Source organism: Oppia nitens, unplaced genomic scaffold (assembly GCF_028296485.1).
Source record: "Oppia nitens isolate AA-2021 unplaced genomic scaffold, nextdenovo-longstitch-racon4-pilon3 scaffold6_pilon_pilon_pilon, whole genome shotgun sequence".
Taxonomy (NCBI): Eukaryota; Metazoa; Arthropoda; class Arachnida; order Sarcoptiformes; family Oppiidae; genus Oppia; species Oppia nitens.
Window position 1 is genome coordinate 2,785,187 of NW_026533250.1, and position 144,179 is coordinate 2,929,365.

Below are 144,179 nucleotides of genomic sequence, written 5' to 3' on the forward strand. Positions count from 1 at the left end.
TCAACAAAAGCAATAATAGTATTGAATTACTGGGGGAGAGAATATGCCAAACGCTACCTGAGTTCTCGTATATTAAAAGCTATTTTTTCGGCAATTTTTTCTAATAACAGTCGACAATAGGAAAAATACCGATTCTTCGTGTTGTTAGTGAGTTTGTTGCACTGGTATTACTGCTCGGGTTTATTGTATTAAAGTTTAGTACATATTTAATGTGTTAGCATAATCTATAGTACTGTACATTATGTCCCAATACTGTATAATTGGTACAATTGGTCTCCTAGACTGTCAAATATTTCCTATGAATACTAGTTAATCACATAATTTAATATTATTTTCTATAGTATAGTATAGGCAACACATATATCAAATAAATAACATCATTATTAGTACTATTAATAAACATTACTCTATAGAGTTGACTAATTGAGCGCATCTGAAGCCGTGAAAGCATTTTTTATGTGTCACCGCTTATTCTTTACGTAAAAGTGCTAACAAAATATCATTTTTTATTTGATAAGCCATTTGATATTGGTGTCAATAGCATATGCCATGACATGCCATACCAGTGCCATCGATACCAATGTTTCGAGTCATACATTCTTTATGTGAAAAATACTTTTTTGAGTTCAGATATTCAAATAAAAGGATGAGTTGACGCATGAAATTAATGAATTGTCTGAATTACACAACTGATAGCACTGTTATACCAACTATAGTTGGCATATCTAAACTACCATTCCTTCTACCAGTGCTTATATCAGTACTTCTTTAGATATCTAATGTTTGCACAACGTTTTGATCAAAGCTTCCATATCTTATTGTCGAAGTTCTCTACTATTATTCATACTATTGTATAGTGTGAGAGAAGCGCATCATTGGGGATGACATAAAAGGTAGCGACTATTGTATAGTACTGTTCCTTAGTGTTAAAAAACGAGATGACATTTTACAAATGACCACTAAATAGTTAAAGAGGACTACTCCTTATAATACTGTCTACCAATATATGTATGTATTTATAAGCAGCTAATCTAAGAAACTCATATAAACTCCAAATACATGACCAAAAGGGCATGTTTTCAAAGGATTAGTACTCATTCCCTTACGATTCCCATTAACACAAATTTACAATACATTTAACCCAAACTTTACCCTTATTTAGCCGTACCCTTAGTAAAGGCTTGTTTTTATACAAAACACTATATACACAAAAAAGTATTTATATAAAAAATTGAAGCTTAAAAAAGTATTATATATAATTTACAGTAAAATATAACATTACTATTATAAAGTATAATAAAAAAAAGTACCCATATTATACTGTGTACAGTATTTATATTATTGCATTAGTTTGATTTATATACATTTTTTAATGCATCCGGCATATATAATATACACCTAGATAATTAATGTAATTTTTATTACTAATTTATTTATAGGTGCCATTATATAAGTTAATTTAAATTAGAAATGTAAAAGTTTAATAAAATACAAACTTATGAAATTACAAAATTACAAAATTAGATAATTATAATATAAAGCACTAGAATAAATTTATTTCTAATAAAGATAAATTTTATTATATTTTTTTTTGTCTATAATAATATATTAATTTAATTAATTGCAAAAATTAATAAATTAAATTTCAAAAAATAATTAGACTCAAATACCAAAGTTTTGCTAATAAAATATACAGAGACAAAATAAAATGTACTTTATGTACAATCTTTATAGCAATTTATTGAGACTATATTGTTAGTTAACTAAAAATTAATAATATTTTTATATTATAATATAAAAATATATAGATGATTAAACGGAAGTAAAATATAAATACATTTGTGAAAACTTAAAATTCAATATAAATTATGTAAATTCTACACAATATAAAATAATTAACTCAAATATGAACCCCAATGGTATAGAGGGTCCACTATTTTGTGGTTTTAAGCATTTTATTCAAAATACTAAATCCAAAACAGTTTATGCATTTGTGTGTTGTATTGAGTACGACATCGTGTAAGACATTGCTATTCAAATGTACGCTTTATTGACATTATTTTGATTATATAGCTTATGATGGATAAGGATAAGGATCGGAATATATATATATATATATATATAAAATATAGCGTTTATTAGATAAGAATCATCTTTCAAATGGGATAATAATAATAAAATATTTTCATATTATATATATAACTGAATCATGAATAGGACATAAATGTCTTAAATCGGGAGAAAAGTTTGAAATAAGCAAAAGATATATAAAACTTTTATAACATAACGTTATTTAAAAAGTTTTGATTCCTTACTATAGACAAAGTTTATGATCAGAGTTTATGTCAAATATTAAAACTTATGATCACATCACCTATTTTTAAGCAACTATTTTAAGCCCCTTTTATTTTATACTTTCTTTCTCCTTAAAAGAAATAATAATTGCATGAATCGAGAGTCCAATGATTTGCTATAACAGGTATTATAAAGTTTGTCATATAATAGTATGCAATGTGAGCGCGAGTCTGACAACAAATCACTATAACTATTGCACTAATTTTATAGAATATATAACTTATATTTTATACTAAATGTAAAGCTTTACTACTCAGCAAACCATGAAAACAGTCAAATGCATCCATACGCCCAACCCATACTTTCCTGACCCTCTCCATATGATTTACTTATAGATCATATTATGTTATATTACGTTATGCCATACTATGGGAACGGGATCACTGGTCCGCAAGCCATAGGGCAATAATATTATTGCCATCAAGTTAGGCAAAGGCATGTAATGATAGTACAGTATAAAAGTATATACAGTACTGTACATACACAAGGTATTGCCCGCATATATAGTACTATTAGTAAGTGAATGAGTGAGTGACTGTGTACGTGAGTGTGTGTGTGTGAGAGAGAGAGAGAGAGAGAGCAAGCGAGAGTAGGTACACTTTGCTGAAAGCATCGGTAGGTGATAATAAAATAAACAGATGGACTGAGTGAGTGACTATTGAATACCGTTGGGATCGCAATGAGCGCAGCTGTGGTGCACTGAAAATGTCGTAAAAAATGAATTCAATTCGTAAGCCATAACTTACATAACTATACTATAAAATGGCATTAAAGGGTTTTTTGCCTTAAAACTGGTCGACCCATAAATATGCGAACTCTATGTCCGCGAATTGTTATTAAGAATTTGTAAACTTTTCTCTCAGTTCACACTTTGGATTTGCTTTTCAATTTGTATCATCTTTTTTTGCCGATTGATATATATTATACCTTTCCATTTGAGAGCACCGGTAGATTGAATGCATTAAAAGAAATTTTACGGAAAATCCTCTTGAATTAAGGCATTAATTCTATTCGTAAACCGATTGAATGTCTAAAAATCTATTGTATTGTGAATAAGGACTTCGAGAAAAGCTTTCAATTTCATCGATAGCTAATCTGAAAAGTCTTTTTTAAGGATAGATTGAGGTATAGATTCAATAGTGAATGTGGTTTAACAACACTGACATCAATAATGCTTTCTTAATTAATACTATTTCTTTATATTACAAAATTACAAATATATATTCAAAAAATAATTAAATATTTTATTTATAGTACAGATCAATAATTATAATTAACAATATGCAATTTACACCTGTATTTATATTAGTATTTGTTATTTATAGATACATATTAAATAATGTCTGAGTAATCAATTTATACATAACCTATGTGTGGGTGTGAAACATATTTATTTCAATAATTATCAGATGATCTCCAAAAAATTATTCAATTGTTTAAAGTGTTGTTATTTAATTGTATCGCAAAGTACATCTGTTTCATTATATTTTGTAATAAATTCCCACAGGAATAATGCAATGGACTGGAAATTTATACAAATATGTTTCCCATTGCAGTACTGTTTCAATTCATATCATTGATGATTCATTCAAATATATATAATATGATAATAAATCCATGATTTTGACCAATAAAACATGTTTTTATTTTATTTATAATAACATAACAACACTTACAATTGTTAAAATACAGTTATGAACTTTATATATTATTTTTCACTACAAAATGCATAACAAGTGCTTGCATTCACTTGATTACACTATGAAATTGAACAATAAAAATATATAATATATTTTTGTTAAATAAATTCATTCATGCAATCAAATTAAATAATATATATTTTAATAATTAAACACAAAAGTCTATAGTTTATTAACTAAACAAATTTTATAAATAGACAATTTTTAAATAGTTAATAACTTTTTTAGAATTTTTTTTATAACTTTTCATAAACATAATCATCTAATGATTATATTATGATCACTATTTGATAATTTATTTTTTGTTTATATTGAATTGTTAATAATTTATTTTGTATTTTAAGAATTTATATATATATATATTTGATTGTTATATAATTAAAAGTATTATATGGTTTTTACTGGCATTTAATGGAACTTTAATGAAAATATTTGTCATTTATTTTCCTCACATTTTCATAAAAAGTTAAGACATTACTTTTGCAAACAATCTTATTCTACTTTATACGCAAAATATCTTTAATTTTATATACAATTTTATGAAAAACAATATATTATTTTAGTATATTTGTAAATTAGTCCTATAGATTCTATTGATATATTAAATATTTTTAAAATATAAATAATTTTATTATTAAAATAAATGAAATTTATTATAAAATTTAGTTTACAATAAAACTTAAAATTTAAATAAAACAAATTATAATCTCATCAAATAATAGAAATTCACGAATGATAGGGACAGAGATTTTAATAAATACAGTTTATATACTTTAGCTATATATACTGTATACTAAAGTTATAATAATAAGTTAAAAGATATGATATAAGATTTAAGACTCGTCTTATTATTATTGATTAAAGTATAACAAATACAATGAATAGCATCGGATATATTTAGTGAACTTAATATTATTTTATTTCGACATATGTTTGGACGGGACTGTAGTCTATATATTTGGTTGTGTTGTATGAAATGAGCAGTTATTTGGGATCTGTTGGTCGGTTTCTGTGAGTAGCGATGGGTTTAGTTTTTTTAGTGGCTTTTCTTATTGAAAGCCTAAATGACATCAAAAATGACGAATTGGTTTTGAAAACCTTATTCTTCTTTTAGTGATAATAAAGATTCTTTGCATTCACTGATCGCTTCACTCTTTGTTATCCAAAAACACATCTCTTTCGTAATACTTGTGCTCTCTTTGCCTGAGAATAAAAATATTCATCATTTGGGGACATATCGGGACAACCCCTTCATTTCGATACAGAATTGGTTGGCCTTCAATAAAAGTGATGCCACTTTTTATGAAGCCAGGTGTGCACCAGTAAGTCCTACCTAACTATCGATCCATTATAATAATAATAATGCATATGTTTTGTTGCCACCCATTATGTTATATCATACCTCTTCTTTAAAAAGTCTAATGATTGCCAAAAACAATCCGAAACACTGTTTGCATCCATTGCTAACAAGTCAACCATTAATTCACGCATTTTTATACTTAAACAAATTGTTTCAACTCAATCATTATCAATGTCCTAATCAATGTCTATTTAAATCATGATTCACTTATTGAAAATTAACTAATATTTTTTTAATCTTACATTTTGCACAATTTTATAACTGAATTTCATTGTACTATATATTAAATTTTAGCTTAAATTCTAAAAAAATATTTAAGAAACCTTTAAATGCATAGAATTCATAATAGAATAGTATATGCTTTACAATATTAAATGATACACTTTATGAGGAAATACTGAGTAAAATGTTATGGGAAACACATAAGAAATAGAAAATTCCTTTATATTTAGCTAAATGTGAGCCCATTTCGGGGTTTTATTTTAAAGTTTTTTGAATTAAAGGGAATTTGTGTTTTGAAATTTAGAAACATTCGGTTCCTTTCAGACTTACAATGAAAGCAAAAACACGTAATCTTTTCATAATATGGTTACTCTGTATATGTTTGGCAATACCTGTGATGAGAGGTATCTAATGTCAGAGTTTTGTGATTAGAATAGATTGTGCAGTGGTTTGTGGTCTTTCCTATTGATTGCACTCATACTCTATAAAAGGGTTTTAGGTTTAATGCATCACTGAATCCACAGTAATAACACGTCATGTCATTACAGAGGACCTGCATTTTCATGCAATGTCTGTCCAAAAATAAATTTCAAACAACAACTACTTTCTCAGTTTGCTCTCCCTTTCCTTATGACATATAAATTCTTAAACTCAATTCCTGTCACATCTATGATATGTCGAGGACATCAAACTTCAAGGACAGTCACATAAGATTTTTGCGCCAAACATTTTATCTCCCTTTTCACTTATGAAACGATTTTCGATCAATTTATTTAGATTTTTATTTATGACAAATTGTTATTGAAATCTGATATTCAGTATAACTAGAATTAAAGTATTATAGTTTCAAAACACCTTACAGTGCTTTTAAAAAAGATCTGCAATATATAAATACGTTAATAATATTTTCTAGGATTAATAATATCAAATTAATAGTTTGATAAATTACGGTTGGATTTATGTATAATCAAAAAACAATTGTATTTTTAAATTTTACATCTGTTTTCATAACAGCATTTTTAAGTTTTCTTAATAATTGAAAAAATATTTGAAATTAGTTTTTATAATTTTCTGCAAATATATGAAAATGAAATTATGACATACCGTTACTCAATGCTTCTCTCTCTCTCTCTCTCTCTCTCTCTCTCTCTCTCTCTCAGCAATTATCCATTGGGACGTATATTGAGAGTGCATACAATCCCATAGGTACTGCACCTCCAACTAAAAAGCATTGGTTATGTATTATATTGTATATACTGTACTTTATATATACCATATATGTTATACCTGTTTGAATGCTTTCATACAAATTTCAATTGAAATCCAAATTCTACACTTCAATGGTTGGTCTCAATGGTAAAGATTATTAATGATTGTATACAAAAAAAATCTATAATATATTGAAACCCTTTCTGGTATAACAAGAGGCGGTTCTGTATATACGATGTATTACTCAATAAAAAATTGACAGTCGATTGTGAATATGTACTCCTTTTTATGTACAAACTTATGTTAAGCCATATCTTTCGCTGTAATTTCTCCATCAATTGTATTGTCACATCCATTAGTCACTAGATTTAGGGGTTTGGACTCAATTTTTATAAATTATTTGACAATCTATTTAAGTTATCTTATAGTGTCTTCAGTTTGAAACTTATGTTAATTTACTAAAAAAATAGTTAAAAATCTTAACGACAAATATTCCAATTAATTTATATTATACAGAGTTTAATAGTTACTTAACTGATATACAATATATTCAATATATTCATTTACCGGTATATACAGTATTATTATATGAAAAAATTTTGAAGTAAAAAGTAGACAAAAAAAGAAATCATATGAAAATGTCAAAATTGTAATGAATATTTTGAATAAGATTTAAGTTTGATTTATACAAAAAGCGGTAACATTTAAAGTTATTATTAAAATCAATAAATTACTTCAATGAATGAGATTCGTTGGACAGCAATAAAGAGACTGAATATAGAGTGAGTAGTCGTCAACAGATCCAACTTTGTTCACAAGTGTGCACAAGAAGTAAACCATTGTATGAGATTCACGCCTATTATTCTTATTTCAATTCATTTTATTGTCACTGTCTCTCTCTCTCTCTCTCTCTCTCTCTCTCTCTCTCTCTCTCTCAAAATATCTTTTTAAGTTTTAAAATAAATTATATTTACGGCAATTGGAAATGGACTGTAAGTTATAATTCTAATAATTTTTACAACAATTGGACAGAAATGAAGTGTAAATAATCTTTTTATTATTTGCTGAAGAATGATGTGATAAACTGTTTCTCTCTCTCTCTCTCTCTCTCTCTCTCTCTCTCTCTCTCTCTCTCTCTCTCACTCTCACATACATACCAACAGATACTGAATTTTCAATAAATTATATAAACTATAGTATATTGTTATTGTTATTGTTATAGTGCAGTACATATTGCAGATGTATTTTACTAAAAATTTTTATGTTCACAAAAATGTATGACTTTTTTATCCATATATTTTACCAAATATGAAGTTTTTAGTGAATAAAGCAAAGAATATCTTTGGATAAAACTGTTTTTTATTACACTTTTCTTGGGTTAGAAACTATGGTCCGAACCAAACAATTTGGTGTCCCTTTTGAGCTAATCTCGTAAATTCTCGGTTAACTACAGCTCAAAGAAATTTTATAATATGAGCCCATTGTTCATCAAAATACATGACTATATAGAGTTGACTTATATTTTTTGAGAAAAATTTTACTCAAAAAACGCAAATCATAAGAAAAGACGAGAAAAGTTCATAACATTGTGTCCATTCATTGAAACCAAATCTCCGGTCCGTTTAATAGAAGTTTACGTTTTCACATAAATTTTTATTAATATTTTTCTTTTAAAAATTTAGTTCCCATTAAACGCATTTTAAACTTTTATAAATATTTTTACTTTCTCACTATTATTATTTAATGACTTAGTTGTGGTTGAAAATTTTTAATGTTTTGGTACACTACATACAGTATTGTATAATAATTAAATTTCTATATAACTAATTGTATGTCAAATAATATAATATGTTTTGATAACTAAGTTTAAAAATTTAACAATCTATAAAAGTTAGACAAAATGTTACTTTTATATAATAATTATTGATATTTTTAGTTTATGTATATTTCATAATACAAACTAAAACAATGCAAATTTTTAGTATTAAATTTATTACATAACTAATATCATTGTAGCATATTTTAAGACATATAATATATCTTTGCTTTACACGAAACTCAATACAAATTACTAAATTAATTGTAAAATAAACCTAAAATAATGTTTCTGTGGCTAAAAATATTTATTTGTATCGTTAGGTCAAACACTTGTATGAATTCTCCATCACTTATAAGACTTGTCAGATCAAGTCGTAAACAATTTATTTGCGATAAGTTTGTGATAAACAACACACAAAAATGTGTATTTAAAACTTGTTTAGTGTTTACAAGTGTGAACTATATATTTTTGTAGATATTTATTATTAAAAACAATTTGTCTATCATTCATTAAAAGCTGTCAAAAAATAGTGTAAAGTTATGTCAAAAATACTGTAATTATGTAAATCATAAATAATACGATTATAAATAATTTTTATACCAAAATACTTAATGTAAAGTACAGTAGCTATTAAGCTATTGAGAGGATTTTAAATACAATTTAAATATAGTGAACACTTGTCACACAAATAGACTTTTATAAGACTTGTATTTTCTATGAGAACAGTGTTGTGAATGTTTAAAGAACCGACAGTTTTGTGTCTGAAAAAGATATTTTGGGGTAAAACTCAATAATTGGTAAGTTTTTACAGGTTTTTATAAGCAATCAATACAAACGGAAATAAGTATGAATTGAGTGGAAATTTTGTTATAAATATCTATTTTGTTAAACAGGAAGGATATCACTGCTGTGTTAAGGGATGTGGGGCTCGGTTTCCAACGTTAAGTCCATTTGTCTTCAAAGTTTTCACCAATGCTTACACCGTATATTTCATCAAACAGTTGCACACCATATAAATCAATAGATATTTGCCATAAAGTAATTTATTGGAAAATAGACTTTACTTTATGAATTAGACAACTATTAAATACCGTTACAAAGCACACACCAATTAAGCACAAAATACTGTAAATTTGCGCCAAATTATAAAAAATATCATAAAAACATAAATAGGGGACATCTGCTTCAGATACCGGTTCAATCCATGTGATATAGTGTGACAGTTATAGTTAAAAGAGGAAAGGGTCTCAAACGAGAGAGAGAGAGAGAGAGAGAGAGAGAGAGAGAGAGAGAGAGAGAGAGAGAGAGAGAGAGAGAGAGATTGGACTTACTCTTAGTACTCAATAAAGCGGTTATTATAATCAATAAGAATTGAAATTCTTTAACACATCAAAAATGATTTTTTGCATAATAGAAGAAATTAATGATTTATATAGATATCAATAGAAAAGATCAATAATAAGAGTCTTATATCAAAATATAGTGGTTCTGCTTTGCCTTATCTTAAGTATTGACAAATCAGTAACCGATGTAGTAATCGGTTCCCATATATCGCACGGACGGTACATAAGACATGGTGTGTGTGTATTGGAGTATTAATTCAAATCATAAAATCATAAAAAATGGATTTAAGGAGCGAAAGAGTTGGTCCCCTTTTTAAACTCTTTTATTGTTGACTTTCAAACAATCATTAATAAAAATGACAAATTCTTTCACTTACTAATCATGTTTTTTATGCAATTGAAAAACCATTTATTTGTTACCCTAACACACAATCAGTCACTGTTTCTGTATTTTACATATAAATCGTATGTTTTATGCCATTGAATTGATAATCCAAAATTTTATTGTTAATATAATTAATGATATAAAATGTTTGTTATAACTTATTAAAGCATTTCACATTCAATGATCTTATTTTTTAAATCATAAGAAGATTATAATATTGTTTGCATAGCATATATATATAAACTTTCGTATAATAAAAATATCAACAATTTTATTTAAAATTATAACCAAAATTTTTTACTTTTATATACTATATTGTATTAATAATATAAAAATAATATTATATTTTATATATAATAAAATTTTGATAACTGAAATCGTAAATTGTATTTAATATTTAATATTAAATTTTAAATCATAGTAATAATTATAAGTTATTGTTAGAAATTAACAAAAGACTTAATTATTATTGAAATTGTAAAACAAATTTATAATTAAAAATGCAAAATACTGTTTATATTGATCACAAAAGATTAGTTTATGGTGACCTTCACATCAAATTTTCTTTAGATCTTATATAATAATAGGCAAAATGTTTGGCCTTTACATTAAGGCTTTGATCTAGAATTATGGCTATTATTTAAAAATCCCATAAAAATCTATTTTTAAAATATTCGTTTTACACTTAATTGTATTGATATTGAATTAAAAATTAGTTTAATAGTTAACTAAATAACTTCCACAATAACATAGAGTATTGCTTCTAAATTTAATTGAATTATAGTTATATATAAATTATTTAACGTATTTTATAATATTTTAAAGTAGCGGTAAGTCTTAAAAACAGTTAATAAATTTATTGTTGGCTTAATTTTTCACTCATTTTTATTGCACAGTATTTAATAGAAAACGTGAAAAATAGCAAATAATTTGCACGAAATTGTGTTGTCATCGGTATCGTTGTATCGCCGCTCGCGTTAAGCCTTACAGTATATTAAGGTTTAGGTGTTTTTTTTATCATAAACTCATCCAATAGCTAACACACTATATATTCTGCATAAAATGAATACAAACACATAATATGGGCATAATTTGTGTTATATAGTGTTATATAGTGTTATAGAGTTGATAGATAGGCCTCAAGTTTGTGTGCCGGCGGCTAAAACGTGACCAAATGACAGGTGCAAATGGGAACACATTTTTTAGTCATAGACTGACTCTGTGTTCACTAGAAAATTGAAAATAGAAGTAAACAAGAAGTGCTTCCAAAACATTCACCAGATCTACGGTACAAACTATAGGTGTCTCAGTACTCAATATCTCTGTACTCAACAAACAGTTGACTTACAGTATGTTATGTAAAAAATTGTTGCCCTAAAGTTTATGGGATGACCACAACTATAATGTAGTTTACTTATTAAATATACATTTTGTTGTTTTAAATATAGTATTTTGTTATTCATATTTCATTAATTATAATAGAATCTTATAATTAATTATTTGTGGTTATATACAGTACTGATAATTATTAAACTGCAAAAAGTTTTGATAAATTGACGAAATTGATAGCATATTAATTACTAATTAGACAGTTTGTAAATATAGACAATTTGAATGGTTAAAAAACTTGTAATAAACTTATGTTTTATATATCTTAGTCTTAAAAATCATAAACATCTAAAATTTTGAAACATTAATGAGAAAATTTTAATTTATTTGTCAAAAATCTTATAAAAATTGAAATAAAAATACAAATGTTTGTGTTAAAAAAAGTATTTTAATAATAATATCATATAAATGTTATATACATTATATGTTGATATTAAATGTCAATTTAGTAATAAATTTTATAAATAGGCAAATAAAACATTGTAACTTTGATACATAAATATTATATTTTTATATTAAGAGTATTCTGTAATATATAGTATATTATATACTGTATATAAAGATTAAAGATTTTTTTAAATGTTTTTTGTAATTTGATAAATGTTTTGAATCAATGTTTTTCATAAAACTCATATGGTTTATAATATAAACTTTATATAATATATAGTATATATTATAAATTATATATGTAATCTACAATATAATAGCATATGATTTTTATATTATACGATATATCAAACAATATGATAAGGATTTGTTGTCATCGATATATAGTAGTGTTGCCAATACTATGTCTACTTCGGGACAATTATACAATTATACATTACATTATACATATACAGTATTATTAGTACAATATATTTGAAATAAATAATATCATCTTATATTAAAGTATTATAAATATTGTATTTTTATATATTATTTATAAATTATATACAAATTAAATCAAATTAAGTTTTGATTTCCTGACATCATTGGATAAATTAAACCAATAATAAAGTTATTATAAAGTTTTGTTGATATAATATCATAAATGTGAACAAAATTACTAAAAATAAAACTTTATTATCAATAGTTATCAGTTATCTTCTGACTAATGAGTCATAACATATTCAATACATTTATATTTACATTCATTTACTTTATAAACAAATATTTCAATTATAATAACTGTTTTTTGATTTTAAATTAGTCACACATTTGTTAGCAATAAATATATTTTGTTTTTCATTTTTTATAAATGTGTAAAATTAATAGTGATTTTTAATAAAATGTTAAAATATTTAATTTTTCTCACATTAACACTCTGTTTAGTCAATTGTTTTGATTTTTATGATCACTTCTTGAATTCTTTAGAGAGTCATGAGTTAGGAGATAATAGCGATGAGAAGCCGTGGAGCGGAACTATTTGGGCGGTTCTGGTGGCGGGTAGTAATGGTTGGTTCAATTATAGACATCAGGCAGATATATGTCACGCTTATCAGGTTCTTCACGAACATGGAGTCAATGATTCAAACATCATAGTCATGATGTACGACGATATCGCACACAATGAAGAAAACCCAACCAAAGGCGTTATCATCAATAAACCCAATGGAAGAGATGTCTATAAAGGAGGTAAACCATCATTACTCTCATATATGCCTTTTCATTATTTGCTTTTCTTTGACTGTATCGTCAATTAACACCATCTGTACTATTGTTTTCTTAGTTCCCAAAGATTATATCGGCAAAGAAGTGACGCCAAAAATGTTGCTTAAAGTCTTAGAGGGGGATCAATCTCTTCATCAAAAGGGCAAAAAAGTGGTTAAGAGTGGTCCCAATGATCACATATTTCTATATTTCGCAGATCACGGAGCACCGGGACTTATTGCCTTTCCTAGTGATGAACTCTATGCTAAAGATCTGAATAAAGTACTAAAATCTATGGCAAACAAAAAAAAGTTCAACAAAATGGTTATCTATATTGAAGGCAAGTAATACTTGACTTAATTAAGACAAATAACTTTATTTATATAAGATTGCAATGATTTCTACTCATTGTTTGGTTATACAATACTTTATATTAATATATAATTATTATTTATCAAAAGTATCTTTTAAAATATTTTATAATTAACTTTATGGGATATTAATACTGTAAGATAAATGCATTATTAAATTATATAAATTATTAGGTACTGTATATAATAGAAATTAATAGATAAACAGAAAGCGAGAAATGTAATTGTAATGTAATTTAATTATTTAGAAATTAGATACAAATTTTAAAAAATACTCAACATTTGTGACAATAAGAGAGAATAATTTAGAAAATTCAGAAGCGCTATAATAATAATAATAATAATAATAATTCATTTTTTGAAAGAAATTTATAACTATATCAGAAATTAACAAAAATCTAATTACTTATATAACAATAATTCATAAAAAGTCATGATTCCTAATATTTAATACATTTTGGTTAACTTATGTCACGAATATTATATTTACAAAATATTAATAATAGTTTTGAAATCATAAGCTTTAGTATATTATACTTGAGTTTGTTATAAACTATTGATATCCTATACACAGTAATAGTGATTATTATAAGCAATTATAAAATTCTTTGAAATCTTTAAATAATATAATATTATATTATTTATTAAAAATATTTAATAATAACAGTAAATTGTGAAATGTATGAATAAATGTCTGGAATAATAATAATAATAATAATGTATTTATTATATATATATAATATATATGTAAAGCCTGTGAAAGCGGTTCAATGTTTGCCGGATTACTGCCGACTAATATTAATATATTTGCGACGACTGCCGCCAACTCTTCAGAGTCGAGTTATGCCTGTTATTATGACGATCAAAGAGAGACCTATTTGGGTGATGTCTATTCAGTCAATTGGATTGAAGACAGTGATGCCCAACACTCACTAATTGGAGAGTCATTACAACAACAATTTAAACGTGTTTTACGGGAAACTAATACATCGCATGTCACTGAGTTTGGAGACATATCTATAGGAAAACTACCGTTAAGTCAGTTTCAGGGCTCCAAACGATATAATAAGACTTCTGATGGAAAGGTAGAGATAAGAGATGCGGTGGCGAGCAGTGATGTACCGCTGGTTATAGCTATGAAACGACTTAACAAACACAATCAGACAGAAGAGCAACGGTTCTTAAATAGATTCAATTACGAAGAATTACTCAGAGCTCGAAGTTTTCTTATCAATTCAGTTAAACATTTGATACACGAACTCAATATTAAATTGTATTCAGTGGACAGTATTTGGAGCGACAGAAGAGTCCTAACAAACCACAACTGTTATGTCGATTTGATCCAACATTTCGATAATCACTGTTTCGATCTCTCGACACATCCTTTTGCGCTCAGATTTCTCTATATTTTTGTGAATATTTGTGAGACATTGGAACCAAACGAAGGAAACGCCAGAATAATTGAGAGTTGGATTTCATCTATTGTTAAGCACTGCTCTCTTCATATATCAGATCATCCTTTTACACAAATTCTTTAACTAACTTTTGAATGTCTTAAGCCATTGGATTAATTTCCTCATCAGATTAGAAGTTTGTCCTAAATTTGAAATAATAGGCAAATCTTTTGTAAATTGAGGTACTTTTGCATAAAATATTGTATAGTCAGCTGTGATTTCAATTAAATGCACATATAATAGATATATTTAAATAAAATAATATTTTATCGATAATAAATTTTATAAAAAATAACATATGTTACAAATAACAATAAAATATTTTATTTTATAATTTTATCAACACATATTTTAAATAATACAGTATATTAAATGTATCAAATGTTATCAAAATAAAAATATAAGAATATATTCAAAAAATAAACTAGGTACTATTTATATTTAAAATGCTTACTGTAATTAACTATCAAATTCCACATTATCTATGACTAGTCGTCCACTAAATATTGAGTTTTTAATTGTATATTACTTTTAAATTAACAAATATATCAATTTATCTAACCTAATGTAAAATTTTTAAATATTTGACACCAAAATAGCAATCATTTAGCATAAAATCTTAATTAAAATATAAGTCTAAGGAAGATATTGAGAAGATTATAATTTAAAAAATATTGGTTTATATTTAATACATAATCGCAAGTTAAACAAAAATGATTTCTACAATATAATACAGTATTCAATCGCAATAATAGTTACTATTTGTTGATTTTATTGCAACAATAGTTAGCATTTTTTATCGCATTGACTGACCAGTTATTGATCGACTAACTGATCCGTATTGACTATGTTTGGTCTCAAAAGAGTCATTACTCTGGACTTTTGCAGAACTTCTTGTGTGAATTCCAATGAAATTTTTGACACTCAATGTTACAATAGGCCACACGTTTGCATTGTGAGCATCGTTTGTCTGGATTTGGTTCACCACAAGTGCCGCAAACTATCGAGTCTTCGTCAAATCCTTTCTGACCATTGACTGCTTGCGATAGTATCGATATAGCACTCGGCTCTGACCCGATATCGACAGTGGACAGCGTTCGGATCAATTGCTGAAAGAGAGCGCTTTCTTGATAGGGATATTCGCGAATACTTTGTCGCAATAATTGTTCCAAATATAAGGGAAAGCCGTCGCCCTCTCGGGCCTTAAGCCATGACTTAAGAAAGGCATCCAATTTGTTCATTAGTTTCTTTTTGGTGACTCTTTCCTCAGCATTGTCCTCATCATTATCTTTGCATTTAATATTAATGTTAAGTTGTTTAAGTAAATGTCTTAAAATAAAAACCAAATAATGAACTTTCAATGAAATCATTTCGTTTTGTTTTTGTCGCAATTGTTTTTCGCACAACAACTCCAAGACTTTAATAATTTTATCGCCGTTTTCTATAAGAATCCAATTATCCTTGAGATGTAGTCCTACTTTAATTGGATGAATGTTTGTCTGTCTGACCCATGTATGCAATGGTGAGACCAGTCGTAAACTAAGTCGCGGCTCTTTTTCTAAACCTTGGATTTTGGTGTAGTACTCGATGTCATCTCTGGATATAAAGTTATTAATGATAGCAACGGCCGCGTGTTGGCCAACAAAAGCTGCCATTTGTGCGGCATTTCTATTGACTGAATTGACTGCATTGATGTTGGCCTCACTTTCAAGCAATAGGCTCACCACCGATAGATGACCTCCGAGTGCGGCAAACATGAGTGCAGTGTATCCGTGGATGTGTTGGCAGTGATTGACATCGGCTCCTCTTTCGATGAAATACCGACAGATCTCATGATTTCCTTTATAGGCCGCGTGTTGTAACAAATTCATGCCATTGTCATCACAACAATTGATCCGCACATCGCTCTCATTCAACAATTGTTTCACTTCTTCTAACTTATTTTCGGAGACCTTTTGGATCAATTGTTTCTCATTTTCAGACAATTCAGTCATCATTTGATTCAATAATTAAACTAATTATAAGTTATATAATAATAATATAATTACTACTAATAAGTGACAAATAGATGTCAACAATCATTGTATTAATGTTTACAATCGATTCACTCGACTCAACACAACCATTGGTTGCCATAGTTTTCATTTCATTCATAACAACATTATTCATAATATCGTCTCATTTGTTGAAATAATTTTCAAAGATTTTAATTAATGCTTAAACTCAATAAAAATTAAAACTTTATTTGATTATAATAACTAATTTACAATACAATACAATACATTAGAAATTTATAAGTAATCAATAATAGCAATAATAATAATATTAATAGTAATAATAATTATAATAATAATATCAATAATGATAAAATTTTATGAACAAACAAATGTTTTATCCAAATATGTATTCAAATATATTCACAATTATATAAAATAGTGTCATTTTAAAGCTTAAATTGCCATTAAATTCATGGCATTTGATTTGATTGAATCGCTAGGTTTCCGTCGGCAGTTGAAGGACCTGTGCCAGCCGTTCCTCTATGAGAAGTGCCATTACAAGAACGGGCAACACTCTCAAACAATCTATCAAATAATAAATACAATTAAATAAAAATATAGAAAAAAACTATCAATCAATCAATCAATTGGTTAATACTTTTCAATTTCTGGAGCACATCTGACAAATTCGTGATTCCAGAACTTAAACGTTGGGTTCTTTATTAACTCAATAAATGTCACTAACAAACCCCATGGATGGGGACGGTTGACAATTAGACGCTCTAATAGGACTCGTGTTATTTGTTCCTGAATTGCTTCGGTATTGGATTCGGCAAACAGATAGAGTAGAGTACAGCTGAAGTAATGAGTGTGAGAGTTGGGATAACGCAACTGATTGGCGATTGCGTTCAAAAATAGATAGCGACCTATAGATAGATTTGCAATTAGTTTCAATCAATTATAATAAATATAAAACACAAACCCTCAGTGTCGAGAGCGACGGCCAAGTTTTGAAAGATATCCATATGTGATGAATGAGATATTGATGACATACTAATACTTTTGGCCGGAAGCGATTGAATTGCTGATTGCCCCACATATAAAACTAAGCCATTAATTAATGGTATGTTATAATGAGCCGAATCGGCGGCATTGTTGGGAACAGATTGCTGGAGATATCCTCGCAAATCACTTAAAAAAGCAACTGGACTTCGACTGCGAAGATAAGAATCCAAATCTTTTTTAAACACTTGAGTTCCAAAAGTAGCCAAAGTTGTAGATCCACGCGGCGGTTGTGTTATCTCATTGAGTGAATCAATCTTTAAATTTGGTGTAAATGGATCCGGAAGTCTCATGTTTCGCGGGAATGCACTCAATACAAGATTACGCATTTGAATGGCATTACAAGGGATGACATCACATAATCCGTAACAATATTCGCATAGAAATTCTGGAAAGTCATGCAATAGAACCAAAAAGACTTTCAAAGTGCCCTAAAAAATGTAATATAATTTGAGTTTCATTTTTTAAATTAAGTATATATACTGTATATTAATAATACTTTATAGAGTGAATCCATAGATTGTGGTAATTCCACGTTTCGAAGGAAAGGGGCCTCAAATTTAATTAAGTCGACCAATAATTGGGCGTACATTTGCCATCCTTTAGTTGGTGTTCCAGTATTTATAGATCCCGATAACAGACACTTCTCCATAAATGTTCGGTGACTAATGAAGTCGAGCCATGCGAATGCAAATGACGGCACTTTTGATGGCCTCAATATGTGAAGTGTATTACAGAAAGCGGTCAATACTTGATATTGAATTGATTCGAGCAATGGGTCTAATTGTGATGGATTGAGACCCAATCCAATTTGATTGTGTTGTAATAAAACCGATCCGGGAAGTCCTAAATTGGTTGGCCCTAAGACTAACTCCATGAAAAGCAATACAAATATACGATAATATGGTAAGTGTTGGAAATCGGCTTGTCTTATGTCTTGATCTTGAGTGGCCACACCAGCAATTATGTTCAGAACTTTATTCAAAAGATTCAGTTTTGCGGTGGTTTCAGAAGCGGCACCCGAAGCAGCAGATGAGGAACCACTATGTTTGACAAGCATTACTATGAGATGGGTAAAGGCATCCAATGTATGAAAACATTTGGAGCGGACATCAATAATATTTGATTGGCCGGGTGTTTGTGCGGCGGCATTGAGTATGCGATAACACAATTCAACACACATTTCAGTGGATAATCGGAAAAATCGAGTGATTAAGTCATCGGTCTTTAAAATTCCCTATAAATATATTAACATTTTGATAATTTTACGGATAATATTAATTCACAACTAATTAAATTACCTGAAGATTCATTTGTTGGACATAGAATTGGAATATCTTACTGGTATTTGCCTGAGAGTGATATAATTGAATCCATTCTCTTAGAAGTCGTTCAGTTTTCTCGAGAAGACCGGGAGGATCGACATCGAACTGACGCGTTTGGTTCACCGCGTCGTGCATTTGAACCATATTTGTCGGAACTTCATTATTGACTCCAACGGGACCAGATTGAGGACCACGAAGTATATCAACAATTTGCTGAATTTCAGCCATTAATGGGTGATTTGATACTTTACTCAAGCGAATTAAATTTTCAATAGTATTGGGAAAATCGGTTTCACTAAAGTTATGGCCATATATTTTAATAAATTGAAGTGTAAAAGCCAGAGCCACTGGATTTTGGGTTGACTCTATTAGTTGTGCCAAATGAATGTCCATCATCTGAAAGTTTATTAGTTGTGCTCTAATAAGTATCTCCAGAAGTTCATCGGGAAGTGCCGGTCCGGTCGATGAATTAAACAAACGATCCAACACAAGACGTGTAATCTGTTTTGTTGTCCATTGATGTGTGAAAGCCCGCGGATCAGACAGAGCTTTAAGAATAACTAAATATATATCGCGTGCGCGTCCGATGACCATCATATCTGCCACTCCTGTTTGATCTACATTTGTCAACAATTCTTGAATGGCTTCTAAAACTTTTTGAATCAATGTAAGCGCACACATGATATCTCTTGGATTTTGACGGGCGAGTATCAATGTCTCAGCAATAGATCGAATACTATTTACAAATGGTTCCGATGGCATGAATTGAATTTGACTGAACTGTCCCATCAAAACTTCTAATTCATTCATTAATTTGTCATAAATGGCAACAAGTGCTGCATCGGCTGCTTGTGGCGGAACTGGTGGCATATCTGTGACAAAATTTGATGCCAAATTTGATGATGGCATTGATGTTGGCTTAAATTGAGACATAGAAGGAGCAGCAGAACTAACTACTTGTCCAGTGAGAGCATTTGACATAGAATTGGGACTATCGGTGATGGGCGACAAAAATCCGGGAATATTTCTACCCAATTCTTCGTAGACATTCATTTGTTGTTGAGTGACTGGACCTACTTTAAGACGAATAGCTTCGGGCATTCTTTCCGCTTGATATGTAAGAACTGCTGGATCGCAATAACGACGACCTTCAGCTCTGGCGGCTCTTCTCATTTCATACTCAGTCTTCAACTTTCTGTCCAATTCTATCAAAGCTTTTTCAATAGCAGTTTTTTGGATGAAACAACAGCACAGATCAATATTATCGGTGGCTATGGTATGAGCTGTAGCTTCAATAAGTTCTTTGGAAACTTGACATCGATTAACAAATGCATTCGTGAGTGCAGTTTTGATGGACATAAACAACGGATCTTTACAAGTAATCATAGCCATACCAGCCGTTAAATTTCTGGTCAAATAGTGAGCGGCAACACACATATGGTTCTCATCGGGATCTAAAGCAAAATCTTTTTTGATGATATTCTCAGCGGTTGTCAAACTTATTTTCATACTCCTCTCAACCACCGGTACAATCCATTCTTGAACTGCTCGCTCAATAGCAGGTCTAACCAGTTGTTTAAGAGCTGGATTAAGATTAAGAAGTTGTAAATTCGGTTGAACTACAATGTGCTGCAAAAATCCGTTTGTATTGTTTACATTGATTTCATTGTAATCAAAAAGTTTAATGCCCGGTGAGTTTAATTGTGTACCACCAATAGGTACTGGAGCTGTCATTGGCATTGGCATAGTCATAGGCATAGTCATTGGCATAGGCATTGGCATAGTTGGTACTTGTGTATGAGCTGGCATTAATTGTGGTGCAGGAGATGGTGTATGTGGTGTGTGGTGATGAGTTGTAAGTGTAAGTGTATGATCGGGTAATGAAGGTATTGAAGTCACAATTTTTGCTGCGCCACCCAATTGATGATCAATTTTAGTATACAATTCTCCTTTTAAAGCATTTGATTTTCCAATCAATGTATTTATATCTATATTTAATGTTTTGCACAATACTTCCACTTCAAACTTAAGATTGAGTTTAATATTGTGTTCCTGATGTAACTCAACCAGAGCTCTGATAATAGCCATTGTCCATGGATTCGGTGGTTTGAAAACACGAGATTTTGCACAACTTTCCAAAATTTTTGCAATGAATGGAACAATGTATAGAAGTTCTTGAGTTCCTCTGTGATAGGATTCTACTAATAAATTCTTAAGCTCTAAGTCGACACTGAGAATTGGCTTATTCTTAGCCAATGATAGCATTCCTAACCAATGACCTAAGTTCTTAAGTAATGATCGATCACTAAAGTTGGCGATCTCTTTATCACTGCTCAGCAAAACTTTGATATTCCTATGAGTTTCATTCAAAACAATTTTTGTTAATTCAGGCATTTTTAACATTTCAATAAAATTAGCGTAAAGAGCGTGAAAGTTAGGCTCAATTGATGCTCTCTTCATCACAAAGTACTGTGCGATCCAACCATTATATTGATCGTCATTTCCAATCGCTTCTTTGAACTCTTCAGTTTTGATCGTAAGATTGAGTTGTGATAAGTTGTTGATAATAAAAGCAATCTTGTCTTGAATAGTATCGGGAGGAACGGTATACATTGTCTCTCCCGCAGCTAATAATGTGTCAATATTTGTGGCATTTGCTATTGAAGGACGCGAGTTATTTGTTGTTGACATAACTGATGTATTAATAGATGTAGTAGTTGTGATAGTAGTCATCGAAGCCACAGTAGTAATGGTGGTTGTAATTGGTGGCTGAACTACCTTTTGGTTCAATAAATTTAACGTTGAATTCAAATTACTGCTTAATTGAGGCATAGCTGATGCTAAACCAGAATTAGTAGCAGCAGTAGATCCAGCAAGAGATGGAATTCCAACGGGTGTTGTATTGAGTCCGGGTCTCATCGATGGTTCCATTGATTGAGTGCCACATTCAATATATTCAATGAGATGCGGCGGAAACTCTCTAAAATGTGTTATTTGTGCCAAATGTTGACAATATAGGGGATAATCTTTAAGCTTAGACTTGAAGCGATCGAGTGCTGCAATACCAAAGTAATACATTTTGCTTCCGTGAGGTTTCCTTAAAGCCTCCAAAACGTATCGCAGAGCCACCACTAGTGCCATATACTTGACTAAACCCATTTGAATGATACCTCCAAACAGTTGAGCTGTTATTAGTAGTTCCCGATCGGGATATTGCGGGAAAAATCCATATTCTTTAAATAAGTTTCTAATCATACAAATAAACACTTCTCGTTCTCTCTTAGCTGGCGAGTCCTGAAAGCGGCGAAGCATATCAAGCACGTCATCGATGGACAAACTTCCTGACTGTTGCTGATTATAGATTCTTTGGAAGTATGAATCGGCTTCTTCTTCAATATCTACGCTAACATTTTGTTGCATTTCTGGGAAAATGGTCGCCCAATCATTTTGTTTAATACTTTGCGCACTTTGCAAATTAGCATTCAATGTATTATTATTTAGATTTTGTTGTGAACTTAGTCCCAGAGCATTAAATGATGAACGAATTGATGGCGCAAATGTTGAATTAGTTGTGTCAGGAGTTTGGCTAATATTCAAATTACCTAATCCAAGATCACCGATAACTGATTGTGGTAATGAAGGCAAAGTTGGTCGAGTAGTACTGGTAGGTGCTATCATTGGTACGACTCCCGGCGGTCCTTGTCGGGGAAGTTTTGTTATAAGACGTGTTGAATTGGCCACCATTGTTAAGACAGCATCGGTAACTTCTTTAGACATGGATTGAGTAGTTGTTAGAGTACCGGTAGTAATGCCTGCAATGCTTATGCTTTGTTGTAAACAGGATAACATTGTGGCCAATGTTTCTGCTGGTAGTGTCATACTTGCGCTATCGGTTGGACTTCCGGCGCCTAACAATGCCGGACATCTACGAGTGAGAAACAGAATACATGCGTTGACAAAACTTTCGCCATTGCACTCAATCTTATCTTTAAGCCATTTGTCTAATTTAAGATATTCACGTCTTGATGCCAGACAGGCCAAGTCAATGACAAATGGAAAACACGTGCCGTTAAGCAATATGTTTAAAGCTTTGAGATCTTGTGCCACATCCAGTATACGAGACAATCTTTGCTGTTGTTCCTCATGAGGTGACTTAATATAATAATCACACATTCCTTGAAGTAACACTTGTTTGGCCCAATTGTTGGTATTTTGATTAGCATTTGGTGTCAATTCGTTTGTATTCCATATTGTATGCAATATAATGGCAGCGTTTGCATGATTTCCCAGAAACACAGGTATCGCTAAATTAAGTAATTCGTTCTTAATGGTCGACGAACCGTCTCTACAGCCTAACAAACCAAGAGCCACAAGATCTGGACACTGTTGAAGTGGCCATTTGAATAACTCCATCACATTCGAGTAAAAGACTGAACTCATTTGTGATTGCATTGAATTGTAATTAATTGTACAAAAGTCGACTAATATCTGATAGAATCGTTGATATTTCCATGAATTCAGTTCAGGTGACGATTCAAAGTCTGGTTGACATTTCAACACATCTAAATGTGACACTAATTGATCGATAGACCCGTCACTGCCGGATAAACTTGTGGGAGAAGTGGATATAATTTTGCCAATTAAATGATTTTTAATGCACTGAACTATAAATCCAAATTGAAATTCAATATTATTTGTCCATAACTTGTGGAAGAATGTGACGCCCAATACAGATAAACCTTTAAATTAGTTATTAATATTAAGTATAAATAATTTAATAATAAATTGATTTAATAAAGACATACCCTGTTTATCAGTAGCGCACAAATTGATACAGAATTGCCAAAATCGATGAAAAGTATAATTATTTTTATTAAACGATAGATTGCCAAACATTCTCTTAGCGTTTGCAACAAATGCTTCACAATCTATAACTTGAATTATTTCAGTCAAAGGAGAAGCTGAAGACATTATTTCACGACAAATATCAGCAAATGTGTCGATCTCTTCACATCGTTGTTGACCAGATTGTTGACCATCAGAAGCACGTATTTGAGAATTTTCGCAAATGGCGCACAAAATTTTTGCACAAAGTTTTGGCGTAACATTGAACTGTTGGACTACATCTGCAGTTAACGACACACCACTTTCATTGACAATCATTCCTGCGATCTGATCGTCAGTCAAACTACCGGCACTCGAGGCCAAAGATAAACTCTCCATTTGAGTAGACATGTCTTTTAGCAAATCCTCAATGTATGGTAAATACAAGAAACGGCTATTTGAGGGTATAGTGTCACTCAATTTTAAATCTAATGAAAAATATAAATAAAATTAATTGAATTTTTTAAAAATCTAATTCCAAATCAATACATACCTTCGGTTAAGCTTTGAGACCAAGATTTGTGTTTAAAGTTCTTTGTTTGTGTAATATTAAAATGTGTCAATTGATTCAATGAAGTCGAGTCCCTAATGGATAATTGTTCCGCAAAATCAACACTATTAAGACACGTGAGCTGACTCTTGTCTATCAGAGCCAACTGAAAGGCAGTCCTTTGAGTGTCATTCAGTTTAAGACATTTACAAATATTATCAACATTTGTAATATCGAGTCCTTTCACAGAGTATTTAATAAGTGTCACCCAATTGGCCGACGAAAACAAGTCTAAGTCGGCCAACAATTGCTCCAATAAAGCACTTCTTTGTGGATCACTTGACGATGTGATGTTCGTAAACAAACACCGATAGATCTGACGTTCGCATTCAAAGCCAAAATCACTTTTTAACTGATCCAATGATAACAGATTTCATCGTTAATACATTGTTGAATAAAAGACGCAATTTTACCAATTAATACATACCTTTAACAATAGGTTGAGTTGTGATTTGTAAAGACGTTTATTAAAATCTACAGATATAGTAGTGTTGATGGCATTAATGGCAGCCGAAAGTGAGTCCAATGAGTCCATACATGAGGTCTTCATTATGAAAACTCGTACCAAAACAGCGATTCATTATTCGTCTTAACATTCATTCGGGTCAGAGATGGCCGACAACACACATACAGACACGCAATCAATCGCTGGTCAGATATTAGTTTAATTAATTCAATTGGGAAGTGTTTTAGTGATAATCACTGAACACCACTCTTGAGTTACGACTTAATGTCAATACATATGTAAAGCAATGGCGAACACAAAGAAATTGAGACAAACAGTCAGTCATTCAATATATTAAACACTGAATACACTGTCTATAGTATAGACTGTACTCTACTGTAGTATTCAATACACTATACACTCAAACACTATACTATCCAACACTGCATTCAATATGTGAATGCCTTTTACACATAACAGTCAACCCGTTAACCAATCAATGCTCATATAAATCAAAGTTATCTGAATCAGTGATTCAACTTTAATAACAATATATAACATTCAATCATAAATATACTGTAAGTCATATCATATATACACTCATTGGTCATACATTTATACATATAAATTGATTATTACAAAATGACCATGCTCATTAAATAACCATCATTTTTGATACAATACTCTACATGTATATTCAATTGCTATACAATTATCATCAAAATTATATTAAAATATTTTTAATTGATTTATTCATATAATATAAGCAAATAAGACAAAGTATAATAAGTTAAATGAATGACAATTTTATTAAAATAGACAAATACTTAATAGTTATAAAATTTTATTAATATTAATACAAATCAAATCAAATCATTAGTTTTTGTTAGTCTTCTTGCTTTTAGAATCGGATTCGGAATCCTTTTTGTCGTTTTCTTTATTGTCTTTGTTTTCCTTATCATTAGTTGAATCCTTTCCCTCTTTTTTCGAGTCTTTCGGTTGATTCTCTTTTTTCTCTGCGTCTCTGTTTGTAATCTTATTGTTGATCAGATTATGCAATGCAATCACCGAACGAACCAAAGCGGCTAAATAGACGACAAGCATCTGATCGTTGGTTTTAACAAATGTTGATTTAACAAACAGTTCACTGGATGTGTTGGGTAAGAGATTAAAGATATCTTGAAGTAAGTAAATGATCGGATGATTGATTGGTAGTTTGTTTGTCACCACAAGATCTAAGTACTTGCGAATGGCGTCAATCTGTGACTTTAGGCCTTTTAGACCCATTAACTGATTAGTCACTCTCTGAGACAAAGTGCCTAAAGTGGTGTCTTTAATATCTCTTAAAAGATGTTCGACTCCTACTTCCTCGGCCTCTTCAGCGCCAATTTCACTGACAACGTGTTCAAAAGTCTTAGAAGTTGGCGACCCGTCGTCGTGAACTTCTTCGACAGCAATGTAAGCTTCCGTCGGTATTCCCAAATCTTTGGGTTTCGCGTCAATTATAACCAGAACTGAGTTTTGACAATATTTGCGGATCAGTTCATTAACTGCGATATCATTTTGTTGTAATTTGGGTCCCGTGTGATACCACCCAACGATACGCTCCTTTGCATTCACTTTCTTAAACATTGCGTACATATTCTCGAGATAGTCGTGATCTAAGAACCAAACACTTCGATCTCTTTCGTCTTCATCAAAGGGAACTATTAGATCAAACAATGAGTTATTTCTGATATCAATTGATATTATTAATTAAATTACCGGCAAAACTGTTGGATATGTCGAGAACACCTTTGGATTTAAGTGATCCCAAAAGTATTCCGACGACACGCTTCTGATTACCGATTTTACCCATTCTGTTGAAGTGATCCACAACTGATAACAACACCAATGGGTGGACAACCACTTTAGTGACGGCCAATTCGGCCACTTGTCCCACAGCCACCTCTTTGACAGTACTGACGGCCACTTTCACTCCACCCGTATTCTTGTTGTCCATTGATTTCGACAATCGATTGGTTTTTGACTTAAATGTTGAGTCAATAGATGTCTTGAAATGAGTGAAGAAGTGGTCAAAAGTGTCAACAATTCGCTGAATCACTTGATTTCATATACAATTCAAAAGGGCTTAACTTATATACAGATATACCTCTTTAATGTAATTCATATTTCAAATTATTATATTATATTCATTCACTTAAATTAATCATAAAAATTAATATAATTTAACAAAAAAATGCAAAAATGTATAATTTGTTTATTAATTGTTATTATTTTTAATTTATTGATTTTAATAATTAATTATTAAATAACTAATTTATAATATAATGAGATATTAGTGTAATTTAAAGCCGATTATAATTATAAGAGAATTAGTACTTTTCTATTAATAAATTAATAGGTATAACATATATATAATAAATATGAATAAAAGGTCCGAATATATATATATAGCCTTTTGTGGTTTAATAAGAGCTCAAACACAACGTAAGATAAATTTGTTACAAAAGTGTTCCCCAAATGTTTGAAATCAAATAAATATATGTATTGTTAGTATTGCTAAATGTATTAAAATTGATTGATATAACAGTTTCTATGAATTATTCATATGATATGTATAAACAGTAATATTGTTTTTAGTGTTATTTTTGATGACATAATCATCTGATTTTTGGCCACATCTACGACATCATCGGTCAAAACAATGGCAGCGAAGACCAGAGTGGACAACGTCTGTGACCTACCGGTCGAGTTGTTGGACATTATTATGACTTATCTTTCGTACGACGAGACGGCAAAACTGCGATTAGTCTGTCGTTTGTTTGATAGCTGTTCCCAACGTCTTCTTAACCGCGGTTTCTCTAAAGTGGAGAAATATCACGCAATTTGTTTCAAACGGGTTAAACAACAACTGCCGAGAAGGGAATCGGAGCGCAGGAGTCATCCACTGGCCCGACATTGCGAGGTGTTGTCGGCCATTGAGACCAGACTTTCACTATTAGGTAATATTAGAAAATATAATGATTTGCTAATCAATTGATTATTTGATGTGTTTTTGTTGTTGTGTTGGCAAAGGTATGACATTTATGAAGTACGTAGAGATGAGTCTCTGTTGTTTCATTCCCGGCAAAGTCATCGATGAAATCTATCGCGTATTGCGTGTCATTCAAACCAATCCAAACCCTCCTCGAGTTCACGAATTAATGCAAGAATTGCGTGACATATCATCGATGGCTATGGAGTACTTTGAAGAAAAGATAGCACCAACTCTTAAAACTAAATTGAGTGCTTCATCCGGTATGATGTCATCGGTTGCCTCACTGAGTGCCTCGGCTATCGGTTCCAGTCATCGATCGTTACCAACGACATCGAGTACACCATCAGTGGCTATGACCAGAATCGGCTCATTTTCAGACACAGAAATTAACAAAAGCAATGCTAATAACGCTTTATTCTTACAAATACAGACCTCACAAAACACTATTAAACGAGAGTTAAATGACATTAAAGTTAAATTAAAGGAGTTGTCAAACGTTAAGAGAGATATAACGACGATTAGGAATAAAGTTAAAGATTCAGAAAAGCTATTCTTTGAAAAGGATCAAACAATTGCAGAATTGAAGGCAGAACTCGAAGATCTGAAGCGACGTATGAATGAAAACGAAAAGAAAAATGCCATTAATTCCAATAATGAACAACCAATTCATAAAGAGACTAAACCTGATAAACGCAAGATAAATATATCTCCAAAAATCACTAATAAACGGATTCGCAAACAGTTAACAACTGATGTCAAGGTTAAAGAAGAAGTCCAAACGAGTCTTGTAATTGAGTCACCAGTCAAACAAACAACTAAATTGAAGAACAAAAAGTCGACGAAAAGGCCAACTCCTAAACAAAACAAAATTTCTAACAAAAAGAAAGTTTCTGTCAAATCAACAGCAAAATCATCGCCAAAACAAATAAAACTAAAGAGTCGTTCATCAAAAGTGACTCAAAATAAAAATAAGTCTAAGAAATGATTTAAACTAATATTTTGTAAATATTTTATTTACTTTTGGTTAATGTAATCAATATTATTATTATTATTATTTACCTTACCGGTAAGTTTGATTTATAAATATTACTAAATAATTATAATAATTATAATCAAATTATTAAAAACACGTTTTCAATTACCGGTAGTATTAATTTTATAACTTATAAATACTATAACAATATTTTTATTAATATTTTTAGAGATTCATCTCTATTATACAGTAATGTAATATTTTTTTGTGTTAATCCAATGCACATCAAACTAATTAGTAATGAGTAAATCATTACCAATAATGCGAATTTTTTGTTGTCTTTGGATTAATATTTAATCTCAATTATTTAAAACTTATAATAAATACTTGAATAGTATTATAAATTTATAATAATTATTACTATTATAATTGATAATGATAATAATTTTTTAACAAATACTAAATTTTATTATTAAAATTATAATATTATCTGTAATTATATTATGAAGTTTCATTAAAATTCTTAATAAAGTTTTTTTTAAAATTTAAATACAATGTTTATTTATTATCTAATAAATTAATGAATTTATTATTATTTTAATATATTATATAATTACGGTAAGTTGAAACTAATTGCATTGGCTATTTTGTTTTATAATAATTGATTTGTAAATTAGGTTTTAACACAAAATGTTTATATTACTGTAAAGACTAAGATATTAATTTGTTATTATAGTTATAAAAAGATATGTAAATCATTACAAATATTATCATAAATAAACACATTTTAATATTAAATCACATTTATCTCAATATAAATTATAAATTCGGATATATTTTTGTAAAGATATCTTTGATTATTGTCAACTAATGTTAATTTTTGTATTTACAAACAAAATATAAAATATATTGCATTAAATTATGTATTCTACAATTATTAATTTATTATTAAAGCATTAACAGTATCGTGAGTTTACATATTTTTACAAAGATGTCAAGGTACTTTAAATATTTATAAGATTTATAATATATATTAATAATTATCAAAAAATTTATAGTTATATAAAAAAAACTACAAAATGTAAAACAAATTAGTCTATTCTGATAATGTTTAGAAATTTTTCTTTTTTTATGAAATGATTATTGAAAATAAATTAAAAATTCAATGAATTCATAACTAATATTTGAAATAATAATCATTTTTTCAAAATTTTTCTCATTTGTTGGCTTTGCTGTTGAATTCTGAGTTCAGTTCTTTCAGTTTGTTTAGTGATTCTGTCGATGAGCTGATTCTGAACATCCAATTCATTGCCCAAATCTAGTGATAATTCTTTGAGTCTTTGGAGTCCGAAATCAATTTCATTTAAATTTTCTTCAATTTTATCATTCATTTCATTGGATTTATGCCAATATTTAATGGTTTCACTTTTGTTTTGGATGTCAACAAATGTCCATTCATTTTCATTGTAATTATTATCATCAGATATATTATCATTTGGTATACCATCGGTTACATCCGTGACATCAATGGATTTAGACTCAATACAACTCTTTGCTTCAAATAAATCACTTTTATAAGACACAATAGTTTCAGATTTATTATTTGATTTCTTAGAAGAGAAAACACTTTTAAATCCACTAAAAAAACTTTTCATTGATTTAAGATGTTTTTGACTTTGATTGAGATCGGCATCAATTGAAACGAGTTTATCTTCAACTTTGTTTAATGTCTCTCTTTGTCGGACTAATTCCCGACCAGTTTTTATACCAATTCTTTCACTTTCTAAAATCAAACTCAAAGTTTGTTTACAACTCTCGAGTGAATTCTCTTCTGTTTTTAACTTTTCTTCAAACAGTTCTCTTCTTTTGTCTTTCCATTCACTAAAAGACATTTCTTTTGATGATTTCTTATCTGAAGCCAAGTCATTGTCACTACATTTCTTAGTGAACTCAACTTTGGTGTTACCATTAACTTCATAATTATCATTATTACTAATACTATTCATATTTTAAATATATGACAAACAGATTATCTAAAAGTAATATAAATTAAAGTCAAACTAAACAGACTTTTAAATTCAAAGATTTAATTTTAATTGTAAAATAATTTATTAATACACTGTTAATATTGCATAAAATTGATGTTTGCTGTAAATACTGTTTATTAAATGTTTGTTTATTAAATAATCTCAAATATTAATCAAATATTTACTTATCAATCAAAATGACACTAAAAAAATAACACTTTGATGTTTGCAATGCTTTTTTAAAACAACTTTCATCACTAATTTTAAAGTCTCTCAAATTTAATTTTGTCCAATAAATTAATATTTAATTTACTGTTTAATTGATTAATAGATAAGTACAGTATTATAGTTATAAAGTTATATAAATTTATATACTAATATATTTTGTTTGTTGTCACAAATGTAGTGAAATTTAAGTATTTGCTAACAATGTTATAAATATACAAATTTAAACCACTTTTACATAATTATTAGCAATTTAATTTAATTAAAAAAATAATATACTGTACACTAAAGTTATAAAGTCGTAAAATAATACTGTATTATACGACTTCATAACCTTATACAGTATTATATTGTATTATACTGTATGTACTACTGAATAGTATTATTATAATTTAATATTAATTTTGATGAGTTTATGCAATTAAAATAGCAGTTTGTTTGCAAATTATCAGTGAAATTGAGATAATTTCCGACAATATTTAATACCAAAAACTGATAAGGAAAGCATATTTTGATATATAATATAAAATTATATTATTGGTTCACAAATGATATCATATTATTTTATTATTGCAGTCAATGCATAATTCATTGTAAAACTATATTATATTATAATTTGTTTATTTATTCACATTTCATTTAATAAATTAAACAATTTTCTTTTAGTCATAATTTAATAATTACCGGTATTTTTATTTATTTATTTTATTTGAATATTAAGATATTTATAAATATTAACATATATTGTCATTTTGATTGTATTGTTAGAGTTTATTAGATTTACTTTTTATATGTGGTTAACAAGTGATATATTTTTCTCAATTAGTTCATAGGGTTTATCGCATAAAAACTTTCATTAATTTTACTTTAAATTTGGCAATAATTCAACATTTATTTAATATTGTACTATAAATATTGTATTCAATAATAATTTTGAATTAATGTGAAGAATTAATTAGTTATAAATAAAATTTCAATATAAAATGTATAATAATAATAAAATATCAAATTAGAAATAAAATGTGATAAATTATAATTATTATTTTGATGTATAATTAATTAATTTTTAAATCTTATTATCATTTAATTACATCAAATAAATTAAAAACTATTGTTTGAAACCCTTTAGTCAAAAACACATGAGATGTCTCTCTAAATGTTTTATTTACTATTGAATTATTGCATTCAAAAAAAGTTTTATTAATAGTTGTTTACAAACACAATATGTTTGGCAACTGATTTGAGGATCAAATTAAGTGATAATGTGTTTGAAATGGTTATCATTTTTTATCGATATATTTGTTGTCCGCAAACGTAAAAAGTGTGTAATAATAGTGACAATTATATCAATAGTTATTTTAATATATTTTATTACAAATTTTAGTCAAATATTATCTAATTTAAAGTGCAATCAATTGAAAAGTAAAGCATTGAATGAAATATGTATTGAATTTATGAGAAATCAATTTACAGGTCATTTGTGTCATGAATTGTGTCAATCAAAGACATTACAACTGATTGAGTGTCCAAATATTGACGGACACAACGGCAAAGACTATGTGTTTGTCGGTCACCGATATGATCAACAAAGTGGTCAACTCGTTGACAAAATTGTTTTAAAAGCCAGAACTTTGACGACATTTGAATTGATTGGAAGCACTTCTTGGATAAAAAGTTTTGCAAATAATAGACAACTAATTATTAAAGCAATTAATGATATAATGACTGCAAGATTTGGACGATTACCCAAACAACAAGTGATCTCCGATACTAATGATAATCAAATAAATTACTTTTATGTAAACCAATTAATTGATGGATTAATTGATGGTAAAGGAGATCAACTGAACGAAACAATTTTGACAAATATATGGCTTCTCATACAAGACAATGAGTATGTCTTAAGCAAAATCTATCCAAATATATTCCCTACAGTTGTGGGCACTTGTGGTCACTTTTATGGTGTCAAATATGCCGATCGGGTGATAGATATCTCTTACTTTACTCCACATTATTGGCCACTTGTGTCACAAACTTTTGAAAAGCGTATAGAAATTGGTATAAAGATAATGACATTTTTAAGAGACTTTATTTTAATTGATCCAAAACTTGAGTTGTGTGACATCAAGTTTGAACATTTGGCACTCATGAGTGGTCGTCTGTATTTAATTGATTCAGATATGATATACACTAAAAAAGCCGTTATTGAGTCCATTGAATGGATCAGCCATTGCAGTGAAGACAGTGATTGTGATTTTATAGATTGTAAAGGCGTTTGTATTAAAGATAATAAATGTGTGATTGAAGTTACCGACGATGACCTGTCAAGAGTTTGTCGCAATATCTTCTTTATGGGAAAACTATATAATTTGATTGATTTGGGATTATTTTCACAACAAACTAATGATTTATTTATTAATAAAAGTATTCAATTAATACATAATCATTGTTTCAATAGGACTGATCTCATCAGTGATATCAATGCTATTCATTTAATTTTATTAAAAATTAAGTCCAAACTTAGCAACAAATCTGAACTTTAAAACAGTAGTTCTTATAAATAAATGTTTTATTATTTTAATAAATGTTTATTAATATATTTTTATAGCAAATTTAAAAAATGTAAATTAATTTATTTAATAAAAAACTTTTTATAATTTGTATTTCAACGACAATAACATTGTTGATGAATAGCACTCAATATTATAGACTCTATAATATAGAGTATTGTATTAAAAACAAAAATAGTAAACAAAAAACATTTGAATGAAAATGTGATTCAAAAGCATTTAAATTATTATTTGTTTATTAATATATAAATTATATTTGAATTGACGTCCAATTGATTGCTTCAAAGTTAATGTCTGACAATGTCTTTAAAAGGTTATCATTAATAATAGATTTGATATTATTGTTGAAAATAATAATATTTTGATGAAAACACTATCTAATTGTGTTTGTCTTTAGAGGTATACAAAGGCCTGCCATCGGAAGCGCTATCAGTGGCCAATCGGATCGGTTTAAAGCACAGCAACAAAGATAGTGGTGACAAGTCTTTTGTTAATAAGTTTGTGTCGCAAAAGATTATTGACGAAGAGTTACGATACACGACATACCTGTTGAAGGATATACCGAATAAATTTAACAGAAAAAAGAAGAAAAACAAGAAAACTATTGGATTAAATGCTAAACAAAGAAAGAAATTGTTTTCTTTGAAGTCAAATGATGTCAAATATGAGACATTTGAAAGAATTAATGATTTGTGGCACAAATACATTGATTCAGTAATTAATGAAATCAAATGCAAAAGCGATGAAATCAAACTAATTAGGGCTGACTTTCACGGCGCGTATGTCTATGTGTCCGCCGCCGCAAACCCAACACTGGTCGGCGTTAAGGGCTTTGTTGTCTATGAGACCAAAAATACATTCAAAATTGTCAATAAAGACAATCGACTATTAAGTAAGTATTTAATAATAAACTAATGATTTATTTTAAAGTATAATACAATAGTTTATTATTGATTAGCGATTCCTAAAAACGGTACACTTTTCGCCTTTGAACACAATCAACAAATCATCAAATTTAATGGTAATAACATACGGATGAGTTCACATCATAGGTCTAAGATTAAGCCAAAACTTAAATTATATGAAAAATTTGTTGATTTTTAAATAAATCTTTAATCACTGCAATGATATAATGATTTGCAACAATTAATTAAACTTAATGATAATGCATATTAATATACAAAAAAAACTATTTATATTAAAAGTAAGCGACGACTCTATCTATCTCTTGGAGGTCATCCATCACTTGCGAAGGTGTGGTACCAATCTTTTTGGCCAAATCTGACTTCTCATTCATCGAAAGTGTAGCGAATTTAGTGAGCAGATCGCCGTCTAATATGTTTTTGCATGGATTAGTTAACTCAGGTCTCGAGATTTTGATCATTCGGAACGCCTTTGGATTAAGTCCTGCCGTATGTTGGAGTGAAATGGTTAATACGTTTTGTAACATCAATAGTCTTCGGTATGTCTTCTCTGAAATTGGTAGCAAATATCCGAGACTACCATCAAGTGTTGCAAACATTGTTATTTGTCTCGTCTGTAACTGTTGTTTAACTCTTTTGTCTTTAATATTTACGGGAACTTTACATTGAATTCGAAAAAATGAATTAATAACTGAACCGAAGTAATAGTCGGCTCGTCTTAATAGTCGTGTTCCTCCCATACTTTCCCTCACTTCTGGTTGATATGAATATAAAATTATATTCTTTTCAGAATCAGAAACAGCGAAACACATTTGTGAACCATCGACGGCATAATCACATGAATACACTTGAAGTGAACGACAATCTTTGCTGACAAGCGATAGAGTTCGGGTCTCCTCTTGATATCGTAGTATTGATATAGACTTATAGATATCAGCAATAAGAACGAGATTTTTGATGGAAATGGCTGAATGAATGTAGATTTGAGTGTCGATGAAAGCGATTCCAATAAGTGATGATTCCTTTAACTGCCAAATATATAGTTTTTGACCGATTGCTGTCAATAGAAATCCTTTGACCTGACAAAGAGTAGTGACCGGACCTTTCTGTTCCTTACAATAAACTATTTTAATCTTATTTTTAGTTAATGGCATTCCTGGTTCAGGAACTACTTCAATGATGTCAAGAATCCAAATCCGCCCTCGATTTGTGACATCTTCGCCATAATTATAATTAGTACCAAAAGCTATGTATCCTTTAAGTCCGGATTCTGTGCCCTCGGAAGCGAGCATAACATTCTTAAGGCACGTCACGTGTTCCCATTCCTCTAATTCCACTTTTGTCTGCGGTATTATATCCCAATTAACGGGTGATATGAGTTGAATTGAAAACCGTTCGGTCTTCGGATAAATATATCTGTTATCTCTTTCAAGAAAGTCGTAATCTTTCTCTTCGCCACCAATTCTGACAATTTTGGTAACTTCTTCCAAAACACTGGTCACTAAACAATATGTCTTACTGTCGACGTGATAGTTAATGAAATGTGGAGTACATCTAAGTGGTACTTTCCTGACCGGCCAATTAGCGTCATAACTGAGATGTGTTCCCAAAGCACATATACGTAACTCTTCTTTGCTATTGAAATACAAGAAACCTTTTTGACAGTTGACGTTATGAAAAGGCGCAAAACAAGTAACCGATCCATCGATAGTCATCTCATGAATCCGTAACTCTCCTCTGAATGTCATTATAAACCAATGAGGATATGGACTGCAGAGGAAAACTCCAGAATAGCCAGAAATATCTTGAAAGCAACGCAACCACATCTTAGTTGTCGGTAAACTACAATTTTTTTCTGTTTCATTCGAATCGTTTTGATTGGTGTTTCGACAAAATTTTGGTTCATTTACAAGAATATTATGATTTGTAAACTTTTTAAATCTAAGTTTCAAATGGTTATCAACTTGTGTTTCATTATAAGGAAACGCTTCATAAATAAGTAATTCGTCATCAAATCGGGCGAAAAGCATTGGTCGCGACTCTTTAGCTCCCATTCCTGTAATCAAAATTTCACGAGTGATTGGCATCGATGAGGGCAAGTCTTGTTGCTGTTGAGACCCAGTATAGTCTGTGCTCTGAACACTATCCACCAGAACTTTGGGAGCCATCGGAAAGTTCTTAACTAAAAACGTTATTTTAAATGTCGGTAAACTATAGATCTCAAGAACGCCATTCTCTCTGACAATAAACAACCAATAAGTTGGTTCTTGTGATTTGACTTCTTGTAATTTACATTCATCTGATTCAGAAGTAGTCGGCACGTCATTGACTTCAGCAGTTTTTATAGTATTATCTATGCTATAATCGCCATAAAGAAGTTCATCTTCTTCATCAACTGTAGTAGCATTTGGAAGAGCAGACAACTGTGCGGCCACTGTTGTCGATGACTTAGGAACTGTCGACGGACTTGTGTTTGCTTTAGTAGTGTCTGTTTGAGTCTCGGATTTAGTTGTGAACAGACCACTGGTATCTTTATAGACACAAATGGTCACAATTTTAGACTTTGCTGTCGATAATTCTGGTCTAGAGATGATAAGACGGGCATTGCTTCCGGCTTCATGTTTAAGACATAATAAAATAATAACACCATTTTGGCTCATAAGTACAGCGTATGGATCTGCTAATGATGTGTAACAAATAGGTGATCCCACGTCTATAGGAAAATGCTGAAGTTCACGGACACCGTCAAGTAGTCGTACACCCATTGGTGACACTTGAAGTATATATTGATTGGAACCTAAATTACCCGCAAATATTGTTGACGTTTGACTACTGAAACCACTTTGATCCAACTCATTGATCTCTTGACCTGTTTGAAGAACAAGAGTGGCATCAATTCTGCTAATTATAAGATAGGCGTGCATTAAGTTTGTGTCAGTCTTTGAATCATTTGTATTGTCTTTAGTTGACTGTGAATTAGGACCATAGACTGTCCACATATCGGTACAACCGGGCAATTCAAAAGTGGTCACTATTTGTGGTCTTATTGTTCTTTGAAGAACACTAAGCGCTCCATTCTTAGCAAAACCAGAAGTAGTGACTAATTCCAAGTCAGGCTCTTTACCCGATGAAAACTCTTCGGCCAGCATTTGCGGTTCTCCCATACAAATCTGACCGCACGGACTGATGTTAATAAGTGAATCACAAACTTCAAACACAAATGTTGTCGGCGTTTCCTTTTTGTTTTGCAATGTCTCCTGTTTTCCATAAGCTTCAAATAAATCCTTGTCCTCAATAAGGGCCACATCACCGGCAAACCAATTACCGATATTATCCTTTTCTGGATCCACAGGCACATCATTTTCTTCTATTTTAATTTTTTTATTTAATGGTTCTCCAAATTCGTCAATTGGTTCATCAGATTTATCTTTGTCATCGTCTTGTTTGTCATTATTTTGTTCACTTTGGTCATCACAAGGAGATTTCGTGTCAAGATTGGGCTCTTCAACAGTTGAATCTGCAATTTCATCAATGACTGGTTTTGATTGGATTTCATCGTAAGGTCTTTCACTGTAGTGGACAAGTATGGAGTTTCCGAGTCGTGAACCGAGAAATATATAACCGTTTTCGCATAAAGTAATAGAAGTCGAGAGAACACTTGCGGCACATCTGTCAAAATGAAAGCCTCTTATACTACGAGTCATATCATTGGAAAGACTTAAGACATAGAGTTCTCCGGTTCTCAAACTTATTACTAATTTATCATTAGATATGAAACAGGCTTTGGATGCGTCCAATGATATCTTGACATCTTCTTGTGTTTTCAATAAGAATGATGTGTTGCCTTCAGTAAAACAATTGAGTGAAACACCATATGGTGGCAGTCCTTGATTTAAATGAATCAGTGAATTATTAGCAAATATTAAGACACCACCGATAGGTTTGGGAACAGGCATTGCTTTGAAGCAGTCATATGGCAAATGATTCATAGACCAAATGTGTGGATGAACCCGTTGGTGGACATCCAATGATAGTACAAGCATAGCACATGTATCCTGACGGACTGCCACACGTCCAGCCCATGTGCGGACCGGTTCGTAAAGTATAAGAAGTGTTGGCTCATAATAATTGTGCAGAAATTGAATATCAAGAATATTATTGACTTTTTCTCCGTATTGTTCACTATTGAGATCCAATTTATACGAAGCCATAACCGGTGACTTGGAAGCCGTTCCGCCCACAGGGAAGCTAACCGTTGAAATATTTTTATGATCATCACCCGTAGCGATATCCTTACGAAATGGCAAAATCATAATATTCTTCGAGTAGAGCAATAGAGCCGCACACCGACCTTCGGGATCGCATCGGACGACTGGCGGCATTGAAAACTGTGTAAAACCTCCTCTCATCTCCTGTTCCTCGAAATAGTGAAGTGAAGTGGTCTTCAAGTCGTGAGTGTTTGGGTCGTACTCAACGATAGACAGTTTGGCCGATCGGAAGGCCAATAATATTGAGTCGCGTTGTGAGCCGACAAACGACACTTTAGCGATGGACTCGATGTTACCGAAAACTGTAAAACTCTGCATACACTCCAATCGCACTCTCGACGCATCCCTACCGATGACCACCACTTCATCTTTTTGTTCATCTTTTGTCGTTTCATTGTTCACTTCATTTTCGGTGACCAATCGGTAAACTTTAAGTTGTGTTGAGCCGATTGTCACCAAATTGTTTTCATAATTGTTATAAAAATTACAATAAATAGAGTCCTCGATATGTGTCGGCAAATGACTGGTCCGACAGTAGGCATACATTGCGATCGATATATCAGTGCATTTGATGGACAAAACCAATCAATAGATCCAAGACTTGACTCACTCTTCAAATAACGTGACAATTGATGACAACTTATAATATAAACAATTGCTATATAGAGGGCAACATTGTATACAATACACATCAATATATTAATAGTATTTATAATACATATAACACTGTATTATTGCAAACATTATTATTAGTGTATTGATTAATAATTTTTTATACTCTATTAAATAGTTGTTATAATAGTTGCTAAAAAACGTCAAATAGTTGTTAAAATAGTTATTTAAACTGTATTAAATAGTTGTATATAGTTGCCAAAAAAGCCAAATAGTTATTGAAATAGTTATTTATTTTCTTATAAATATTTCAACTGACATATAATTCACTTGTTTTCAGCATATTTACAAAAATGATTTATATAAATAAACTAAATATTTCTATTGTTAAAAAAGTAATATGAGTTGATAACAGTTTACACATTTTATATAATTTATATAACTATTACTTTTTGTTTTTACATATATTTGAGCAATATTTTACAATCTAATGCTTATATTTTTCAAAATAACTGAAATAGTTATTTATAAGTTTTTATAGTTGCTAACCTAACAAATAGTTATTTATAGTTATAATAAAATTTCGGAAATAGCGTCCACTGGTCAACTTCGGTGGACATACTAAGTCCCAGTTATAAGCGTTAAGCCGACAAAATAATTTATTTAGTTGAAAATCAAGACACTAATTATTATAATAGTAAACACATTATTAATACAAATACTTGATTTTACTATACTTTCCAACAAATCTTTATTCCAATTGCTTTATTCATAGACTACTAAATAGTATTGTATTTTACAATTTATAATAATAATAATTTAACTAATAATATATAATTATTATTTTGTAATACAAATTATAATTGTTATAAATATTGAGTATATTATTAATACTTATATTTTACAATATTTTTTATTTAATAAATTTATCTCAATATTATCATCATATCACACATAATTTATGATGAGGAGAAAATTTAATAAAATATTAGAAATATTCAATGAATTATTCATTAATAAACCTGCTTAATATTTATTTTTAATTGTTATAATATTTTATTTAGTTAAAAATTTAAATAATTATTTAAATATTCTCTAATATAATAAATATAAATTTTTAATTACTGTAAATTTAAAAATCAAATTTCAATATATAAGTAATTTGTATTTATTAATTATTTATAGTTATAGTTTATTAGTAAATAAGCAAATGTTGTATACAGTATAATAATAATGAAGTAAATTATAGCTATAATTAGATTAAACATCTTGTAAATGATATATTAAATATTAAGCACAAACATCACTAGTTGTGTAGTTTAAAGCACTGGTATGTCAATGACTATGATTGTAATAGTGCTGATCAATTATAGGGTAATCAATTAGTTTTGAAACACTAAGTGTCTATTAATTCTTCATTACTGTAGATATTTAACATTAATTTTAATAAATATTTTATTTGAAATTCTATTTATTTAAAATAAAATGCCTTAAGTTTATAATAAATATATATATATTAATTATAGTTTGTAAAAATTGCTATTAATAATTTTTATTAATAAATATTTCTAAATTATATTAATATACCTGTATTTATATTTTATTAAGAGTATTTCAAATAATTTATAGTAAAACTCAAATAAATATATTATTTTTAAAACAACATTTTATTTAAAACATTTGATGTTAATGTTTATCTTATTTAAATAACATATGCACTGTATTTTACTGTACAACCGGTATTTTAATTTTTTTTTAATATAATTTTATAATAAATATCAAATTCTTATACAGTAAATGTTTCAATTTAACAATTATAATGATAATAATAATGTTGCATAAAATTATACATAAATTTGTGCTTTTAATAATCAAAATACAGTATATAATTATGTGACAAGAATAATGATCACTTGATTTAAAAAATTAAAACAATATAAAACTAAAAATATAAAATATAAAAATATAAAAATCAGTGTTACAAAATTAAAAAATCTAATAAAATAATATAATATATAGTGAAAATGATATCTTAATAACATATAATGATTTTATCTAATATTTAAACAGTTCATCATAAATTATAGGTGAATGAATTGACCAAATGTTTAGTAATTGCACATATTTTTTTAGATCTTTATATAAATAATTTTAATAATAATAATAACAATAATTATATAATAATAATTATTATTGTAATTATTAATAATAATTAGTGTTCAGTTGATAATGAATTTGATGGCACAACGACTAGCTATACCTCAATATTACTATAAAATTTTACAATACATTCGACATATTTGTATAATAATTAATAAAAAAAGTCTACTTTAATTTAATAATTAATTTAAAATACGTACTATAAATATCATGTATAATACAATATTTGATTGCAAATTATATCAATAGTTAACAATAAATAATTAAATTAAAGGAACAATTGTTTTAAAATAATTCCCAGTATTTAGTTTTGTCGACTAGTTTTAAAAAATAATAATAATATTAATGAAATATCGATACATAACTTATATGAAGTTTGAGATCAAACCAGACATAAAACTATAAACGCGAGAGTATTCTGAATAAAATGACAATTAATATGATTTTATTTTTATTAATTTTTTGCTGAAGGAGTTGTTTAATGTGTCTCATGTCGTGACAAACTCTCAGCCATTTAATGTCATAACACTTGAGTTGATTATTCGTTTTTTATTATCTTATTATTATCTCTGACATCACCTGCACCGACAGTAAGAGCAGATGCACTACTTTTGACGACAATATTTGCCGAACTGTTGGATGCATTAGAAGCAGGTGTTGGGCTTTTGCTCATCTTATTGTCAGAAGTAGAGCTCAGTGTTTGCGATCCATTTAAGCCATTAGTGGTTGTGTTCTGTTGGCAAACCCTGTGATGATTTTCCCAATCCTTGTGCTGACAGAATGAGCCACAATATCGGGCAGAATTACATCCACTGCACGTTTCACTTGCTTTTCGGCCACAATTCCAACAGTTCTGACAATTAAAACATAAAATACCAATTATTACTAATTTATATAATTAAGACATCAATTATATAACAAACTTCAGTTGAGTCGTCCTGTCGTGTAATTGCTGACAATGCCTCATCAGCCGCTTGTCTTCGGGCATCAGACACTAGTTTCTCCATTTTTATCCGTTCGGTGGCAACTAATTCACTGGCTTTGGTCTCAGCGGCGGAAACAGCTTTCTGTAATTCAACCACTGCTTGACGTTTGACTTCATTAACGGCTTCCTCTTAATTATAAATATTTATTTTCAACTATTATTTAATAAAAAAAATCAAATAACTTTATAATTACCCAATTGTTTGTGAGAGTTGGGAACCCGTCTAATATCAGCGATTCTATCCATTTCAGAAATGGCTGTCTTTGGAAAGTGATTTGAAACTATGCCATCAATTCTTTGTTTTTTGATGTCATGAAAATCGTGTGAATGTGAAGAATGATTTGACACATCCAAAGTATTGTAATGTCTTCCCCGCAGTGCTGGGACTGACCAGTGATTATAATCGGTGTTTCGGGAATCACTTCTGTGCTGAAGAATACTAAGAGCTCTCTTTGTTTTCTCTACCATTCCAAGGATACAGTTAAGCATCTTTTAAATTAAATGTTTAAAAAAGATAATTCTGTTAATTATTTCAATTTTTCTAGTATTATATAACAAATTGATAATTATATATTACAGTATTAATGTATCTAACAATATAATCTATAATACAGTATCTATTTATCATAATTGAATAATAATCATATAAACTAAAATTTTATATACAGTGTTTATATTTTTCCACTCCTCTTCCATATCCCTATCCTCACTATACTCCCGGTGCATCTGAGAATACATTCCAGCCACTGGTCGATAGTCTCTTTCATATGAAAATCTATCATTTGAATGATCGCCTGAAACGTGCAATGAATGGTTTCTACCATTTATTGCATTTTCTCTGTTATTATTGTTATTATGATAGAGAGCGGGTGCGCTGGAACTGGTGGTCTCATCATATATACTACGACTAGAAGTTGATAGGTGTGAGTGTAGTATAGACGGGTTGGTTATGTGATGACTGTGATGATGACCACTAGTGTGTAACAAAAGTGGTGCCAAACCGGCTGGACTCAAACGTGTGCCTATTGTTGGGCTTATTATGGACTGATGCCTTTTAGGTGGGGGCGGACCTGACTCTCTATCAGCTGCCGATTCATTAAATCCGTTTTCTTTTATTAATCTATCAAAAAAATTACAAAAGAATTAAAAGATTTGCATTATTTAATAATTTATACAGATTAGTTATCTTATTATAATGCCTTAATTTATTATTTGTTTATCAATTTTAATTAAACTTAATTTATGACAAAATAATTAATTTTATAACCATTTTTATTTGATTTGCTTTGACATATTAATAAATACAGTAAAAAAAGATATTTTAAGCATTTAATACAATAATATATTTTAGTATTTTTAATACAAAGAGATAATTATCGATTGTTTTATAAACTGTATAATATTGATATAATTTATATTAAATTGATGTCGATATTTGCATATAAATTATTTGATAACAAATGTTGTATTTCAAACATATTGTAACTTTTAACTCAAACTCTGACCTATACATTGAATAAAAGCAAAGCTTATGTGAATTGCTTTAAAAGCTCTTATTATGTAATAATATGTTAGTTATATAGAAATGTAATGTTTTTAACAATGAGTTGCAATCATTGAAATCGTCAAATGACTTACATGTCAGGCGATTGCCGTCTTTTGTTGGTTTGATTATCTTTTTGTGTATCATTTCGTTGAAATATCTCAAACGGCTCTCCAGCCGATAGTGCAGTCAATTGAGCGCTTGAGTCGAGAATCAATGACTCGTGTTCTCGCAGATACTGTGAGGGATTAGTTTTAGCCACACGTGCGAAGTGCACGATCTCTGTCTGAAGGATTGGCAGATGAAGCTTAAGAAAAGGTATGACATATGGCCTCAAAGGATAGTTTGTTATCTCTTGGATTTTCTGATGAAACTCTTCTGTACTAATCGTCCCATTCTGTCATTTATATCAGTTATTAAATTATATTTTAAATTAACAAAATATTTACGTCAATTGATTATTTTTATCAATTATTAATAATAAACTACACTAAAAAACTATTCATATAAGTTTTTAAATAATGATAATTGCAAAAAATGTATAATAATGTCTTTATATCATACAATAAATATAGTTATTTGTTTTCACACTTATTATTTAAATACTTAATTAAAATAAATTGTTAATTAATACTTTTCTGTGTATACTGTATGATATATTTATAATATACATTTAAGTGTTATTAATTAAAGTTTAATTAAATTTTATATAAAATGAACTCCAATAAAATTTTCTTATTAATTTTCAAATAATGTTTAAAATATATTATTTTATGATATTTTATAATATTAAGAATTTTTTATATACTAATTGTTGGCATATTATATAAATGTGTTTAACATAACACTATTTGAATGTTTGCATTCAATAAGTTTTTAAATGTTAAAAATATTGAAGATATTATAAAGGCTCGAACTCTGAACCCTCCTATCAAGAGAGCGAATACCTACTAAATGTTTTTGTTTTGTTGACAATAATTGTCTAAATTTTTACTGAGTAATAGTAAAAGGGTTTTAAATTTATTAAAAATATATTATAACTAACCTAATCATTCTACAATAAATCTATATTGTTAATTTTGCGGTATTTTGTTATTTATAATATATTATATTGAATATATTATAGTTCAACAGGTAACATAAATTTTATTATAAATTAGTAAACTTATTAAATACTGTATAATAAATAATAGTTTTATATTTATTCTTATATATAAAGTGAATTATGTTACAATTATAATTTTAAATGACAAATACAATATATGAATAGTAAATAATTACTTACAATGAGTGCAAATATCAATTGTTTTACACGATCTCCCACTTCATGTGATATTTCATTAGCAAATTGATAGAGAGTTGTCAAAAATCTTTTTAATTTAGTAATTTGTCGAACATTTGAATCACTTTGGTTTAAATGTGAACGTGAGGTCATGTTAGTAGCACTGGGAGGTGATGGAGAGTCGGATGAATTGCTAGTAATATGACTATTATTTGATGGCGAATGACTTCCTCCATTCACAGAAGCTATAAAATTATAATTATATTAATCTAAACAATTTGTTTTTATAATTTCATTATTACTATTATAATATATATATAAATTTACAATTTTTAGTCGATAATCCACTATTAGGAAAATTATTATTAATTTGGATTATGGAGGGTTGGGGTGGGGGTGGCGTTGAGGTTGATTTTTGACTAATCTTGACTTCCGATGGAGACGTTGGCATTAGATTTGAAGTGAAAGCAATAGAGCGGACCAGATCTGTATACACAAGAGGCCAATTGAAAAACCATTTATCAAATTATTTTACAAATATTTTTCAATCAAATGTTTAACCTTTTTTCCAAACAGGCATTTCTCTGTATAAATTCATTACACAGTAGTTATAATACTTATTACACAACAGCTCTATTCAATGTTTTACAAAACTTAAAATATATATATATCTATTGTATAAATATATAAATTAGTAATATATTTAACACATAAAAAAGTATAACAAGTAAACATAAAAAACAACCAGTAAATTAAATATTATTGCAAATAACTAAAACTTAATTTAATTATATTCAAAATTTAATTATTTTTGTTGATTAGAACTATAGGATTACAAAAAAAGTTGCTTTCAATATGATTCAAATTGTTTTCGACAATTTGCAATTGCATAGATAAGCGCATGCTTTATGTCGAAAGCAAAAATTGCTATCAAAAACATTTTAAATATCGAAACATTCAAATAATACACAAAACTATATTAGAAATATTGCATTTATGTGAAAATATCACACTTCATATGTAAAGTAATCTTAAAACTAATACATACACAGCATTTGCCAATAGAGAGGCAACTTATGTAAGACAGGTATGTTCTCAACGATATGTAATATATATATATATATATATAGAAAATTGTTTGTATAAAAACTTATAACTCTCTCTCTCTCTCTCTCTCTCTCTCTCTCTCTCTCTCTCTCTCTCTCTCTCTCTCTCTCTCTCTCTCTGATAACACATACTCTAACATATATTTATACTCATTAATATACACATTGATATATATATATATATTGTATATAATGTATATATAAACAGAGACTCAAACATATGTGACACAATCATGTGAAGGTAACCACATGTCAACTAAACAATGCACTCTTGGGTCGATCTGATGAATAAATGAGATGTCGCACACCATCTAATGCCACATATTATATCAATAACACATACACATACACATACACATACACATACACATACACATACACATACACATACACATACACATACACATACACATACACATACACATACACATACACATACACATACACATACACATACACATACACATACACATACACATACACATACACATACACATACACATACACATACACATACACATACACATACACATACACATACACATACACATACACATACACATACACATACACATACACATACACATACACATACACATACACATACACATACACATACACATACACATACACATACACATACACATACACATACACATACACATCAATTGAATTCTGAACACTTAAACATTTGCTATAAAAATTACTTCATATATATATATAATATATATATATATATATATATATATTATTATGAATATTACTAAATTTAGTGATATTCATAACAATATTATTACTATAAAATATTTTGAGAGAATTATTACAATTTTATTCAACAATTTTTCAAGTATTCAAATAATAATATTTATGGCAATTCTTTAAATTACATACAACAGAGAGAAGTGTGTGAAAAATTGTGATAACAGACACATAAAAATATTATTTAGATATACACTAATAGCAAGTTATTTATTTTTTTAAAAATATAAATATTACTGCTATCACATTTAATTATTTCACATTTTACTATATTAAAAAAAAATATTTTATCTATATCATTCAACAAAACAAAATAAATTGTTTTTTAGAAAAAGATTATAAATAATAAAAATGCACAATAAAAATGTTTATACAGATAGTTTAATATAAGCAAATATGAAACAGTTGTCTCTAAAATACATATACAATGGCTTAATGTTATAACATATAAGTATAGTAAAAAATGTCTTTTTTTTTATCTTATATATAAATGTTTTTATATAAAAAATATAATTAGAGAAGATATATATATATATATATATATATATATATATAATATCTTGTGGTTTGTGCAGTTTTATAGCACATGTCTATAACAGTGTATTATATGTTATTTTGTTTGCAAATAAAAAAATAGTTTCCGAAGATTTGAATCGTCGATAAATTGAGTAAAGTTTGTGTGAATTTAATTGCAATGATGTCGGGAACACAAACAGGTGTATCACTACTATTGACAACCAGTGAGAACTTCTCAATAAGTTTTGAGACTACCGTTTCTATTCATTACTATTTTTTTATATAAACTATAATAATAGTCAATATTAGAAATTAAATATATATATATATATATATAATATACTGTAGATGAAGCAAATATGAGTTAAATATAAGCTAGGTTATTCATTAATTAATTGTTTTATTGATTAATTCAAAAATCTAATTTGATTATTAAATTCTAATAAGTTATATTTAAATTATTTTTCAAAAACAAGATATAATAATATATAATATTATAATTTATATGTTTGCCTATCGTTTACAGCCGTCAGTACAGCAACCGTGGACTCAGAAAAAATAGAGCAAAAAGTAAATGCATTTTTGTTTATTAAAAAAACACTTTTTTGTTGGCAAACACTGACTTATATATATATATATATTATAAATTTTTATTTTCATTACAACTATTTTAATAAAAAAATATTATAATCAAACAAACAGCACAAAGCAAGACATCTGTGGCTTACTATATATACATAGTATGTCATGTGTTGCAAACTGTGGATAATATTTTTCCGTATATATATGTATTCCCTTATATACTGGAATAACAAATAAAAACGACAATTTGTTTTGTGAAAAATTAAATATGCATTTTTTTAGATCAAACCCGCATTTATTAGTAAAATAGCCAGTATTATATAAAAATAAATAAAAAAAGCCCACATTATGACTAATCAAACACTTTTGCAAAAAAAAATATTATAATTTGCCTGAAAAGTAATCTAATATTATTTAGTAATGAGATATCACATTTACGTATGTTAACACAAACAAACAAATCTGTTATATGTTATTTGTCTATTGAATCTTTATTACATATGTTTAATACTTACATTACTAAATTTAAATAAATGCATAAAATTATAAGATCCTAACATTATTTATATGAATGCATTATTTTTAGTTTATAGAAAATAGCTATCTTTTTAAACTTGTCTTATAATGCAATCAATGATTAGTATAATATCAATACATATCATTATAATTAAATCTGAATAATATATTTTTTATTTAGTCTATTATTTTTTTGTATTAAAATACAAATTAATATAAATAATAAAATAGGAAGGGAATAGAAAATTTTTAAAACCTTGTGATTAATTTTTAGTTTGCTATTTTAAATGATTATCTATTGATAAAGTTAATAATAATACAGTATTTTTGTGTTAAGTAAGTAAGTGAGTTGTGTATGTGTTTCTCTATGTGTTAAATGTTAATCTATAAATACGGTACCTGTATATTCATTTATGATATATAACATATAAATGATAAACTTTACTAATATCTGGTATATTATACATAATTTATAATTGTGTATAAAGTTACACATGTATTGAGCACCTGTTAAAACACATTTGTTTAAATTGTCTAAACTCTTCCCAATGATTATAACAAAATTTAATCACTTATTGTCAATAATTTTTATTTTAGATCTAAAATATGCGCCAATATTTTATTACTGACAGCACCTGGACTTTACATATCTGTCTAAGACTCATGTGATCAGTGTTTGTGTCATTTCTTGTAAACGACTTATCGTTGCGTCACAAAACACATTAAAGAAAACACATTTGTTTTAATAATTACAACAAAATGTGTTTTTTAATATAACAAAAATATGTTTACTGTGAGCTATAAGTTAACATTGGATATAACACTGTAAGCTTACACCTGTGCTAATCAAATGTTATAATTTTGTATACATTTGGACCTTATTATACATTATGTTCCTATTGTAGTCAACTGTAACTGTATTAACACAATCTGTATAAATACAATAAATTTTAATTGCATTACAAATTGTAAATAAGTCCTGAGATATCAAAACAACATCTGAAATATCAATTCAATTATTTTATAACACTATTTGCTAATAGTTTTTTTGCTAAATTGTTATAAATTCTTTCAAAGACTGCATATTCTTTGATATTATTATTATTTTATCAAATATTTATACACATTTCAAAAAACAACAGAATTTAATACAATATTATACTATTATACATAAAAATTAAAATACAAATATTGTCTATTAATATTGAATATATTTACGCTAATTTATATATATATATATAAATACCTAATATAATGTATTAACTAATGATGTTTTGAAACAAAAACCACTATCAAAGCAATTCTCAATGATTTTAATGGCAATCACTTTCACACAATCATAACATAAGTTTGTTTAAAACATATTTGCAAAATGCAAGTGATGTATGAGTTATGCAAAATAAGTGAGAGTAACACACATTTATTTTTTACGCCAATCTGTCGCACGACTCTCAGCTGTTTTGTCTATCATTGGCTACGAGTCAACACTTCCAGAGACCAGAAGTATTGAGAAATACTATTTTTGCTGTAATTTACAAAATCTAAACCATTATTACATCCGTTAAAATCAATTCAAATCATTTATTCCAAATCAGAATAATTTAATTTATTTTATAAATCAATTCATTAATCTATGAATTAAACACTTAAAATATATAAAAAATTAAAATTTTAGTTTTAAATTTTATTAATAGTTTTAAAAAATGTCATAAATATCTGATATAGAAATTAATATTAAATTTCAATTTATTTTATTCTAATATATTCTGTTTGTGATATTTTTTATTTATGACTCACTATAAATCAATTAATTAATTACTAATTTTAATTATATTGATTTCATTCTAGAAATGCAAAGTAAATTCAATATAATATATATGAAAATAAAAGTTATAGACATTATTAATAAAAAAAATATTAATTTAAGTTAATACTGTAAAAATTTAATTAAATATTGGTATATAAAATATACTGAGTTTATAGCTATGGGGCACTTGTATTAAAAACGATTCACAAGTTATCCATAAGAGTTGACTGTCTATGAAAGGCATTGGCATTTGATGTGTTAAAAACAGATTTCATATTTTGATGTCTGTGTAGAACAATAGGCAGTCATTGGTTTTTGTCAAACACAGTCGTCAAAGCACAGGGAGGCTGTGTTAAAGTTCGGGCCATTTAAGAGCCAGTATATAAATATATATATATATATATATGTGTGTGTGTGTGTGTGTGTGTGTGTGAGAGAGAGAGAGAGAGAGAGAGAGAGAGAGAGAGAGAGAGAGATGGCTGTCATCTCAAGAAGCAAAGCGTGATTATGAAGGCTAAGCAATGCTAATATCGAGTCCTAAAACTGCAAACGATATGCTTTTGACAGCTCCCGACTCCCAATCATTTTATGCCTTTTCCCACACAAACAACTATTACCTAACTATAATAACACGAGTTTGCTATACTTAACTATTATTGAACTTTATTTTACCCCGTTTTGTACCTTTAGATCATAACATATGACAAATACACCTGATTTTGTTTGAGTCAAAATTATTTATTTTTTGTAAATTTTGTTTTTTTATCACTTGATAAGAGATTATATATTACTATATTAAACTATAAACAATATTTATTAATTCATATATTGTAATAATTTAATGATATATTTTATACAATTAATTAAATATTAATTTTTAAAGAAAATATTGTATACTAATGTAAAATATTACTTACATGTTTGAAATGATAACGAAATATTTATAATATTTTATAAAAACTTTTTACAATAATTTTTTATAATTTACTGTTTTTGAAAATTTACAATTTTTACAAAATGATTACATAAATCATTGCTTAATTTATAAGTTTTCATAGATGTAAAACATAATTATTATATATTTATTTTTATTATTATAACATTATTTTATAAAAAAGATGATACTATTACTATAATTTATTTATCCGATAGAATACTGTGTTTGTATGACTGAATGTTTCATATAACACGTGCTGAGTGTCTTCACTGTTTGAGCACTGGTAGGCATCTGTTTCATATGTGTTAAGCACTGGTACCCTCATCTCAATCTCAAAGCACTCCTCACACGCAACTCATTCAATGCATTTAATCGATTTGCGAGCACTGTTAGAGAATAGGGACAGACCTTTCATAGACTGCTAGTACAGTACTTCCCAATATTAATAGTATAGTACACTGTATACTGTATTATATTATATGTCTTATGCAATGAAAGCCCAATAACGGTGTTATACTTATACTACTCTTTTATCACAAATATACCGATATCTATGCACCGGATTTTTTCACATTCAATATCATGTTTTACATCATTCAATGATATATTAGTCTTTAAATTCTCTTTATAAACAGATATTTTAAAATTATTTTAAACATATTGTAAATATTATAAAAATTCCTAATGTCAATAAACTGCTTATAATTAAAATTACTAATTTTATATTTCATATATAAATAGTGCAACTATTTTCATTTTTCTAAAAATGTTAAGCTTCCAAAATTTAAATTTTTAACTATAATTTTATTAAATTATTGTTTTAGATATATTTAAAAATGATTAATTAAAATATCATATCACACACATTATTAGTTTTTATTGAAATTAAAATATTAACATTTTTAATAAAATAATAATATATGTTTATAAATTAGTTTTATAGCATTATATTTTATTATATATTTAATATGATATTAAAAGATGAGTTTATAAAACAAATAATCATATTTTATGAAATTATAGTTGAAAATAATGTAAAGTAATATAAATTATATAATAAATACCTTTAGATGTATCTCCACTTCTCAGACCAGAGTCTTGAATCGGAATTAAATTATAGTTTACTTTATGTGATGTTATTAGAGGTACTGATAAAACCATTTTTGATAAATAATTATTTAAATAAATAAATTTGATAAGTGTATGGCACAAAAATAATAAATATTTTTTATTTGAATAATAAAAAAAATTATTAATTAAATTTCTTTTTTAACACAATTTTTGATTAATATTTTGTAACTAAGTTTAAAGTAAATATAAATTTAGTTAAATATATGAGATTATCTGCCAAAACGTTAGCTGAGAATCTGTTCAGAGATTATAAGTGAATAAACATTTGTTTTAATAGTGGACTAGAGTTATGTTATTATTATTACAAACTCTTAGCAATAGTTTGGACTAAATGCAAAATAATTGATATCCTTAAGCAAAATGTTTGATTTGATACAAACTATTTCATGTGGTCTTACAGCTCAAAGGTCGGCCTCTCTATGTATGTGTGGGGGTATGAGTTGTGGTGTCGGCCCTTATATGTGGATATAATATATATAAATATCATATAAAAATATGTTGTGTTGTGTCTGTATAAGCAACGACCGGTCGAAACAAACTTAAAACTCCAGATGTAATGTTAGGTTCGCTCACTCAATGCATATGTTATAATAGAAATATAGAGTTTGTGTGGCTGTGTGTCCACACCTGCGAGACAGCTGTGTCGGTGCTGTCGGTGCTCTCTCACTATGTACTGTGATGTGCCAGTGCTCTGGCTATGACTGTTCATACGCCTTGTGCTTACCGTTTGCTCACTCACTGGACGCCACTTTTAACGTACTTTCAATTTTGTCGTTTACTATACAATTCAATTGATATTATGAATGAATGTGTGTAGCCGTTCATTGGCATCACTGGCAGTCATCTATGGGTTTGTAGACCTCTGCATATCAACACAATTGGCGACAATCGCTGGCATTATGTCATACATTACAAGACAATCGCATTAATGTATTACACAATAGTTTGTTTCAATCTTAAGAAATGCATTGAAATATATTTCAATAAACTTTTACTTTTTTTTTTAAAAATAATATATTTTATTTTTAAACATTTTCTCTATTTGTATTAAATATCACCACATTTTACTTGTCTGTATTTTCAAAATTCATAATATAGTATAAAAATAAAACTAGTTATGTATTTTAATATTTATCCAACATTTTTATAATAGTATTCGCAAATATATTGAGTTATTTAAGTAAATATTACCAATAGTTTATTGTAAAAATAATGAACAATTTTAATTTATAAATTAAAAAAATGGTTTCAGTTTTGTTACTAAAAGATAACATTTATAATTAATGATAAATAAATTTAATCTGAATATAATTTAACTTGAGATAATGTTTTTAAAATGTTATAATTCATAATAAAATTTGGTGTTTTAATTTTTATTATTCAAATAATTGTTGGTTATCTTAAAATTTACATATTATCTATATATAGCAAAATTTTGTGATAAAAGATATGTTGAATGGTATACATTTAGTTTTTTTGTAACACAAAAAATTTCAAATTTAAAGCAACATAACTTTCAGTAAATAAATTAGTTATATAATAAAGGAGTTTCTGAATCGAGTTTAAGTCAAGCATCTAATAGATATTTACCATATGGTATGCATATGGTTATAGTCAACACAAAATTAGGATATGTTTCAATTTTTTACAAACATTTTTTTGTGCTAATCCATCGAAAAAAAATGTTTAATAACTCTTATAAAACTGAACACAAGATATTAATTATCTGTAAATTTTATTAAAATTAAATTACACTAAATAGTAAAATTAGTGTTTGTAAAAGTGTTGTGTACTTTTTTTTATATAAAAACACATAGTTTTTTAAAAAATAATATACATTTTATTTAATAATTACAAATAATCTATCAAAAAATTATATTCATTATACATTGATAGTAATTGCAACTATTAAATATCTGAACATAATTTAATACAACAACAAAAATTTTAAAATGTTTTGCAAATGTTATGCGTTTTTATGCATTTTATAAAGATATTTATCCGAAGGGTTGAATCGGCAGATGCGTTGCCGTCGTGTCAGATGCCGGCTCCGGGAGTTCATTGACTGTCGCATCGTATGAACAGTTTGTAAGATCCAGAGGTGACAAACAAACAGTGCAGACGCTCTTCACTCCCGAAATAGTACTCAACAGCAAAACACTTGTCGTTTTTATTAATGTTTAATCCAAACAAATGTTTTACTTTTTTGTGTTATATAATTACTTTTGAATTATTGATCAAAATAATTATAAATTAGTAACAGTAACTATGTTTAAATTAGTTTATGTTATATATTACTAATTCAAGATAAATGTTTTGCACAACAAATAATTAATTTTTTTGTGTATATAAAGCATTTGAAAAAATATATATAATTAATGATTATATAGTATGTCATATGTGACACAATGCAGATATTTATGGTTAATTGAGTCAATAATTCAAATTTACATTCAATGGATGCAATATATCACGATTAAAGTGTTGCTCTAAGTCTATGCTCTATCACTACATAACACACATACACTGGTTTTATATGAGTTTCATAATATAAATTACAATTTAAAAATACATTTATTATAGATTAATATTATTGAATATTACCTATTTTTATTTTATATTTACAAATACATATATTTAATAAAAATTAATATTTTTATTCAAAATTTTATTTAAAATGCAGATAATTTCTGAATAATTACATTTAATTTTAATTTAAACAACTTAAATTAAAATAAGTTTAAAAAATAAATTATTTTCTATATAAAAATTCTATTGTATTATATATTAATTAGTTTTGTAATTTATTAAATGATTATTGAGTAAAGATTATATATATACTAAAACAATAAAATAGACAATTAAAAGTTGTTATAATTGCTAATTAAACATAGTTTGCTGTGATTATATTAATAATTTAATAAATGTTAAACAAATACCTTAATTATTTAAATATAAAAAACAAAACAAAAATTGGATACAATTATCAATTTCAAGACCTCATCGCTTGTGTCCAACACATCCAACATATCTTTTTTTGGATGCAATACATCCAACACATCACTTGTTCTAATAGTCAATGGTTTGGTCACAGATGTTCACTAATTTTCTGTTTTCTTTCAGATCTTGTGTCTTATGTGTTGTATTAGACGTTTGCTATTAGTAAGGAAACAGCTGTTGGACCTAACATTGCTTTCAAAGGGCGATATTAGTACCATATATACCACATGGAGCACATTGGTTGGTCTAATATACAACACACACACACACACACACATACATACATATATACATATACAATATATATATAGCAATGGTTGTCCATTAAAAACAAGTGCAACTGTGACCAAAACGTAAACGCTATATTGAACACAGTATCGGTATGATAAAGCACTGGTAGAGTATGATAGAGCACTGGTAATACAAAATTTCTATTTCTGTTTCAATTCATGCAAACACTAACTCTATGCCAAACGCACACAATTTAATTGCATCACAATCTTTGCTTTTTTGATATATTACCACTTCTTAACACTACTACCACTACTATAACACAACATAACACTAGAGAAAACTCTTTATTATTGAATAATTTGGCCATAAATGTGATGCCAATCCTTCCGATTATTATTTGCTCCTTTCATCCGAAACTATAATTTTTGTTGTTTTGATTGATAAATATTTATTATTAATGTATTTGAAAATTGTTTGTATAAACTCAAGTTTAAGTATACATAAACCTTACAAAATTATTTTTGTTACAAACTTTTAATAAATTAATTTAAAAATATACAGAAATTGTTTTTCTTATAATTTAAGTGAAATAATAACTTGAAAATATAAGATTAGAAAATCTAAATATATGTATATTATTTAATAATAAAATATACAACAATTTAGAAAGTATATCACTTATGCAATAACATTGATATAAAAGTATTTTATAGGATTTGCAGTGATATCAAAATTAAAATTAAAAATGCAAAATCGTTAATTAAATAAAATTTTTCGATTGGCAATGCTATCTGGCATTGCAAAATGATTAAATTTATAATAATTAATTATAAGTTATTATTAAAAATAAATTTATATAATATAAGTTATTAATCAGGGTTAAGTAAGGGGGTAGGGGGAAGGCCAAAATACCCCCCTAAGATCCAGATTTTGGGATTTTACCCCCCAGACTTTTTGACCAGATAGAAAAAATTGTCGCTTAAAACGAGGAGAAATGATGAGAAACGGTGCCGAAGGCGCAGAAATTTATTTTAAGTTTATAAAAATTTTAATTTTAGTTGATACTATTTTAATAAGTGTATTTATGTTTTTAAAATTTATACGAATCTAATTATTGATTAAAAAAATAAGTAAAATAGTTAAAATAACGTTAAAACTCATGTAAAAATAACATTAATTTAATTAAAATATTAAACTAAAAAATTAAAAATTACTTATTTGTTGAAAAGAGTAATCATATTACAATTTAAATAAAAGTTTAAGATAATTTAAGAAGTTAGTATAACAATAAATACTTATATTATAAAGTTTTTATTAATAGTTTTTAGTTTTTATTAATAATTTTTAGTTTTTATTAATAATTTTTAGTTTTTATTAATAATTTTTAGTTTTTATTCATAATTTTTAGTTTTTATTCATAATTTTTAGTTTTTATTCATAATTTTTAGTTTTTATTAATAATTTTTAGTTTTAAATAAAAAATTTGAAAAAATTTTCAATTTTATAATTAATATAATTAAAACTATAACAAAAATTGAGTTAAATAATTAGTATTCAGTCAATATTTGTATAAAAATAACATTTAAAAATAAAAATATATACCTATAAACTATAAACATTAATTATTATTTAAAAAATTAATTATGTTAAAAGTTAAAAATTATTAAAATATTAAAAATAACTCATAGTGTATCATTAATGCATTTATCAACTATTTTTAAATTTTAAATACATTATTTTATTTTTTGTTAAAATTTAAGTTTTTATTAATTTTTAATTTTTTTATATTTTGTGAATATTTACCTATTTTCCGGGGAATTTATACGGGAACTTATGAGAACTTTATGGAATTTACATGGGAATATTCGTGAATTTAAGGAATTTTTATGGAATTTTCTCTTGACCCCCCTTTAATTTTGGATTTTTGAAAAATTGCCGTTTAAAATGCAATAAAATCTATACCCCCAATTTGTAAATTTCACCCAGCCTACCCCCCCCCCTAAAATCCAAAACCTTGCTTAACCCTGTTATTAATATTATTTAATTTTTAATGAATTTAAATAGTTTTTAGTAATACATTGAAATATAACAGATACTTATGTATTGACACATTTGTTTCTATAAATTAATTTATAATAAATATATATTTTTTACGAGTCGATGGATTCAATAAAATACTAATTTTATTTATATTTGTTATTTACTTACATTAAGATGAGTATAATTAATTTTTAAAATTTTGTGCATTTATTATTAAAAAATTATTTGATTATAACAATCAATTTATTAATTATACCGTTATTTGATACAATATTAAGTAATAAATAAATAAAAATAAATTATTTTTATAAAATACACGATTTGTAAATAATTTATATTAATTATTATTAGTTTGTAATTAGTTATACATAATAAAAAATTAATTGATTTTTACATTTAAAGTGAACTTTTAGATACTAATGTATGCGAAAATAATTTTTTTTTTTTGGATAAATGTTTAATGTTTTCTATTTATTTTAAAAATTATTAGAAATCATTAACTACAGTATATTTGCAATTTGTTCAAAATATTCTACAAAATTTGTTTGTTTATATAAAATGAAAAAAGTATATAAAAAATTTAATTATTTCTATTTTTAAAAATAAAACAATATGTTATTCAGTTTTAATAATTTTTTATGAAAACTATATAAATTTTTTAAATAATTTTCTATAAAAATTATAATATGCAGTATAATGGTAAAGTTATTTATAACATAAGTAATTACTAAATTTATTAAATATGTCGATCTAAAAATATATATTTATAATCGTAATAATCAATAAATTTCATCAATTGTAGAGACAAGTACTGTAATACTGAATTCGTTAATCTTTTATTATATAAGTAGCCATTGTTTTATACTTGTGTTGTATATATAAAGCCCTTAAAACTTGTCTTTTCTATACCTGAGGAAGCGTCAGGTGATGCCTTTCCCCTATCAAACATGTATAAGCAAAATATTTGTAACTCCAACTACAATAAAATGCGTCAAAAAGATATTATTTTGAAACCTAAGAGAGTGGCCACATATGATAATCATCAATAAGTTCCCATACAATGTAATGCCATAATACCATTATTTTGATAAACAAAGCAATATTTACAATTTATACATTTTTAATGAACACATTTTATTATTTATAGTTTTCATTAATATTTTTAAAACTTGAAGATATTACTTGTGTAGATAAATTACAATTTTAATTTAATATTAATCAAATTAACAATATTTTATATATACATATATATAAATTATATATATTAATCAACTTTAATTAAACTTAATGTAATACGTTATTAACAATAACAAAATAGTTTTAAAATTTATACAATTATACTTTAAATAAATAAAAATGTTTTATTAATAATTTTATTTATCGTTTGTCAATATATTGATTTTATCATGTAATTAATTTTATAAAAATAATAATAATTAATTTATAAACTATATTATAATGTCAATAAATTATGTTATAATAGTGTAAAAATTTATTATGCAGCAGATTAATCAACATTTATACAAAATTACACACACACACACACACACACACTGATATTTAGTAATTTAATATTTGATAAGATAATTTAGTAAACTATAAAAATATAATGAAATAAAATAAAAATTGTTTGCATATAAATTAAAAAATAAGTTTTAATAACAAAATGTTTATATTAATAGAAATACAGAATATATTGGTTTTTGTCATAAGTTGATCAGCCATTTGGTCTTAAAACGTGTTTAAATTGATTTTTTACTAAACAATATTTAGTAATATCAGTAAAAACAGAGAATCTTATGTTAAGCACTAATTTTATTACCTGCCAGTGCTTACATATAAAAGTATAGTTAACCAGTTGTACTAAAATAGTATTTAAACACATATTTTTCTCAGCGATACCGATGTGTTGTTGTGTTAGCAAAAGTTAAGCCGAGAGAGTGTTTAGTTGGATATGAGAGATATGTTAGCTATTAATCGACAGCAAAACACATGCGATGTGTGTCTGATGTGACGGTCCTGTTGGCACCCGATAAGAGGTCGGAGAACAGGGCGAGTATGATAAGCGCACCACTATATTGCCAATCACTTACTATATAGTATATACTCTGTCGTCACTTACTATATAGTCAAAAGTATATGTTTAAAGCTATTGATGAAAACATATACATATATATATATATATATATATATACTGTACATACTATTGTATAACACAACAGCCCTTTTTAGATGATGGCATCAATGCTGTACTACTGATCCCAACAACAAATATGTTACACAATTATAGAGCCATTCAATAATAGCTTTACATTATAGACTAATCATTAAATGGATTTTTGTCTAATTAATTGTTTGCAATACAATCTGTTTTGTTAAGTGAATAACTTTTTTAGATGTATATTAAAAGATTTTCTCAATTGTTAATACAGTATATAAAAGATGCTGATAAATAAAAAAGTGATTTTTCAATACATTTACAAAATATTAAATATATCTATATTTTATTGTATTACTAAAAGTAGGTTTTAATTTATAAATGATTATTTAGTATCTTATACACTGTGTATTATAAAGGTTATATAATACATAATATATGGTACAGTAAATATAGTTTAATAGTTAATATTATATATATATTATAGAAAAGTAAAGATTTATTCTAAATAAAAATGTAATTTAAAATACTGGTTACCGTTAATGTAATAATTATAATATATTTAAATACAATTATAATTACAATTTAATACAATTTAATATTGGTCGTATTTTAAAATTTACAAACTCTAAACAAAAATGTAATTAAAAAATTTATAAATACAAATTAAAAATTTAATTAAATTGCAAGAATTTTGATATTTTAAATCAGACCCAAACAGTATTAAATACACTATTTTATAAAAAGTTAAACAAAATTATTTTAACTTTAATTTTATTAAAATTTTCTACATTGTATTATAAAAAATGTATAGCATGTACTGTAAATGTTTGTTTTTTGTTTTGTTTAATAAATATCTTAATCAAAATTTTTAAAAAATAATATCATTCAATTACAATTTACATATTTTAGAAATTATTATTAAAAATCTAGGTTACTTATAAAATACTATAAATATCGCAAAACTTCATTAAAAAACTATAATTAACATAATTTATATTATACATGCTATAATGTATTGTTGAAGTTAGACAGTCATAATATACTGTACAGTAAATTAAAGGTAATATAAAAACAATATATAAGTTAAATTTTATTTTAAGTTAGAAATAAATAATCTGTTTTTGTTTCATATTTATCTTTATTACAATTATAATCTCTTAAATTGTAGTCATGTTATTAGTGATAATCTTACCGGTAAATTACAAATCAATTATTTAAAAAATAATATTAAATCTTTATTATTTATATACAATTATAAATAATATATTCTAATATTTTAATGATTGAATAAAAAATAATTGATATAATAATTTTAAAATGTAATTAAATATTGATTTTTTTAAAAATCAATATTTATTTTTTAAACTTTTTATTATTCTTTTTAAATTTTTTGTTTGAATTTTTCGATCCCCTCTTCTTTTTTTTAGTAAATTGAAAATCGTTGGTATCTTCGATATCCAAAGCAGTAATATCTTCAAAATGTGTCAATTCATTGGCCAACGAACTCATTGTTCCCGCTTTTTTCAAATCATTTTTCTGTTTTTTAGTCAAATTAGTTCGAGTCATAAATTCTTCTTCAAATTGATTCTTCTCATTCAAGAATTGACTCATTTTATTGTTTTTCGATTGACCAGAATGTGACACTTCTTCAGGTCGAGTGTCAAACTCTTGACGCAATTCATTGATAATCGAGCTGTTGATGGCTTTCATCTTCGCTCTTTGCAATGCCTTTGTTTTGCGTTCTTCTTCTTCATCAAACCTCATTTGTGCCACTTTTGGCGGCACATAGACATCACTCTTATGTTTTTTCTTGTAATCACTCGTTTGTCCTGATTTCTCATTATCTGATTTATCGCTATTTTGTTCATTCATATCTTCGTCGGACATATTGTTATCATTTTTTGATAAAATTGATTGCAATTTCGGCTTAAATCTTAAGGGATCATTTGGATCAACGGTTCCATCGGTGGCTGTTTTAATCAATTTATCGAAAGAGTACTTCAATTTATGTTCAATTGGTCTCATCCTCTCTAAGACAGTCCTGCTTTCTACTAATCTATTGATGGCATCGAACCCTTCCAGACGTTCTCCGGAAACCTTCTTCATTGCCATTAATATAAGATCCATAAGATATGAAAGAAACATACGGTTCTTGAGTTCAATCAAAGAATTTCCATCTTTAGTGTTCAACTCTTCATCTTTAAGTCTTGTTATTAGATTTGATGCCATTTGATAGCAATTATCGGCGTTGTCTTTGATAGTCTTCATTAGTTGAATAGTCTCTTGTATTGGATTTGCCTCCTCTTCTTCATTGACATTGTCTTTGTTCACATTATCATCAATTGATGCCATAATTAGTCAAATCAGTGATCATTTGAAATGACAACTCATGTAAAACACGTTTTTAAATGTCTTTCAATACAAACAAACTATTAATATATAAATAATGCTTTAATTGTTTGATAGTGTTATAGATTTTAAATTGAATTTTAAATTAATTAATTAATTAATAAATATTTAAAATCTCATTTTAATTAAATATCATTTATTACAACAGTTTATTAATAAAATTTATTTGATTTAACATTAAAATACAATAATTTAATAGCAAATCAATTCAAACGTATTATATGTTAGTACTATATATACAGTATATTATATAATATAAAACACTATTTTATTAATAGTAATGAATAAACAGTTTATGTGTTAATAAATTGTCGTTTAATTTGTTTTTCTATATATCATTGATCGCTAAGATTTAGACCAACGATGAGTTCAAACAATCAAATGAACCGCAATTTAGTGACCAAAAGACACAAATGGGGTCTTAATTTTGCACAAAAGTAAGTCTTTATATCCATAAGATAATGACCACTCAATTATATAAACAATTTAATTATTATTAAATTTGTTAGACTTAAGACCGACCGCAACCAAGACCTACAGTCACCGCCCGGTTATATCTGTCCGACGACACAAATTCATAGCGAAAACAACCGGGAAAATGATCACAACCTTATAGTGAAGAAGTCGTGGGACATAGCATTGGCACCGATGAAACAAATACCTATGAATCTGTTCATTATGTATATGTCGGGTAACTCTATATCGATATTCCCGATAATGATGGTCGGTATGCTCTTTCTTAGACCAATCAAAGCACTGATTCAAATCAATACCAGTATGTCTTTTATATACTATCTGTCTGTTTGTCTCTTGAAATGATAATCAAAATTTTATTGTCTTTTAAAAAGCATTTAAGATGATTGAAGGACATCAAGCGATACTACAGAAACTGATTTATTTGATCGGAAATTTGTTATGCGTTGCGTTGGCTCTCTATAAATGTCAATCAATGGGTTTATTGCCATCACATGCCAGTGATTGGCTCGACTTCGTTGATCCGCCGCTAAGGATCGAGTTTTCCGGCGGAGGAATCGCTTTGTAAATGATTTCTTATACTTTAAACACCAGTATTTTAGTTAAACTTTTATATAAGTATATTGTCAGACAAACTAAGTGTTGATTTCATTTTATTTTTTGACATTTAATTGCATTATCAAACACTTTTTGACTAATTTGAATATACAGTACCGTAGTTTGTTAGTAATGATATAAATTAGTTATTAATTTTATGTTTTTGAAAAGTATCGGTAAATATAAAACATTATTTACTTAAATATATAATCAAATATTTAGTTTAAAAAAATTAAATGCAAATAAATAATTAAGATTACAAATATTTTTTATATATATCAATAGCAAAGTTAAACAGTGTATACTTATGAAAATAGACTGATTGACTGAATTTGTATAATTTTTGTTTAAAGAAAATTATTGACTTTTATTTGATTTGATTGATAAATTTATGTACAAACAAATATTAATTATAGATACAAATATTAAATTAATTTATTTTATTTAATTTAAAGACGATCTGATAAATAAGTTAAATTAGACGGTATTAAAATATATAGCAATTGAATTGTTTTTTGATAAATATTTTTCAATTTACAATAAATTCAATTTAATTAAAAAAAACATTTTTATTTCATTTAATAATATAATTATTTTCAATTGTAACGACATATATGAACGGCGTTTCATAGAAAACATTGTAAACATTGATTGAAATGCCTTTAAGTATTGAAAAATGTGTTTACAATTAATGCGATTATCATTGAATAGACATCAATGGTGTCGACAAAGAGTTATAGGAAGTGATGGATGTGTCGGTCATTTGTGGCAACAGATACGGTGTCTGAAGGCATCACATATTTGGTCAGATTTTTCCGATAACGAAGAAAACAATTCAAAACGAAAACAACGACTAATATTGAAATCGGGTTTTGAGTCCGAATCGGAACAAATTCTTTCAAATCTTCAGGAGTTGTCCGACAATAATACAGGAAGTGATTACTGGAGTCATTGGGACGATGAAGTGGATCCAGTTATCAGAGGTGTAAAATCAAATGCTATACCATTGAGAAGCCATAAACATAAGTCAATATATGACAGAAAAAATTATTTCATTGACTGTAAGCGAGTCAAGTGTTTTGGTGGTAAAGGTGGTGATGGGATGATCTGTTTCCTTAAACTTTTTTGTAATCCTATGGCTGGTCCCAGTGGTGGTGATGGTGGTAATGGTGGTCATATCATACTTGAAGCCGATAAACAAATTAAAAGTTTAGCAAATTTAGACTCATTATTGAGAGCCGAATCGGGAGAGAATGGTATGAGTAAAGACATGAGTGGTAAGGATGGCAAACATATGATAATTAAAGTTCCCGTCGGCACACTTGTCAAAGACGATGAAACACATAGACTTATTGCCGATCTCGATGTCAACGAATCTAAATTTCTTGCGGCCCGAGGAGGACAGGGAGGCAAAGGAAATCATTATTTCTTAGACAATATCAACAGACATCCAAAAGTTGCAGAAATTGGAGCAATTGGAGAGTCAAAGACTTACATTTTTGAATTGAAAACTATGGCCCACTCGGGTTTAGTTGGCTTTCCTAACTCTGGAAAGTCCACACTTTTAAGTGCCATTTCACGGGCCAAACCTAAAGTAGCGAACTATCCGTTCACAACATTGAATCCTACGGTTGGTATCATTGAATACGATGATTACGAACAGTTAGCTGTTGCTGACTTACCCGGTCTTATAGAGGGTGCCCATCAAAATAGAGGGTTAGGAATAGCCTTTTTAAGGCATATTGAGCGATGTGTTTGTCTAATTTATGTCATCGATTTAACGGTTGACGATCCCTATAAACAATTGTTGTGTCTAATGTCAGAACTGGATCACTACAAGAAAGGTCTGTCTAAGCGACCGCATGCCATAGTGGCCAATAAAATTGACGCTCCCGGAGCTGAACACAGACTCAAACAATTGATTGAAAGTGTGGGTAAAACAGATTTCCGGATAATTCCCATTTCAGCAAAATATGGCATTAATTTAAGTGAATTATTAAATTATTTTCGAGAGTTATATGATTTATATAATTATAAGCATAATAATGAAAACGGATTAATTTGGTAATCAATTTTTTATAAAAATAATTTTGTACTTAAAAATATGTTTATTATCTTAATATGTAAATATAAAAATGTTTAATTTGTTAGTGATTTGGCAAAAAATAAATATATTGTATAATAGGATATAAAAATATAAAAACGATATATAATTTGAACAATTATTTGACACAATGAATAAATTTGTGACTCAAGACTAGATCTCAAGATTTAATGATATAATTAGTTAATAAATTTGTAATAATTGGCTGCAATATTGTGCTTATAGCCGAAGTGGTCACTTATTTTTATTGACGTGATGTATAACATAGTAGTCGTGATAATACATTAGTATACATAGAGGTTGTCCAATGATTAATGAGATCCAAACGGCTATATTTGCCGTTTGATTGTTAAGATATTTGGAGACAAACATAGAGAATGGTATTTGGGATAACATACCGAAGAAGGCCCACAAACGAAACATAGATAACGGAACCGATACTAAGTATTCGTGAAAAAATGCCGACAATAGGAATACTAAGACAGATGCGTGAAATTTGTTGACACCTTTGGCTATCAATGGTTTGTATAGGTGTCGGACACACCATTTATGGACCGGTATGTTCCAGTTCTGCCAAAAATAGTTAACTGATTCGGCATTCCTAGTGATAAATTGATTTATATATATATAAATAATTTGCAATAATTATGTTTTATTTTAATGACAATTACCACCAGTCGCGATAAAACTCGCGGTCAGAGAAACGCAAAATTTCGGCGATTGTATTGAGACACGAATGAAAAAACCAGTAAAAAAATATTAACCAAATTATATGGTTTGGGATCTGTTTGTGATTTATTGAAATTAATTTTATATATCAGTAATAAAATACATAAACATTTCATTTATTTTTTTATTAATACTGACCGCTAGTTTCAATAGTCTTTCCAACATTTTTGTAAAATTCATTTCTTGTAACGGTTTGAATGAGTTACTTATGGTGGGAACCATCCATTGCTGGATTAGACCGAGATTTAGTTGAAGCAGAAATAGCTATTTTGTTAATCAAATTAATTTGTTAATAATATTTACAAACAAACTAAATATAGGTATAGATATCATACGATTTCAAGTATTCTTTTAATAAGAAATCTTTTACGGATCCGTTCACTTCTGGGAAAATTTAATTCATAACAGAGAGTCGGAGCAAACATATAGTAATACAAATCAACTAAATTCAAATTATTTGGATATTCAACTAATGGATGTTTTGAATCATTATTTGTTGATCCGTTTTGATGCAACTTCTGGATCTCCTTAGAGCTGAACGATCGACGCCGAGTATGTGGGCCGGCATTTGACAATTTTTTGGTGCAGAGCTTGTGTTTTCTGCACCAGTAGTTGACCATATGATAAGATACTAGTTTTAAGCTAATTATTGAATAGAGACCACAAGCTATTGAGGCACCGATTGGATTGCAGTGAACGGAATTGATGACAATCGGCGGCAAAGATAAAATAGTCGCTATGTTTAGCATTACTAATATTCTTCCAGTTCTTTCGCGCCATAATTTTGTTGCAAATATGTGCTCCAATACGAAAGAAATTAATATGAAGATATTGACACTTAATATCAATTGACACGAAGGCCATGCGTTTGGTTTACCGATAAATATTTTGATCCATTGAACAGGATCTACAAGAATACCATATTTGATAATATTTTCGAGAGCGACCCTCGCGTTTGATAAGACCTATCGATTTGTTAAACAATCAATATTTGTATACTTAAAAAATTATAATCAAATATAATTACTAATAAAATTATGCATAGATTAAGAAGTCCTCTATAATTGGTGTAACCGCTGGAAGAGCTGAACAATGAGTCTTTGGGTTCGTGAACACTAAAAATATAAAATTTTATATAAAAACCATCAATTTATAAATCATTGATCACTATTGTGTCCATACGGTTGATCCGCTTGTTCCCGACGACTCTTCTTTTCCAAATCTTTTATCTCCGAAAGTCTGGTCACACTATTAGTTCGCCGAAGATATACATTATTATTATTATTAGTTAAATTAATATTATTATTATTGTTATTATAGATAAAATAATTTTTTGAGTTCATCGTTAAGTCTGTTATAATCCCTATATTCCCATTGAGTTTCTCTCTCTCTTACTATTCAATTGTGAGACTATTATCTAAAAACTTTTTTCAGAGCCAATAAAATCTTATCAAATCATTAAATGTCATCTAATTTTGCGCACACTTTGAGAGCATAGACACAGACTGTTGAATATATATATCATTAAAATTAATTTCAACCCTTTGTATTAATTATTAATATAATACTATTAATCAGTAATTTAAAACTATTTGTCATTATTGCTATTTTAAACATAACACACAGCGATATATAATTTAAGTACTAATTAACAATAAAATGATTGAAACAAAATTTGCTTAACCAGTCATTTATTATTATGATTATTACAACTATTTATAAATATTAAATTATAACTCGCAGACAATTTTTTTTATTATCAGACAGAAACTTAAAAATATATTTGAATATATAATTAAATATATAAATTGTATAAATAAATCTTATAAAAGTAATAATATATTTGATGTTAAAACTACAGTGAAGTGCAAATACATAGAAAACTTGTTTTTTCGATAATTGTTTTAATTGACGTTTGCCTTGAATTTTGAAAATTTCATTTATGATCTAAACATTACAATCAATGTATTTGAATAGTAAAATCAATTACTTTCACTCTACTATTATCATAAAAATTGATTCCTAATAGTAATTTTAGGGAAAATTTTGTTTTTATTTTTAATATCACTCATTATAATAAGTTAGAAAAATTTGAAATTAAATAGATATAATTGAATTAATCATAAACTTTATGATAATAAATATTTAATTTAAAAATAGATATAAAAATAAACTAACTTTTGATTTTATCGAATGCAATGTTTACTATTTAATTAAGTTTTTATGTAAATATTTAATTTTAAAAGTTAAAAGCATAAACATGTATTAGTAAAATAAACCATACAAATAATAAATCATTTATAATTTAAAAAATTTGATATTTATAATGTTTTAATAATATAACATTTATTTAATGATAGATTTGAATTTGACATAATTAATGATACAATAATGCAGTATAAATGTACAAATGTAAGTCAAAATGTATTTTAACTTAATTGGATGTTATACAAAAATTTTGAAACTAATTTCAACAAGTTAACTTTTAATCCATGATCGACTAATTTATTTAAAAATTAACAATAAATTATTTAAATATAAATTTATTAAATAAATAGATTAATTATAAAAATATAAGAATCTTATATTAAATGTGATGCAAATAACAAATGATATCAAAAACTAAAAACCATTATTAATAGGGAATTGTGTTTTAACAGACAAAAGCAATTTCTAAGACTATTTGAAATTTAATAAAGATATATGAGTTCACTCTTATTGTATTAAATAATATATTTTTATAAATAGTTTGCATCGCTTTAAAAATGAGTAATAAAATTATTTAATCTAATAAATTAAATAATATCGAAAATATTGTTTGTATTTTAATAATAATAATAATATCTATAATAGTAATGTCACTAAAATTGATTTAACATTAATTTTTAAGGATTCGTTTCATTTGTCTATTTTGATGTTGAAGTGTGTCCTCCGATCTCTCGGCTTTAGTCGTAATTCTGTCCAACTGTTGGTTCTGTGTTTGGATTTCATCGCCTAAACCGAGTGCTAAGTTCTTGAGTCTTCCGAGACCTAAATCTATTTCTGTTAAATTTTGATTCAATTGTCGATCAATTTGTTTAGTTCGTGACTTTTCATTTGTATCCACTTTCTTGTTATCGCTATTATCATCAAAATCAAAACCATTTGAATCAATTCCTCTTTGATTAAAGAATGGATGATTGCTTGCACTGTTAGATGTTGCGTCTGATCTAATATTATCGATAGTATTGATGAGATTGCTCTCGGAGTGAACAGAAGGACGACTACCAATAGTATTGTTTTGGTTTTTATTAGCGATCGTATCATTACTTTTAGAGAAGTAATTCTTGAATCCTCCAAATATACTCTTCATTGATGTTAAATGTTTTTGTGATACTCTCATAATGGCATTCATTGAATCCAACTTTTCTTCTACATTATCCAATTGTTCCCTTTGTCTCACTAGTTCTTCGGCCGTCTCAATGCCGGTCTTTTCCGTTTCATAAACCAATCCGAGCGACACTTTACTGCTCTCAAGAGTGCGCTCTTCAATGGCTCGCCTTTCGGCTAAAAGTTGCCGTCGTTTGTCTTCCCAGTCATTGTTCTCATTATTGCTATTGAGTCCACTGTTAGCTAACATGTATCCTGAAGACCCTTGTCGTGGATGTCTCAGAAATGCCATATCGTCGACCTCATCGTCCAATTTATTGTTCAACTGATTCCCAATGTTTCCATTGATGGCATTACTATTGTTACCAAAAGACATATTTTCACTGATTTTGTTGTCGATCAACAAAATTATAGGAACTGTTGACAAACTAAACAACTAAAAAGTCTTTTATTTGTCAACAATAATATTGATGACCAAAATGTGGTGATTGTATAACAAGTTTGTGATCACTGATCACAATATGTCAACAAATGGTCAGTCAATCCAATGAAAGACGTATTGAATGAGAGATCAGTTTATTATTCAGTCATTTGACGCAAACATACAAACTGTGAGTCAATTTAGTGTCAAATTGGGGACCAATTATTAAGTTCAGTCAAACATTGATTTGATTGAGTCATACATTGCTTACAATAGGAGTGTTCAAACATATCACGTGACTCGCAATCAATGTACTGATTGGTTGATTGTCATCAATAGTATCGATCATCGATTGGTTTTTATAATTGGCGTCAAGTGTTGAATGTGTGTTGAAGTGACCGCACGTTTGCTGTGACCACACGTGTGACCACTTTTGGCATCACTCACCCGAAGGTCAGTTACCGATATTTACAGTTAATTTATGTAAAATATGTGACCAATTGGTTGATCTTCAATGTTATGATTCAATCATTTATATGTAGAATCTATAAATAGATTCAAATGTTTACACTAACTGTTCAATTGTTTACATTTCGTTAAATGTCTTTGTCTTAGACATGATGTCGACAGTCGGACATACCGTCGAAACCTTTGAAGCCAACGATGCCTTTAGTATTACCGGTGATTGTGATACAAATGAAAAGCTAGTCATGTCTAGAGAGGACAGTAAAAAATGTAAGATATTTGACATTTTATATTACATTAATTAATTAATGACATCTAAGACTTGGAAGACATTCAAAAAAGTATTGTTTTTATTGCAGATATACTTAACTTGTTTGAAGACTTGGATACTATATTCATGAGCGATGATAAAAACAATAAGAAGTACTGCAATGATATAATTCTTATTATTTGTCAATGCATTAAATCAGATGCACGTGATCTTGAAGAAGAAGACAACAATTTCAAACAACAGATGGATTGTCACTTTAATTTGTTGAGAACTATCTTAAGAAGTCCTAAACTGGATGTCATATCTAGAACAATGATACTGGAGGTGATTGAGTTAAGAGCAGCCAATTGGGAAGTCGTTGATGATATCAATGACTATTATTCCAAGAAATTGTCTGAACTAAGAGCTAATGAATTAAAGTCATCGAAAAGTAATCAGTCATTAGGTATGTCAGTGCCTATCAATTACTCCATTGATACGGACGGTTCAAAAGCAAAACCAATAAAAGTAACGCCAAAGATGACTGTCAGAGATGAAGTAGTCATAAGAAATGGTGACTCAGGAAAAGGTATTTATAAAATAATTATTCTATTAGTTGTATCACTAGTTTACCGTATAATCTTATTTTAGTATATGTTTGGGTTTATGACTATCTATGAGTAAATCAATCAAATGCATAAAACGGATTAATTACCGGTAATAATGTATTAAATAAATAGTAATCTATAGGATGTTTGATGTGATTTATTGAAAAATTTTAATTTATACAAATTACTTACCGGTTAATTACCGTAATTTCCACTGTATAGAGATTTTTATAGTGTATTATAATATTTGACATATTTATTATTTATTATCTATAATTCATAATTTTGTTTTTTATAACAAAAACATTGTTTAAGTGATGGGAATTAAAGGCAGAAGAGTTCATATAATAGAAGAGATGAGTCAAACGATTATATCTTTTCAAAAAGGTTTGTAAGGTTTTAGTGTCGATATTGTCATGAGATTTGGTTTAGTCATTAGCTTATGGATTGTCACAATTAATTGAATATTACTTTAATTGCAATTAAAACATGATGTTAGCTCTTAATACTGATTAACGCAATATGCATTGTGCTAACAGATAAATTAGATATATTTTTTTGGGAACATACACTATAAGCTTGTTTTTATAATTAAATGTTTCAGTACCTCCCGGAGCTAAGGAAAGACTTGTTCAGATTACCGGTCCATCAGAAGAGAACATTGAATGTGCAAAACAGTTGATTGAAAATACAATTACACGAAACGCATCTCCCGTTCCTTTTGAGTGCACAAACAAACCATTGATTGATGGAAACAAAAGTGAGAAATTGGATTTTAATGATAAAATGATTGATAATAGTAATACAACTGAAGAGAAAAGTGATGATAAAAAGTCATTTACTTTCATTGTTAATGTGGATGAAGATGTGATTCAATTGTCGACAAACAACTATCAAATGGGAGTCAAAGCCAAGAATATTCTACAAAAGGTTTTCATTGAAAGACAAGAGTTATTATTCATTGATAGTTATTCTGATTCAAACGTTACGAAAAACTGTGGACACAATAATGCATATCAAAGACAGTCGTCATCCATTATGTTAGAAGCTTTTGTCAACAATTCAAATATCGAAAGATCGTCATCTCAGGGAACAGTTACTAACACAAGAACTTCTTTACGATTCATGAGCCAAGAATTGTCTAAACCAGACATCCGAATGATTGACGGAATAATCAGTTATGAAAGAGATTTCCTGTTGCGTTGCCGTCGATTACAATTGAAACCAACTGATGACGTTATAAATATTATTAAAGACAAAACACCTGACATTATCCGAACCGTAAGAGTTACGGAAAATGGATCTGAAGAGTGGTAACGAACGTAACATTTGCATCAAATACTTAATAATTAAAGATTAAGTTACTATAAAATTATTTGAATGTACTGTATATTAGTTTCGATATTATTCAATATCTTAAATCGTTTATATATTTTTAATGTTATTGTCTTGAAATTATTACAAAATTATTATTAAATAAATAAAAATAAATTAATAAATACATAATAAAAACTTTTATATAATAAATAATTTAAATGAGAATCAAATGCTTTTATATATGATTTACAATTTTTGTCTATACTTTTCAATTCAAATGACCGACGAATTGGTGGCCAAAGGAGTGAAGCAAAGTGTTGGCAACAGAAAGGACTTGAGTTGAGTATTAAGTCTTTTGATTTCTTCATCAAATCTCTCCATTTTTCGGACTAAAATGTAGAACTGAATGACTCCTTCACCACTCTTAGAGAATCCATAGTTGGAGATGACATTCATGAGTATTTGAGTGGACATCGGAAACATATATCGCATGTGTTTCACGGCATCCATCTGTGGCTTCAATTCTATACAATAATCACTTTCCGATGAATCTGACGGCAGACCCGCCGAAGACTCCGTATTATTGGTCTCATTGATTGCGCGAATCACTTGATTTAAGACAATCTTAGCCTCGGATCGACTCAATTGTGGCGCCGACTCGTTGGACGACGAAGAGGCCATCACTCAGACATTTCAAGTAACTGTCAATACATTGATTGATAGCATAAACACTATTAAGACATCTATTGATCCATCGATTCATTCAATAAAAACATTAATACTTTCAGAAAATTGTTTGTAAATTGAAATACAAATACTATTATTAATAATATAAATAACGTATAAATTAATCTGAAAATTAACTTTTGAATTATTGGTTTAGCAAATAAAGTAAGCAATAAATGATAACTAAATACTGTATTCATATAATTAATTTTTATTAATTAATACTAATATTACATAAAATTAACAAATATATTGTAAATATAATTAATTTCAATGATTAACCATTTTCTATGATTTAATTGAAAGCCATAATACAAATTGTAGTGAAAAATTGTTCGCAATTTTGGTACTTTATATAATATAGTATTAATAATTAGAATAATGTTTTCAAATAATAGTGTCTAACTTTGTTTACTAAACATAAAAAGTACTGAATCTATGTCTAACTAATAGACAAACTGTAAATAAGATAATAAACAAAATATCATTAAATTTACGTAAAGTTTTCAAAACTAATGATTTAAAAAGTATTGTTAAACCAATTGTTTGAATGATATTAACATTTGGACACAGATTTAGTTGATATTTGATATGAGTTCAGACAAATTTGACATCAAATATGATGGCAAAGACATCGTTTCTTTGGTTAAATGGAAAGTAAGAGTTGGCGCCCGAATCGGCCAAAGAGGCCAACAGCTGTTCACATATCGGGTTTGCAATGACTCTAATCTGGAACCATCTGGTGATGTAATGGTATTTAAATGCAAAGATATTGGATTAATCGTGGATTCATTGCTGAAGAAAGAGGGAGAACTGGTTTTACCCAATGATGTAGTCCTACAATACGATCGGTGTCCACACGACACCATAATGAAGGATATGTGCGGTGATTGTGGCGCTAATATTAACGCTTTAGATGACACTCAACGACAAAGAATAACTGCTTCAACATCTGTATCAATGGTTCATTCAGTACCAGAATTATTGGTTAGTAAAGAAAGGGCTGAAACTCTTGGAAGAGCTGATGAAAAGAGACTTTTGAAAGATAGGAAACTTGTTTTACTCGTCGATTTGGATCAGACTTTGATTCATACGACAAATCACAACATACCGGCCGACACACCCGGTGTGCATCACTTCCAGTTGTATGGACCGCATACACAATGGTATCACACGAAGTTCAGACCAAATACTCATCAATTTTTAGATACAATGTCTAAGCTCTTTGAACTTCATATCTGCACATTTGGTGCCCGACGTTATGCCCATACGATCGCTGCACTAATGGATCCAAACCGTCAATTCTTTCCGAGTGATAGAATCTTATCAAGAGATGAGTGTTTTGATCCCAATTTAAAGACAGCAAACTTGAACTCATTGTTTCCGTGCGGAGACTCAATGGTCTGTATTATTGATGATCGCGAAGATGTTTGGAGTTTTTCCCCGAATGTGATTGCAGTGAAACCTTATGTGTGTTTTCGCGATACCGGAGATATCAATGCACCGGAAAAAAATGTCGGACCTCTGCCACAACAAGTGGACGATAAGATCGATGTTTTAAATGATGCAAAAATTTCTGATGAAAAGAATCCAAATGAAGAAGTGCTTATTAATCAAGAAAGTGATGATAAGGAATGCGACAAAAATAAAGAAATTGATTTACAAAATAAAAGTAAATTAGATAATCAAGAACTTGAGGTTTCTCTCGATAAAACTGAAACTACTATTACTTCAGAGTCTAAGATAGATATAACCAAAGAGAGCGAAACAAAGGACATATTAGTTGAATCAAAAGAAAAAATTGAAATACAAGAGGAAAGTGAAACACAAGAGAAAAGTGAAACACAAGAGGAAAGTGAAACACAAGAGAAAAGTGAAACACAAGAGAAAAGTGAAACACAAGAGAAAAGTGAAACACAAGAGAAAAGTGAAACACAAGAGAAAAGTGAAACACAAGAGAAAAGCGAAACACAAGAAAAAAGCGAAACACAAGAGAAAAGCGAAATACAAGAAAAAAGTAATATTAGTGAAGAATCTGAATTACCATCTGATGAAAACAGCAATAATAGCAATTATAAAGAAGAGAAAAACAAACAAAATGTGACAAATAATGATAACGACGACTATTTGTTATATTTGGAGGAAATATTGATACGAATTCATGGAAAATATTATAAAGAATTTGACGACAAAATCAAATATAAGACCGATTCAGAAGAGATTAAGATTCCGAATCTTAAAGATATTATTCCAACGGTTCGTAAAAGTGTTTTAAACGGCGTTAATATAGTGTTCAGTGGAGTTATCCCAACAAATATGGCTCCAGAAAAACACAAACTGTATATCATTGCAAAAACTTTTGGTGCAAATGTGACCACAGATTTAGTTTTGGAGGGCTCACCCAAAACAACACATTTGATTGCCGCCAAATGGGGAACTGTTAAAGTTAATAAATGCATCAAAGCTAAGAACATATGGATTGTTAATCCCAAGTGGTTGTACTGTTGTGCTGAACGATGGGAACGGGTTGACGAAAGATTGTATCCATTAAATAAAGATTTGACTTTTGAAAAGGAAAAGCCATTCACTAAGACTTCATTAAAACCAAATTCTCGTGAGTTATTAAAGAGTCAACAGATTGTCAAACCATCGACGACTCCATCATTAGCGACATATGACCCAAAAACAGGTAAAAGAATTAGACCTCAAAGTCAACAGCAGACGACTACTTTTTTAGAGAAAAAGGAGCCACAGATGGAAAGTGGACACAAAAATGAACAAATGTTGGAACAGAGCCGTCAAATACAACCACACAATATGATAGATTTTTCTCCGTTATCGGGGTTTACAATGAATGAGTTGCAAAGTATGGGCAAAGAAGTTGATGACGCCTGCAGTGAGGGCGACGCTATGAGTACCGGTAATACCGATAGTGATAGTGATAGTAACAGTGACCATGAATTGAAACAAATAAAAAAGTGTGACAAAAGAGAGATGAATACATCGAGTGATGACACCGATGATGGAGAATCACCTAAAGGTTGGAGCAATAAAAAGAAAAGAAAACGTACGTCACTTATGAATAGGATCGCAGAAATGGAAGAAACTAATGATTCGACCGAAGATTGGGATAACTTTGGAAGTAAACGAATAGATATGGAGGAAGAGTCGAGTGATAATGAATCAATTGGTTCAGTAGATGAAGAAATGGCATTAGCCGTTGAACGAGAATTTCTCAGTTAGTCTTTACTTTAAAATAATTATTATTTTAATTTGTTTCGATATACAGTATATTCATTAATTCATTTCATTTATGCTAATAGTTTTCATATTAAACCAAAAACTTGTAAAAATCGATAACAATGTAGTTATGAAATTGAAATTTATATTATGTAATGAAATTGTAAATCTTTTTATTTTAACTGACATTCAAAACTATGTTTTTAATTTTATTAAAAATTATATTTCGATTTATTTGATATAAATGATTAAATTATTACAAATGATAAAAAAATGTTTGCAAAAAACCGATTTTATTTTAAATGTTTGATATTTAAGACATTTGATGGAAGATTTGATCCGCTATTCATTGGATTAGTCAGACCTAAGTTAACATAACCATCACCTTTAAGAACGCCAACATTCTTCCAGTTTTCTAAATAGTTTGCTATTATTATTATGAGAAAATAATTGATTAATTAATTGTTAGATTGTTATAAGTGACTATTAATTGCTACCTTTCCATAAGCGAACAGTTCCGTCATCACCAGATGAGGCCAGAATAGTTCCGGTGATATTCCACGAGACTCTCCAAACTTGTGAGCCATGATCTTCAAATGCGGCGACAATTTTAATATCATATCGATTTTTGTCACTCTGTTGCGACAATTGCCCCAATTGTTGTGTCACTGGATCCTGTTGTATGGGTGCTATCGATAATATCTTTACATCCTTAGTGGTGGCCACACCTATCAAATCATAGGATCGGCCAACATTTGGCGCGAAAGCAATGTCGTGAACACAATCATTGATTGCGGGCATCATATCAATTCGCTGCCATGTCCTCAGGTTTTCACTGTATTCATATATCAATACTTTGGAACCGGAGTTATTGGTATCATCGCTGCCGATGGCAATCATCGGAGATCTTGTGCGAGATAGCGAAGGATTCCAAGTCAATGAACTGCAAGCCTTGTTGCAGACTATCTCGTACTGAACAGACCATTGACTAACATTCATCACATCCGGCGCTTCATATATACGAACGATACCATCTGAAGAACACGTGGCCAGTAGTAGTCCCGCGTGTTTTGGTGCAAACTTTACGTCGGTTACTGAAGTTCTGCTGTCGACAAAAACGTGTCTTTTAAACCAAACCGATTGATTGCGTTCACCGCTATTGTTGTCAACAACTGATTTTAAGATATAATAATATTAATTAATGAGACAATTGTCGAGATTTCAAACAATATATCATTTACTCATTTCTTCCCAAACAATGGCTGTCCTATCGAAAGAACTGGTGGCCAGTATTTGCCCGAACTCTGGGTGAGCCCACGTCACCTTCCAGACAGATCCCGAGTGTGTCTTCCACGATGCCGTACAAACCCATTGACCATCTTCTCCAATGTCCCAAACCTGAAGACAATATCAACAATACAATCACCGAAATATTATCAACAAAAGTGGTCAACAAATACTTTGACGCTTTGATCCGATGAACAGGTGGCCAATCGGCGACCGTAATAGTCATACGCTATGTCGTGGATCAGGTCCTTGTGATCGGCGTGAATACTACGACAAAACATTATCTCATCGATGGTCTCACAGTTGGTCTCACAAGTGATCAGACAATCGGTTTGTTTTCACACACTTTGCTGTTATTATAGATATTTCATTCATAAATAACGTCATATTTTTAGAAGTTATGTCAAAAATATTACTGTAATTAATATTATGTTTTATGTACTGTATTTGGATTCAAATGTTTTAATGTGAAAAATATATGAAATCATTTCATTTTAATTATCATAATTAGTATCAATATATTGCTTACATTTATTAATCAAACACACATATGATATATACTTTATATATATATTGATATAATCGTCTAATTTTTATTTTTAAATGTATTTAATTCAATTGAATTGATTGATTGATTTAGATATGACTAACTCTTAAAAGTTTGTTTGTATGTAAAGTAATACTAAATAATTTATTTCATAAGTTTGATAAACTATATGACGTAATGTTAAAAATATACTGTATTAGTATAATGTTATCAATTAATTTTAAAATTATAGTTTATTTTAAAACCAGTTATGCAACTTTGAAATATGACATTTATAAATATATTTTCAAAATTAATACAATATCAAATAATATAAATAATGATCGCTATTTATATTTATTTTTTTCAACAAAAAATATTAATAAATTTTGAATATTTGTAAAACAAACTGAGCTTTGATAAGAAAATAGCATATTTGGTATAATATATATATATATATATAGTAAAACATTATACGCGAAATTAAATAGATGTTGCAATATATAGTAGTTTTAACTAAACTATACATAAATGTATATAAAAAATATGACTGAATTATTACAGCAATACTACTATTGCATCAATAAATAAAATACAACACACTTTGTACAGAAAGTATTGTATAATATATACATTATTAGTGTGTTTATTACAAATGCCATAAATTGCATAATACTGTTAATACAGTATAGTATGATATAATGATTTCAACACAACGACCCTTAAAATAGCAAACCTATGATTTGCTTGCAATTTATCATATATTTGTTTTACATAAACACCATTTAAGTGAAACGATACGATACGTACTATCAATACATAAAGTAATAGAAAATAATTTAATTAAATAAATTCAAAAATGATTTAATTTTGAGGCCTATATTCAATGCAAATATTGACAAAACATTTTCAATATTAATGTAAATTTTATTTTTGTCTCATCACAAGAAAATCTGTACAATAAATCAGTGATAATTTTTCGTCAAAATTTTTAGATAAAATTCGTGATTAACTAGTGATATGTAGTAATGAAATATTTGAAAAAAAAAACTTTTTTTAAATTCAAATATTAAATATATGAAAAATTATAATTTATGTGATTAACTAGATTTTACTATTAATAAAACTACTTATTTAAGTTTTACACCATTTAATTTAGTGTTACGTATGAATGTATCTCAAGTTGTTAACAATTTTTTTAATGATAGGAATGAAAATTTAAATTATTTTTGCATATAAATTGTATTATAATTTATAAACATTTAGACAAATAAATGGCACTCAATATAAATTTAAATAATAAACTGATTACAATTATATGATATACATATATATATATATATATAAATTACATATATTATTTTATATTTAAGAAATATATAGAAAAAAATAATTAATTAAATTACAATTAATTGGATGAATGAAATAAATGAAATGACAAATATTTGAATATTAAATGATTTCATATAACTGTTAATATAATAATAACACATCGGAAGTGAACAAAATTGGTATCAAAAATCAATTTTAAATTATGATTAAATATAAAACTCATTTTAACACTTGAATCGATAGTCAATTGAATTCAATGATAGCAAACTTTACAAAAAAAATATTATAGAAAATAATTAAGATTTCAATTAGAAATAAATAAAATCATTTGAAAAGCAAAAAAAACTACAAAAAGTAGTTTCATTTGGTCTATAATAATAATATTAAATTATTGTCTAAATCTGTTATCAATTAATGTCAATTGGTATCCAAATAATACAATGACTGTGTCTTAACTTATAATGTCTGACAAAACAAGTGTTTTAATTGGTGTCACTTTCGTCGTCGGCGTCGATATGAGATGTGACGTGCATTTTGCTTTCGTCGGGCACTTCATGCGCTTGAATAGCATCGTTGAGACCGTTGGTCGTCGTCTGGAGAAACGACATGTCGAGGTCTGGTATCTGTCCGTTATGTGAAGTCCCCGCGTGGGCCAGGAATAGGTCTTTAAGAAAGTTAAGTTCTTTGGTCAGGATTTTGATTTTGGTTTCAAGCATTTCGTTTTCGGCTTTCAATTGATTGACTCTTTCGAGTGTCTGTTGAGTCCTGACTTTAGATTTATTCCTCGACTTCTTGACGGCCAGATTATTGCGTTCGCGTCTCTTCTTGTATTCGTCAGAATTCTTGTCCAAAACCACTCGATTCACTCGTGCGAACTGTTTGTTATCGGAACCCATGTTAGAGTCGGATCCAGACATCGATGACGACGACAGCTCTTCGGCTTTAAGACTGTCGTCATCGGTGCGCAACTTCTTCGGTAGTTTAGTGATGGGCGCCATAACTGACTGTTTGTTTGTCGATATCAAGTGATTTCAATAATAATAATAAAGTGTTTTAAATATACAATAATTGTGTTGCAATTGATGACAGTATGAGTGTATATACTGTATGTATAACTCTATTGACTGTATTGTTGACTGTATTGTGCAATGCTTTGTTTGCACACAACATAACACACTATAAAGTACTGTATATTTGTTACGAAATATATTCATATGTATTGCACTAACACTTACATCAATACATATGTCGACATCAAAATGTAATCAATGATTGTATTTGAATGCCATCTATAGGTAAAGTTACTAAAGTTTGTCAATCTCTCTAATGTACGTCTATTCCGGTTCAATGTATTGTATACTATATGAGGACAACAATTACGTCTAAATTATAGATAAATTTATTATTAATTTTATAATTTATTAAATATATTATAATTTAAATAATAGATTATATATATATAACAATTTAATAATAATAATAAATTATATATTAATCCTTATATTGATATTCAATATCGTAATAAATTTAGTATTTAATATATGAAATATTTATAAATATATGATCCAATAAATTGTATTTTTATAATTATTAATAAAAAATATTAATTACACAAAAAATAAAATAATTATTCTGTATGTAAACTATTTGTAATCTGTGAAAAATAATATTGCTAAAAAATATTTAAAAATTTATGTAAATGTGAAAAATGTGAACATATTTTTATAAATGCTATAAAATTCTGTAGAAAATAAATTATTCAATAGATTAATATTAAAATATTATTTTGTGTATTGATATGATAAAAATTTAAATAAAAATTACAATATTTTATTTAATATAAATTAATTCAATTTACTTAATTTTAAAACAAATTTAAAGATTAGTATTCACATTAAATTAAAATTAGTTATATATAATTTAAGAATTTATATAATTATAAAACTTATTAGAAATAAATTTTAGTATTAATTATATTATAAATTATGTTAAAATATAATAATATATTGATAATTGACTAATATAATTTATAAATACTTTATATATATATTTGTGTATATGTAACATCTAACAAAAAAATATATAATTTATATTTCAATTATAATTATAAACTGTAAATTTTATAATAAATTTATATTACTTTTAGATAAAATAGATATATTTATTTGCATAATACTTAAAAATAGTCTATTAGATATGTTATGTTATATTATTTTATTTATAATACATATAAAGTTCATATTCTGAGGTAATTCAATGAGAGATTCTTGAAAACATATAAAAATGTTACGCAAAGTCTACTATACATAGATAGTATAGCACACAGAATCTGAAATCAAGTGATATGTTAATGCATTATATAAATTACATAAAATATATTATATATTATTTAGTATAACTCGTGTATACAGTATATTGCATAACATCTACTATACACAGGTATAACATATAAAGTATATTATTATACTTTGTATGACTGTATATATGAACCGTTGGGGCGAATGAAATGACGAGAATTTAACGACAGCCACACTCTATGGCCACTCCTTCTGCATGTGTTTTATGAAACAAAAATTGTTTACAATATCCATAAAATTCAATAGTTATTATTTTATAGATGAAATGTCTTCGGTTATGATCACATAATCACATCCACAATGAATAACGTATCAATTCTGACAAATCAAATGCAAATTATGTTTTGACAACAATTCTATATATTATAAAAAGTGATTCTTTAAAGAATTGTTTGTTTATTTTATCAATATTTTTATGATTTGTTTGATAAGATAGCACTGTTGGAGAATATTATTGTAAAATTAATTGATGAGTATAAAAGTGATTAACATTTTTACGGAATAATATTATTATTCGTATTATTGTTTTTCAAGTGTTATAGTGATATCAAAAGTATTAATAACAAAATACATTATGGATTAAAGTGATATATAATTTATATAATTATCAAATGTGGTACGTATTGCTAAATAGACTTTTGCAATAATTTCTACATAATTTTATTTACAATTACAAATTTTAACTATTTTATATACTAATTTCTAATTAGGAATTTTATATCACCATTTTTACATTTATTTAATTAATTTTTTACAACATTTTTTAGCAACAATTTTTTAGCTTTATATTATAATATTTATTTTTAATTTATAATATTTAAATGTTTTTTATAAGCATGATAATTTCATGATATAATTTTTGTATATATATATATATATATATTTAATGTACTAATTTTATAATTGTGCAATAATATTATTTTGTAAAAAAATTATGTAAAAACATAATTATAAATTCATAAAAACAAGAACAATAAATATGAATATTATGCTAAATATTTTTATTTCTAACAATTTGAATATATATATCTAAAAATAAAAAAAAAATTGTATTGCATATTTTAACTGCAAAATTCTAAACAGTAATTGTAAAACAACTTATTTATTATAATATATTTAATTTATGTATAAATTGTATGTTAAATTAAGTTAAATTTCAAATCATTCAAAAAGTAACAATCACTAAAAAATAATTAATATTTGTCTATACAAATATAATACAGTATAACTTAATAATACAAATAATATACAGTAACTTAAATTGACTATAGAGTCTATAGTATAGAGTTTATACTATAGACAGTCAATTTAAGTTATATTATTTGTGATTTATGTTTTACAGTATATACAGTCAAATATGTGAATTTAATTCAATAGATGTCTCGATAAGTGCCATATAAATACTCATATTATTCTACAGGTATTATACAGTATTATACAATCAATTATAAGTATATACAGTACTGTTGTACAGTCTATACATCTACAATATATATATATATATATAATATATAATACCAGGGTTAAGCATGGTTTTGGATCTTTGTGGGGGAATAGGGTGGGTGTATATTCTTATTGCATTTTTAAACAGTAATTTTTCAAAAAATTTAGTTGAAAAAAAATTCCGCTCCGAAATTTTAGGTGGGGTTAGTTTTCAATTTGTTTTTAAGACACAATTTTTTTATTTTGTCAAAAAAGTCGGGGTGGGGGTAAATCCCAAAATGTTCGTATAATCGCTACCCCTATCCAACCCCTACCCATTAACTCAGATATTTTCATAATCCGTGATTTATTAACTAAAAATACATATAATATTGAGTAGAATTTGAAAGCATATGTTTGTAATGTATATAATATAAGAGTCGATTATTTTAATATATTTCACATGAGATACAAGAAATATATTTTTAAAAATAAAAAAAATAATCAATAGTTGTCTACATTATTGATGTTTTAATGATAGCTATGAATGAACGACAAAAGCTATTGGATTTGATATATCATTGAATGTCATTGAAATCTTTGTCTAATCGATGTATAATAAATTTATAAACATTTTTATATAGCTTTAAAACATAAAAATTACAGTACATATACAATACAGCTTTTTAATAATATGATTAATATTTGATATAACTATTTATATTTATTTATAATATAATATCGATTAATCTACTGTATAATCAAAATAATTAAACTAATTCAAATTTAATTATAGTTGTATAAGTAATATTAAAGTATTTTTTATATTTAATATGTATATGTAAATCATATTTTTATAAAAAAAACACATCGCAAATTTTAAATTATATTTACAGTAAATTATATTATAATAAAAATAAATATTTAATTGATTTTGTTTTAATGAATATTAGAAATCAATAACTGGTTAGAGAATAAAGTTTTTGAAGATTTATAAGAAATGTTTTTAATTAAATTATACATTTTAATAGTTTTTTGGTAATCATATTAAATATCTCTGTTTTTCATAAATATTATTCTCTTTGACATTTAATATGATTTTGAAATATTATATAAAACTATACAATATATATATATATATTGTATCATATATACACGGTAGATATAATTTATATATATATTTACAGTAAATATAGTATACTTTACGTATATATAATGTATGCAAAGTAATATACAGTATATAATTTATATATAAAGTAAATAATATTATATAATAAGTATATGTTTATCTAAACCTTAGAATAAAAGAAATTTTTAATTAAATTCGTGTTTATAACTAATAAAATACTGTAGTTATTAAACAAATTTTATATAAAATGATTTGTTTAATAAATATAAAAATTGTTTTTTCTTAAATCTAATAATTTATGACTTGTTTTAAATGATTGACAAATATATTACTTTGAAGATGTTTTAAACAACAGATTATAATTATAATTTGATAAAATAGTTTCTGTTATTAATTACTTATTGATAAAATTGAATGTTTGAATATTAATTATATAAGACATTATTATTATTATTATTATTATTATTATTATTATTATTATTATTATTATTATTATTATTATTATTATTATTATTATTATTATTATTATTATTATTATTATTATTATTATTATTATTATTATTATTATTATTATTATTATTATTATTATTATTATTATTATTATTATTATTATTATTATTATTATTATTATTATTATTATTATTATTATTATTATTATTATTATTATTATTATTATTATTATTATTATTATTATTATTATTATTATTATTATTATTATTATTATTATTATTATTATTATTATTATTATTATTATTATTATTATTATTATTATTATTATTATTATTATTATTATTATTATTATCATCCTTTGTATATCACGGTTGTTCCGGTGTGATCACAGTTGTGTCGGCCACTTTTGGTGGCAGAGACACGACTGGTTAGACTCAACTCAAGTCTAGTACTTTTCTGACTGTTCTACAACTCTGAAGTATCACTGCTTTTTGCATTTCATAGATCTTAGTTTTTCTGATTTCCAGTGATTCCAAACTTAGGGCCAGATTTTTCGGTATTACGGCCATTGATGACAGGATTATAGGTATGATTTCAACTTTCTTAATACGCCACATCTTATTGATCTCATAGGCCAAGTCTGTATATTTTCGGCGTTTCTCACTATGCGTGTCCTGTAGTTTGTGTGTTAGTGGGACCGCTATGTCTATTATGTACGCCTTATCTTGATGTTTGTCTACTAGTACTATATCTGGGCGGTTGTGGGCCACAGTTTTATCTGTTCTTATTTCTTTATCCCAGTAGAGCTTGGCTCTGTTGCTTTCCATTACACTTTGTGGCTCGTATCTATAGTATGGTAATGGTTCTTTGATTAGCCCGAATCTTATTGCCAATTCCTGATGTATGATTTTGGCTACTTGGTTGTGACGGCTTAGGTACTCGGTGTTTGTGAGTACTTTACACCCATTTAGTATATGTTCTATTGTTTCGGACTCCATATGACACATCCTGCACTTGTCTGTTGGTATATTTAGCTTTTGGATGTATTTCTGATGGTTTCGTGTCGGAATCACTCGATCTTGTATTGCCATCATGAACCCCTCTGTCTCTCCATGAAGACCGGCGTACTTCAACCATTTTGTAGACATTTCTTCGTCTACGTGTGTTTGGTTGAGTTCTGCCCGGTATCTTCCGTGAAGTTCTTTTGAGGCCCATGTGTTAATCCTCTCTTTTTCATTTTGTATTTCTATTTGATGTTCATTATTGCTGAGATTTAGAGGTGTGTAGTTGTAATCGAGTGTTGATGTTATTTTGTGGAGCTCTGAGACATTGCATTTTTGTTGATGGTATTTTCTCAGCAATTCTCGCTGTTTGGCTTCAAGGCTTACAATGTTTAGTAACCCTCTACCCCCATGTTTTCTACTAACACATAGTCGTGCTACAGAACTTCTAGGGTGGTGTAGTCCAAACATTGTAAGTTGTCGCCTTATATGTCTTTCAATTGTCTCAAGTTCTGTTTTACTCCATTTTATTATTCCGAACGAGTATGTCAGTACAGGTATAGCCCAAGTGTTTATTGCTTTGAATTTGTTGTTTGAGTTTAGTTGAGATTTTAGTATTTTTATTATTCTTTGGTTTAATGTTTTCTTTATTTCTTCTTTAACTTCTGTCATTTTAGATTTATGCATTTGCTTAATTCCTAAGTACTTATATATATCTCCATTTTCTAGTGCCTTTATATATCCATTTTCAGTTTCGTATTGATTTCTTTCAGAATAGACTCCTCTTTTCAGTTTCATTATAGCACATTTATCTAATCCAAATTCCATATTTATATCATTGGAGAAAGTTTCTGTTGTTTTTAACATTGCATTTAAATCAGATTCTTTTTCGGCGTATAGTTTTAAGTCGTCCATATATAGTAGATGTGTTAGATTATATTTTGTATCACTTGATTTTAGATTTACGCCTTTTAGCTTTTTAAGTAGTGATGATAGTGGGTTTATGGCTAAGCAGAACCACAGAGGACTGAGTGAATCTCCTTGAAATATTCCTCTATTTATTTTGATTTCTGTACTTATTTTTGTTCCATTATTTGTATTGACACACAATTTAGTTTTCCATTTTTTCATCATATTTTCTAATGTGTTTATCAGTGTGTTGTCAATTTTATATAGTTTTAACACTCTTAATAACCATTTATGTGGGACTGAATCGAATGCTTTCTTATAGTCTATGTATGCCATTTCAAGATTTCTATGTTTTTGACGAGCTCTTATTGTTATAATATTGTCTATTGTTAATTGCTCTTTACAGCCCATTGAGTGTTTTATACAGCCTTTTTGTTCTTCAGCTATTATGTTGTTGTTACTTAAATGATTATATATTTTTGTTGATATTATGGATGTTAGGATTTTATACATTGTTGTTAGGCAAGTGATGGGTCTATATTTGCTGGGATCTGATGTATTTTCTGTTTTTGGGAGTAGATATGTTATTCCGGAAGTGAGGAAGTCATCGGTTTGTCCTGTTTTTATTATTTTATCCATTGCTATTGCCATTGGTTGATGTACTGTTGTAAAGTGTTTGTACCAGAAGTTTTGTATTTTGTCTTGTCCTGGGCTTTTCCAATTGTGGGATTTCTTGAGGGCTTCGGTTAAGTCATCTTTAATTATATTTACTGAAGTCATAGGTGGTATTTCTTTATTTTCATCTTCAATATCATTTATCCAATTAGATTCTTTATATTCCTTTGGGTTGCTCCAGATTTCTTTCCAGTAGTTTTCTATTTCATCTATTTGTGGTGTATGGTTAATATTGCTTGAATTTATTTTGTTTTGATTTCTATAGAACATTTTTTCGTTATTATAGAACATTGTATTTTGCTTTCGTCTTTCGCTTTGTTGTTTATATCTTCTGATTCTTTGTGATAGTGCTTGAACTGTTTGTTTTAATGTGTCGTTGTAATTCCGGATAATAGCTTCAAATTCAGGTTTTCCAGGTTTTGTCTGTAATAATCGGTATATATCTTTTAATGATTGGTTAAGTCTTTTTGATTTGTTTCCATTTAACACTTGCGTTATTCTTCCTATTACTTGTCTTTTCCCTTCTATACGTGTCTCTATTCGCTTTTGCCATTTAGGTATTATATTTTCTTGATTTAGTTTTGTAGTTGACATGTGTTGTATTTTGTAGCCTAAGAGTCTCGATACTGCTACTGCTGCACAGTATGTTATTGTATTAATTGTGCTCAACGACATGTTATCTTCGATGTAATCTTTAAGTATATCATTAATTGTTATTATTGTAGATCTTGTTTTTACGCCACTTTTTATTTTTGGTAACTTAGGTCTGAGTTCTATTTCAAAGTCTTTATATTGTTCTAAAGAAGTTTTTAGTTCATTTTCTGCTGTTATTCTATTTATTTCATCATTTGTATTGATTCTGTTATCTGTTGTTGTAGGTGTCTCTTCCATTTCTGGCACTACTTCTACTGTGGTATTTAATTCAGTTGTTTCATTTAATGATAGTTCATGTGCCACTTGCTGTTTGATTTCTTGTAATTCTATTGGGGATATTTTATTATTCTTTGCTAAGAATCGCCGCTGGTCTGCAATCCTTTGTTCCGTTACATTTAGTTCTGGATATTTCTGTTTGAATGCTAAGTAAATTTGGTTTCTGTAATCAGTCATATTTGTTTCGAGTCGAGTTGATCTGTAGTATTCGCGCATTATCAAGGTATTCATCTCATGTGTCCATTTCATGCGCTTTTGCGATTTTTCAACCAAATTGGTCAGTTGTCGCTGAGAACCAGCTTGAACTGAAACATTTTGGAGGTTAGTCTGATTTTGTTGACTAGTCTGCGGTCGCATTACATCACAGCTTTGCCCGCATAGCACATCACTGCGTGGGATATGATGCATACTTAACGAACTGCAGTCAATGCCTACCTGCTGAACGCGGGATTTATTTGAGAGGGTACCTCCCGAACACCCCCCGTTATTCCTTCGACTACGTGTAATCATAATTATATATATATTTGTTTTTGGCCTTTTTACGGGGTCCCAGTCCCTAGAATAAGCTCAACACTAACATGTGTCTATTGCCACCCATTTCTCACCACTAACATGTGTTTGTTGAAATAGGATTTTTTTATTTTTTGAAACAAAAGTGGCCATTGCGTGTGAGGACGAGTAACTACTCGAAGGGTGAAGAGACATCCTTGCGGACGTCTCTTCGGGGTGGGGGCACCTTTTTACTGGCACCCCCGGGTGGGGGCACCCTTGCGGGTACCCCCAGGTGGGTACCGATACCGAAGTACCGATACCCGGGGTCGGGCAGAAACTCGTCCTCACTTAGCACCCCGCTTTCCCCATACTACTTAAGTTGGCCGTCCTAAACAGCGTTGGTTGGGCAGGGACGGGAAGCACAGTTAAAACAATTTTTTTTTCTCAGAAAAATTGCTTTACCACATCGGGGCTCGAACTATAGATCTTACTCTCCATTACACTACATAGCCCTACACACTAACCACTACACCACTGTGCCTCCTTTTTTTATTATTATTATTATTATTATTATTATTATTATTATTATTATTATTATTATTATTATTATTATTATTATTATTATTATTATTATTATTATTATTATTATTATTATTATTATTATTATTATTATTATTATTATTATTATTATTATTATTATTATTATTATTATTATTATTATTATTATTATTATTATTATTATTATTATTATTATTATTATTATTATTATTATTATTATTATTATTATTATTATTATTATTATTATTATTATTATTATTATTATTATTATTATTATTATTATTATTATTATTATTATTATTATTATTATTATTATTATTATTATTATTATTATTATTATTATTATTATTATTATTATTATTATTATTATTATTATTATTATTATTATTATTATTATTATTATTATTATTATTATTATTATTATTATTATTATTATTATTATTATTATTATTATTATTATTATTATTATTATTATTATTATTATTATTATTATTATTATTATTATTATTATTATTATTATTATTATTATTATTATTATTATTATTATTATTATTATTATTATTATTATTATTATTATTATTATTATTATTATTATTATTATTATTATTATTATTATTATTATTATTATTATTATTATTATTATTATTATTATTATTATTATTATTATTATTATTATTATTATTATTATTATTATTATTATTATTATTATTATTATTATTATTATTATTATTATTATTATTATTATTATTATTATTATTATTATTATTATTATTATTATTATTATTATTATTATTATTATTATTATTATTATTATTATTATTATTATTATTATTATTATTATTATTATTATTATTATTATTATTATTATTATTATTATTATTATTATTATTATTATTATTATTATTATTATTATTATTATTATTATTATTATTATTATTATTATTATTATTATTATTATTATTATTATTATTATTATTATTATTATTATTATTATTATTATTATTATTATTATTATTATTATTATTATTATTATTATTATTATTATTATTATTATTATTATTATTATTATTATTATTATTATTATTATTATTATTATTATTATTATTATTATTATTATTATTATTATTATTATTATTATTATTATTATTATTATTATTATTATTATTATTATTATTATTATTATTATTATTATTATTATTATTATTATTATTATTATTATTATTATTATTATTATTATTATTATTATTATTATTATTATTATTATTATTATTATTATTATTATTATTATTATTATTATTATTATTATTATTATTATTATTATTATTATTATTATTATTATTATTATTGCTAATAATTTGATATAAAAATGTTGTATAAAATAAAAATGTAAATTATATATATTCTTATGCAAAAATTTTAATTCAAATCTAAATATATTGATTTTCACTTAATTTTACAAATAATAACAAATTTGCAATTTTATAAATTTATATATATTATTAATAAATTATTTTTAGCCACAATAAATCTCATAAATAATTATTTAATTAATGAATTACATGTGTTAATTGTAAACAATATATTTTAATTTTAATTATAAACATTATTAATAATATCCAACAATTTTTTAAATAATTATAAAATTGATGATTTAATTAAATCTAAACTTTTTGAGAAAAAATGTATTAAATTTTATTAAATTAGTAAAAAAATGTAAAATTATTTTTTTGTTAATGTAAATATTTGCTAATTACTATTAATATTAAATGTGTAATGATATTTAATAAAAATACTACTATACTGTATTATACTGTATTATATGCTGTACACATAAATATATAATAAAATAATATATAATATATAATAAGGTAATTAAATAGAAATAAAAAACAATATTAGTGTGAAAACTAACTCTCACTGTTTGCGCACATGTTTTTAAAGCAAGTCATTTGTTTTATTAATTAATAACTCATATTATAATATATAAAACTGGAGAACACAAACATATTCAACAATAATAAATAAAAAATTAATCAAAAATCATTATTAAACAAATAAAAAATAATTATTATTATAAATATTAGATGTAAAAAATATTATCTGTTATTTATATTGAATTAAAAATATTTTTATATAAATTATTCTAACAATTATTATGTTTTTATGCATACATTTGCAATAATTGTTATATATTTTTGCCAAAATATTAAATAATCCATTATTGTACTATAAATGCAAATTATAATATACTATAGAAATTTCTAAAAGTTGGTTTTGGTAATGTTATATAGCATTAACAACTGACTTATTATTGAATTAAATGCGATTTTTTATGCTATTATCAGATCAAACAAGTTATTAAATTCATTTCGATTTCATCTATAAATATATAAATATAACGTTACGTTTAATTTTTAGAATTACTTAAACTTATAATAAAATTTTGTTATATTAATTTAGCTATTTATTTATTATAAATTAATGTAATTATATAAATAAAAGCTTATAAACGATTTTAATTGTATAAAATTTAAGTTCTAATTCATAAATTTTTATAGACTATAAAATTGTGATATATTATTTTGATTGACTATTTATGTATCTAAATAAGATTTAAATATTTTGTTTTGCTATATAATTGTAAAAATAATTAAATTATTTATTATGCAAAAATATTTCTTATAAAAATTAGTAATACTCAGTAATATATATATACTTTTTATAATACAATAATAGAGCAATAATAAAATAGAGCAAACAATGATATGTATAACTATAAATAGATACAAATTTTTAGTAATAATTTTAAGCAATTTAAACAAGAATCAAGAATATTCACTATGAATTCAAATACAGTATAAAAGGATTTATATGTTATTTATAGAGAGTAAACAAGTTTAGTAGAGTAGATGTAAAAAACATTATTAACATAATATAATATTATATGTGTTTTTTGAAAATTTACAAACTTTTCAAATGTGATATAACGATAAACACCATTAACATTGTCATTAATTTATCATTATCAACAATAACAACAACAAAAACAAATAAATAAATTTATATGCAAACAACATAGTTTCTGACGAATCATTTTTATAGTAAAAACTAATAAAAATAATCAAATAATTATATTCTAAATATAATAAAATAACAATAATTTTTTATTAAATCTGTATATAATAAATATGAATATATGATCAATAAGTTATTGACAATAACCAAAGTTCATTTATATAAAATATATAGACTTTCGTCTAAATATGTAATTATTATAAAAGTAAAATTACAATATTATAAATTATAAGTATTCAAATCAAAGCAAATAGTTATATGAAAGTTCTAATAGATTTATTAAACTTAATTTAAATTAATAATATTTAATTTAAACCTTATTTTCTACATCAAACATAATTTCACTAATAGATGATTGATTGGGATCAAAAATCTCATGTCACAGATGTTAAATGCTAGTATAATAACTAATAAAAATCAATATGATTTTTATTTAAATTATATTTCTAATGATTATACATTTCAATTAATTAGTCATGTAATAATTTTAGTTTTCTTTAATTTTATTAATTATATAAATATTTTTGATCGATAGTGGATTTGGGTTTCATTTGTAGTATTTTTCTTTACGCACTTTATTGGCTTATTAATAATTAATTAAATAATTTTAAAATGATATATTAAAGTATATTACATAAAATTAAATATCAATAGTTAAAAATATGATGTAGCAGTAAATGTGCATTTTTTAAAATAATTGTATTATTATAAAAAATATTAGGATTATAAGTTTGCATATACTGTATAAAGTTCATGTATATTATTTTTGCATATAAAATATTTATATAAATTAATTTTTAAAATATTTTATTTTATATATTTTAAAAATATTTTTATGACATCAAAGTTAAACATAAATTTGTTGAAAATATATTTTTATAAAATTAATTTGTTATTGCATTTAGCAATAATACAATATGCTACAATATATTTTATAATATTAATAAAAATTAATATATAAACACATTAATTATGTAGTATTAAGCTATTTATCTAATTTTTAAAATTAAAATAATTTTACAGTTAAATACAATGTAAATGTAATTTGAGCTAAAACTTAGACAAATATGTAAATATAAATTAATATAGTATTGTTACCAGGTGATATTTTAAATGGTCAAACAACAATTAACTGTTAATTATTATTATTTTATTAAATCATATATTAAAATCCAGATTTGATATAAAAATATTTAAGAATTAATTACATATATTAAATATCACTACATATTATACCTGTATATTAATAAAATTTTATATTAGTTATAGAATAGGGTTTTATATACATATTTATTAAAAAATTGATTTACAAGTGATTTATTTTGTATATCATATGTGTAAAATAATTATATATTTTTAAATTTTAAATATCTGTATAATTTGTAATTGATAATTATTATAGTTTACAAAACAGTATTTTTTAAATTTTTTACTTTAAGACATCTTTTAGTAAGTCTGTTACTATTACTGTAATAAATACAACACATATTGTAAATTACAACACAGTAGTCTCATAGGCCTCTATGGGTACACCCATTATATACACATGGATACAGTATATGTATAAATATATTCACCTGTTTTTCACTTTTCTGTCCTAAAAGATTTAAACTAATAATTTTAGTCAAACTATATAATAGTATACAACTGTGAGAATGAAGTTTCTAATGAAGATTTGAGATAAATCTAACCATAGATTAGTATAAAATTGTATTTTGAATTTTATAAATATTGAACACAATATACATTTGATATTGAAATAAATGAAAGTTTGCTAAATTGAGAAAAATTATTACTTTATTGACATTACATTTAGTTAGACATTACATGTTTTTTATGAATAAAAAAAACAATAAAAGTGTTTGTTTTTTGTTGTTAAGTGATGTTTGTTTGTCCTCTTAAGCATATACTGTATATACATATGTACTGTAGTTTAATAATAAATAGTTAGGTATCATATTTGCCTTTTTATTCAATTGGTTGCGTTATTATTCTCAGTCTTATCTACCCATTCCTACATAGCCTACCATAGCCTACCATAACCTACCATTGCCTACCAGTGCCAACCATTTCAAGGTTGAGCCGAGTGTTGGGCTGTTGTTCAGAGCGTTTGCCTCTTATTGTTGTTCATTGAGGAAGACTTGCGTTTGGATTACGCAATAGCTATCCGTTGATAACATTGCCGTCAATACGTGTAATGCAGTTGTCGTGTCTGTAGTGCTGAGGGAAGGGGTAGTGGAGGGGATATCGTAGGGACAACCAGTAAACACAGATATCGGTGCTTATGTTGTGAACCGGTTAGCACTTGACGTCTTCACTATACATATAATATTATAATTATTATTATTATATCACTTAAACACCATTTTTTTTAACTGACTTTACTGTCAAACCATTATATTTGACTGTTTTCTCACTAAAAAACAATTTACGCTTATTTTTCAAAACAAAATTAACAAAAAATAAATCATTAATTTTAGCTAATTTTATCTTATTTTTTTTTTGTTAAACATTATTATGTTATATATGATAAACAAAATATGCATTTAAATTAAATTATATATTTCAATGAAAACAAAAACAACATATTTTTGTGAAACGTTTTTGTCTATAAATATCTTAAAAACAGTTTTCAAAACTATTTGTTTGAAAACATAAAAATCTAATTCAAAATTCAATATTTGGTGTTAAAACAGATATTATTTGAAAGTAAAACCTAAAAATCAAACACATATTCAAAGAATAATTTATAAGAATATTCTGATTCCTGTTTATTGATATAATAAGTAAACAATCGATTGTTTTATATTATTATTGACTATTGAATTGAATTGAATAGAAATGGAGAGTATATTCTTGTAATAACAATATTGTCGATCCTATGGTAGTATAGCTTAACATAAACATAGAGTTTAACTAATAATAGCATAACTAATGTTAGAGACAGCGGCGTAACAGTCGGTCTCAATCCAGATATCACTTGTATTGACTGCTTTTTCCTATATATATGTTATATAAGTTATATACTCTATTATATACGATATAAGGTATAGTATTGTACATACAGTATACGGTATAATCAATATATACCAGTAATACAGTATACAAGTACTGCATATACAGTACCGGCAGTTACTGGTGTCTCAGTATATAAGTATATATCGATATTATCATCAATTGATTGCACTTATTATTAATGACCGACAGTTTATATCAAAATAATTAACCAAAAATAAAATTATTAAAAATAGATATTACAATAGATTTTATAATAATAATAATAATAATGTTTTCTAATTATTGACTAAATGTTAGTCAACACTGTATTAATTGTTTTGTTTACTACATATCATATAATAATATAATTTATTAGTAATACCTTTACATTACTATAACAACCCTATCGTATAATAGTATGAAATGAGAGAATCGCCTGAATATACAAAACATTGACTTTTTTCTAATTAATTTGATTTACAAATAAAATGCTAATTAATTGATTGAATAATTTATAGTTAAATTGATATTTATTTAGTAATGTTAATGTGATTAATGTTAGTTTAGTATAATTATCATACAATTTGTTTTGATAATCAATTCAAATACTATATGACATTAACTGTATATTCAATGCAAATCTATATTTCTATTAATATATGAATGTCTAGAAAGTGATGGACTTTACGGCAAATTTCAATGCAATTCAATGTCAGTGTTATTAGAGAACAATGTATTGAATGTATCGTTAAATTAGTGGTTCATATACTGTGTTGTGTTGTGTTGTGTTGTGTTCGACACAATCACACAATCATTACGTCACTCATTGCTTATCCAACAGTATTTGAGATGACGTGTTGAGCACTACTTTGTTTAGATGTAACACAAGTATGCCATCCATAGTGTGACCAATGGGTCTACATTTGACACATTGGTATCGGTATATGAATATTGGTCGACACTGACTGTCCATACGATGTCCGATACGATGACCGATCAGTTGGTCACCCGAAATGATGGTCACATTTGACGGCAATGTGTGTGTGAAATGAGGTTATGTATGAATACATAGTTATTGTGAGCGCATGCGTATGAGTGTTGAGGCAGTTCTACTGTGACCTCGATTTCAATACTGACAGTGAGTTTGCTTTGATATCTCATAACTAGAATTCGATTCGATTTAATAACATCTCTATTACTGAATAATAATAATAATAATAAAAATATTTTGTTTGAAAACAAGTGTTGAAACGAGTAATGCTTTTGACTATTGAATTGATGTTTGTTTTATCGAATCGAATGATTGCTTTAATTAATTGATTCATACATTCATTGAATTATTATTTTGATATCTCTTTAATGTTTTGATTGTTTTGTTGTAACGATTGTCACATTTGACGAGTGATAGTGTTGTCGCACACGACTCGTGCTATACATTGAAAGTACAGTGCGTTTGACTAAAGCAGTCAATACTGAGTTGTATTGCATTGCATTGCATTCAAAGACAGCAATCATAAGCCGATAGTGAAGACAACAGTAGACAACTGGAGCTGATTGTCATCATTTGGTATTCAAACTGATCTCTAGTTGTCGATAGGGTGAGTGTCCAAACCTGTTGAAGGTGTGGACCGATATCTATGAGCGTCAAGACGGCTCAGTTCAAAGGTCAACGATATTCCTCTGGTGTAGAGCTGGACAATGAGTGGCCATTGATATGCAGTCCGGCATCGATGGCCATGGATTCGCAATTTTATGAACAGTCGTCACCAATAAAGCCACACAACAAGTGTTCATCGCCTCAACACTTCCCTCAAAGCGGTCGCCAATCGGGTGAACTATCACTTGAGCTGAGGGCAGACCTGACTGCACCTGAGCTGACCTTTGATCACATGTCGATCCAACAGTTTATTGCTAACGAAATCAATTCCAATACCAATACATCTCTGGAAGATTCGGTTTCCATATTTTCAGCGCTTCTTAACGATAAACAGTCACAAAGTCGTAACATTTCTAGCGATCAAAACCCACAACACAGACAACAACACACGCGACCAGAACTGGCTGATCATAACAGTACAAACACTTACGGCCAACAATCGGCTCACACTTCACACACACATCATTCAGACCCATATTCAATGCAACAACAATCAGCTGTTGGACCCGACGGCTACCCATTAGAGACATCAGCAGTGGTCAAACAAGAACCTGTTGATCCAGAAGTAGACTTTTCCAGCAGTTGCAGTCAGAATTCAGGTTATTCGGGAGGCAGCTATTCGGCCCATTACGACAATCGAGACCATACTATGAACGGCAACGATGAGAGTCCTATGTCTTTGGTTCACTTCACCGGCAATGATATGCCTTCCCATAAAAGCAAAAAGAAAAATGTCGACAAAGCATCCGATGAATATAAGAAGAGACGCGAGAGGAACAACATTGCTGTTCGTAAGAGTCGCGAAAAGGCAAAGGTTAGGTCCAGAGAGACGGAAAAGAAGGTCTCAGAGTTGGCCCGAGAGAACGATTCACTCCGAAAGAAAGTAGATATGCTTTCCAAAGAACTCAATGTTCTTAAGTCGTTACTAACCAACGTTGGAGTTCCCGCTGAAAGTGTCGACAGCGAGATAGCTAAAGGCCTCCAAATGGATGGTCACTCCACCACTCCTTATGGTTCATCCATGTAATCGTTGTTTTGATTTTTGAGTTGTATTTTATTATAATTATTTTGTTTTCAAGTTTTTGTTTTTAGTTTTTAATTAATCATTTAATTTCATTAATTCATCGAAAAAATATATTTATATGTCATATATTGACTAAATTAGAGCCACATTATGACACACCTCATTCTAGACTATCAATATATAACATATTTATATATATAAGAGAGAAATTATATTTATATAATATATAAATTGATAAAATATAAGCTATTTTCAATACTAATTGTAATTTTGATCAGAGAAAACAAAAGTGAAAGTGTGTATAAAAAGTTGTTTAACGAGTGGTAACAGATAAGCCTTTTTTAAAAAGCTAAATACATAAGAAAAGTTAGATATAAACGTAACATTATATACTGTTTTAATACCAGTGCCTAAATATTTTATGATACAAAATATTTGAGGCTTTCTCCTCATTACTTGTGCTCACAATCGAGTTATTAATTTTAATTATTATATAACTTATACTGTAATTATCTGTTTATTTAATGAATTGTTGATATAATTAAAATTATTATTATTTAATATTAAGCGACTTATTCTTATAGCTATACTCTTTATGATATAGTTTTAAAGGAAGGTGTGATTGTTAATAATGAAATATTTTGTGATTTTTAAGACTGTATTTTGTTAGCAAAATGATATCTAATATACTATCAATAATTTAAGTATAAATATAATTATACTGTTAATTGTAAGCCATTTACGGCACATTCAATCAATTATATGATAAAACAAGTTGTCCTCTCATTTCAAATTATTTTTTGTTTTAAATTGAGTTTTTATTTAACATATTATCGCTTAATATATTATATTTGATGTAAATTATAATTAAATGCCTCATAAGATAAGATTATATATATATTTATATATATTATAAATTATTGTCACATTCATAGATGTAATTATCAATATTTTTAATATACTGTATTCAGTTGTAATTGTTATTATTTTAAGTGATTTTATTATTGAATGGCATTTTTGTGCTGAAAACTAATGATATTAACTGATATGTGATTAATGGCTGTTGGATTTGATTATAACTATAATTATTACTATTATATTAAAAGTTTTACATATCATCTAAAATATATATATATATTATATAATTTAAACTGAAAAACAAAGACAATATATTTGCTGTTGTAGTCAATGAATAATATATTTATATAAAAAACATTACAAAATGTGATCATCTATTCGGTGCTCTTCTATAATATAATATATATTTTGTTTAATATATAACGACTCTAATTATAACTTTAATGATTAAAAGTTTACAATCGATTAAAATAAATATTGTATGATTTTAACAGTAATTTTTGTTAACAAATCAGTTTTATAACTAATGAAAAAATGTTTATATAAATGATATATTGTATAATTATAACGATGTTTTGTTTTAAATATTATATTATTATGTTTACTTTAATGGGTCTCTTCACTATTCATTACAAACCAAAATAATTTATTATAAACTTTTTGAATAAAATATGCGATTATTGGTCGCACACTTTATAATTAAATGATAATTGTTTTAAATGCTGTTATACTGTATATGTTATGGATATTTTAAATAAGAAAATAAAACTCATTATCATTATATTTATAATATATATATAAGTTATTTATTTTTATTTTTAAATAATTTAGTCGAAATAATGATAATTAACGAAAATTGTATAAATTTCAATCTCATTCATATCACATAAACGTATTATTTTTCAAAAAGGAGTCAACAATCAACAAAACTGCGGCTAATTGTTACATAACAGGTGGATAGCAATAAAAGTTAATATAATATATATACAGTATATATATATACACTATTATATACACTAATTATAAGTGTTTATTATACAGTATTCACAACTGTAGTATACATTTATTTAGTTAGATATATAATATGATTGGTGTTTACAACTAAAACATTGCTATAAACAGAATAACAGAATTAGTTTCCCAAATGTTTTTTGAGAGTCAGTTATGGTCTTATAAAACATGTTTTACAACAAATGAAACGCTATTTTTATACATATATTTTGATTTCTTTGAATTTGTGATCAAATATCATACAGTAAATTGAATATAAATGGTTTGTTTATTACAAACCAGTGTTGGCAGAGACAAATTGTTTGTATAATACAAAGCGTATTATACTGTATAATACAATGTATAATACATGACCATTTGGCTTACAAATAAAATTAAGCGCCACCTACTGCTAAAAAATTGATATAAGAAAAGTAAACCATGTTTAATAATAAATTATAAAATTATTATTATTTTTTTTTAATTTAATTTTGAATTATTTCATTATTAATATAGTAGAAACAAGAATTATAATAATAATAATGCATTTTCTAGTAATTATATTTTTACTAAATATTTTTAATTAATTTTTTTTAACATAATATATATTATTTTTTTAATTTGTATAATACATTATATAATACTGTATTATAAAAAGTCAAAATTCAAAACCTTGTATTTTTCCAACTCTGTTACAAACAGTTATTGAAATAGTAATCCATTTTCCATGTGATTGATTAGTATCTGCTATAATGTCAGTTAATTGAATGATATTTAACTCGATATTTATTAAACAATTTGTTTATTAAAATAAATAATCAACTTTGAAATAAACCAATAAAATATATACAAATATTTGGCATAATTTATTAAAAAATAGCCTTTTTATAGATAAAGAGCGCCTTTCAGCTATGTTTTATGAAAATCAAGTTCATAGAGAAAGAAAGGGAAACATTAAAAACATTTTATTAAAAATTACTGATTTTCTTATTCAAAGGCATACATAAATATTTTATATATTTTTTCATTATTTAGATAATTGCTGTACAACTGTAACCCACTTATCGTATATTAAGTCTATATATCGTATACTACAACTATGGCTGTATATCATATACATAGTATAATATATGTATTTAATATATTTATAAAATGTATTTTATTTAATGTAGTCTCTAATATACGCTATATATCATACTAAATTTCAAATAATAATACTAATAACAATAATACTGTAATTACATATATACTATAGTTTTTAATGCACAATACATTTCAAATATATAGTACATTAATATTTATATAAAATTAAATTCATATTCAAAAAATTCTAACATTAAAAAAACAATTTTTTTTTGTCTATTATTTTATTTTAAAAAAAAATTATAACTATTATTATAATTCAAACTTTATTTGTGTTATAACTTGACTTTGTTCTTATAAAAACATAATTTTTAGTCTTTAAATGGAAATCAATGTTTATAGCAATAAAAAATAGTATTTATTAATTACACTATCATTTAAAGGCTGAGTATGTTTTAAATATCAAGCATTCACAGTAAAACCCATGACATTCAAAAAATATCAGTTTTTATGATTTTATTTTGTTATCAGTATTTATAGTACTTTTGTTATTATTAATTACTATATTTTTAATATTATAGATAACAAAAATATAAATTAATTTCAGTTAAGTCTTAATGATTATTATTTTCTACTTTCAAACTATGGGACAAAATTGTATAAAATCATAAAATAGTCATAATTTTCATTTTTGATTATTAACTCAAATAAGTCAACTCTTTCCTGAAAAATCGTAATTTTTATTATCTTAAAACTGGATTCACTTTATTTTCTTAAATTTCCTTTTATTTATAATACAGTATACATTTTACCGACAATTTTACATTATTTTATTTTTATAAAATAATTATTATTGAAAAAATAATGTATTGTAATCAAAAGTGTTTGTATAATAATGATAAATGTTAATATAATGCTTTTAAATATTATTTTATATCTTAGTAACAGAGATATGATTGAATTTTAATTAATTACAAATATTTCATACACTATTTGTTAATGATATATTAAAAGATCTATAAATTACATATAATTGAGGCATCTTATTGCCAAAATATAATTAATTATATTTTCTTAACAATTATATTTAAATACATATAATTGAAAGAAATGTATTAAATATATCATGTTTTGCTAAAAAATCAAATGAATTGCAATTTTGAATGGTAATCATTAAATTGTGATAATCAAGGTCTCTATTATTCTCTATTATAATTTATACTAATAAACAAAAATTTTATTTTTACTGAAATTGTATTAAATATATACTGAATACTTCTATTTTTGTACAAAACTATAATTTATTAAATTTGGTGTATAATAAACATAATTAGAGGTAAATAAGCGTACAATTTGAAATGCCGTCTAATTTTCAATGAAATCAATTTTTCATTTAAATTATTTTTTGTTTGTAAATAAAATAAATATTATATACATATGGACAGTAATTTGAGATCAAAGTCTAACATTAATATTACATTAAAAATAATTGCTAACATTCACCATTAAAATGGATAACTATATAAATAATATTTAATTGTTAATTAATATTTTATAAAATGCTGTAAGTAATTGTAAGTAAATACTAAATTCAAGCAAAAAAATAATTGTTTAATAATATTGTATAAAATTATCTATATCTTTAAAAATTTAAAAATAATTTTTTAAAAATGTTATCTTGTTGATAAAAGTATTTTGAAAACATGTTAATCTTTATTAATTAAGATAAATGTTATTTTAATCAATGTCTAAAAATTTATTTTAAATTTTTTTTATAATAATATTGTAAATATAATATATTTTATTATAATAATTTATGTTTATTAAAATAAAATTTTTATTCTATTGTAAAATACTACAATGAAATTTATATTATATTATTTTAACATTAATTGTTTAATTAAATAATTAAATCATTCATAAATTTTAATTGTAAATAATAATACAATAGACAAACTTAATGATTATATAATTAATTATAATATTATATTTAATACAATGTATACATTTTATAAGTTAATAATAATTACATAAAATTAGAGGACAATCTCTCACTCTTTACGAAAAAAAATAAAATATTTTCAAAATAGAAAATTTTAATTTAATTTAAGCAATAATAAAATGTTTATAAATTAATATTCAATTGAATTGAGTGAAAGCAAAAGTTAAAAATACTATTTACGGTCTATTTTTTCAATAAATACAATACAATAGTTCATTATTGAAATTATTATTATATTTATATTTATTGTTATTTTTATATAGTAATTAAATGGCAAAGAAATAAAATAAACATAAAGTATTTTATATATTGTGTGTAAAAGCCATTGTCAATGATAGGGAAAGTATTTTCTGAAACAATTTTTTTGAGGTTTTGTTCAAAATGGGGTCAAAGTATTAATTACACGACAAGAATATACTATTTATTATATAAGCGAGTCTTGAAAACGGTGTACAAAAAAGAGGGGAAAATAAGAATAAAATTAGAGTATTTTTAATAGTTATTCAAATATTTTATCTTTAAATTATCAGTTTTGCAATTATATTATAGTTTATAAATTGTATTTAATAATAATACAGTATATAGTAAATAATAATAATTTTTAGAAAGTGGTAAATCAACAATTTTTGTTGTTATATTTAATTTAGTGTATAATTTTTATCTTTATATATAAATATTGAGCATATATTGAATATTTAGTTATAAATATTAAGTATATTTTACATTAGAATATACACACTCTGTATATTGAATCACAATCTTTGTTCATTTTTAGTCTCTTGTGAAGTCTCACACTCACTCACTCACTCACTCACTCACTCACTCACTCACTCACTCACTCACTCACTCACTCACTCACTCACTCACTCACTCACTCACTCACTCACTCACTCACTCACTCACTCACTCACTCACTCACTCACTCACTCACTCACTCACTCACTCACTCACTCACTCACTCACTCACTCACTCACTCACTCACTCACTCACAAGTTTTTACTCTTTAAAAAGCAATAATATTGGCAAAACATGTTATTTTAATTTCATTACTGGTTTCTCATATAATCTGAAATTTTTGTTTAAAATGAAAAAGCAATGAAAAGAGTGATCCCTTTCTGGAGTTGTTGTAGAAGAGGTTTATGGGCCACGAGAGCAATGGCGCATAAAGAGGACAACCATTTGATTACTAGTGAAAGTGTTGGCATTGACTGAACACCAATACAACAAACACTACACTACTATCATAATTCTCATTCAGTTTTTAGTGAAAACAACTCGTGTTTTGTGCTCTTATTTAGGGCTTAACAACATCTTTATATAATATAAGTCACCCTTTTTTGCATACTATCCAACATTAAATGTTCTGTAAATATATACAACTAAACAAAAATCTCTTTTAAACTACATCTACATTAGTTTGTACTTAATTTAATGCATTTTTATCACTATTTATCTATCTATTTATCATCTCTCTTACTTTCTCTATTACTTTCTCTATTACTTTCTCTATTACTCTCTCTCTCTCTCTCTCTCTCTCTCTCTCTCTCTCTTCTCTCTCACTGCTATTTTAAATAAAACGTTTGTATTGTTAATATTAAGTGTACTACAATTTTACATTAAAAAAATTATCTAACGCTTACTAATTTTAAATGTTTAACATTTAATAAATATTTTTTATAATTTCTAAGAAAATAAAAAATATTCACATAATGAACAAAACGGAGTGCAATATATTTTACCACAATATATAAATTATATATATATTTGTTTGGAAAATATAGTATAAATGATATTATATATCATATAATTTATAAATCAAATGATAAACAAAATGTATAGATTTGTTGTTCAATTATTATATTAATACTTTATTATTGTATATTCAATACCATTAGAATTGGTAGTCATAGACACAGTAAATCTCAAACTTAATTCAAGCCGTGTTTATACTACTATTTGATATGTTATCTCATTATATACACTACATGTACTTACAGTATAATTATGTTTAGTTGAATTATAAGTATATAATTTTACAATACTAAATATTAATATCAAATATAATATTATTTGATATTTTACATCAATACTATGTGAATATGTTTTTATTTTATGATTTGATTGCTTGAAATAATTATAAATTTAAAAACAATTTTTTTTTTATTAAAACACATGACTTATTTAAAAATAATATATAGTATATATACACTTAAAACATTAAAATGTTTTTTTATTAAAATACACATATTTAAAGAAATTAAGATAAAATTTTTGTTTAAATTTATTATAATAAAATTAATGTTGAGATTCATTTAGTTGATTGAAGTAAAAAAGAGAAAACTTATTGAAAATCATTTGTGACCTATAAATGACTTTTATATGGTTATGGCTATTACTATCAAAATATTTTACAATAATTAAAGTGGGAAACAGCACTAAGACTAACCTCTTTATCAAATAGGTTAGACTTAAGGGGTCTAAGATTTTTTATAATGATTTCAATCTTTTATGTATACATTAAAATTAGTATTTCAAGGTTTTAGCAATTTTTTTTGTTAACTCTCTCTCTCTCTCTCTCTTAAACACACACACACACACACACACACTCCACTCTTTCTCTTTTTGAAAAAATCATTTTTTATTATTTATTCAATTATCTGATAATTAAGTATTTTCACTAAATATTTATTCAAGATTTTTAGTTCAATTTTTATTTTTAAGTATTTAAATATTTATTATTAAAACCGCAGATTCTCATTCACATACAAATGTTTTTTTTATAATTAATATGTTGTACACCACTATCTTTAATAACTTAATTGAAAAAAAATTATTTACAATTTTTTGTACAAATGTTTGCATCTTTTGTAAAATGAGAGAAACTTTTTAAAATATATTTAATTTTTTCCTTATCACAGAACTGATAGCTTACTCGATAAAACATTAATTTATTTATAATCATATTTTATTTTATATGTCAATTTACAAACAATAAGTAAACAAATGTTTTAATCTAATTTTTATTTCAATGTTAAAGTCAAGTCATATTTAAAAAATAAGTCATTTTTTGTTGTTTTTACAAATTTTTTAAATAATTTATTACCAATATTTATAGTATTTATATAATTAGTTTAATTGACATAAAATATATATAATTGATTACTTAAAATATTTTTTAATTACAAATTTGACAAAAAAAAATATTTAGTATAGTTTAATATTGTTTATAAAATTATATTTAGTACATAAATATATATCATAAAAACAATAAAAAATAATTTATGTTTAGCAATACAAATATATAACATTGAAATCAACGAACTATAGATTTTATAATATATTTAATTTTACATAATTTTTATTAAAAATTTAATTATTAGATTAAAAAAATAAATTCTATTAAAAATAATTAATTTTTACATTGTTTTGTTTTTTTATTAATTATTTTTATGTTATTACATTAATATTAAACTTTAAAATTGATGGCAATTATTAATGACAATATGCAATATTTTTGCGACAAAGTCTAAATCAGAGATTATATCAAAACTTTTTACAACTTTATTAACAGTTGGTTAACAATATTTTTGATTATTTTTCTCTTTCTCTATTAAATAATAAAACGTAATGAAAAACTTAATGAAATCACTTTTACTGTTTATACAATAATTGTGATCAATAGTTATTAGTTGTGATAATTATCTTAAATTGATACCCAAAACACTCGAGTGTTTGTAAGTTTTGTATATTTGACTTATATTTTATATTTAACACTCGATTTTAAAAATTTATAAATATTTTATTATTATAAATATATTTATATATTTTAATTTAATCAATATTTTAAAGTAGTAAAATCTTTTAATGTAAGATAACATAAAGTAAATGATAGTAATAGTAAAATACGTAGGAATATCATGAGAGAAAGATCCAATAAATTATATAAAATGTAATATAAAATTAAGATCTCATTCAATCAAATACTAAATAATTTATGTCTATTTATTTAGGAATAATAATAATAAATTTTATTTAAAAATATTTAAATATTTGTGTACTGATAATATAATAGAATGATGTGAAAATATAGTTATAACAAATATTTTTATTAAATATTTTAAATACTATAATATGTAAATAAAATAAACAGTTTTAACTTAATTTTTAAAGTATTACCCTTATTAATGAGCTACCGAACCATACCTTATAGTCTATAAGCTATCAAAAAGATATAATCGGTTAGTTTGGACATTAGGTTTAGTCAATAAGGCGTAATGAATTTGTATAGTTTAAATTAAATAGCTTTAATTAATTAATTAAATAGACAGATATAGTAAATTAATGGAATATAAAAATATATCATATATATTAAAATATCGCTAAAAATATACTTTATAAATATAACACGAATTACCATTTATAATGTTTTTATATATTTAATAAATTGTAATCAATAATAAAAATAATTTCAATGACATTTAATAGCTGATATTGATGAAATAAATGCGAAACTATTATTATTGCGAAACAGATATCTAGTATAATAATGGTTATCTAAATATTTAATAAAATATTTTCGCATTGTAATTTGAATTTATTTTACAACAAATTATTATATAATAAATAATAATAATATCAAGTAAGCAAATTTTATATTTATTAAAAAATAAGAAATATTTACTTATAATGTTTTACTATAAATCAGAAAATACCAATTTTTAATTTGTAATGAAATCTTTTAATATTTTATAAAAATTATATTATGTTATGAAAGTGAAAATTATTTAAATTATTTTTTCTTATTAAGCACTTTATTATATTTTTAAAAAATCTGTCGTAAATATTATTTATAAAATTTAATTATGTTGATATTTTTTTATTTATTTTATTATATAATTTTAATAATAAAAATAATTCAAATCATTATATTTTCTTTTTAAATGAATCAATATATTGATATTATGGCATAAAAAACAAGTAATTTTCGATAAACTATGTTTTCACCGGAATATACCTGTGTGTAGCACAGGTAGTAATGTTACCGTTGTATTGTATTTTTAAATATCACTTTTAGAGTATTACTGTAGTATTATTAACAATTTTTTTATTAATCTTATATTGATGTTAAATTTAGTTGCATATAATTGAGTTAACTTACAATAATATCAAAAACTATATTTTTAACAATTTCATTTAATGTCAATTTTTTACATAGTTTTTGGTCTTAAATATCAATTATATTATATAATTTATATGTGATTTTTTAGGAATTTGATGGGAAAACCCTTTTTATATTAATGTATAATAACTTAAATTTGAAGGCTTTTAATAATACCGTCAGTAGTGACGCAAACCAATAACAGAAAGATTAACACAAAACATGTTTATAACAAATAAACTTTTAAAAATCATAATGTATTTGTATTTTTAATGTTATTTAATTGTTTTTACCATGAAGTAAAATAGATGAAAATTTACTGGAAACTTTACTTAAATATATTATAAAATTCAAAATGCACACTAAGCTATATACCTTATTATTTAGTTATTTTAATTTTTATGATTTAAAACATAGTTTAAAAATAAAAAACAGATATATAATTTAAGTTATATACCTGTTTATATAAAATTATATAAAATTTTAACATGTGCATTAATTAATTATTTTGTTTTAATATTATTATACTGTATCTACAAAAACATCTAAAATAATAACAAATATTTTGGTTTATAAAAATGTTAAACTATGTCACTGATGTCTATCACACATGTAATTATTAATCAATTATTATATTATGATAAATTCAACAATAAAATAATTTATATAAACATCAATTATTATTAGTTTTAAATTCTGTATATTACTTATCTAATAAATTGCAAATTAATTTTTATTAAATAATTTAAAATTAAAAAAAAATTATTTTAATATTTTTCATACACAGAAATAAAACAATATTTATTTTAGATTGTTTTTATTTTCAATAGTAATATTTCATAAATTAGGCTATAAATTAGTTTATTATAAATAAATTCACATATTATTTATTGTGTTGTTTTAAAAAAATGATAGTTAATAAATATAAAAAACTATAAATATATTAAAGTTATAAATAGTATTGTTTTACTACAATAATAATAAACAATCTTATTATTTATATTTGTATACATATTTGTACAGTCAATTAAATAAATTAGTTAATGTAATTATTATTATTATATTTAATTTTATTTTTAAAGTAATAAATATTTTATTTAAATAAAATATATAATAAAATAATTTAATAGTATTATTAGTATATAATTATTGAACAATATAAATAAAAATAATTTAATATGTTATTGTTATTAAATTTATTGTTATTGTATTTATTATATTAGATTTTTAAATGTGTCAAATCTTATAAATTTGCAAATTAAAAAAAATAATTACATATTAATTCAGTCTATATTTAAGTAATTAAGTTTTATTTTATTAATATTATATATATTATAAATTTACACATAAAGCAAATAAAAGTAAAATTTATTAAAATCTAGTTATACCATATATTAACAACAACAATTTGTGATCATCACATGTGGTATTAATTTTTAATTAATATATTAATTAATTAATTATTTAATTAAAATCTTTTATTTTAAAATTTTAATGAATTTAACTCAGATTTAATCATTTTTTTGAGACCATATTATAAATATTTAGTTGAAATCCTTGAAATCAAACGACAAACCATTAAAACAACTTTATTTTGCCTCAAATTTTGCTGCATTTTCCTTATCATTTGCAACACAATTACAAATACATATAATATATATATATTTTGTATTTTAATAACAATTATAATTAATATTTACAACTTTATTTAAGATTATACTAAAATATTGTCTAAAATACTTTTAAGTTCTCATATATGTTATTTAAAATAGTGAATATTAATATATAATTAATCAATAATAAAGTTTGTATTTGATGATTTTGGATATAATTTCTATAAATTACATAATTATAATCAAGTTAAATGATTTTTGAATAAATTTGTAAAAGTTTAAACAAATGTGTTTCTAAATTAAATAAAAATATATCATATATATATATATATATATATATATATACATATGGATTACCGGAGGCATAGCTATCATCTATAAAAAAAATTTGCATAACATAAAAGACATTATTAATACAATGAATTGACATTTTATACAATTTAAAAATGTTTTTAATGCTAATTGTAATGTTATTTATTATTGTTATATAATATTCAAACAATGATATAATGAGTCATTCAAAATGCATTTGTTTAGTAAAATGAATGTCTCATTAAATTTCAAGATCTTTATCATTCAAATTGGGGTTAATCTCAAACACATTCACTTTCATACAAAAAAAGCAAAACAAATCCTATATTTATTATAAACTATTATAAATTATTATAAAAATCAATATATATATATATATATATCAAATATAAAATTTTATTATAGTATATAATATGTGATTAAAAAAATAAACTAAACATATTTTTATACTTCTTAAAAGTTTATAATTGAAAACATTTTTAACTAAATATACTAATTTGTATTTTAAAAATAAAAAATTAATTGTCTTAATATGTTTATTGCTAGTTAAAAGCATTGTATTAATATATTTAAATTACAAATTATAATAATACAATTACAATACTATCAATCAATAAACTTATACAATAATTATTACAATGTCTACTGTAATCAGGGTTTTAAGAAAATAAATGCCTGCCCTGGCAATGCCCAAATAGATGCCATAAATGCCTGGCATTTTGGGCATCTATTTTATTTGCCTGCCAATTTAAATTGCTAAAAAGCAACTGTATTTATAAAAATAATGTAATTTAGTGTTTTAACGTGTTAATTAAATTTACAATTAATTTACTTATTTCCAATTATATTACCTTTTAATTAAAGGTATACAAAACAAAAATACATGCAAATATATTATAAAAACAATGTTTTATAAATTAATTAATAATATAAAATTAAAATAATAGGTGTCACCACATGAAAATAGATGCCCAGGGCATGGCAGAGGCAGGGAAGGCATTTGGCAAAATTGGCATCTATTGTTTATGCCTGCCATTTTTAAAACCCTGACTGTAATACAGTACTACTCTATAATATGTTGATTCAGTTTAAATATAATAATAAATAATAACTTATAAGACATTTATTATAAGTTTATTAGCAAAACATATTATAAAAGTTTAATTAAAAAAAATATTAAATATTAATAATGTTAATAATGTTAATACAAATTACTTGAAGTCATATTTGGCGCTAATTTTACAATAATTTATATTAAATTTTGTATTAATAAAAACAAGTGAAATGATTGCAACAAATGTTTCGTTATTTATGTGAAAAATAACTTAAAATTTGTTATTAAATATTGAAAAACGTTTCAAAAGATTGTCTCTTATTTGATGATCAAATCAAACGATTAATTGGTCTCATATTGTAATCAATATCGACATCAGTCATGTCATCGACGATCATAAAAGCTGTTCCATTGGTATCACCGAAGACGACATTAATACGTGTGAAGCGAAGGGCAGACGAGGAGAGGACAGTTGCGGCCAAACGGTGCAGATTTGTCGGAACCACTCAATCGGTTGAAGATAAAGATATTTACAGTTTGTTGTCGTCCACTAAAACACTGACACAAACTGTTTCACAGACGGAAACAAACCTAAAGATCTTTGATTACGACGAGATTTTCTCAACAAAGATCACACAATCCAATGAAAGTCTGTTTTCTTTATTTAGGAAATTGTTGTCTAAAAAAATTTTAACTAATTTTCTTTATATCTTTAATTGTTTTTATAGTCATCACATGCAATGGACAGCCATTAGATATCGTCGACAGTAGTGATAATCAAAGTGATCAATATTTGTATGATATATATGTCTATGAAAATGATGACAATCTTGAAACCGAAGAGCTTTGGAAAGACTATAGGGATTCAGACAATGATTCAAACGATGAAGACTATGCCTATAATGACTATCCGGATGAGTATGAAGTACCTGAGGATGCGATCGATTACTATGAATACAGAGACTGTGATGACAAAGATAATGATTCAGATCTGGGTTTTGGTTTACATATTACTAGTAATTCATCTGATTATGAATTAGATGACGAAAACGTTGATCCATTTGAAGCATATCGACAAAGAAATAGACATTATTGTGAAAGTGATAATCGAGATGAAGATGGAGACAATGAAGACAATGATGAAGATTATTGAAACGATTTTATTAATTATTTATTAAAAAGTTCATTGAATTGTTAATATTATTTGTATTAAATATTTTATCCATAAAAATCAATATCAGTTGTTTTTAATAGTTATGAATATGTATAGTATTGCCGTAATCTTTATTTAAACTAAACAATGTCTAATAAAATATTTAATTATATATATATATATATCAGTATATTGCAAAATTACAACAATTGCTATAACAATACAAATAATAATTAAATTTTTCATTACCCTAATTACAATTACTTAAATTTATCATTATTATGATAATTATGAAAATTGAAAATATAATTTCATTACCAGTAGTTAAGAAATTGAAAGATGACTTCAAAATTTATAAATTGGTAGATAATTACACGATTGCATAAATTAATAGTTTTTAGTTAAATTGTTAAACCAGTTATTAATAATTAGTACAATTATCTATTTACTTTAATATAGTAAATACACAGAGACATTATAGAGTACGTACAATATTAATACATTTTCAATATTAGTAATAGATTTATAATGATTTTTAATCAATTTTATTAAACCTTAATATTAAATTTTATATACTTTATAAAGTACTACAATATGTTTGAATGCTAAATGTTTTAACAAATAAAAAGATTATTATTATTAGTTAACTAAGTTTATTAATGATATACTGTAAACATTTATAACATTACAAATGTATTAATTAGATAATTCTATTTATTTATAGGAACTTGTAATTTAATTACAAATATATTTAGATTTTGTGAAAATTATATAAATTAATCATAAAAATTATTTAACCAGTATTTTAATAATAACCAATATTATAATATATTTTTATTGTATACAATACATAAAAATAGTATTATTTATAAAGCACTTATTTAGTAATACTATGATATTAAATAATGCATTAACAGTAATATTTATTTATTATACAGTAATTATAAAATATTGTAACATTTATATAAATATTAATTATAATAAGTATAAATATAATGTTTATATAACAATAACTATTACCGTAATTGTAAAGCACATTTTTAAAGTGGCTAAACTTTAAAGTTTAATAAATCAATTAATAAATATAAATAATATATCGTAATTTATAATTGATGCGTTTTGATAAAAGGCATGAGTTAAGCTCAATTATTGACTAAATTAATTAAAACAATTAAAAATTTTCTCCTAATAGATGTAACAGTAACTAAAATTGTAATAATTTCGTTATTTTTATTTGATTATAAATATATTCAATCAAATAACTAACTCTGTATTTAAATAGCTTTTGATTTATTGCCAGAATAATAAAGTTTTCGATGAAATTAAATATTTTTAAGTAACAATTTGTATAAAAATTGATTAAAATATAAATAATAGATTAATAATTTTTATTTTATATACTAAAATAATAACAAATTTATATTATATTTTATATTCTATCTAATTAATATTTAATCAATATCATAATAGTAATTTTTTTAATTCATTTTAATAAATGTTATCTAAAATGAAATCTTAAACATCATATCATACAAATAGTTATAAATTTTTAAATATACTTAATAGAGATAAAATTTGAGGCACATGTATGTGTGGTCAATGTTTCAGCTAATAAAGTGTAATTATGCTTATAAATTATATACTAATTAGCAATTAGTTATTAATAACAATGATAATAAAGTTAATCTAATTATATAATCATTTTTCTAACAAAAGACTAGAGTATTTCATCCAATTTTCTTTAAGAAAAATTTATAAATATATATAAAATTTTCAATTCAATGAATGGTCCAAAATATTTGAAAATAATTATTATCCCTGAAGTCTGTACTATTCAGACATAATATAACAATTTCTTATTAATTGTTATTTCAATTAATAAATTCAATAATGATTTTTTAAATATGAGAGGAACTTTGCCTATTAATAAAATTAATTAACAAAACAAGTAATATTTATGACAATAAATTATCCAAAATATTGTATATAATTGAAAACTGTAATCAATTGAATTAAACTCTAGAAAATATTTAATTACTTAATTAAGTGGTCCTCTAATTAGTTAATAAATAGTCATCAATGAGAAGGAATGACTTTTTGTTCGTCAATATTGAGTGAATTGCTATCAATGTTTGAATGTAATCCCTTTTGAGCCCATTTAAGGTCATCGGATCGGGGTTTGCAACCCGTCATCACCTCAACAATCACCTCCAGTGTCGACCAAAAGTGTAGTTTCTCTAATGGAAAGTTGAGCCAACCGGTCGTTATGCAAAAGTATGTTTCGTGAGGAGAGATATGATGTATTCGATGATGTTTTCGGGGAAGGATTATATGCATGTCCTACACAACTATATGTTAATTACAATATATTGTCAATTGTTTTACACTTACCTGCAGACAAATTATCCAAACAGGTAACGGACCGTAAATATGTGATAATTGATGTATCTGTAAATATAATCAATAGGTTTAATAATGGCATTCAATGTCATATATGGTGTGCTTTAATATTCAGTCAAAATGCCATTAAACGAAAACATTTAGTACTAATAAACTTTACATACAAAAAGTTCACATTATTTATCTTAAAAAATTGGTTTTAAATGTTCAGTGATCACGAAATTCAGCAATAATTCATCATAAAAAATGTTTTAAAGATTTTTTAGTTTAGTAAAGAAGTTATGCCAACAAAACAGCAAAATTGATACAAAAATATTAAAAAATCTATTGAAAGATAACTTACTTGATTAGTCATAGCGACAAATATTGCCAACAAATAGAGATAACAAATCCAGTTATAGTTTAAATAAATAATTTTATAATCATTTGAACGAAAAAAGTAAAATAAATAGATGAGTCCGGGAATAATAGCCATAAAATTATCACCATTTGTTTCAATGAAGTCGTGTCTTGTAATGGCAGTCGGATCGATGTGATGCTCACGAAATGGGCGGATAAATGCTTTGCCCACTATTGTCATCTCAACCGTACCCCACGTGTCGGCCATCCAATGGACAAAACCACTCAAAAAGTCTGCTGATATTATTCCGCAAACTTAATATAAAAATATATAATTATTATTTAAAAATGTGGTCATCTTTGGTAACCGGCTATCACTTACATGCGGCCAATACTATTGAACACCATTTGGAAGCATCGAAATAATATATCAAATATAGAAAGTCTACTAATATTAGAATTGATGCGATTATAATGCAAATAATTTCTTGATATCGTTTCCCTAAATAAATATAAGATATGAATTCAAATTATAAATGATATAATAGGTATATTTAGTAACAAAAATGTATATTTGATAAAATGTCAAATATTTTATGGGTTGAGTCAAGTCATCAAATTCTCAATCTTAATACTCGTGATATAACTGTCCTTAAGTGTGCCTCTATTTATACAGTATTATCAATTGTATGAATAACTAACATAAAGAGGCATCAAATATACAGAAAATTACTTTTTTATTCATCATTATTATTAAAAATAAAATATAATAATATTTTATGACAACAAGCGAAACACACCCAAAAGTTAGCTATAACTATAAAAACACGATTATTATATACTAAATATATTTTATTTATTTTTTGTTATATTGTACAATATTTTCAATTACATTAAATGCACTAATATAAACATAATTTTTATTTTAAGTTAAATTAATTTCATTAAATATAGATTAAAGCACAATAGATAAATTAATGTATATATACTGTACAGTATAATGAGTATAATATGAGACATTTTTTATGCAGTTATAAAAATATATTAATAAATATAAATTGTTTTTAATTATTAAAACTTTATTTTGCTAAACATATCAGCAACGAAAGCTCTTTAAACTATTAAAAGTGTTAATATTTTATAAGTTGTTTAGTTTATACATAATTTTATTATATAAATATAACATATGATTACTGGCACCAGAATTGGACGCTAAAAAAGTTTTTAGTGTCACTCCAAATATATATAAATATATCTAAATATATTGTAGTCAACATAACTTTACGCATACAGTCTATATGATAGCATATAACTGTATAGAAGTTATAACTATTTTTTAATCCTAAATAATCAGTGAATATGTGAACTAAACATAGATTCTGGCGAAGAGTTGCCACTCCTCACCACTAAAAACTCATTTCTCAAACAAATATACTTTCATTTATTTCATTACATTTTGAAAATATGTGTCATTCATTAAAACTTTAGTTACATTTCCAGAATAGATTTTTTTTATTATATTCATATTTTATATTATTTTTTTAGTTGATATTTTAATCTTTAATTTAGAAATTATATATATTAATATAAAATTTTTGAGTATTGTGGACCATAAATTTGAACATTAAACGACAGTTAATATAACAATAAAAGCAGTATTTATTTACTTTATTATTGTTTGTTATTAATTTAAGACAATTACCAGTAATTGAAAACTTAAATTAACAGAAAACACGATAATTATGCATAAGAAATGAATATTTATTATAATGCAATAAATATATAAATAGTTAAATAGTTATATTACATGCAATAAATATTTCTTTTATTACTAAATATATTAAAATAACAAATTTGAGTATTAATTAATAAAATTAATACTTCTATACTAACTTTATTGGTTAAATAATTAAATAATATTTCCAAAATGTCTATATAAATGTTAATACTGTATATACAGTATATTATATATATATATATATAGCATAATATATAAATTTATATATAATATTGCAATAAATATTAAGTATTGTTTGACAATTTCTATTAAATCAATACTTTCGAAAAATATAATAACAAATATTTATTAAATATTAAAAGATTTATTGTAAAATGTAATTTATTAAAATTATGAATAAATAAAAATACTAAATAATACTAAATAATAAATATATAAATAATAAATATATAAATAATAATAATAATAATAATAATAATAATAATAATAATAATAATAATAATAATAATAATAATAATAATAATAATAATAATAATAATAATAATAATAATAATAATAATAATAATAATAATAATAATAATAATAATAATAATAATAATAATAATAATAATAATAAGAGGAGGCACAGTGGTGTAGTGGTTAGTGTGTAGGGCTATGTAGTGTAATGGAGAGTAAGATCTATAGTTCGAGCCCCGATGTGGTAAAGCAATTTTTCTGAAAAAAAAAATTGTTTTAACTGTGCTTCCCGTCCCTGCCCAACCAACGCTGTTTAGGACGGCCAACTTAAGTAGTATGGGGAAAGCGGGGTGCTAAGTGAGGACGAGTTTCTGCCCGACCCCGGGTATCGGTACTTCGGTATCGGTACCCACCTGGGGGTACCCGCAAGGGTGCCCCCACCCGGGGGTGCCAGTAAAAAGGTGCCCCCACCCCGAAGAGACGTCCGCAAGGATGTCTCTTCACCCTTCGAGTAGTTACTCGTCCTCACACGCAATGGCCACTTTTGTTTCAAAAAATAAAAAAATCCTATTTCAACAAACACATGTTAGTGGTGAGAAATGGGTGGCAATAGACACATGTTAGTGTTGAGCTTATTCTAGGGACTGGGACCCCGTAAAAAGGCCAAAAACAAATATATATATAATTATGATTACACGTAGTCGAAGGAATAACGGGGGGTGTTCGGGAGGTACCCTCTCAAATAAATCCCGCGTTCAGCAGGTAGGCATTGACTGCAGTTCGTTAAGTATGCATCATATCCCACGCAGTGATGTGCTATGCGGGCAAAGCTGTGATGTAATGCGACCGCAGACTAGTCAACAAAATCAGACTAACCTCCAAAATGTTTCAGTTCAAGCTGGTTCTCAGCGACAACTGACCAATTTGGTTGAAAAATCGCAAAAGCGCATGAAATGGACACATGAGATGAATACCTTGATAATGCGCGAATACTACAGATCAACTCGACTCGAAACAAATATGACTGATTACAGAAACCAAATTTACTTAGCATTCAAACAGAAATATCCAGAACTAAATGTAACGGAACAAAGGATTGCAGACCAGCGGCGATTCTTAGCAAAGAATAATAAAATATCCCCAATAGAATTACAAGAAATCAAACAGCAAGTGGCACATGAACTATCATTAAATGAAACAACTGAATTAAATACCACAGTAGAAGTAGTGCCAGAAATGGAAGAGACACCTACAACAACAGATAACAGAATCAATACAAATGATGAAATAAATAGAATAACAGCAGAAAATGAACTAAAAACTTCTTTAGAACAATATAAAGACTTTGAAATAGAACTCAGACCTAAGTTACCAAAAATAAAAAGTGGCGTAAAAACAAGATCTACAATAATAACAATTAATGATATACTTAAAGATTACATCGAAGATAACATGTCGTTGAGCACAATTAATACAATAACATACTGTGCAGCAGTAGCAGTATCGAGACTCTTAGGCTACAAAATACAACACATGTCAACTACAAAACTAAATCAAGAAAATATAATACCTAAATGGCAAAAGCGAATAGAGACACGTATAGAAGGGAAAAGACAAGTAATAGGAAGAATAACGCAAGTGTTAAATGGAAACAAATCAAAAAGACTTAACCAATCATTAAAAGATATATACCGATTATTACAGACAAAACCTGGAAAACCTGAATTTGAAGCTATTATCCGGAATTACAACGACACATTAAAACAAACAGTTCAAGCACTATCACAAAGAATCAGAAGATATAAACAACAAAGCGAAAGACGAAAGCAAAATACAATGTTCTATAATAACGAAAAAATGTTCTATAGAAATCAAAACAAAATAAATTCAAGCAATATTAACCATACACCACAAATAGATGAAATAGAAAACTACTGGAAAGAAATCTGGAGCAACCCAAAGGAATATAAAGAATCTAATTGGATAAATGATATTGAAGATGAAAATAAAGAAATACCACCTATGACTTCAGTAAATATAATTAAAGATGACTTAACCGAAGCCCTCAAGAAATCCCACAATTGGAAAAGCCCAGGACAAGACAAAATACAAAACTTCTGGTACAAACACTTTACAACAGTACATCAACCAATGGCAATAGCAATGGATAAAATAATAAAAACAGGACAAACCGATGACTTCCTCACTTCCGGAATAACATATCTACTCCCAAAAACAGAAAATACATCAGATCCCAGCAAATATAGACCCATCACTTGCCTAACAACAATGTATAAAATCCTAACATCCATAATATCAACAAAAATATATAATCATTTAAGTAACAACAACATAATAGCTGAAGAACAAAAAGGCTGTATAAAACACTCAATGGGCTGTAAAGAGCAATTAACAATAGACAATATTATAACAATAAGAGCTCGTCAAAAACATAGAAATCTTGAAATGGCATACATAGACTATAAGAAAGCATTCGATTCAGTCCCACATAAATGGTTATTAAGAGTGTTAAAACTATATAAAATTGACAACCCACTGATAAACACATTAGAAAATATGATGAAAAAATGGAAAACTAAATTGTGTGTCAATACTAATAATGAAACAAAAATAAGTACAGAAATCAAAATAAATAGAGGAATATTTCAAGGAGATTCACTCAGTCCTCTGTGGTTCTGCTTAGCCATAAACCCACTGTCATCACTACTTAAAAAGCTAAAAGGCGTAAATCTAAAATCAAGTGATACAAAATATAATCTAACACATCTACTATATATGGACGACTTAAAACTATACGCCGAAAAAGAATCTGATTTAAATGCAATGTTAAAAACAACAGAAACTTTCTCCAATGATATAAATATGGAATTTGGATTAGATAAATGTGCTATAATGAAACTGAAAAGAGGAGTCTATTCTGAAAGAAATCAATACGAAACTGAAAATGGATATATAAAGGCACTAGAAAATGGAGATATATATAAGTACTTAGGAATTAAGCAAATGCATAAATCTAAAATGACAGAAGTTAAAGAAGAAATAAAGAAAACATTAAACCAAAGAATAATAAAAATACTAAAATCTCAACTAAACTCAAACAACAAATTCAAAGCAATAAACACTTGGGCTATACCTGTACTGACATACTCGTTCGGAATAATAAAATGGAGTAAAACAGAACTTGAGACAATTGAAAGACATATAAGGCGACAACTTACAATGTTTGGACTACACCACCCTAGAAGTTCTGTAGCACGACTATGTGTTAGTAGAAAACATGGGGGTAGAGGGTTACTAAACATTGTAAGCCTTGAAGCCAAACAGCGAGAATTGCTGAGAAAATACCATCAACAAAAATGCAATGTCTCAGAGCTCCACAAAATAACATCAACACTCGATTACAACTACACACCTCTAAATCTCAGCAATAATGAACATCAAATAGAAATACAAAATGAAAAAGAGAGGATTAACACATGGGCCTCAAAAGAACTTCACGGAAGATACCGGGCAGAACTCAACCAAACACACGTAGACGAAGAAATGTCTACAAAATGGTTGAAGTACGCCGGTCTTCATGGAGAGACAGAGGGGTTCATGATGGCAATACAAGATCGAGTGATTCCGACACGAAACCATCAGAAATACATCCAAAAGCTAAATATACCAACAGACAAGTGCAGGATGTGTCATATGGAGTCCGAAACAATAGAACATATACTAAATGGGTGTAAAGTACTCACAAACACCGAGTACCTAAGCCGTCACAACCAAGTAGCCAAAATCATACATCAGGAATTGGCAATAAGATTCGGACTAATTAAAGAACCATTACCATACTATAGATACGAGCCACAAAGTGTAATGGAAAGCAACAGAGCCAAGCTCTACTGGGATAAAGAAATAAGAACAGATAAAACTGTGGCCCACAACCGCCCAGATATAGTACTAGTAGACAAACATCAAGATAAGGCGTACATAATAGACATAGCGGTCCCACTAACACACAAACTACAGGACACGCATAGTGAGAAACGCCGAAAATATACAGACTTGGCCTATGAGATCAATAAGATGTGGCGCATTAAGAAAGTTGAAATCATACCTATAATCCTGTCATCAATGGCCGTAATACCGAAAAATCTGGCCCTAAGTTTGGAATCACTGGAAATCAGAAAAACTAAGATCTATGAAATGCAAAAAGCAGTGATACTTCAGAGTTGTAGAACAGTAAGAAAAGTACTAGACTTGAGTTGAGTCTAACCAGTCGTGTCTCTGCCACCAAAAGTGGCCGACACAACTGTGATCACACCGGAACAACCGTGATATACAAAAATAATAATAATAATAATAATAATAATAATAATAATAATAATAATAATAATAATAATAATAATAATAATAATAATAAATTCTATGCCAACTAATAATGAGCAGAAGTCACTATTGATAAAATAAATTAAAATCAATTTGGATCAATGTTTTTGTCATTTAGTTATTGTAATACATGAATAATGACAAATCAAAACATAAAACTATATAATCATTGCTAGAATTGATTAAATGTAAGCAATGAATAAATTACCAATTTTATTGTTTTTTCACATACTGTAGCACCGGTACATATAGACGAACCAAATGTCCAGTTTGTTCAAAAATTATTAGTATATATTTAATCAACAATTGTTTTTTTGTTTGGTTTATGTTTAAAAAATGATTTATTAAAAATATATCAAAAAACAAATCAGTAAATTAAAAATAAAATTGAAGAATATTGACTTATATAAAAATAAATGTTATATTTTATACTTATTTATTAAATTATTTTATTAAATGTCATAATTTATTATTATTATAATAAATAGATATAATCTCAATTGTAATTGTATAAACTCAATAATTTATTTATTATTTATAATATATAATATATACAACTGTCAAATTAGTTATCCGTTTCAATTTGAAACTCTATTAAGTAATATATAGTATATTATATATGACTTCAATGTTTATACGAATCATTTAACATGATCATTTTCTCTATGAGTATAATTTATTTAGTATATATACATTAATTTGTTTTGTTTAAATAGTATAGTATATAAATATTTTATTTTTTATAGACTTATTTATTTTATTCAGACATTATATAATATTTTTAAGATATTCAGTTTAAATAAATTATTTGGCAAATCTAGATATCAGTGTTAACAAGTAATATGCTTTAAAAAATATTAGTGAAACACATATTAATATATTCTATCAAATAATTAAAGAATATATTATATATTAATAATATATTTTTATTTGTTATGAATTAATTTTTGTTATAAATAATAAATAAAAAAAAATTAATTGAAAAATAAGTTTAAAAATTGATTTTTAAAAAGCAGAATCAATAGAGAATTTGTTTTGAAAGTCAAGAATATATTATTAAAAAATGATTGAAAGTATTTACCGTTAGTATAAAGTTGTGCCAATTGTTTGGCCCCCACATGATTGGGTCCCCAACGAAATTGTTTGGACTGATTATCATTGAAATCACAATCGGTGTCTTCGGGCATACATTTGTTGCCAATCATGTTATCGTTTATGCTATGGATTGGCCCGAAAGCCATCATAGGGTTGTGCAGTCACTCAATGCTAACTGTGTTTTACTAAACAGTTTCTCTCTCAGAGTGTGTCTCTACTCAACACACAATCCATAACACAAACCAATTGATTGCTCCTTCAGTGCCAACAAAAAAGTATCACAACTTTGAAGACCTTCTCATAGACGACACTACAGACTCAATACAATTCTTAACATTAATAAACTTATTGTCAAATTTATATTGTATTTACAGATATACTACACTATACAGTATATCAAATATATCAATAATTAAAATAATTTTTTTGTTATATATTATTATAAATTATATATGATATACAGTATTTATATAGTATTAATATATAGTAATTTCTTATTTATTTATAATACTTATTACTTATTAATTTATTAAGTTTTTTTGTAGTTGTCGACAAAGTTGTGACCACAAAGTAAGCAAAACTTATATATAACTTATTACTAGTGTATTGATTAATAATTTTATATACTCTATTAAATAGTTGTTATAATAGTTGCTAAAAAAAGTCAAATAGTTGTTAAAATAGTTATTTAAACTGTATTAAATAGTTGTATATAATTGCCAAAAAAGCCAAATAGTTATTGAAATAGTTATTTATTATCTTATAAATATTTCAACAGATATATAATTCACTTGTTTTCAGCATATTTACAAAAATGGTTTATATAAATAAACTAATTATTTCTATTGTTAAAAAAGTAAGATGAGTTGATAACAGTTTACAGATTTTATATAATTTATATAACTATTACTTTTTGTTTTTACATATATTTGTGCAATATTTTACAAATTAATGCTTATATTTTTCAAAATCAATGAAATAATTATTTATAAGTTTTTATAGTTTCTAACCCAACAAATAGTTATTTATAGTTATAATAAAATTTCGGAAATAGCGTCCACTGGTCAACTTCGGTGGACATACTAAGTCCCAGTTATAAGCGTTGAACCGACAAAATAATTTTTTTAGTTGGAAATCAAGACACTACTTATTACTTAAATATTTATTATTATTTATCTAAAATATATACAAGAATATGATGATAGATAAGAAATATTATACACTAATTGTAAGCTAGCATTTCCAGAACACTTATAAATAAAATTTAGGATATTATTGTATTTTTAAAAATTAATTACATAACTTATTTGTGGGTAAATAGTATGTTAGTAGTAGTTTACCGGTAAAACAAGTGTAGACAATGAAGTCTAGATTAGATTTAGTCTAAGTTTCACGTTTTGTTTTAATTTACATTAATTTAAGTTTACTTCGTTTTAATTACTGTACATTTTATTTTTAGTAATGATAATAATGTTTAAAAAATATAATAAACTTTTGGTCATTGATTTTAATTTTGAGAAACTTTTAATCAAATTAAAGTCGAGTTAAACCTAAGAATTGATGGGAATTCAAGGATATACTGTCTAAATATAAATGGTTCCCAATATTCAATCACAAGCTTAACATCAGAGTAAATATTGTTTATAACTTAGCATTTATTTTCTACATTTTATTATTTTTTATCAAAATCTAAAGTACAGTACATTCAAAAACATAAAGTGATTCATATATATATATATAGAGAGAGAGAGAGTATATATATATTTTCTTCTTTTCAATGGAATGATTATAATAATAATAATAAAATAAGATATTAAATAAACAAATAGTTTTATACTTAAAGTTTTATAAAGTAATTTGAAAATTTTCAATACTTATGTAAGAAATGACTGATTTCTACATAAATCACTTATAGTATGAAACACTTTATTAATACAACAACTTATACAATAAAACAGAAACAAATGAGATTTAATTTGTAATGTTTTTATTGTTTATAAAAAATTTGTTTCATTGAAATATTTTTTAAAATGATATAATTTTCTTGATTTTAGAGAAATTATCGGCAAAATTACGGTAAACTTATTATGTAATACTGACATCTATTGAGAATTACTTAGAACTTAATTTTACATTAAATTAGTTTTCCAAATGATATAATAAAAGAGATATTAAATATTCAAAATATATTTCGATTACTATTTAATATAATAATAAATTTATATATTAATAGTTAAAAATAATTACTTAAATCATTTACTAAATTGATAAGCTATATCTGTTATAAAATTATGTCCAGGTCATGTCCAGGTCATGTCCAGGTCATGTCCAGGTCATGTCCAGGTCATGTCCAGGTCATGTCCAGGTCATGTCCAGGTCATGTTTAGATTCAAGTTAGTTTTTGAAATGTCCCGGTTAAATCAGAAAATAATTTAGAAACATGTTATCTATTATTGAAGCACTTTATTGTTGAATAATTGACTGAAATTACCATCAGATCAAAAGTTTAGTAGAGATCTGATTGACTTTCCCGGTAAACATTGATGTAATATGGCTTCTCTGTCATCGATAAACTAAACACGAAAACCAATGAATATAAAATAATTTAATATCAATTAATATTATTTCATGCATTTATTTCACTATTATATGTATGTATAAATTAATTTCAATATTTACAATATCTCAAATTTAAATATTGTTTATTAAATACAACCCCGTTTTACTATAATATAAATATTTTTGTTTAAAAATAATATACTCATATTAATATAATAAAATATTTTATGCAATTATTTGTTTTATTAATATATAAATTATATTTTAATATATTATTGAAATTTTAACATAATAATATAAAAATATAGACTATAATAATAGTTATATTAAAAATTTTATAGACAGTACTAATCTCTAGGATTTTATTTTATAAACAGATGCTATCAAATGAGATCTCATTTACATTAAATTGTATCAATCGGTATGACTGTTAAGTTATAGTGAAAGTCAATAAATTGAAAGTTTTGTGTAAAGAGGGACACATAGAGAGAGAGAGAGAGAGAGAGAGAGAGAGAGAGAGAGAGAGAGAGAGAGAGAGAGAGAGAGAGAGCACTGATATGAATGAGTGGTGGGGACGACAATACGGTCAATAGAATCGATGTATTAATAATTTGAAAGTATAATTGAAGGGATGACACAACACCTCAATATGTGGACTCATAAGTGTTGCTAAAGTCGACTGACGTATGCATTGAGTGGCGGTTTATGAGTGATAGTGATATTAGATCTGGTTTTTGGCAATAATTGAGTTTCTGTTGACAACTGTAGTCCTAAAAACCAATATATTGTGTTATAATTTGATTTTTTGATGTGAAACATACCGAATGACGATATGTTGTATGAATTGTTAGACTTTACTGTCATCTCATGTTAAACATTGTCTGACCTCACCATCACTTGCATTGAAAAGCATTAAAATTCATGAATGAGACCAATGACTGGCACTACTTTCACATCGGATGATAAAGTAAGCACTTCTGCAAACTCACTGCAAACATACCATTCATTGAATGCCAGTCTTTATCATCTTTGACTGCATTCAACTCACATAATGTTTGGCTTAATGTAAAATCTGATGCTTTTCTCATTCAAAGCAAACATTTACACTTATTTTTCAATCTAACTGTCCGTTTGTTAAGATGATGACAAACATCCGTAGTATTGGAGAAAAAGAAAGAAAGAAAGAGAGAGAGAGAGAGAGAGAGAGAGTTGTATGAAATAAAGTTTGTGTTGAATTAGTCGTTTGTATATAAAAAGGGACAATAAAATTGTTTAATATTAATAAATTAATGCTATAATATCTAAGCTTTAGTTTATTTACAAAATACAATATTAAAGTGCATGTAATGTATGAGACCATTACCAATAGTGAACCGGATTATTGCTTATATAGATAGCAATAACCGTAATTCAAAACAATGACATCGACACCAAACAGTGAGAGGGATGTACTGATCAGTGATATTGTTGGTACTGTTGGCACAGGGAGTGCATGTATTAGACATAGACTGATGTGATATACGATTATATTATGGCGTTATCTCTATCGTTGGCACTGGAGATTCATAACTAAAAGCCAGTTATTGCACTGTTTTAGTAGATTTAATGTGCGATAAGAGGGAAAAGTCATTTAATGGAGTTATACACCACTACTACCCCTCGCAAAGCAATGCATTTATTTTATTAAATCTTAAGTCAAGTCTATTATGTAACAGGAATTCGGGCTAAATATGACTCGTGTTGTAATCGATGTCGAGTTGTGTCTCATATAAGCCAAAGAACAAGAATTTTATTAGAAATTCTGGTCTTTTCAATGAATGTTATGAATGTGCCATCAATTGACTAATACATACCTAAACCAGTGCTAAACATATACACATTCAGCACACATAACATATAGACTCCAATGTACTGTACTCTCCCTTTTCCACTCCTGTCCGTCTTTTTCTCATTCATTCATTAATTTATTTGCTTATATGTCTCAAATAAACGTGTTATGAATTGACAATTAGTTAAAAAGCATTATATTTTTAATGTAATATAAATTTACATAATTTTTTCAGTAGTTTCATCTTTGGATTTCAAATAATTTTCGTATTATTTTAATGTACTTTTATAGTGATATAAGTCTTTATAAAATTTTAATTTTAATTTATATATTTTATTTTTATATAATGTATTTTTTATTTTACATGTTGTTTAGTTTAAAAAATTTATTAGATTTATATTAAAAAATATTTGCATAATATACACAATAATTTAATTTACAATGACATAAAACAAACTTTATAATAAATTTTAAAGCAACAAAAAATTATAAATATTAATTTTATGTAGAATTTATAATATATTAAATCTAAATATTATTTTTAAAACAATTTCTAAAAAAAATTATTTGATAAATATATAAATCAAAAATAGTTTAAATTGAACTTTGAATCGAATAGTATAAAAAATATGAAATATTTTAGTAATATATAAAATTTATTTAAAAAAAATTTGTAACATAAAAATTAAAATTATAATATTAAATATAATAAATATTTTAATTCTAATTTAAATAATAAGTTTTATAATAAAGGAAATTATTAAAAATGATTGAAAAACAAGTTATTAATGTTGTTATGAGATGGCAGATGTGACTTCAAATATGTTAATATTATTTTAAAACTACAGAAAAATACTAAATTTGAAAAATTAGTTGTGAAAAGCAATTCATAGAAAAATGCATTTTTTTATAAATCTTTACAATTGTTTTAAAATCGTAAATGTTTTGTTCAAAGTTTATAATTACTGTATAAACAAATTATATTTTAAAAATTTGATTTATTATATATATATATACAGTATATCAATTAGTAAATAATTTTCTAATATTTGATTTAGTTTTTCCGATATATTCTCTGAAATATTATTTTATATTTAATATAAAAATTATTTACAAAATGCATCTTTAAAAATAACAATAGAATTTTTAAGATTTGAAATTCAGTTAAATGATAATTATTAATCAAAATATAAGAAATTATTTATAATAATAATAATATTGTGTCACAAAATGTAAAAAGTTCAGCCCTTAAATACAGTGCAAATCAATATAATCTACTATACAATGTATTGTATATAATGACCAAATAGTTGATTAAAAGTTTTAATTATCATTTATTTAAATTCAAAATTTTAAAATAAATTATTATTGAAAAATATGTTATTATATTATTAGCAATAAATCACAAAAAAAGGAAAACAAGTGTAGAGTTGACAAACAAACATAAGTTAGACATCAAGTTATTAGTAATACATTTGGAGTCCACTGTCCGTCCATATGTCGACACTAATGAAAATGTGTCAAAAAATATTAAACACAACTTTTTATATTATTATTATATTTTGTACACAAGTTTTCACTTTTTAATAACAAAAATACCGAAAGAGAGAGAGATTAGTGAAAAGTTTTTTAGATTTCGTTCAATCAAATGACTGATCGATCAAAATCTAAACCTAAACCTTAAACACTAGTGAATGCTATTGTAATAAACTATTATTGCATTGCTTGAGCACAATATCTACCAGTGATGCCTAACTTATATCAATAGATTTTCCAATATATTTAATGTTAAATTTTCAATTTTCACATCAATTATTATATAATACTTAGAGATTTGAGTGGACTTTTTTAGACATTGTTGTCATTTATAGCGATAACTATTTAGTTTTACAATTGACTTGTTGTGTAACAGCTGTATTGAAAAGGCTTTAAATCAAAAATGTTTTACCAATTACTTTGTAAATATATATATGATATTTGATAATAACATGTTTTGCTACTAATAAAAAACAAACAAAAAATTAAGTAATATTGCATTAATGGTTAAGATTGAGAAAAACCAATGTTGTAATAAATTTTTAAACATTCAAATAAAAATTATCCTTTTTCTCTTAGATTATAAATTAAATATTATATTTATTTTATTATTTAAATTTATAGGGTTTTTAGCAATTTCATCATTTTTCAATTAAAATATTTCAAAAAATAAATATAAATACTATAATAAAAATAAATACAAATGAAAAATATATTTTAAGACATGAAACAAATGAAAATGAGAGCATAAAATTAATCAGTGAATAATTGTATAATTTATTTAAACATAAGTCTACATATATTTTATTTTTTAATTATTTGTCATTATTGTCAAGCAATTGATAATACATTATAACAAAAATAAATAGAAATTAATTAAAATATGTCAATCATTCTGTCATATTGTCTATCAAAACAAGTCATTTAATATATAGTATAATAAATTTGGCAACTTTTTGAAGATAACATAAAACATAATTGCGTAAAATATTGAAAAAATAATATACAACAACATTTTAAAAGCAGGTTTAAAACAAAATTGTGTGTTTATTAATATCATTGGTTATATCAACTGTAATTGTCATTGTTATTAACAGTCAGTCACGGAATGCAATGGATATCATTCAAAATTTTAAATATATATATATATATATTTATTTAAAAAACTTAATTACAGTAAAACAATAATAATAATACTGTAATAATAACAACAACATAAGTTAATTGCATTTTATAGTGTTGTCAAACTAGAAAATAAAATAAAATAAAAGTTTATTTTTAAGTTTTTAATTAATTTTTTCTGAAATATAACCAACAATTTTCGTGTACTTAAACAAACTCATTGATTGAGCGGCAAACTAAACCAAACATATTTATAAGTATACAATTAGTTTTAACATAAGTTAACAATCAAGTAAGTTATCACAAAATATTAGACAACAAAAGTTTTCTGTCAATCTGTTTTTTGATATAATTTAGAAAAATCAAAATAAAAATGCTGTCAAAAAATTACAGGAAACTTACACACGAATAGCTTATAGTTATCATTATGTATAGCAAAGTGTATATTTCAGTGCAAAACAAGTTGTCTTTTATCGCATATCAAAATCTTTTCACTTAATTCTACACCAAAATTATTATCATTACTATTGTGGCACTCATTGGACAGTTGTGTCAAAGAACAGACAGTATATTAACAAGCAATGACACGACAGACATATAAAAAATAATAATTTTGTGAAACGAACTATTTTTGAGGTATAAATAATAAGTAGGAAAATAATTATACGACACAACTATTTTTGTATTATTAGACTATGACCAGTAATACAGTAACCATATTGTTTGCATTGCTATATCAGTGTTTTAGATACAAGTGCTGATTTGGTCAGAACTATGTAAAACATGGACAATATGTGTATAGATTACTAATACTTACAAATATATACATTGTATCATATTTATGATGTCTCAGTGATGTCTTAGGGGTCTAACAGTAATAAGGGATTAAAATAGTTTCAAATACTATTTGTTAGGCTAAGAAAAAAAAATCAAAGCATCATAAATAACAGCATCAAAATTAATTCAGAAATTTATGTGTCAATGTTTACTGTGTTTTAGATTCTGAAATAATATATTAAAAAATAATTTACTAAACAAAACAAAAATTTGTTACAAATCCTTAAATTGATTATCGATGCAAATATGATAAGCATTTTTACTAACAGATAACATCACAACAGAATAACAAACAAATGAATTACTATTTTTGCATTAATTTATGTTTAAATAATATATATAATAATAAACAAATATACAACAAATAAAAAGTATATAAACTGAGGTTATAGATAGAGGGGAAAGGGGGTATGGGGATAGACCACCTCTGTGTGCGTAAATAACTGATTACATGTCTTACATCAAACATCACTGATCAATATCAGGGGTGCCATCAAGTAATATGACAGTCCAAACATTTTATGAAAGCATTTATGCATTGGATTATAGCAAACATAGCACTGGCAGGAAATCCCTGACTTCAGAAATTGACACTCAAATAAATCAGAGGAACTGTAATATAGTAGAGACTCGTATTAGAGACGACAGCCCGGTATGTGGTGACCAATACAACCAAATTCTTCATATGACTCAACTATAGTCAATCATATGAACCAAAGTATCCTTACTCTCTCTCTCTCTCTCTCTCTCTCTCTCTCTCTCTCTCTCTCTCTCTCTCTCTCTCTCTCTCTCTCTCTCTCTCTCTCTCTCTCCTGGTCTCCCAGTGATGGTCTGCCTATGCCTTAGGTTTCATATGACGTCTCCCTAAGAATGATTGTGTTGACTGTTGACAAAGCCTTAGTATAAACTGTTTTTCTATGGAATTACCGTATGTTCTGTCCTTTACAAACACAACACACTGTCCTCTCCCTGTCCTCAATGACACACCACTTAAGTACACTTTGCATGCATTTTACTCCACTCTTCACATTATTTACAATAATATATGTATTTTTTAGACAAAATTTTCTTATTCGTTGACATTTGACTTAAGAAAACCATTGCTTATGTAGTAAATTATTACTACTTTTTACAGAATCGATGTCTTGTTTCTCTTGAATGTCGTTTCATAGCAATTAAAAGAGGATTTTAAACATTCAGCACTGATATGACATATGATTAAAGCATAGCAGCTGCAGCTCAAGTAACTAACACTCAATGGACAAACAGTTGATCACTAAAGCCCATGGATTCCACATATACTAGAAATTGTATCTCTAATTATTCCCAAACCATTTACTATCTATTTATATGACACTTTCAATAAGTCATAAATGATTTCAATTTCTATTTATAAGTTGTGTTTAAATATTTAACAACATTTATTACAATTAAGTAAATTACTTTTTGTAAAATTAATTATTTCATAAATTAAAAGACTTGTACATTATTTTACAATTATATTGTAGCAAATTGTATTTTTAATATATTAATTGATAAATATAAAAAGAATTTTTTTATTGATTTTTAATTTTCAATTTTATCCATCTTTCAGAATAATCAGTAATACTGATCAGTTATACAACAAAATAAAAGTTGAAATTATCAATTTATTTACAAAAAAATACAATTTATTTTGTAACTTTTAGAGCCAATGTCTAGAATGAATAAATGATGTTTTGTATACAGTATTTGTGATTAAAAAATATTGTATAAATAAATCTATAGTTAAAATTATATAATATTACGGTAATGAATTAAATAAACAACAAATAAAATAAACTATAGTATAAATAGGGTTCGGACAAATTCCATCCATCGTTTTATATGATAAAGTTTCCCATTTTTTCTGCTCCCTGGGAATTCATAGGGAAACAATTTTCATGTATTACCTTCTATTTAACACTAAATCACAAATTTTATTATAAGATTTGAATTACAAATATTGTATTAAACTGTGTTTTGAGTGTTATTATTAAATAGTTTCACTAAATTTATTTTTAAATATTTTAATAAAATTTTATGCAAGAAAATATGTTCTGTTATTATTTATTGTAAAAATATGAAACATATCGTATTTTTCTTTCTAATGGGCTAAGTAGAGAAAATAAAATATTTTTCCTATTTTTAGCGAAAATTGGAGGGATTTTATTAGGGAACTTTCCTGCCTTGGAAAGTTGCCCGAACTCTAAGTATAGGAATCACTCTTAATGTTTTGCTATTAATGTAAATAAATTAAGAGTCAATTTATTGTTGATGAGTTTATTGATTAAAATTATAAATTTTACTATATTTAATTTCAACATAAATAAACATTTATTTAAAACATAAATTTTAATTGTTAAAATATTAATTATAATGTTGGACAAATAGAAAATTTCTAGATATTTATCACAATTTTTAAATAAAAACAAATAAATTAATTGTAGATCATTTATTAGAACCTATTGTTTACACGAATCGTTAAGTTAATTACTTAAATTTAATACAATTTATAATTTAATATAATTTAAAATATTAAAATAAAAATTTATAGATTATAATGTGACTCCAGTTAAGTTATATTGAAACTTAGTTACGGTTGTAATTTTAATGAAAACTTTTATCACAATATTTGCCAAACACTGAAAATTTGATACAATAAAAAATTATTTAAATTTCAAGTTATTTTTAAAACTTTAAATAATTATAATGACAAAATTATAAATACTGTTTTAACATATATATATATATTCAATTATTTATTTTAATTAAAAGAAAAATATTTGCTACTTTTATAATAATATCACAAATTATAATGTTTAATTAAATTAAGTAATAATGTGCGAAAAAATATTTTTTTTAAAAGTTTAGTTAAATAAGATGTTATCGTAAATTGCTATAAACTGTAAAATCATTGATAGTTTGTTATGATATGTGTTTAATTTTAACGAAACACGATTTTATACAATATTTACTATTTATTTAATTGATAAGATATTACTATATAGTAAATCAAATTAATAATTAAGAGCCAGTATAGTTTGATTCATTAAAATGTCATATAAAACTAAACTGATTATAATAAAAATAATAACTGATTAAATCGTTAATTAATAAATAACATTACATTATATTTGTGGGTATATAAGACATGTGAACTTTTACTGATAAGACTAGTATTTAAAGGTAAAACCTGACAGATAAGGCATAAAATTGAAATAAATGTGTTTCTAATTTTAGGTGTATTTGAGATCAATGGTCTCAAAGAGAAATAGAGAGAAAAATATCATCAAAAATAATAGTTATTTTCTATTGTTTTTAATGTTATGTTTTATGTTATAAATACTTTGATAATTAAGTAATTTTTAAGAAATTGTAATATTAATGTGACAATAAGTAATTGAAAATAAACATTGAAATAATTAAATATAAAATTGGTTTACAATTATTGATAAGTGAGGGGACAGGCAGTCATCCAAAGAAAGAGATAGAAAGAGGAAATACACTAAAGAGTGAGTAAGTGGTGAATGAAAGCAATTTCCTCGTCAACAATGTGTGCCATTGTATGCCGTTTTCAAGTCGCGGGTTAGGGCGGAGTGCAGGCAGTCATCAATCAGTGTTTGGTTGTGTAAAAAATCGATATCATGTGTGCATAAAATATGCAGTTATACGCCCAGAGGGCTAACCAGACCAACACTGACAGGGGCTTACAAACAGTAAACACTACCAAAGCCATGGTTTTCAGTAATGTTTTGAAAAAAGATAACGCTTTGTATTTGCAAAATAAATATGGGATTTAATTTTAAAGTTTCAAATTCATGTGATATTTCATACAACCAAATGAACCACTCATTGAAAAAATAATATTTGTGTAAAAGCTATTACATAAAAAATAAATCCCACCTCTTATTAATGTATTATATCGTCAATTGTGTTTACTCTCATTTAACAACCGTATAAAATTTAATATTGTATTGATATTTGTTTGCTTACATTAGTGATACTAATCAGCTATAATTTTTGTGTTATTTATTATTTTAAACAATGTTTGCAACTTTTCAACCTCACATTCAAGTCATTTACAACAACTATATATTGTATTTTTTGATGATATCATTAATGTGGTGAATGTAATGCCTTAATTTTGGACACATATATGGTATGTTATGTAAGATAACGTGTTTGATGATAATAAATGACCACAATTTTGTCAAATATATATTAAAAGAATTTTAATATTTTTTTTTATTAAATTTTGTTATCAAATTCTGTAGTCAACTAAACATTTATTTTCAAGACATATCATTAATTTATATACTTTTTATTTTTGTTATTTATAAGTTAAGAAAAATTTATTTTATTAAGTTTATATTTATATACTTTTATATTTATTATAATAAAATACTTTGTTATATTGTAATAATAAGTTTTAATAGTAATAATAAATTATTGTATTGTTTATCGAATACAAAATATCAATATTATTACATATGTTATCAATGATAGTGTTTTGATAGTTAGTGTCACAATATATCACATAATCTCAATAAAACGTCTTATATATAACTATTAAACGCTATGAATGACTAGTCTTTATCAAATATATGACTCGTTTGACAACTTTATTAATGTCATCACTCATGAAGTCTTTTATTAATAATAATTGAATTAAACATCACTTGTCTCTCATCTCACTAATAATCCTCAAAACGACATACAAATATTTGTCCAATAATTTAATCAACATATAAGACAAAACATATACTGTAGTATAGTATGCCTTACACTGGATTTGTTGACTATCATTGTCAGTCACAACAACAACTGTCATCTCAGGTAAAATGGATTGCTTTTAAACATCAATTAGTAATAAATCCGTTTTATTAAACAAATTACTATATATTTATATATTACAATATATTTGTTTATTTAAATGCATTTAATGTGATTAAACAGTGATTTATGATAATTATGATAATAAAAAAGTTATATCAAAATTATACTAATCATTGCATTTATTACAAAATGTTTTATATAAAAAACAAGTTTATAAAGTTTGTTGGCTTATTATCTTGTCATTTATAAATTATATCATGATATTTATATACATAAAGGAATTTATGGATTTATATATAAATATATTTTTTTTAATTTTGATAAATAACAAAATGAATTTATTTAAAAGTGAAAATTAAATATAACAAATGCAATCTTTTATTTAATATAGTTTTTATGATATACACAAGTATGACAACTGATAATGATTTTATTATTTATAGTTTAGATGTAATATATTATTTCATTTAATAAGATATAGGGTTTACAGTATAAGTGTGTTTTACATTTTTAGAACACAACAAAATAAAAAGTTTATAAATAACCCATTTTTCAAAACATTTACAAAAACTAATTTTAAAAAATTTGTTTAAGCAAATATATATATATATATACTGTACCTGTATACAGTATATATATATATATATATAGTGTATTTGATATTTATATTTTATTGTATTATGTAATATTATATATAATTTTTTAAAACATTGTACTTTAAAAAGATATTAAATTAGTTTGGATTTAATAGTATGAATGACATGAACAGTAATGTAAAACAATGATGTCATTCCCATTCTCAGTATAGGCGGTCATAGCTCAGGGAGTTGTTAGATGAGCCTAACCACCAGTTTTAGACAATAAGCAGTAAATCTATGAAAATGAATGACTGGTAGTTGTGTTCAAATGATTTCTTGATTCCAGTGACTGACTGACTGTTAGTCTGCTATGAAATCCAATAGCGATAGTAATAAAAATCATTGAATGCAATGAAACACCAGATGTCTGATTCAGTATTCAATCAAACCTTTTGAATGATTGCTTTGATTTTCATTTGTTTGAACTAATTTAAGTGTCGCCTAAATTGTCTTTTACCACAACTTTGTTTGTTTGTAAATCATAGCTTTCATTAATGACATCCAATACAAACAGCTCGACTACAGACTCTCCGTGTTGTGCTACCAGTGCGGGCACTGATTCTCGTAGTCATACAACTAATGCAAATAATACTCCAACTATGAGTTTAAATGCAAATGAAGAAAATCATTTGTCGCCAAACGTTGGTCTGACAGCAACACCAATATCTCCGTCGACATCATCAGTCTGTGCTCTGACCACTCCCTATGATTCCCGTTTAATATCAGGTTATCCTCGACTCGGAGGCATTTATGGCTCGTCATATTCCGAACAAAACTCTTTTTATACCTCAGGAACCAATCCTTTCTATTCTTCATTTGTAAGTATTTCTGTAAAAGTCATAAACATTTTATTTATATAAAGTAAACATAAAACAGGGAAATCCATACGATCTAAAAGACATGAATGGTAATGGTTGGGGCCCTTTGCCTCAAACCACGTGCTACCTCTATGACCCCATATACAGTCCATATGGGGAAAGATATCCCACTATGGATGGTGTGGCCCGACGTAAGAATGTTACCCGAGATTCCACTACCACTTTGAAGGCATGGCTTAGTGAGCACAGGAAAAATCCGTACCCAACTAAAGGAGAAAAGATTATGTTAGCTATCATTACAAAAATGACTTTAACTCAAGTGAGTCTTATTTTATTTCTAATTTTTATATATTTAATACAAATGTAAACAAAGTTGTTATCTGATTACTTAAATAACTTTTTTGGTAACACTTTTATAGACTTTTATGTAAATTAATTTTTTAGTGATTCAAATTTCCTTTAAAACTAATTATTTGTTGGGAAGAATAAACTATAAAAATTGTCCGATTGTAACATACAGTAAAAACTCAAATATATTTTTTTATTTAGAAAAAAGCATTAACTTTGAAATTACTTTTTATTGTTGTTTGTATAGAAAATATATGTTCGGATTTTAAAAGTTTATTATACTGTAATCTCAAGTCATGTTAGTGTACATACAATACAAAATAATATAAAAACAATTTAAGTTATTATCTGAATAACAAATTAAATTGAATTTGTGTTTTGACAAAATATTTATAAAATTGTATTAACAGTTTTACAAATTTTATAACTTTATTATTAACTAAAATACAACTTTTTTATTTTATTTAAATTTTATTTAGTATATGAGTTTGTAAATCATTTGGAAATTTTTTTTTATTAGAAAAATGTGATTTCAAACATTGCAAATGCTATATAAATGTTTTTAAAAGAATGTAATATATATATAATATATATATTGTATGTGTTGAGCACAGGTATCGACGTGGTTTGCAAACGCCCGGCGCCGACTGAAAAAAGAGAATAAGATGACGTGGGAACCAAGGAATAGATGTGATGATAATGACGACGATATTATGTCTAGTGATGAGGAAAACGATACTAAAGTCGACAATATCTGTGAAAATGAACAGTCATCTCATAATAATAATAATAATAATAATCATTCAAATATTGATAGTATAAATCAATTAAAGTTGAGAAACGATTTACATGAAAGTCGCCAATACTTGAACTCATTAAAAGGTCTGAATTGACATATTGTCTCACAATTATATGTTTATTATATTTATTATTATTTAAGTATTATATTTCTAATACCGTAATCATACCGTTCGTATGGCATTACGTCGCCAGTGCTTTGGGTGTCAGTCAGAGTGTATGTTATGTTAGTATTAATTACAATATTTTGATAGTATTGTAATTACAACAATTGGAGACAAACTTATGTTTTTCAAAAAAGTTATTAAATGATTGAATGCCACAAATATTTCAATGGCCATTAAGAGGTGGTCTTAAATATTTGGTTAAATTATAAGTGAATCCTTTAGTATAATTAAAGTGAGTCCCTGATAGCCCTGTCCTTAATTATTATTAGATATAGAGCTCATATATAGTACTGATGTCTTGCACCCCTAGGGCTCGAGCCATACATGAGTGATGGCAAGCCCTGTGCTAAGCAATGGGTCCATTCATTTAGTGTGTAAATCAAGTAAATTCTTCAGTCATATCATTCTTTAGAGAACTTCCTTTTGACAAATCAAATGTCAGACAAAAATTAGTGAACAGTTTGTTATAAAAGTAAAGAACAGGCAATCAGTTTAATATACAGCAGTCGTTAGTGTTGTAGTAGTGGCAGTCATAGCACTGGTTGGTCATTACAGATGCAAAATCATGGCTCAACCAGAACTTTGAATGAGATATCCAGCCGTGTCTTACACTGACATACAGTGCCAGCACTGGAATTCATCTCAATCACCCATTGAGAGGCAATGTGTGCACTGAATTAGTGATACTCGTGTGTGTGTTGTCTTAAAATATATATTTTATACATAAGCCCTTAGCTTAGGTTCACCACTGGTTAGTCCACAGCAAACATACACAACACGTGGGAACCCATTTACCAGACTTAGACAGTCATCCCAAGTGATCGTCACTCTCTTAGTTTTTTCAAATAAATTTAAACAAAACTAACATTTTGATCACTACTAACACTAACTACTTTTGTATGAGTAATAGTTAGGAGTCGACCCAATGCAACCTTTGACCTGACTCTCCCTATCTCTCACTATTCACTAATACTTGACTTTCAGTTTTCTCACAAATAAAAACACTTATAGTTTATATGTTTACATATTTAAACTTTTCAATTATATTCAATTAACTGCAAACACTTGCGGATTGTTTTTACAACAAATATGACAAATATTTGAAAGCTTTTCAATTTAAGCATTGTTTACATAATTTCAATTGATTTCTTATCTCAAAAGTTGATCACATTTTCTTAAAAGTAAAATATTTATAAATATTTTCAATATTTTGTTTGTTAGATATGTCTGAGAGTTCCTTAAGAGGCCATTCTATGCAAAAGGTGGCCAACTGTGCGATCCCACCGATAATGAACACTACAATCAATACACTCACAGCCTGTCCGACAAATCATGATATTCTTCACCATAATTTTAATGTAAGTCTTAATAGGCATTCATAGACACACATACATACACTTTATAGTACAGTATATACTGTACTGTAGTTATAAATAACATAAATGAAAAAATGCTTAACATATAATTCAAACATTTAAAAAAAAAAGTTATATACGAGTATACAGTTTTTACTCATAAAAACTCAGAATTTTATATTAAAATTTAATATTATCTTAAATCTATATTTATATGTATTTTTTAAAGGAAATATTTTATGAATTAATTTTAACATTAAAATAAACTGTTTGACACAAATATCAGTAAAATTTAATAAAAAAAAGTCATTACACGGGGAACCCACTCAAACACAGCACTCGTCTTTGTACTGAACATAATATATATAAATTAATAATAAAATAATTTTTTTTTAAATATATAATTTATATAAGCATAATATTAAGATATATTTATGGCCACAAATGTCACCATTTGAGACAAACTTTTGATTTATGTGTTTATTATATATAAAGCATGTGTTTTAAATATAGATTCAAAACTTTTAGTACTAAAAACTATTACTACATTTACGGATACAATACATGAACTAATATATTAAGTGATTGTTTAAAATAATAGGATAAATGCAATTCAGTAAACAATGCAACGAAGCCTAAAATCTGGTCATTAGCTGAAACAGCGACTGAAGATAAGCCAAAGAGTCCATTATCTCATACGAGCCCTACTCTCGGCTCTAATATGAATATCGCGCCTTCACTGCACCTCTCGGCTAATTTGCACCCCAACCCCAGCCCATTGTCAGCTACTCCTGTGGTCTCTAATATGAGCGGTTGGTGTCATCCGACACACGCCCATCAATCGCATAACCCCTACACAACAGCAACAGTCAGCCCATACGGCACTCACTATATGTCATCATTTGGACGACACTTTACACATCAGTCATCGGCTACTTCACTACCTCCTCAGGTATGTGTGTGTCAGACAAACCCTTTTGTTTAGTGGTCACTAGTTATCCATTTATGACTTCATTGGAAAATTGATGTTTCCTTAAGTTTACTAATGATTTATTGCTAACCCAACTGTCTTACAGCTATTATATTATGTCTCTTGAAAGCACTTAAATTGTTTAAATGTAGCAAAAAATGTATAAATTGTTTAAATGCTAGTTTTGGGACTAAACTTGTTGTCATTACAGGAATTTGTCTTAAAAGCTAATTATTTTATAATTGTCTTTTCGAGATAAATATAGAAATGTTTTTACTTTTCAATTATTTTAATATTTTTCAATAGCCGTATCATAAATAAATAAATGTATTGTGTGATGCACATTAATAGTTTGCAAACACAGTACACATAAATTAGTGGTAGATAAACGATACATTTATCTATGTTATTGATCGCTTAAACTAATTTTTTATGGTTTTATAATTAAAAAATTTTAATTTATTGATTCGTATATCTCAAAAAAATCAATTATACGTTACAACAGCATATAATATGTTAGCTAATAGTTAAATAGTATTTAAAAATTATTTTAAAATCTAGTTTTTTTGTTGTCTTTAGTGAGAATTAATGATCACTCAAATGTATACAATATTTATTTTAACACAAAGTTAATCCTAATTAAATTTTTGCTAATATTTGTTTTTTTAAATCATTGCTTTTTATTAATTAATAAACAAAATCGATAACAAGATTTTGAATTAAACTGATATTAGAAGTTTAAAAGCATAATAATATTGAGTTGCAATTTGCAAATGATTTTTCATAAGATAAGCCAAATTTCATTTGATATTATTTTTTGTAACTCAAAAAATTGCTGTTTACAGTCATTTAGCTCTTAATTAAGTGTTGTTTTGATCATCAAAAATAACACATCTTTTTAATATCACACACAATCTTTAAAAAATATATTTAAGAGATTTTAAAAATTTTATAAAATACAAACTCATATAAAAAACATTAGAGAAAAACTATGAATATTTATTTTTAATTGAATTTTTTTTAATGTGATACTATACATAACTTGTTATAAATTTATCTCTAAGTTGATAATAGTAGTAATGGTATAACTATTACAATATGATAGGATATTAAATATTTTTTTTAATATAAAAATGTATACATAGGCAGACACACCACCCCATACACCGCCAGCACTGAAATTAGCGTCCATGCAATTACTTAGCTCGGAAAGTGGTGCACTGGCAGCGGCACTGGGAGCTCATGAACAGGTGAACTGTGCTGTTGTTGAATCACCAAAATTAATCACTTTTGGCAACAGAGGAGAACAAGTGGCACACAATGGCAATACTTCACCGCCAACTCATTCAACTCAAAGTAAACACTTTTTTCAATCATTCAATTGATTAATTTTGAGACCCATTTCATACATTTACAATCGAGTCGATCCAATTTCCTAACGATCTATTTTTTATATAATAATATCACTGAATCTTACAGATTATGTATGTTTTTGTTTAAAACTGTTTAAAAAACATTTATTGGTATTTTATCAAATACTTAAACTGATATCATAATACATTAGACAACTTTTTCCCATTTTACTAATACATCGAATATTAGAAATATCTGTAAAATATATTTATAAATTTAAAAAATAATATAATATAAACTATATAAAAGTTTTTCTAAATATTAAATTTAGGATTAAGTGATATTTAATTAATGCATTAATGAACTTACAGTTTAAAAGGCTTACTCAATAAACAGTGATTTCTTTTTATTATTTTTTAATACAGATGTTGTGTTGTTAAAAAGTCTCACAATTAATATAAAAACAAGTTTTTAACAATTAAAACATATATTGAGATTTAACATAAGATAACTTTAATGTATTGATTAAGAAAAACAAGTATTAGTTGACTCATTGCCAACATTTATGCAAATATCTAATGGATTGTCATTTATTGAGAAATGCTCTCAATTTGAATGAAAGACATGTTTAATATTTTTTCAAATAAAATGCATTATTAATATTCTGTACATTTTATCTAATCTGTAAAATAAATTTATGTTAACTTTATATTTGAAATTATTTAAGAAAGAAACCAAAATAATACAAATATAACAAAAACAAAAATCTTGTTTTTGGTAATACAAACAACAGATCACTATCCCATAGTATGTGATGCTGTGTKTGTGTGTGTGTGTGTGTGTGTGTGTGTGTAAGTATGTGTGTGTGTTTTGTAGGGTTTCATTCAGGTTTTTGAGCCACACTTTTGGTCAAT

At 26.2% G+C, this 144,179-nt stretch overlaps 24 protein-coding genes across 24 annotated transcripts in view; 11 read left to right on the forward strand and 13 right to left on the reverse strand.

The window, feature by feature from the left end:
• The first annotated feature begins 12,934 nt into the window (after nt 1-12,934).
• Nucleotides 12,935-15,562, forward strand: LOC128962993 (legumain-like). The gene is made up of 3 exons (XM_054309449.1): nt 12,935-13,399; nt 13,494-13,754; nt 14,539-15,562. The coding sequence occupies exons 1-3, from the start codon at nt 13,054-13,056 to the stop codon at nt 15,321-15,323; spliced, it is 1,392 nt and encodes a 463-aa protein (XP_054165424.1). The 5' UTR covers nt 12,935-13,053; the 3' UTR covers nt 15,324-15,562.
• A 483-nt stretch (nt 15,563-16,045) lies between these two features.
• On the reverse strand, nt 16,046-17,249 carry LOC128962062 (ankyrin repeat and MYND domain-containing protein 2-like). Its single transcript, XM_054308390.1, has one exon. The coding sequence runs from the start codon at nt 17,234-17,236 to the stop codon at nt 16,109-16,111; it is 1,128 nt and encodes a 375-aa protein (XP_054164365.1). The 5' UTR covers nt 17,237-17,249; the 3' UTR covers nt 16,046-16,108.
• A 337-nt stretch (nt 17,250-17,586) lies between these two features.
• LOC128962881 (CCR4-NOT transcription complex subunit 1-like) lies at nt 17,587-26,005 on the reverse strand. Its single transcript, XM_054309287.1, has 8 exons — nt 25,485-26,005; nt 25,001-25,409; nt 24,429-24,935; nt 19,600-24,362; nt 18,798-19,535; nt 18,219-18,729; nt 17,895-18,162; nt 17,587-17,821 (listed from the first exon to the last, which is right to left on the reverse strand). Exons 1-8 carry the CDS (start codon nt 25,605-25,607, stop codon nt 17,707-17,709), a joined length of 7,434 nt encoding a protein of 2,477 aa, XP_054165262.1. The 5' UTR covers nt 25,608-26,005; the 3' UTR covers nt 17,587-17,706.
• Nucleotides 26,006-26,322: 317 nt separating this feature from the next.
• On the reverse strand, nt 26,323-27,654 carry LOC128962688 (26S proteasome non-ATPase regulatory subunit 7-like). Its single transcript, XM_054309088.1, has 2 exons — nt 27,267-27,654; nt 26,323-27,208 (listed from the first exon to the last, which is right to left on the reverse strand). The coding sequence occupies exons 1-2, from the start codon at nt 27,502-27,504 to the stop codon at nt 26,379-26,381; spliced, it is 1,068 nt and encodes a 355-aa protein (XP_054165063.1). The 5' UTR covers nt 27,505-27,654; the 3' UTR covers nt 26,323-26,378.
• A 445-nt stretch (nt 27,655-28,099) lies between these two features.
• On the forward strand, nt 28,100-29,545 carry LOC128962271 (F-box only protein 28-like). The gene is made up of 2 exons (XM_054308636.1): nt 28,100-28,507; nt 28,581-29,545. Exons 1-2 carry the CDS (start codon nt 28,210-28,212, stop codon nt 29,525-29,527), a joined length of 1,245 nt encoding a protein of 414 aa, XP_054164611.1. The 5' UTR covers nt 28,100-28,209; the 3' UTR covers nt 29,528-29,545.
• Nucleotides 29,546-30,711: 1,166 nt separating this feature from the next.
• Nucleotides 30,712-31,494, reverse strand: LOC128962532 (synaptosomal-associated protein 29-like). The gene has a single exon (XM_054308908.1). The coding sequence runs from the start codon at nt 31,405-31,407 to the stop codon at nt 30,712-30,714; it is 696 nt and encodes a 231-aa protein (XP_054164883.1). The 5' UTR covers nt 31,408-31,494.
• A 1,523-nt stretch (nt 31,495-33,017) lies between these two features.
• Nucleotides 33,018-34,310, forward strand: LOC128962490 (divergent protein kinase domain 1A-like). The gene has a single exon (XM_054308864.1). It carries the CDS (start codon nt 33,030-33,032, stop codon nt 34,308-34,310), a length of 1,281 nt encoding a protein of 426 aa, XP_054164839.1. The 5' UTR covers nt 33,018-33,029.
• Nucleotides 34,311-34,523: 213 nt separating this feature from the next.
• On the forward strand, nt 34,524-35,456 carry LOC128962157 (ribonuclease P protein subunit p29-like). The gene is made up of 3 exons (XM_054308508.1): nt 34,524-34,650; nt 34,735-35,229; nt 35,296-35,456. The coding sequence occupies exons 1-3, from the start codon at nt 34,638-34,640 to the stop codon at nt 35,439-35,441; spliced, it is 654 nt and encodes a 217-aa protein (XP_054164483.1). The 5' UTR covers nt 34,524-34,637; the 3' UTR covers nt 35,442-35,456.
• Nucleotides 35,457-35,535: 79 nt separating this feature from the next.
• On the reverse strand, nt 35,536-40,204 carry LOC128962035 (cleavage and polyadenylation specificity factor subunit 1-like). Its single transcript, XM_054308352.1, has one exon. The coding sequence runs from the start codon at nt 40,072-40,074 to the stop codon at nt 35,536-35,538; it is 4,539 nt and encodes a 1,512-aa protein (XP_054164327.1). The 5' UTR covers nt 40,075-40,204.
• Nucleotides 40,205-42,768: 2,564 nt separating this feature from the next.
• LOC128962036 (protein CBFA2T1-like) lies at nt 42,769-46,722 on the reverse strand. The gene is made up of 8 exons (XM_054308354.1): nt 46,672-46,722; nt 46,438-46,596; nt 46,114-46,355; nt 44,924-45,225; nt 43,952-44,405; nt 43,480-43,774; nt 43,224-43,414; nt 42,769-43,153 (listed from the first exon to the last, which is right to left on the reverse strand). Exons 1-8 carry the CDS (start codon nt 46,706-46,708, stop codon nt 42,839-42,841), a joined length of 1,995 nt encoding a protein of 664 aa, XP_054164329.1. The 5' UTR covers nt 46,709-46,722; the 3' UTR covers nt 42,769-42,838.
• Nucleotides 46,723-62,238: 15,516 nt separating this feature from the next.
• LOC128962043 (neuroguidin-like) lies at nt 62,239-63,332 on the reverse strand. The gene has a single exon (XM_054308364.1). The coding sequence runs from the start codon at nt 63,249-63,251 to the stop codon at nt 62,253-62,255; it is 999 nt and encodes a 332-aa protein (XP_054164339.1). The 5' UTR covers nt 63,252-63,332; the 3' UTR covers nt 62,239-62,252.
• Nucleotides 63,333-63,579: 247 nt separating this feature from the next.
• On the forward strand, nt 63,580-64,596 carry LOC128962188 (ER membrane protein complex subunit 4-like). The gene is made up of 3 exons (XM_054308541.1): nt 63,580-63,745; nt 63,818-64,083; nt 64,157-64,596. Exons 1-3 carry the CDS (start codon nt 63,672-63,674, stop codon nt 64,348-64,350), a joined length of 534 nt encoding a protein of 177 aa, XP_054164516.1. The 5' UTR covers nt 63,580-63,671; the 3' UTR covers nt 64,351-64,596.
• Nucleotides 64,597-64,992: 396 nt separating this feature from the next.
• On the forward strand, nt 64,993-66,447 carry LOC128962492 (mitochondrial ribosome-associated GTPase 2-like). Its single transcript, XM_054308865.1, has one exon. It carries the CDS (start codon nt 65,056-65,058, stop codon nt 66,445-66,447), a length of 1,392 nt encoding a protein of 463 aa, XP_054164840.1. The 5' UTR covers nt 64,993-65,055.
• A 244-nt stretch (nt 66,448-66,691) lies between these two features.
• On the reverse strand, nt 66,692-68,724 carry LOC128962055 (diacylglycerol O-acyltransferase 1-like). Its single transcript, XM_054308379.1, has 6 exons — nt 68,395-68,724; nt 68,240-68,327; nt 67,548-68,177; nt 67,351-67,476; nt 67,155-67,267; nt 66,692-67,084 (listed from the first exon to the last, which is right to left on the reverse strand). The coding sequence occupies exons 1-6, from the start codon at nt 68,553-68,555 to the stop codon at nt 66,718-66,720; spliced, it is 1,485 nt and encodes a 494-aa protein (XP_054164354.1). The 5' UTR covers nt 68,556-68,724; the 3' UTR covers nt 66,692-66,717.
• A 1,308-nt stretch (nt 68,725-70,032) lies between these two features.
• LOC128962670 (synaptosomal-associated protein 29-like) lies at nt 70,033-71,189 on the reverse strand. The gene has a single exon (XM_054309066.1). It carries the CDS (start codon nt 70,955-70,957, stop codon nt 70,091-70,093), a length of 867 nt encoding a protein of 288 aa, XP_054165041.1. The 5' UTR covers nt 70,958-71,189; the 3' UTR covers nt 70,033-70,090.
• A 74-nt stretch (nt 71,190-71,263) lies between these two features.
• LOC128962493 (RNA polymerase II subunit A C-terminal domain phosphatase-like) lies at nt 71,264-77,638 on the forward strand. Its single transcript, XM_054308866.1, has 6 exons — nt 71,264-71,455; nt 71,618-71,737; nt 71,827-72,306; nt 72,641-72,712; nt 72,930-73,606; nt 74,948-77,638. Exons 2-6 carry the CDS (start codon nt 71,620-71,622, stop codon nt 77,609-77,611), a joined length of 4,011 nt encoding a protein of 1,336 aa, XP_054164841.1. The 5' UTR covers nt 71,264-71,455; nt 71,618-71,619; the 3' UTR covers nt 77,612-77,638.
• LOC128962672 (protein C10-like) lies at nt 73,875-74,446 on the reverse strand. Its single transcript, XM_054309067.1, has one exon. It carries the CDS (start codon nt 74,321-74,323, stop codon nt 73,916-73,918), a length of 408 nt encoding a protein of 135 aa, XP_054165042.1. The 5' UTR covers nt 74,324-74,446; the 3' UTR covers nt 73,875-73,915.
• A 260-nt stretch (nt 77,639-77,898) lies between the features above and the next one.
• Nucleotides 77,899-79,274, reverse strand: LOC128962669 (nucleoporin SEH1-like). The gene is made up of 4 exons (XM_054309065.1): nt 79,069-79,274; nt 78,850-79,006; nt 78,106-78,780; nt 77,899-78,035 (listed from the first exon to the last, which is right to left on the reverse strand). Exons 1-4 carry the CDS (start codon nt 79,174-79,176, stop codon nt 77,902-77,904), a joined length of 1,074 nt encoding a protein of 357 aa, XP_054165040.1. The 5' UTR covers nt 79,177-79,274; the 3' UTR covers nt 77,899-77,901.
• Nucleotides 79,275-80,901: 1,627 nt separating this feature from the next.
• Nucleotides 80,902-81,942, reverse strand: LOC128962235 (CCAAT/enhancer-binding protein gamma-like). Its single transcript, XM_054308595.1, has 2 exons — nt 81,817-81,942; nt 80,902-81,757 (listed from the first exon to the last, which is right to left on the reverse strand). Exon 2 carries the CDS (start codon nt 81,749-81,751, stop codon nt 81,236-81,238), a length of 516 nt encoding a protein of 171 aa, XP_054164570.1. The 5' UTR covers nt 81,752-81,757; nt 81,817-81,942; the 3' UTR covers nt 80,902-81,235.
• A 15,477-nt stretch (nt 81,943-97,419) lies between these two features.
• On the forward strand, nt 97,420-99,999 carry LOC128962983 (CCAAT/enhancer-binding protein-like). The gene has a single exon (XM_054309436.1). It carries the CDS (start codon nt 98,386-98,388, stop codon nt 99,430-99,432), a length of 1,047 nt encoding a protein of 348 aa, XP_054165411.1. The 5' UTR covers nt 97,420-98,385; the 3' UTR covers nt 99,433-99,999.
• A 12,764-nt stretch (nt 100,000-112,763) lies between these two features.
• LOC128962419 (protein PFC0760c-like) lies at nt 112,764-113,794 on the forward strand. Its single transcript, XM_054308793.1, has 2 exons — nt 112,764-113,149; nt 113,229-113,794. The coding sequence occupies exons 1-2, from the start codon at nt 112,882-112,884 to the stop codon at nt 113,651-113,653; spliced, it is 693 nt and encodes a 230-aa protein (XP_054164768.1). The 5' UTR covers nt 112,764-112,881; the 3' UTR covers nt 113,654-113,794.
• A 1,912-nt stretch (nt 113,795-115,706) lies between these two features.
• On the reverse strand, nt 115,707-124,344 carry LOC128962907 (plasmanylethanolamine desaturase-like). Its single transcript, XM_054309313.1, has 5 exons — nt 124,066-124,344; nt 116,775-116,894; nt 116,397-116,707; nt 116,045-116,101; nt 115,707-115,993 (listed from the first exon to the last, which is right to left on the reverse strand). The coding sequence occupies exons 1-5, from the start codon at nt 124,226-124,228 to the stop codon at nt 115,730-115,732; spliced, it is 915 nt and encodes a 304-aa protein (XP_054165288.1). The 5' UTR covers nt 124,229-124,344; the 3' UTR covers nt 115,707-115,729.
• A 14,075-nt stretch (nt 124,345-138,419) lies between these two features.
• Nucleotides 138,420-139,475, forward strand: LOC128962494 (iroquois-class homeodomain protein irx-4-A-like; the record flags this gene model as incomplete). Its single annotated transcript, XM_054308867.1, has 3 exons — nt 138,420-138,593; nt 139,237-139,378; nt 139,456-139,475. Coding segments are annotated over 3 exons (336 nt in total), but the record flags the coding sequence as incomplete, so codon positions are not given.
• A 1,354-nt stretch (nt 139,476-140,829) lies between these two features.
• Nucleotides 140,830-144,179, forward strand: part of LOC128962675 (uncharacterized) — a 6,130-nt gene continuing 2,780 nt past the window's right edge. The window contains exons 1-3 of the mRNA XM_054309071.1: nt 140,830-140,945; nt 141,544-141,894; nt 143,058-143,268. Of these exons, the coding sequence (XP_054165046.1) occupies nt 140,841-140,945; nt 141,544-141,894; nt 143,058-143,268 (667 nt within the window). The 5' untranslated portion in view covers nt 140,830-140,840. The remainder of the gene's footprint in view (nt 140,946-141,543; nt 141,895-143,057; nt 143,269-144,179) is intronic.

Excerpts from the sequence above, each read along its gene's own strand:
- LOC128962993 (XM_054309449.1), top strand. The coding sequence starts at position 13,054 with ATGTTAAAATATTTAATTTTTCTCACATTAACACTCTGTTTAGTCAAT. Across the intron at positions 13,400-13,493 it reads AAGAGATGTCTATAAAGGAG|TTCCCAAAGATTATATCGGC; the intron begins GTAAACCATCAT and ends TTGTTTTCTTAG. Across the intron at positions 13,755-14,538 it reads AATGGTTATCTATATTGAAG|CCTGTGAAAGCGGTTCAATG; the intron begins GCAAGTAATACT and ends ATATATGTAAAG.
- LOC128962062 (XM_054308390.1), bottom strand. The coding sequence starts at position 17,236 with ATGATGACTGAATTGTCTGAAAATGAGAAACAATTGATCCAAAAGGTC.
- LOC128962881 (XM_054309287.1), bottom strand. The coding sequence starts at position 25,607 with ATGAAGACCTCATGTATGGACTCATTGGACTCACTTTCGGCTGCCATT. Across the intron at positions 25,410-25,484 it reads AACTCAACCTATTGTTAAAG|TTAAAAAGTGATTTTGGCTT; the intron begins GTATGTATTAAT and ends TCATTGGATCAG. Across the intron at positions 24,363-24,428 it reads GTGCGCTACTGATAAACAGG|GTTTATCTGTATTGGGCGTC; the intron begins GTATGTCTTTAT and ends ACTAATTTAAAG.
- LOC128962688 (XM_054309088.1), bottom strand. The coding sequence starts at position 27,504 with ATGGACAACAAGAATACGGGTGGAGTGAAAGTGGCCGTCAGTACTGTC. Across the intron at positions 27,209-27,266 it reads CATATCCAACAGTTTTGCCG|TTCCCTTTGATGAAGACGAA; the intron begins GTAATTTAATTA and ends TTGATCTAATAG.
- LOC128962271 (XM_054308636.1), top strand. The coding sequence starts at position 28,210 with ATGGCAGCGAAGACCAGAGTGGACAACGTCTGTGACCTACCGGTCGAG. Across the intron at positions 28,508-28,580 it reads GACCAGACTTTCACTATTAG|GTATGACATTTATGAAGTAC; the intron begins GTAATATTAGAA and ends GTGTTGGCAAAG.
- LOC128962532 (XM_054308908.1), bottom strand. The coding sequence starts at position 31,407 with ATGTCTTTTAGTGAATGGAAAGACAAAAGAAGAGAACTGTTTGAAGAA.
- LOC128962490 (XM_054308864.1), top strand. The coding sequence starts at position 33,030 with ATGTGTTTGAAATGGTTATCATTTTTTATCGATATATTTGTTGTCCGC.
- LOC128962157 (XM_054308508.1), top strand. Across the intron at positions 35,230-35,295 it reads TAAAGACAATCGACTATTAA|CGATTCCTAAAAACGGTACA; the intron begins GTAAGTATTTAA and ends ATTATTGATTAG.
- LOC128962035 (XM_054308352.1), bottom strand. The coding sequence starts at position 40,074 with ATGTATGCCTACTGTCGGACCAGTCATTTGCCGACACATATCGAGGAC.
- LOC128962036 (XM_054308354.1), bottom strand. The coding sequence starts at position 46,708 with ATGAATTTATACAGAGAAATGCCTGTTTGGAAAAAAG. Across the intron at positions 46,597-46,671 it reads AATGCCTGTTTGGAAAAAAG|ATCTGGTCCGCTCTATTGCT; the intron begins GTTAAACATTTG and ends TTGTGTATACAG. Across the intron at positions 45,226-46,113 it reads AATTGATATTTGCACTCATT|AATGGGACGATTAGTACAGA; the intron begins GTAAGTAATTAT and ends TATAAATGACAG.
- LOC128962043 (XM_054308364.1), bottom strand. The coding sequence starts at position 63,251 with ATGGCATCAATTGATGATAATGTGAACAAAGACAATGTCAATGAAGAA.
- LOC128962188 (XM_054308541.1), top strand. The coding sequence starts at position 63,672 with ATGAGTTCAAACAATCAAATGAACCGCAATTTAGTGACCAAAAGACAC. Across the intron at positions 63,746-63,817 it reads GGTCTTAATTTTGCACAAAA|ACTTAAGACCGACCGCAACC; the intron begins GTAAGTCTTTAT and ends TAAATTTGTTAG. Across the intron at positions 64,084-64,156 it reads ACTGATTCAAATCAATACCA|CATTTAAGATGATTGAAGGA; the intron begins GTATGTCTTTTA and ends TCTTTTAAAAAG.
- LOC128962492 (XM_054308865.1), top strand. The coding sequence starts at position 65,056 with ATGTGTTTACAATTAATGCGATTATCATTGAATAGACATCAATGGTGT.
- LOC128962055 (XM_054308379.1), bottom strand. The coding sequence starts at position 68,555 with ATGAACTCAAAAAATTATTTTATCTATAATAACAATAATAATAATATT. Across the intron at positions 67,268-67,350 it reads AAAGACTATTGAAACTAGCG|ATCCCAAACCATATAATTTG; the intron begins GTCAGTATTAAT and ends AATCACAAACAG. Across the intron at positions 67,085-67,154 it reads GAGTTTTATCGCGACTGGTG|GAATGCCGAATCAGTTAACT; the intron begins GTAATTGTCATT and ends ATTTATCACTAG.
- LOC128962670 (XM_054309066.1), bottom strand. The coding sequence starts at position 70,957 with ATGTCTTTTGGTAACAATAGTAATGCCATCAATGGAAACATTGGGAAT.
- LOC128962493 (XM_054308866.1), top strand. The coding sequence starts at position 71,620 with ATGATGTCGACAGTCGGACATACCGTCGAAACCTTTGAAGCCAACGAT. Across the intron at positions 72,713-72,929 it reads GATTATATCTTTTCAAAAAG|TACCTCCCGGAGCTAAGGAA; the intron begins GTTTGTAAGGTT and ends TAAATGTTTCAG. Across the intron at positions 73,607-74,947 it reads CACCTGACATTATCCGAACC|TTGATATTTGATATGAGTTC; the intron begins GTAAGAGTTACG and ends ACACAGATTTAG.
- LOC128962672 (XM_054309067.1), bottom strand. The coding sequence starts at position 74,323 with ATGGCCTCTTCGTCGTCCAACGAGTCGGCGCCACAATTGAGTCGATCC.
- LOC128962669 (XM_054309065.1), bottom strand. The coding sequence starts at position 79,176 with ATGTTTTGTCGTAGTATTCACGCCGATCACAAGGACCTGATCCACGAC. Across the intron at positions 79,007-79,068 it reads CATCGGATCAAAGCGTCAAA|GTTTGGGACATTGGAGAAGA; the intron begins GTATTTGTTGAC and ends TATTGTCTTCAG. Across the intron at positions 78,781-78,849 it reads CATTGTTTGGGAAGAAATGA|TTGTTGACAACAATAGCGGT; the intron begins GTAAATGATATA and ends TCTTAAAATCAG.
- LOC128962235 (XM_054308595.1), bottom strand. The coding sequence starts at position 81,751 with ATGGCGCCCATCACTAAACTACCGAAGAAGTTGCGCACCGATGACGAC.
- LOC128962983 (XM_054309436.1), top strand. The coding sequence starts at position 98,386 with ATGAGCGTCAAGACGGCTCAGTTCAAAGGTCAACGATATTCCTCTGGT.
- LOC128962419 (XM_054308793.1), top strand. The coding sequence starts at position 112,882 with ATGTCATCGACGATCATAAAAGCTGTTCCATTGGTATCACCGAAGACG. Across the intron at positions 113,150-113,228 it reads GATCACACAATCCAATGAAA|TCATCACATGCAATGGACAG; the intron begins GTCTGTTTTCTT and ends TTGTTTTTATAG.
- LOC128962907 (XM_054309313.1), bottom strand. The coding sequence starts at position 124,228 with ATGATGGCTTTCGGGCCAATCCATAGCATAAACGATAACATGATTGGC. Across the intron at positions 116,895-124,065 it reads GGCACAACTTTATACTAACG|GGAAACGATATCAAGAAATT; the intron begins GTAAATACTTTC and ends ATATTTATTTAG. Across the intron at positions 115,994-116,044 it reads TTTGGATAATTTGTCTGCAG|GACATGCATATAATCCTTCC; the intron begins GTAAGTGTAAAA and ends ATAGTTGTGTAG.